A 144,179-nucleotide genomic window follows, 5' to 3' on the forward strand; every position below is an offset into this window, starting at 1 on the left:
GGTTCAGTGGCATGGAGGCATGGGGGACCACAGTGACAGAAATCTCAGCAGAAGGATGATGCCAGGGGCAGAGTGGGAGGAGGGAAACTGGAGACAAACAGGTCATTGGAACCTTTTTTTGTCTAGTAGGAAAGAACCTGAAAGCTTTACTCATTGCGGGAAGAGTCTCCAATCCCAGGGGTGAGTAGATACTTTAATAAGAACAAATGTTTATTAAGTGTAGTTTCATACTCTCCTCGCTGCATTTAATGCTGCACATGAATTATGTTCCTCCAAACACTTCTTCCTCTCCCCAGTGCTCTGGAAAGCTCTGCTGTTGTCTGTAATTTACCGACAAAGGAGTCTGAGCTCAGGAGAACGAGTTTTCATCCCATCCCCACAGGCACAGCCAGAGAGACGGGAGAACAGAGGTCACTCTAGAGGCAAGAGCACCAACAGCAGAGATTCCTCTCTCCCTCTGAAGAGCCAGAGCCTGTAGCCCCTGTGCCAGTTGTATGTGTGTGTGTGCATGTATGCGTGTGCATGTGTTTGAGTGTGTGAGTGTGTGAGTGTGAGAGTGTGAGAGTGTGTGTGTGTGTATGTGTGTGGCTGCTCTGTGTTTACACTTGAACTTTGATGGTCTCCAAAAAGGAGCACAACAGCAGTCAACAACTGGTTAAAGCAATCGTAACCATGGCATGATATACAGATCCCCAGGCCTTGTACAAGCGCCCTGGGTTACTCCTCTGCTGCGGTACCCTGGCATGGTGTGACTGCACACAGGCCTGCTTACTGCCTGCATCACCCCCGGGGCTCCCACACAGGACTGCAGGGGGCAGATGCTGATTCCATAGAAAACACCTGAATGCTCAGATGGCCTCCTCCACTCCTGGCCCTGAGTGGCACCCCTCTGAACCAGGGTCTTTCCAGGGTCTGTGGACACACTGCTGTGACAGTCTATATCCTAAGTAGAAGCATCGGTTTTGAAATAGCATCTGCATTGAGTTCAATAGTGTCCCCCAACTCATGTCCACCTGGAGACTCAGCAACTGACATTTAGATAGGACTGGTTAAGATGAGGTCACGCTAGATGAGGGTGGGCCATACTCCAAGGACTGGTCCTTTTCCTCTCTCTCTCCTTCCCTGCCTCTCTCCCTCCCACCTTCCCTTCCTCTTTATTTCCTTTCTCCGTTTTCTTAAAAAGATTTATTTAATGTATATGAGTACACTGTAGCCATCTTCAGATACACCAGAAGAGGGCATCGGATCCCATTACAGATGGTCATGAGCCACCATGTGGTTGCTGGGAACTGAACTCAGGACTTCTGGAAGAAGAGTGAGTGCTGTCATCTCTCTAGCCCTCCTTTCTCCTTTTAGTTTGAGATGGGGCTTGCTCCCTATGGAGCCTAGGCTGAGCATCCTTTCTCCACTGAGTGCTGGGATCACTGGTATGCACCATGATGCCTGGTTATGAGACAGTGGAGACCCACGAAGAGAAGGCAATGTAATGACGAAGGCAGAATTTGCAGTGACGCAGCAACAAGCTGGGAAACACAAAGAGCTGACTGGCAAGTATTGGAAGCTAGAGAGAGCCAGAAGGATCCTTCTCTAGGCCTCCTAGAGACAGCATGGCCTCACCAACATCTAGATCTCATAAGTCAAACTTTACTTTTGTGAAAGAGGACATTATTAGAAATTGGTTCTAATGCTTGGATTCAACTGGGAATCTGCGTATCCAAACACTAAAGGTCCTTGTCCTCAGTTGGCTTTTAATCGATCAATAAAGATGCCAGCTGCCAATGGTTGGGCAAAGGGAGATGGGGTGGGACCCGTAGAGTTGCTCGGGCTAGGACGCAGTGGGGAGGAGGAAGAAATCACCACCATGAGTCGGGGGAGAGAAACGGATAGACGAAGGAGCTACAAGAGATAAAGCCAAGAGCTATGGGAGAATTCAGGTGGGTGGCCACTGGCCACTTCCCCGATTGGGCCTGGGGTAGCAAGGGAAGGTTTAGGAGTGCCCAGCCTTTGAGGTAGCTAAGACATTTTAAAATCAACTGGTGTGTGTGTGTGTGTATTCTATTCTCGAATCCAGATAGCTCCGAGGTGGGTGTGCACAAGCAATCCATCAAGAGACAAAGCTGTGTAGCCCAAACTCATCACTATAGGACATTCCTGTCATAATAAGCCATTAAGTCTGTGGTGATTTTTGTTGTTTGTTTTTTCAAGACAGAGTTTCTCTGTGTAGCCCTGGTTGTCCTGGAACTCGTTCTGTAGACAAGGCTGACCTTGAACTCAGAGATGGGCCTGCCTTTGTCCCCAGAGTGCTGGGATTAAAGGTGAGCACCCTGATCACTCACCAAGGAGATTAGCAGAGTACCCCTACAACATGCCAGTAACCCAAGAAGGAAGCTGGCGTATTCATGCCCTTAACGCACGAAGAGAGGCCTTGCTGGTAGGCTCTCCAGGGAGGGCTACTGTGATTTGGGGCTAGTTTTAAAGACAGGGAGAGTAAAGTCAAGCAAGAGCTAGGGCCATCTGAGGTCACATGGTAGATAAGGGGTAGAGATAACAGCAGGCTTTGCACTTTGGTTCTCATTCTTCTCGGTGTCCATCAGGTGATCTGTAAATATCTGTTGAGTGAATAACAATCACAATGCAAGTGGCCAGTTTCTTTTTCCTGGAGCTCCTGGCCTGCAGGATGAAGGCCAGTGCTGCTCTGTTGAAGTTAGAACCACTTTCCTTCAGAAGCTGGGGTTAACACCTCCTGGCAGCAGTGACATTATTCTGTCAAAAATGTCAAGGCTTTTTGGAAACATAGCCAGAGGAAATTTCTAATGTTGAAGCTCAGTAGCTTTTCCTTGATCATTGAAAGAGGACTTTATGGGCTGGCACGATGGCTCAGCGGGTAAAGGTGCTTGCTGTTACACCTCACAAACCTAGATCGATCCTAGGATACCATGGGGGAAAGAAAGAACTGGCTCCTTCGAGCTATCCTGTGACCTCCACAAGCACATGTGGCATGCATGTTCCCTGCAGGTAACACTAAACAAATAATTTAAAAGTTAAAAAGAACACAGGGCATGGTGATACGTACCTTTAATCACAGCACTCAGAAGACAGAAGCAGGTGGATTTCTGTGAGTTTGAGGCTAGCCTCGTCTAATCTACAGAGTTCCAGGATGGCCAGGGCTACACAGAGAAATCCTGTCTGGAAAAACCAAATCCAAACCAAAGCAAACAAGCACCAATATAAGAAGAACAAGACTTTGCTAATCAGCTGGACAACTCTATTAAATACATAACATCCTCACACCAGAGCTTGGCAGCTGATCAACCTGTGACTCCACTCCTGATACTGCTTCCTAGAACTCTGGTTATACTAACTGTAATCACTGACTTGTAATCACTATAGTCCCCTGGAACTCTGATTATATCAATTCACTGATTGTAGTTACTGTAGAGCTCATGACTGTACTAAACCACTGTAGTTACTTAGGGAACCTCAGGCTTTACCATGAACTTCTAACTGGTTGTTATTCTAGGATGCAAGCAATAAAACCAATAGACAGCATTTAGCAAAAACAACTATGGGAGGCCACATAGCCCTTGAAAATATGTTGTTATGTTATCTCCAATTTTCACCCTAAAAAGTAATGATGCAGAAGACACCCAGCACCTTGTCCTGGCATTTCAACCCAGGTGACAAAAGACACCCAGTGCCCCACTCCTTCCTTGTTGCAGGTCCACTATGGTGAACAAATATGTGATGGAGAGGTGGGAAAGACAGAAAAACAGAGCAGTGTTGTGTGCTATGGAGAGAGGCGGAACTGGAGACACGATGGCTGTAACAGGTGAGAGAGAGAGAGGGCTGAGGTGCATACGTCATTGCCCAGTAGGGTCAGCGAAATGGTGTACTACAGCCTAGAGCTTATGCAGAGTCAGACATAGCCTCTGAACTTGCCGCCTGGCTGCTGGATCACACTGACTTTAGGCAATGATGGAGGCCCCAGATAAGGAAAGGTTCTCTTTCTGGATTGGACCTCCTCGAAGGGCCACCACGTCGGTAATGGCCCTAAAGGACATGTTGGTGTCTGTGGTCCATGCTGCGGCTCTAGGCCTCAATGAAGCCTGAGATTCCTGTTGACTGCTGCCTGATGCCTTTGCTACCTCAGAAGGCCATGCTGATGGGAGCGGCATGAATAACCACCTGAAGCTGTGTTGAGGCCCATGGTTCTTATAGCTGCTGCAGGCCCTGAGTGGGTCAACCAGGGGCCGTGCTGATGTCTGCAGCCTGTGTTACCACTGAAGCCCATGTGGATGTTCATGGTCTGGGCTCCTGCCTGAAGCCATGTTGACATCTGTGGGCTGTGGAGAGCTGGGCCCACCTGTCTATAGACACCATATTTTCCTCAGTTGATGGTTTCAGGTGTGGATGCAGACAGAGAAAAACTGATTCTCCCTTGTAGGGCTGGCTACTAGGAAGTTGACCATGCCCCAGTGAGTGTATAGACTACACAAAATGAACTTGTTTCTTTCTTTTGCATGGGGGAGGGGTGATGGGCAGTGGGGGCGGGCATGGGAACACTGGGAGGTGAGCACAATATGGGTGTATTATGTGAGATTCCCAAATAATCACTAAAAAATGAATGATGCATCCTGAGGTATTGATTGCCTCTCTACTGTTCAGTAAGGCAGCCACCAGCCACAGGACTCTCTTTGGTGGTCCAGCAGTATCAGTGACGTGCTAGTGTTGTACAAACATACAGTAGAATGTTTATTCAGAGTTTAAAAGTAAGAACTTACTTCACAGATAAAGCCCCTCGAATGGGCCAAGACATACATTCAGAGAAACTGTTTAATAAAAGTGCTTGTTGAAGTGAAAGATAGAAACATCTAACATATACATCTAGGGAAACTGGTTAAAGAATACCAGATAGCTGGGGCTGGAGAGAGGGCTCAGTGGTTAAGAGCACTGACTGCTGTTCCAGAGGACCTGGGTTCAATTCCCAGCAACCACATAGCAACTCGTGCTTGTCTGTAACTTCATTTCCAGGGGACCCGGCACCTTCACAGACATACATGCAGACCAAACACCAATGCACATAAAATAAAAATAAATACATTATTTTAAGGATACCAGATAGCTACTCAAAAACATGCAGAGTATATGACTTGTTATTAACACCACTGGAGTCCACGAAGAGACCACAAAGAAACTATGCAAGCTTATTTCCATACATATGCTCTGACAGCAAGGAAAGCTTGGCTGTTAGCAGAATTGATACGGATATATGCTAATTCAGTTTAAGATGTTCAGAATAGACCAGAGACAGCACTGAATGTGTTCAAAGCTGTTAGAGGGAAGCCATCCCGGGGCTCAAATGTTGGACAGATGGAGGTGTAAGACGCTTCCCAACATGTTATAACGCCTCCTTCTCATCCTCCCTCTCCTCCTCCTCCGCCTCAAGAGACATTTATTTCTGAATTCTTTGTCCTGCTGAAGTGGTGTAATATGCATACCTTTAGTTATTAAGCTAAAGATCACCAACTCCCTCTGATATACTCACTGTTGGTTCTTTATGTACCAGACATGTGAATCCCTATAACCTGGTGAGGTAGCTTTCCCACAAATAGCCAATGTACTATCAGAGAAGTGAGGACATCTGCTCAAGTCCACTGGTGAGTAGGTGCAGGAGCCTCTGTTCTGCCTCCTGCTGCCCAGAGCTATATATTTTAGCACTCTAGAGCAGGTGTCACAGATAGGCCATGACAAGTGACTGATCCTCAGGTAACCATGCTGACTGCTCATTTCCCTGCTTCAACAAACTTCTCCTTAGTCTTGCATATACAGCAGGTGTCTCAAGCAATGATGGCAAGGTCCCCACTAAATACAGGGCCTTTCCTGAGAGTTGCACTCCTCACAAATATGCATTGTTGCAGTAATATTTAAAACAGCGACACTCGAACTGGCTCGTTCTTAATCAGCCGCCATCTTCCCGACTAGACTAGGCCTGAGGTCACCAGCAGCTGCGTGTTCTCACTGCTGCCGCAGCTCAGGCTGCTGGCTCAGGCAGCCAGAGGCACCGGCCCTGCCACCCAGGACACATCAACGTGGGAGATGGCTCTACCAATCTTCCACGCTGTCTCCACATGGTTGGGCTGAGCCCAGACCATCTTGCCATCCACCATCCTGCCATCCACCATCCTGCCATCCACGTGGTACCCGGTAGAAATGAGACTTAATGTTTAAAGATTAACCAAAGATTTCATAGGTTTGATAATGCTCAATTAACAAGGTACTCACACAATTAGAGGTGTTTCCCAAAATCTAACCTAGATATAAGTTGTCACCCAGGACTTCTCCCGATACATGCATGGTTCTACATCACTTCTCCATCTCTGTTTCCTAGATCCTCCTCCTCCTTCTCCTCTTCCTCTCCTTACTCCTCCCACCTTAGCTCTTCCCAACTTTTTTTTTTTTTGGTTTTTCGAGACAGGGTTTCTCTGTGTAGCCCTTGGCTGTCCTGGAACTCACTCTGTAGACCAGGCTGGCCTCGAACTTAGAAATCCGCCTGTCTCTGCCTCCCAAGTGCTGGGATTAAAGGCGTGCACCACCACTGCCCGGCTCTTTCTAACTTTTGGGGGAAAATATGCCACTACAGTGCATGATTTGTTTTTAACCCTTTCTAATCCCCTAGCACCATAACTCCCAGTCTGTGGACAGTGGGCCCAGTGGGCCACATGGCATCACTTGCGGTCATCTACACAGGGGTACTGGTGACTGTGCTTTCCTCCAGCCTGTTTTGAAGAGCCTCACTGATCATGTCACTTCCCTTTCTGTAGCAATCCACTTTTCTGTAAGGGAAGATGCATCCCCAGCGTTGATGGCAGGGGGATGGATTTGCTGTCTAGCACTGGCCTACTGGGCAGTATCATTAGCAGTCTGTTTGGTCAGTTCAAATGGGCTTGGAGTGCACACCTTTAATCCCAGCACCATGGAGGCAGAGGCAGGCAGACCTCTGTGAGTTTGGGGCCAAGCTGGTCTATAGAGTGAGTTCCAAGGCAGCCAATGCAACATAGACCCTGTTTCAAATAAAATAAAATTATTTAAAAAAGAAAAAGAAAAAAAAAAAACCCTTTCTCCATTTTGCCACTTTCAAATGGCTCTCTGTCTATACATTCCAATATTTTCTCCTAATACTTCCTGAAGTCTTTTGCATTTCTACTTATTTTAATTCCTCTGTAATCTAGGAATCAAGTAATCTATTATCTTCTTCCCTCAGGGAAAGGAATAAAGTGAAGCAAAGATGCCAAATGATTTCCTTAAGCCCCTACAATCAGTCTTCACCTATCTGTCACTGTCAATGAAAGGAAGAGTGAATGATTGACAATTGGTGACAGGCTCTTTTCCAACCACTGTGGATAGGAAAAGACAGTGAGATGGGAGAGGGCTCTGCTTTCATGGAGCTGGTGTTCAGGTGACGGGACAGGTAGTCCTTCTACTCTGTGACAGGGTCACCAGATGCCCACTGTGTGCACCAGGTTAGCTGGCCTGTGGGCTCCCAGATATTCATTCCTCCTTCTGTCTCTGCCACTGTGTGCACCAGGATGTCCACTTTTGGTTTTCAGCCTCCAATCTTGTCAGAGGAGCCCCAGAGTTTATAGATCTGTGTTACTATTCTCAGCTTTGTGTGGCTTCTGGGGAGTTGCTTGCCTGATAGGTGTTTTACCCACTGACCCATCTCTCCAGGCTCCAGAACTGGGTGTTTTCCTGCTGAGACAGTGGGCCAGGATAGAAGACTTCTGGGTTTCCTTGTGAAGCTGATAGCCTTCCTTCTCCACCGTGGCTTGGTGGACCATCCGTGTTTAGTACAAATCTCACCCCGATGTGGCAACACTGTTCTTTTCTGTCACATTTGCTTTTTGCCCTTCAGTTCTTCTGTCTGGATTATCCTGTCCTGAGCCAGTTAGCACTCAGCACGAAAGACCTTTCAGGTGGCTTATCACAGGAACATGGTATGTGGGGCTTCCAGTTTCAGAGGATGAGTCCACGACCATCATGACAGGGAGCATGGCGGCAGGCAGGCAGGCAGGCAGGCAGGCAGGCAGGGAGGGAGGGAGATATGGTGCTGGAGCAGAAGCTGAAAGTTATCTCCAGGCACCAGACAGAAAGGACTGGGCATGGCATGGTTTTTGAAATTTCAAAGCCCACCCCTAGTAGCACACCTCCTCCAACACGGCCCCTCCTAATCCTTCCTAACAGTTCCACCAACTAGGGACCAAACATTCACATACATGAGCCTTTGGAGGCCATTCTCATTCAAACCACAAGCCCCAAGTGATTCCTTTTACTTTTTGAGGAACTGTTCTTCTAAGGCCAAATATCTCAGGCCTTTTTGATCTAGGTCTTCTCCATTTCTTTCAAGATGTCCCAGTTTTTAACCCATTGACTCTATGAGACTGGTCTGACTGTCTTCTCACAGCTGGAAGAGCAGAAGTGCCTCTGGTTTTGCTCATGGTCCCATACCCAGTGTGTGTGGAAACACCCATTGACAAGTGTTAGAACCCACAACAGGGTGCTGCTCAGGCCACAACGCCTAGCTGCCCCTTCCCTCTGCCTAGCCATATAGGCTCCCTATTGAGAGCACTGTATGTGAATCTCCAGCTAACAGATCTCCAAGTGCCTGCATTTGGGAAAGTATGCTTTCAGGCTTAGATGCATTAAAGAATGAGGGTGGTTACTCATGTCCCATACATTGTCTTCACCCCTTTCCCTGCCACCTGTGGGGGAATCAGAGACCTTGGCTGCAGGCTTATGCAGAGCTTTTCCTCTTTTCTACGGGAAGGGACCCCAACTCTGCCATGTGGGCCTGAGTCCTCTTCAGGGCCCCTGCCATGTTGTCCACCTATAGCACTGTGGCCTGAATTCTCTGCAGAACCCCTGACATGTGTTGTCTGTCTGTCCATTCATAGCATTAATGACCCTTATCTTAAGCTTATCATCAACATTCTATCTCACGGTCCTTGAGTACTACACTTGGGATGTACAAAAGGCAGCACATATAGCCCTAGGTGTTCCAGGTGTCAGTGTAGAGGAGCCTTGGGAATGGACTGCTTCCATTAATGCAGGGAGTTAGTTCTTCCAGATACTTCCCTTCTCCTAGGGACAAGCTGTTTCCCAGAGGGTGGCATTTTTCTTGGAAGGAGACCCTTAAGGGCTGATTCATTTGTACTCAGGACACTCGAGTGTTCCTTCCTGAACAGCTGAGCTAGAGGCAAAGCAGTGTGCCCAACTGTCAGATATAATTAGCAGCCAGCAGCACCGAGGGTCCCCCAGCATATGGGGTGACATATGTGTATTTACATATATACATTGCCTAATCGATAGTTCCAGTGCAAACATAAAAACTCAGGAACATGACTGTGATTTAAGGGGCTTTGATGGAGTTTCATTCCTTAAAGAAAACCAGCGTTAGGTGTGTGTAAGCCGCAGACTTTAGAAAAAGCAAAGCTAACAATAATGTTGAATATTAAATCCTCCTCTAGAAATACATAAGCCTCCTTTTCCAGATCAGCTGTTTTTAGCATCTCCTCTGGAAACAACCTGGAAGGGCTTGAGAATCTACTTGCATTTGTGGCTTTTCCTTGTCTGTCTCCTCATGAGCCCACAGGCCAATGGTAAGGAAGACCTCTGCAATGCTGTTTCCAGAGAGTATTAATTGGTTGGGGTGGGGGTCAGACTCACCCTGGGTGTGGGCGGCATCACATCATGGGCTGGGGCCTGGGTTAGAATAAAGGAGGAAAAAGGAGAAAGCTGGCTTGGCACCATCAATCATGTCTCTTATTCCGTGATCTGCTCAAATGAACAAGCCCTTGCCTCCATGCCTCTCCCCGACAGACTGTCCCCTCACACCAAGAACCCAAGCAACCCTCCCTTCCTTAGGTTGCTTTTGCCAGATATTGGTCACAGCAACAAGACTGGTAACACACCCTAACCTAGTAATGGCAGCATGTGGGTACAGCTTTGGGAAATCTATTGCTTTCTTGATAAAACAAATAAACAAATGAACAAACAAACAAAAAAACCACAGACTCAAGTTTTGCCCTCTGACTGCCCTTCTCTGTACCCTGAATTCAGATCCCATGCTAGAGGCAGGAGGGTTGTCCTATTAGGCAGTGATGCCTATAAATCCCTGCCATTCACCATCCCTTCAATCACCATAGACTTCCTACTGACAGACTTGAGCATTCACTTGTCACCCAGGGTCAGGTGGGACCAAATACCAGGGTGTTAGAGACCCTGAGAATAGGTTGAAACTAATAATATACTTTGGAGGGCAAATATCCCAGCTTGCTGGCCTTTGACCTAGACAAATCTAGATGTGTCTCCAGGAAAACTGAACGCCAGGTGCCCATAGGAGTATCCCTCTCCAAAGCATTCCTGTATTGGCTTCCTTATGTCTCACTTCCCTGCAGTTCTACAATCATCTCCAAAATAAACTGATTTCACAAAAATTGTCTTAGGAGCTCCTTCTAGAATCCAACTGTGATATCTTGTGACTATGAGAATGAAAGCCACATGCAAGAACGGAGAAGAGTCTAGAAGCCAAGACCTCAGTAGCTGGTCTGAGTCCTTGCATCAGCCTTGAATTGCTTGTGCTGGAATTGAGAAACAGTTTGCTTTTGGTTGGCCACCATCCCTGGGTTGCCTCAGCACACAGCCAGATACAACTTTGAGAAGTGTGAGGAACTTATGGCTGACATGTGTATCGTTTGGACATGGCTAACACTACTGATGCAGCCCTTGCACTTATACCGTGCTAGGCAACTCATGTTTCCTTATGCTGCTCCAGCTAATCCTAGTGTGGATTCTTCCACCAAGTAGGCATCATTAACTCTCATCAAATGGCCAGCAAATGCTGACGTGTGTGGTGGAATTCCATGCTTAATTTAAATTTGCTCCTTTTTAAAGTTAATTAACGACAAATTCCACACAACCATCCTTGACTACAAAGTCAGTGGTGACATTAGGATCATGTACTTTGCCAGTGAAAAGTTGGCTAGCTTTTCATTCCGGAGCCTGTTGCACTTAATGGGCCGTATCTTCCACCCTTGACTTTCTCCTTTTTCTGCTGGGTTCCATCACCAGAACTAACACCACACTTCTTTCAGAGCTAATGCTCCCAGGTGCTGAAGCTCATGAACATGACATACTGGGAATACACACCAGGACTCTGACTCTCGGGTAGCTCATGGTACCACGCAGATTAGGTGAATATTGTATTGAAACAATCACACTGCATTCAAATACGTTCTTGTTTATAACCATCAGGATCAAACTTCAGGGGCTGGAGAGATGGCTAAGCTATTAAGAGTACTTGCTGCTTTTGTAGAGGACCCGGATTTGGTTCCCAGCCATCTACATGGTGACTCACAACCATTCATAGCTCCAGTTCCAAAGTACCAACACTTCTGACCTCTTTTGGCACCAGGCATGTACTTGGAGCACAGACAGACATGTAGGCAAACACTCATACACACAAAATAAATCTGAAAAAAAAATCAAACTGGATTATATATGAGAAGTCCACTCTGTGGATTCAAGTATATATTCCATTTAATATACATCATTCAACTCTGACTTTTTAAATGCAAGTTTTATTAAAATAATTGTTGAGATACAAGTACTATCAAACAACACTCATTCCCTTTTGTGTGACAGGTCCATAAGCACCCAGAGGTTTTTCATGAGGCTGAGTGTTGTCACGTTCCTGCCTAGGGGAGAAGAGTGTGGCTCTGGAACGAGGATACGTCAGAGTTACAATGGCTGGTGTGGGGATGAGGCCAGCACTGTGCTGAGCGAGGCTCTAGACAGCATGCATGCAGCCTCCTGGGTCAGTCAGGAATCCAGCTTAGTCTGCTGTAGGGTGGAAATGACATGTAGTGTATAGAAAGCATTGGCCCAGGGGCTCCTGAGATTGGGGAACTGAAGAGGAAGTGGCATGCAGACGAGGATCTGACCTTAGCATGTGGAAGGGAGGCAAAGGGGCTTTCTCACAATTGTCCCAGAGTCAGCAGTTCTTACCATGTTTGTATCATTGTGTAGTGGACAGGAAACAGACAAGCTCACTGGGCTTGACTCAAGAGTAAGCCTAAAAGGCAGGCATAGTAACACATACTTGTAACCCTAGTGTTTGTGAGGTTTGAGAAGTAAGAGGATTGCTCCAAGTTCAAGGCTGGCCTAGGCTACATACTGAGACAAAGGCAGATGAAGGCTGACATGGCAGTGCATGTGTGATTCTAATATCTAGGAGACTGAGACTGGAAGATAACATGTTAGAAGCCAGGTTGGACAGTATGACAAGGCCTGCTTTTTAAAAAATATTTAAGCCATATTAGATACAGCTTTGAGGACTGGGGTTATCAAACTGTTATAAACACAACAGGGCATCAACTCAAAAGTGCATGTGTGGAAAGAGGGTATGAAGATGCTGAAATGGCAACTTTTGGTAGATTTATTTGATGAAGCCACTATTTAATTCTATAAGAACACTGACGTCCATTAAATGACAATACAGAATTCACAATATGACAGCAAACCTATTTTAGACACATTTTGCTGCTCAAAGGCATTTAAAACAAAACAAAACTAACCTATAAAATTCAGCCAGACAGAAAGATAATGACACCAGCTGGTAACAGACTTTCAGACTGTGGTTTTAAGTTCCTAAGGTAAAAAAAGGGTTACAAACAGATGAGACTGTTAAATCCATTTGGTTTGATTAGATATAGAAAATATTAACAGTTGTCCTCTTCACTTTGAAAAGTAGCTTTTACAAGTCTGCCACTCCTCCTGAGTTTTCCCTACCCTATTTTGACAGAACTTGGAAGGCTCAAAGCAAGGCAGTTGCATCGGCCACTGGTTAGGATACCACTGGATCAAGTCCAGGCTTAGCCCACGCATGAAAACTGACCCCCACCTTCAAATACATGCCTACTGGTTAGCTTTTTGAGATAGCATCTTGTTAGAGAGCTCAGGCTAGCTTAGCACTTGCAATCCTCCTGCCCCTGCCTCCCAGGTGCTGAGATTCTTCCAGCTGTGTTCCATCACACTGAGTGTCTGTTTTATATTTCTGTGATGACTGACCTGTATGGTGGAGTGGCCTGTATTGATTCTGTAAGCTTACCTGTTTTGATATTTTCCATCTTGCAAAGTATCATTTTCTGAAACTCTGGTCATTAAATATGTCTACCTTAAAGTTCAAGACATTAATGTCCCTTCTAGGAACATGTGGGGGTAAAACTAGTATTTAAGGCAACAGATTTCATTTTAAGAAGTGACCCAAACCTTGCTTTATCAGGTGAGGGACTGCAGATCTGAAGGAAATTCAGGAGACTGACCCCACAGAAGAGATTTTTAAAAATTTACTATCTCCAGAGAACAGTAGGAAGGGAAAACATGTTCTGTAACTTAGGGTATGTGTAAGAGCCCTTATTCCACAGACAAATGTATGAAAACAGCTTTCCCTAAAGAAACTCACATCTCTGAGCCAAGGCAAGCTTTTTGGTTGAAAGATTGGTAGCTTTTGTTTGGCTCTGGAGGTTTCCATGGAAACAGCCTGAGAGACAGAAAAGGCAGCATTACCATATTATCCATATGCCACTTGATAAAACAGCACACTGATTCGTTCATTGTCCAGAGCAGAGGTATCTGATGAGCCTGACAAAGGCAGGCACCGAGCTTACTGGTTACACTTAGAATTTCCTGCTGTCCTCTGTTTGTTTGACACTTTAAATTAAAGTCAGATGAACACCTCCTCTGCACATTTCCCTCAGGACCTTCTAGCTCAAGCAAATCTCCCACAACCAGAAGCCAAATGAAGTGAAGCATTTCATTGAGCTCCATGGCCACGATGTTAAAATTCTATGACATGAGCTTCCTGCAGCTGAGGAAATGACTGTGAAGACTATTTACACTCTGTCATGTCACTTTCAGCCAGCGGGAAGGATTGCTTCAGTGCTTACTGTACCCGGATGAGGTGGGCAGCACCACCACTTGTCATTTCCCCCTTAGGTCTGGGTTGCCTGTTTTAATATAATAACGCACTGAGCACAACGATCTCATCTGATTTTAGGTAGGTGCTTTGAGAAAGGCTACAAAAGAGCCCTCACTCAAAAGGATGCATCCGAAGAACCAAAATACCAACGACAATGAGTCTCAACAAGACAAGAAGAGGCGTATCACCTTTAGCACCAGGTTGAGGAACACAGGGGGCAGGAGTGCTGCTGGGCACTGAAGCGGATTCTGCAGTTCTAGACACAGAGCCCACCTGGGAATTTAGTACATCTAAAAAGACAAGGCCTGAGACATTATTAAAAAGTATCAAAATTGATGATTTTCCAGAGAGGTGACTTGACATAGTTCTCGCTCACAAAACACTGAAAACATTTTCCCTTGGGGACATCAAGGCCAGCCTCGATGGACTAAAGGTCTTGGTAAGCTAAAAAGACAGGATGTACTCCCAAGAAGAATACATTTCTCCTGGAGTGTTTTTCTTCTTCTCCTCCTCCCCCTACTTCTTCTTCTTTTTTTTTGAGACAAAGTTTCTCTGTGTACCCTAGCTATCCTGGATTTGCTCCATAGACCAGGAACTCACAGGCCTGGAACTCAAGGATCTGCCTATCCCTGCCTCCCGAGTGCTGGAATTCAAGGCATGTGCTACCTCGCCCAATGAGTGATTTTCTAATAGAAATTTACTTTCTGGATCTGTGTAACACAGTGGTGCCTCACTTAAAAGGTCTGCACCAGCATGTGTTCCTTCCCAAGAACAGAGCATCTCTACGTCTGGCATTGGTACAGACAACTAGAGTGCAGAATAAAGTCTCAAAGGGGGGGACCAAAGGTCTAGTGACTTGCAAGTACAATAGGTAAGAAGTTTTGGTTGAAGTCTCAAGTCAATGAGAACAAATCACTGATTCCACTGGTGGGTGGGGAAACTCAGGCTGCAATGTGTCACATATGAGCCAAAGAAAAACTGTGACCAGAAGTCTTACTTAGGCCCAGGCACCTTTCAATCTTAACACACATCACTCCTGCAACCTTAAGGAAAATAACCAAATATCAGAAAAACGCTGCCCTTTCACAATGACTTTGGCAATTCATGCTGTGGTATGCTTAAGGTTAAAGAAAAGACCCTGGTCATTTTATGATAATGCTAAGTCCTCATAGCAGGCTCTTTTCCTGAGCACTGGCAAGCTGTCACTTGTCAAATGCTCAGTCTCTGTGGTGAATGCTGCCCTCAGCAGATGCAGCGTCACTGGGTGGGCTGAAATGACTACTGTCTTGAGAATCTGTCCCAATGCTTTTGGTCTCTGACTGAAGGTGGACAGACACCTGTACTGCTATCTCCTGTCCTTGTTCACTTAGAGAGCCGTCATCTGAGTCTCCACCCGGCGAGTCACTTCGGTCTAGCTCAGGGTTAATCACGTAGATGCCACTTTGAGCATCCAAAGCAGGTCTCTCTTTAATTCTCTCTCCCATGTCATCAGGGTCATCCACTCGCACAGCCTCAAACATTTCCTCAACAAAGGCCCGGCAGTTCAGAATAAGGGGCGGGAGAGGGACACTTCTGGCCAGTTCCTCAATATAGCGGGCAAACTCCATGGTCTTAAACTGTGTGACCTTGGCAAGCTCGAGGGTTTTGGCGGAGGTGATGATGGGGATACGCTTTGCAATCTCAAAGGCCTTCTGGAGTTTCTCAGCCCCCTCGGTCCTGAAGAACTCATTGATGGCCTTCTCAGTCTTGCGGAGATGGGTGCTCATCAGGCATAGCCGAGTGACATTCAGGACGAGTGTGATTGTGAAGGCGATCAGGCAGACAACCATATAGTAGACGCTCATGTCTCCAGAGGTGAAGATCACACGGAGGGTGACGGAGTAGGAGGCACGAGTCGGAGAACTGACGATACACGTATAGAGCCCACGGTCATCAAAGGCTACGTTGGTGATATTTAGGAAGTTACCAGAAACCAACCATTTTCCACCTAATAAGTCCAACAGAAATGAAAAAAAAAATTACAGAAAAGACCTTATTTGCCTTTTCATAAAATTACTGTAGCTTGTTTGTTAGGTCCTACTGTTTAAATCATGTTAAAAGAGAGAAAGGAAGAAGGAAAGGAAGGAAAGAAGGCAGGCAGGCAAGTAGATTGTCACATCTGACTAGGATTCTATCAGCATAAAACAAGCAATGAAAATTGATCTTTCTGAGCATCCTAAGGCCAGCATTTCTTCCTCACTGCCAGACACCAAGCCTATCAGGGAGACAGGTTTATCCACACAGACCCAAAAGACCAACCTTTAAGACATGGTCATCCATGTGAGTCTACACCATGCCGCTACCTATACATTTTTATACATGAAAAGAACATGTCTCAGAAGTATAAAGACATATTTATTTGTAGGGTGATGGGCTATATACTTTTATTAAAATGTTGCTTACTTTTTAATCATAAACTCATATGACAAAGTACAAAAGTTATTTTTTAAAATGCATCTAGGATGGGGCCAGAGATAGTTGAGTAGGTAAAGGTAGTCCTCACCAAGCCCAGTAATCTGTAGCTAGTGAGCTGAGCAGCAACATGCTTTCATTGCTCTCTGCTTCTTGATTACAGATGTACTATGTCCAATCTGTTTTGGGCTACTGACACTGGCTTCCCTGTAATGACAGACTGTAGTCTGGAACTGTGAGCTAAAACCTTTTCTTCCTAAGCTCCTTTTGTCAGGGTATTTTATTACAGCAACTGGAAGAGTCTAAGATCTTTTTGTGTGTGTAGTGGTGGAGATCTAACCCATATTTGCCAGGAGAGGATTCACCACTGAGACATACTCCACCAGTTAGTGTATGGGTATGAGAAGAGAAGAACACTTGTCTCTTCTGCTTTAACTTAAAATGAAGAACAAATCCCCTCTATGTTTAAGATAGATACTTGTGCATTCTAGAAAAGTGCTCAACCACTGCTGTATCCCTAACCCCCTTTGGAGCTAGTCTCCTTGACATCTTATCTTGGAGAATTCTTGCTCAGTATGTTATAACCCCTAAGAGCAGGGTTGAGTCACCCGCTGATCACACCTTACAGGATTACCTTTACTGTGCAGCTGCCGTCCTTTTGAGTTGTACCACTGGACTTCTTCATACTGATCCATTGTGAGAAGACATTCCAGAGAAACATTTGTTCCTTCTTTGGCTATAATGACATCATCACCTGAGTAGGAACCTGCTGAGAGTTCAAAGCCTGGGAGAAATGATGTATTATAAGAACTCTGATTCGCTCCCAGTGGAGCCACATCTTCCAAAACCAGAGCATCTGGCACAAGAGTGACCACCAGTAAGACGGATAGGCAGTGATGCAGCTTCATGGAAAAATCAAAGGCAGTCCTGTTTAGACTTGGAAAACTCAAACGTAGCTATGCTGAACAGGATCGCAGTGAATGACTTGTTGCTGGTAGAAAAGTTTTCCAAAGAAGTGGTCCAAAGTGTTCTGAGGCTTTTAAAATTAAAAGACGAATGTGGAGGCCAGCCTAAAAGAAAGCCACATAGTGTTTACCCAACTGAGACTCATCATGGGATAAAACTGAAACGGATAGACATAAAACCAATTAAACAATGCTGAGCCAGACATCAGCAGTCTTAGACTGTAGCCAAATCTTGCTACCAGTGGCCCCACTGTGGCAAGCAGCTTTCTCTGGGCTTCCACTTTTTCATCTGCCCACTGAGGAGGATGAGAGACTCTCTAAGGATGCTTCTGGTTCTAAATTCAAGTGATTCCATTTCACTTAGACAATTCTATATAACAGGGAGTCAATGAGAGCTGGAATATAGTTTAATGATCTTTTATTTCAACCTGCACCACTACCATATGCTAGACCAGTATGTAAAGCAACTGATATGTCTTACTCATTACTACAGAGATCAAAATCTATATAATTCAACTACATATGCAGATCAAACAAAAAATTCAGGGACATCTGAGGTAAAATCTGGTCTTGTTAGGAAAAAAAATATACTGTGTGACCTACATAAGAGAGATACTGACTTGGGAGGCTATACAACTTCCCTCTCAGAATGCTATATAAAAACCAAACCAAACCAAACTAAAACAAAACAACCAAAAACCCATAGCATCTTCTTTACAATTAAGAGACAAAAGAGTATATTTAATACTATGTACAGAAATCTATTTCTAGATTGAAGTCTAACAAAATTGACATCTTAAGTGTGTAGTTGGTAGAAGCACAAATAGAAAATTACAAGGAATGACTATTAGATTTGGAAGAATAAAAAGCAAAATAAAAGTCTAGTCTGAGTTTAGGTGTTTAGGATTTTCTTCTTGCTAATTTGATTCCCACTTTAAACCACCAACTCACAAGGAGAATGTCAATTCATACTTCTATAAATATGTGGTGAGACGCTCTGCTTTGTTTCTTCTCAAAGTCCAAGGTAATTAGCTTTCAGGATGACATTTATCTCCTTTTATACTCACAGGAAGGCTGCCTGATCATAGAACATAAAAACCAATGGGTCATTGTATTTGCCATTAAACCTTCAAAGTCTGAATTACAAGTCTTAAAATGTCATTTAATTTTCATTAAGCTCTTAAAGGATTGGATGAATAATGACAATAAAAAAAATCTCAATCTTTAAAATTTAAGGATAGACTAGAACAAAACAAAAGCTTCAGACTTTGGCTCTACAGAATATATTAAACATGTGTTTACTTCCATTTCCTCATGAAAACCTACTAAGACGACAATGAAGGAAACAGCACTAAAGGAAACAGCCTTGGGCATTTAATAAACAATTTAGCTTACTTTATAAACTTCACAGTGATGACTTGTTAGGATTATGCCAGAAGTTAATGGGAACCGACAGGCACCAATAATGAAACACTGATGAGGACCAGAAGCCAGGCTTTGTGCTAGTATAAGCTTCAAGTTCTTGGTCACTGAAGATGAGTAATATCTGACAGCTAGGACTTTGTCTACCTCCTAGACTAGCAGTTCTCATGGTCAGTACTCAAGCTCTCCCTGGGACTTTGACAGAAAGTTCCTCAGGTTCATCTGAATCAAACTGTGAAACGTCACTCACTCCCACTGCCATGCTCTTTACTGTCCGCTAAGGCAAAACCTTTAAATCCACTCATTTTCTTTTTGTGTATTTATTTTAAAAGAGATCTGTACACCACTTCTGTAGATAAAATCACCTGTATGGCCAAGTATAAAAATGACTCACTTCAGTTACTGTCTGTCACTGCTTCAAGCTCAGAACTGTATCTGCATTATCTTTGTAGCCTTGTGGTGTGAGGACTGCTGACTCGCCAGTCCTTGTGAGGCCAGTCACTGCCCAGTGCTGTGTCAGAGGAAAGTCTGTTCCCACGCTGGAATTTTCTCTCGATGCCTTGATCCTGCAGCCCATTTCACAGGTGAGCCATGTCTCTTGAACTACATTCTTCTTCTTCTTCCTCTTCTTCTTTTAGTTTTTCGAGACAGGGTTTCTCTGTGTAAACCTGGCTGTCCTGGAATTCACTCTGTAGACCAGGTTGGCCTCCAACTCAGAAATCCGCCTGCCTCTGCCTCCCAAGTGCTGGGATTAAAGGCATGCGCAACTACTGCCCGGCAAACTACTCTATTCTTTGACCTCTTCAATTCTTGACATTGGACAAGTATCTCTCTTATCTATCCCAGTCATTACAACCCCCCTGAGTCCATCTCTGATTTCATGCCAGAACCAAGAATCCAACCCAGTCTCTTTCCCTCCAGAATCAGAATTCAGCATTCTTTGCCCTCTGAGTTTGGTTGAGATATACCCACCACTACAGCTTGTGGCTCTTTCCTGTACCTCTCGCCCAGTGACCCCTCTGCTTATTGCTCATGTCTTGGCCTCCTACTTGAGCAGTTCCATTCTGATCTGCTCCTCCCTTGGGTCTATTTCCCCGTTTACTTTCTTGGGGAGGCTTTCTACAGTGTGCACTGCTCCACATTTTGAGTCTTCCTGCATTTCTGCCTTGGGTAGCATCAATGTATATCCTTTGACAGGCTGACATCTTGAATGTGCTCACTAGAAACCTGAATAGATGAGACTGTGGCTTTCTATGTTGAAACTCTGCTGGTAAATGTAGAGAGGAAGGAGGTGCCAGGATAGGAGATAAAGCAGAATTGGTACAGACTAGAGCTGTGGAGAGCTACTTGATTTGCCTTTTGTTTTCTCTATAAACATAGTGGGTGTCCATCTCAGAGCCTGAAGCAGTACTTCTGGAGTAACACTGTGCTAGTGTTTTTATTCTCAAGTGTACAAGCATTCTTCAAACAGACTTGCAACCTCTTCATTACCAGGTACTAAATAGAAAAAGTCAAAGCAAAAAAAAAAAAAAAAAAAAAAAAATCACCAAATTCAGGTCAAACTCATTTAAGTATTAATTGGTGTCTAGAGAGCTTTTTAAAAATACATATCTAGGGGCTAGAGAGATGGCTCAGTGGTTAAGAGCACTCACTGACTGCTCTTCCAGAGGTTCTGAGTTCAGTTCCCAGCAACCACATGGTGGCTCACTACCATCTGTAATGGGATCCGATGCCTTCTTCTGGTGTGTCTGAAGACAGCTACAGTGTACTCACATATATACAATAAATAAATCTTAAAAAAAAACAAACAAACCACAACAGATCCGATGTGGGCTTAGATTAGCATCCTGGGTAATTCCAAGGCAAGGGTCCTTGGGCTGACATCTGGCAGCACCAACATAGTTCCTCTTCTCCTTGACATTCCTGCTAATGCTCTAGACTGCTGGAACACTTCTTACCACAGAGCTGACCTGTCACATTCCATTCTGGTCCTGGCTTCTTCTGCACTGTACAACTGAGCTCCTGCAATCTGATAAAGCCAGGGTGGCAGAGGTCCAGAGTGCAGACTTGACTGCGCTTGTTTCCTGGATGGACATTCAAGCCTGGAATTCTAACCAGCCCTGTAGTTTTATGAAGGACTTAAAAGTTTGTGCCTTGTGTCCCTCCCCACCCCCCATCTTTAAAGTAGGAAAAACAATACCTATTCTTATAGGAGAGTGGCACCTAGAGAAAATCCATGTAAAATATAGCCTTGCAACAGCACTCACTAAATGCACTCTAGTTATTTTTGCTGATGGTTCTTTAGATGCTGTATTTACACATAGACCATTTGACAGTTACACCATTAAGCACTTTTACTCAGAACACCACAAACTATGCAATATTCTGGGATAGGGAGGTACCATTGCAATTTCAATTTTTAATTCAAAACATCACTTTCTTAGTTTCATCACAAATCACTCTTTTTCAATAACATCAATCAAAATGTCACATCACCTGTGCCCTGCATTTGTGGCAGACAAGCTTCCTTATAATCCACTTATCCCTTTTCAAGCCCTGCCTCTGTCTGTTTGGGTCAATCTCCCAGTTAAGTAAGCTAACTGAAACTTTTGTTCTTGGGATTTAGAATGGAGATATTTGTAGTTTAGGGCCATTTGAAAAGAGTGAGCATCCAGGGTGTTGAGACAGTGTGGTTCAGCCTTCCTACAATGGAAAGCTGAGAGACAGGACAAGAGGGATGGAGAGAAGAGAGAGCCATGAGAAGACTGAAGAGGAGGTGGAGAAAGAGGCTCATACATGCTGCTTTGGCTCTTACAGAATTCAAGTTTTTGGTACCAATTCAAGTTTTTTTTTTTTTTTTTTTTTTTTTTTCCTTAAAGAAATAAACATCTTTACGTGTTCATTTGTTAGTTTGCTTCTTTCAAGACAGAGTTTCTCTGTGTAGCTCTGGCTGTCCTGGAACTCACTTTGTAGACAAGGCTGGGCTTGAGCTCAGATATCCACCTGCCTCTGCCTCTGTTTCCTGAGTGTTGGGATTAAGTCATAGGCCACCACTGTCTGGCTCTTTATTTGGTTTTATTCACAAAGCCACAAATCATTAAAGCTTATCTTGCAAACAAGGAAGCAAATGGGGAAAACGGTTAAGTAGGAGAAAGAAGATTAATAAGCCTTGTAAGACTAAGATAACCATAGCTCTAGTCACCAGGTGATCCTTGTTATCATGCATCTCCAACTATTCCCTTTATACTTTGGCAGTGGTTCTCATCCTGCAGGTCACGTGTTCCTTTCACAGGAGTCGCATATCAGATATACTGCATATCCAAATATTTATATTACAGTTTATAACAGTAGCAACAAAAAGTTTTATGGTTGGGGGGGTGGGGGTCACCACAACATGAAGAACTGTATTAAAGTGTTCAAACATTAGGAAGGTTCAGAAGCACTGCACTATGAGATGTTCTGAGCAGTACCCTATGATCCACAACTACAGTCTTTGTTCTATACACAGCCACTTGTGTGGGCTAGGGGTTCACAAAAATCTTCCTAACAGGGTCTAGAGAAACACCACAGCCACCCTAAAGCTGATCCTATGTCAAAGGGAGCACAGCAACCTGAACCTGACTTCCTGGCAGGAGAAAATCAGATATGACAACAGCCTTGAGTATCCACTTGGCACCAGCCACTTTAGACACATCACAGGCATATGAACACAGAGGCCTTCTGGCACTAGCCATGAAGCATTAGAACCCACCTGCAGGTAAGAGATGTTGAGCAGTTGGAGACAACAGTGGCAAGTCCAAGGTGAAAGCAGGAGGAGAGTGAGGGTTCAGATCCCAGTGGCTTATTCCTCATATGAAATCTTCAGTTAGCACTAGTGGTCTCTGTTACCTGCAACCTAGACTTAGTGTGATCATTCCCCTTCCCAAAGCAGTAATGATGGACGTCAGCAACTGTCACTACTTAACTCAAAGCCCGACTTTACATCATCAGTTAAACCTGGAACCTATCACAGGAAAGGGGAGGCAGCCAGTGCTGCCGCTGCTGCTCAAGTGAGTCAGGCCATCCCCCACACTCAGGATTTACAAACTAGTTTAGAAGCTGGGGGCAGACACAGCTAAGCACATATACACAAGAAGGCATGAGCAGTGCTGGAGGGAGGTGCAGCTGTGCTGCGAACGCAAGAAAATGGGGATTCATGAATGTTAGGGGTGTGACCCTGGCACTTCCAATATCATGCCTGTTATTGCCAGTGTAGCAGCTGACATGTTAGGATCATGAATAAGCAGAAGACTAGATAATTTCACCCCAGAAAACCATTCTGAATATTGACTATTACTTTCAAAGTCAGGAAGAGAAGAGCCTTCGCTGTCATCCCGAGCAGACTGCTTGGCTGCTGTTCCTGCCAACTTTGAGTGAAGAAATATTTCCATTCAGCTCCAATTCTCAACAGAAGCAAATAAGGAAGCAATGTGGCTGACTTCCGTTCTGGTGGCAGTGTTTAGTTGGCTGCGGAAACTGCCGTTTGCAGAGATCATTCTGGGAAGAGTCAAGGGGGAGAACACTGGCGCCCAGATGGCAATGCTTTTTCACTCCAATTACAGCAGGATACTAATGTCTTATTCCCATAATTAACTGCTCCTTGTTGTATTTACAGTGCATCCCCTCTGCTCTGCCTTTAGTCACACTTGCAAAGTGGAGGTTCCCTACAAACTGCCACACAGTTGACAAGGCGGCATTCTGAGATGGCAAGGAAGAAAGCAAATGGAGAACAGCTTGTGTGTCCCTATCATCCACTGCAAAGAGCAAACACAAGTTGTGCTGCTTTCCGCTAGTGTTGCCATGGGGATCTGTGACATTGCAAAGTTAGTTCTAGGGCCAAAGAGATAGTCAAGGGGGTAAAGACACCTGCTGAGCAAGCCTGAAGACCTGAGTTCCATTGTGGGACCCCCATAGAGGTAAAAGGGGGAGAACTGATTCTACAAAGTCGTCCTCTGACCTCCACACATGTACCATGGCACCTATGCTGCCTGTTCCCATGTACACACACTAATGCTTATGTTTAAAGTTACTATTATCCAAACAGAGGTCATCATTTTGAGGCCCATTTACTTAGAAGTTCCTAGTCTATATTTCCAGTCATTTCCTGAAGCCTACCACTCTATCCCCAGTCATATGGACAATTTCAGCTCAAATGTCAACATATTTTCTGGCACAATAAAAAACATTTTCTGTATCTATCAGTGGTAGTGTGAACAGGTTTGGCTCCCACAGATCCATGTGCTTGAGCACTTGGCCTATAGGGAAAGATCTATTAGGAGGTGTAGCCTTGTTGGAGGAAGTGTGTCACTGTGGGGGTGGGCTTTGAAGTCTCCTATGCTCAAGCTCCACCCAGTGTGGAATTCCATTCTCCTGTTTAGATGTAGAACTCTTAGCTCCTCCAGCACCTTGTCTGCCTGCATTCTTCCCGCCATGATAATGGACTGAACTTCTGAAACTAAGCCAGACCCAATTAAACGTTGTCCTTTATAAGAGTTGCCTTGGTTATGGTATCTCTTCACAGCAGTAAAACCCTAAGACACCATCCTTTTTAGAGCTTTGTCTAAGTGCCAGTATCACTCTGACTGTATCCTTTTTTGGCACAGCAGTGACTTGAAGCGGATGGCACAATATTTGAGAAATGGGCTTAGATTCAGGACCTTCCCACTTCATTTTCTTTCCTCTGGAGTCTGAAACTAGGGAAGACTCCACTGTATCTTTAACTCAGTAGATATAGCCCCTCATGGTAACCCCAGACTTACTTGTCCAACATATACACAGCTTAGAGGGGATCCACAGAAGCCGTCCAATTTTCTAACACCAAAATTATAGGATTATGTAATTTAGTGGTCAGAAGAATGGGCTCTGGAGTTACAAGTATCTGGTCCTTGTGCTGAGTGAAGCCCAGGCTAGAAAAGCCTTTGTTTTTATATCTACTGAATGAATTTAGGAATAGTAACAATCTTGGAATGTCTGGAAGCATGGATGTAGTAGGTACATTATAAATACATGCTATTGTTATTATTACACTTTTTAGATACTTCCAGTTAGGTCCTACTGTATCTGCCCAGATCACAGTCCTTTTACCCAATCTGGGTGCTATACTCTAAATCCAATCTATCTGCTTGTGATATATCAAAATACTGCCTTCAAAGAAAAACAAAACCTATTAGGCAACTTCTCACTATTTAGGAGATAAGCTTAAAACTTCAGGTAGCAGCCGTAACTCTCCAGGAGCTCAATATGTAGGAGCAGTGCATGCATGTGCAAACTGCCTGAAGTAGTTTATAATTTGGTATGGTCTTTAGCTGCATTGATATCATTTCCTCTGATATGCTCTAGGACTCTTAGATACTCTTCCATATCTGGAGGCTGATTCCATCATCATCTCTTTCTTTGCCTAAAATCATACAATGTTTCCAGTCCCCACACAAAGCTTCAGTTATGTGTGTCTTACTCTACCATCTCTCAGTTGTCTTCAACTTAACATTCTGGTTCTAGTTGTTCTTTTTGCTTATCATTTCCTTTCCCCAGCCACATCTTCCCAGGAGAAATTAGAGAAATTGTGTTTTTGAGAAAGGTCTCATTTAGTCCAGGCCGGCCTCAAATTTTCACTCCAAGGTAAACTTGAGCCCCCCTCCATCCCCCCTCCCCGCCTGTATCTCCATCTGCTAAATGCTGAGATTACAGAACTGTGCCAGCACTTCACCTGGAAAATAATCTTTATAGAAATGTCAGTTATCATTTAATGACTTACCATTTTAAAAGAAACTTTTTTTTTTTTTTGAGAGTTCTTAAATGGAAAGTACTGATGGCAGTAACCTACTTAAACAAAACCGTTCTTGGTAAGTTTAAGTGTAATGGACTCTAAGACCAAAAATTTTCACAATTGTTGCTATAATAATAATGGCAATATGTAAAAGACAAGACAGTTACTGGTGGACCAAGATACACTCCTGTACTTTTTTCCTTTACAAAAAAAATCCAGAAGAAATCCATTTTCTGTTTTTTTTTTTTTTGTTTGTTTGTTTTTTTTTTTTACCAAAAAAAACCCAGAACAAATCCATTTGTTGGACCAGACATTTTTGTTTGAGAACAGGATGTGGTTACTTAGCTCTGGCTGGACTAGAGTTCATGATGTAGCCAAGGCTAGCCTTGAACTTGCAATTCTACTTCAGAGGAACAGGCATTTGGTAAGGTCGTATGATATCAGCATACCAAAATTTAAAGAATTACCACTGAAAGTAAAGAAAAATATTTGAAGGGTTTTAGGAAGTGACAGTTACATCTGAACACTGATGCAAGGGATTGAATAGAAGAGGGGAATCTGTTTCTTTCTTTCTTTCTTTCTTTCTTTCTTTCTTTTTTTTTTTTCCTTTTGGTGCTAGGAATAGAACTCAGGGCCTTGCACATGACAGGCAAATGCACTACCACTTAGCTATACACCAGCACAAGAGAGAGACACTTGAATAAAAGTCTTTAGGGTTTCAGGTGTTCCCCCCTCCCCCCACTTTTACAAAATTTTAATGTCTTCTTGGTTAAACTGCTCAGGCGCAAATGAAGCGACGCACTGCACATTTGAGCAACCCTAAAATTACAAATCAAAACCATGTCACTCTCCTGCTTAGAAACCTTTAATTACTTCTACTCCTGCTTCCAATAGGCGGGCTTCCTCCTTCTCACTTCCGCACTCAGTTCCGTTCCATCAGCACATTTAAACTTCGATGAAAGCACTTAACAACCCCCTCAGATACCGTTGTTTGATTTGTTTGTGGTCTCCCTTCCCCACCACCTTTGCAGTAAGCTGAGAGCAGGGCCTGCACTGGATTCCCAGTTGTGTCCCGGGTCGTCTCTAGCCCTCCAGTATTCTATAAATACTTCATGGCGGAACCCCCACAGCCACACCCAGCCTTCACGGAGGGCCGGCATCCTGGCTTCCTCCGTGCCTAGCTCCGAGCATCCTTTATCTCTCAGGAAGCTACCTGAGCAGAGTATTCACTCACCTCACCGGAGTCAGCGCCTTCCGCCCCAGCAGATGCTTGACCCGGAAGCACTTCTGGAAGGCGAACCCGCCTCCGTGCGGAGGTCAGGAGTACTTCCGCGGCGTTCGGATCGGCGAGCGGGCGGCGGTGGCCGCGGTGAGGGGTGGTGTCGGGGTTTCGGGGCTTCCGGGTGAGGGCGGCGAAGGCTGGGGTCGCCGGGGTCACAGATTGAGGGGCTACAGCGCTTCCGGCCATGATTGGTGGTCTTGCAGGGCCTAAGGGGCTGGAGAGCTTGTTTACCTCAGGCCTGGGGGTGGGACCTGTGTGTAGACGTGCGGAGACTGGAGACTGGCCACGTTGGTCCTGGAGTCGCCGCTGCCTGCTGCCGGGGCCCCTCGTCGCACAGACGGGGGCTGCAGCATTGACCCCAGGCCTGGCTCTCAGCTAGTCAGCCATGCCAGCCGCGCTGCCTCAGGGTAAAAGCGGTGGGGACGCGTGTGCTTTGGGCATATTTATGTGTCGACTGTGAGGCACCTTGTTTGACTTCTCCAGTCACCTGGATTGTTCTCCTCCAATCAGGAAAACCCATACCCAGAAAACATTAAATAGTACAATTCCGTATGTCTGGTATGTGTTTAATCTTATTTACAGGGACAGCGGAGAGGGTCATCACCACACACACAAATCATGTCTCCTGGCTCAGCCTAAACGCTTGGCACGCCCTCGATGCTTATTACAAACCTTTGTTGTGCAAGTGAAATAATTGGGACAACCGGAGTTTACTAATTGGAATGTTCTAGTTTCATAAAATTTAAATGAGCTTACGAAATATGTATGTTCTATTTGCTTACATAGAGCACATCGATGGACTATTTATTACATGTTGTAACTCAGAAAGAAGAAAAAGGTAGCTCTAAAACAATTTTTATAGGGCTGCAAGAACACCTGAACTTTGTACAAGCATGTTGGTATCTTTTTGTTAGATCAGCCTTTGGACTGACTGGGGCAGAAATTGCCTTACATATCTTCTCTGTCTCCAGAGCTGAGTACATAGGCAAAAGGTTCTTGCCATGAATAAGTAAATGAGTTATTTTTCTGAGTTGGTTTGCAAGGCAATTGGTACTTGTATATGGATTTTTTCCTCCATGAATTTTTGGGACAGTTTAGTATATGCATATCATGTACCCACATAGTGTAGGCAACACAGCCTTAATCCACCTTTCTAGCCTGTCACCCTTTGCTTCTTCCTAATATAGTCATTACTCTAGGTGACTATGTCATGGGTCGCTGACCTTCTGTGTTGTTTCCATACCCTTTGTTTAGTTACTTTCCTGTTACTGTGATAAGATACCCAGACAAAAACAAGGAAGGTGATCTTATTCTTAGTCACAGTTCACTTGTCCACAGTGGCAGGAAGGTCACATAGGTAACAGGCCACATTGCATTCACAGTCTAGAAGCAGAGAGCAGGGAGTGCTTGCCATCAGCTCTCTTTTGGCTTTTTATACCCTCCAGGATCCCAGCCTCTGTAATTGTACCACCCAGTGTAGATGGGTGTAGAAGACCTTGTGTAGATGGGTCTTCCCGCATCTGTTAAGCTCATCAAGACAATCTCTACAAATGTGCCCAGAGGACTCTCTGGTGGTTCTAGGCTTTTTAGTTTGGCAACTGCAGTTGACCATCACACCCTTGAATTTTTTTTTTTTATCTCATTGGCATTTTCTTTTTTTTAAAAGATTTATTTATTTATTTATTTTATATGAGTACACTATCACTGTCCTCAGACACACCAGAAGGGGACATCGGATCCCATTACAGATGGTCGTGAGCTACCATGTGGTTGCTGGGAATTGAACTCAGGACCTTTGGAAGAGCAGTCAGTGCTCTTAACTGCTGAGCCATCTCTCCAGCCCCCTCATTAGCATTTCCATTCATTAAAATCTTAAGCATCTTTAAGGTAGACATTACAAACACAGATGCATGCATAGTCTAATCGGATTACTATAAAAGAATAATAGAAATTTGGAGATAGTAGAGTATGAGAGAATACTGTTCTCATGCAAAAGGATTCAACAGCCATTTGGCAGCAGATAGGTCTTACCTACTCAGATGCCCCCGATGGATTGCCTTTTACAAGGGGACCTAGAAACGTCTATTTGTTTCTATGGAAGATGAGACTTTAACTAATTAAAAAATGTTTAAACAGAGTGGACTGATTAAAAACACCTGTAGTTAGCTAACAGATTTCCAGTTTGTAATCACTGCTATAGGAACACTTAATGAGTCATTCTCTGATGCTTATACTGTCGTCTCTGTTCTTTCAGTTTTGGTGGTGTGTGTGTGTGTTGAGACAGGGTCTTACTGTGTAGCTCCTTCTGTCCTAAGACCCACTGCGTAGACCAGGCTGGCCTTGAAATCTCAGAGGTCTGCCTTTGCCTCCTAGTGCTGGGATTGAAGGCAAAACACCACCAAGTATTTTTTGTATGTGTTTCAAGCATTGTGCTATATCCCATCTGCCTTTCTTATAAAATTTTTTTTAGTGCATTAGAAGCATGATTGCATGAGTTGGATTTATCCTGTACTTAGTGCATACCTGAATGTTTGTCAGTATACCTGGTGTGTGTGTGTTTGTGTGTAGGTGTGTGTGTTCATTGGTGATAACTGGTTATTCTGGAAACTAGTATTTCTCTTAGTGGGAGTACCAGTGACATGTTGGCTTTAATTGCCAAAGAGCTGTATTCTTGGAAGGGATTGAATTGGATAACCTTGCTATTCCAAAGCTGACCTGAGGGACCAGTGAATGTATTTAGGTGGTAGAGCTCTTGCTTAGTGTGAATGAGGTTCTGGGTTTGATCCAAGCACAGCAGAGTAAAGGAAATAAAAAGTGGCATTCAATTATGCTTTGGTTACATCAGATGGCCTAACTCTCAAAACAGTATTAGGAATGTTTACAATGAATATTAAAAAATAGAAAGCTGATCTGCTGTGGTTTAAACAGTCTCTGGAAAAATCGAAGTAAGAATGGATGATTAATGATACAATTTTTGAAAGACAGTCTAGTGAAAGGAAAGATTGATAAACAGGCTACATCAAAATGAAACCTTTCTTGGTAAAAGACCCCATGAAAATAATAAAAAGATAGGCATGGTGACTCATGTCTGTAATTCCAGTACTTGGAAGCCTGAGGCAGGAGGATTGCCATAAGCTAGTGGTCAGCAAAGAGGGAGATCCTGTCTCAAAAGGCAAAACGAAATAAGACAATGTAAGTAAGTTTTATAGTGGGATGAGACTGAACTTAGAACATTAAGTGCTCTCAAAACTCAGCAGAAAATGACAAAGCAACCTAACTTTAAAAAAAAATGCAAAAGATTTAACTAGATGTTTCTTTGAAGAGAATATTCAGATGGCAAATAAGCACATGAAAAGATATCAAGTGTCTTTAATCTTGAGGAAATGAAACAGAAGCCACAGTGTGCTAGCACCATATACTTATAAAAATGGCTCAACGTAAGGGAGGAACCCTGATCAGAATGCAGAAATTTTTGGTTATTTGTACTATACTGGAAAAGATGACAGTTACATATAAAAATAAGCATGAACTTAATATGATCCATATTAATATAGTCTTCATCTTTTTTTCCAGAGAAATAGCTTATGTTCACATAAATACCTGTATGTGAACTTTGAAAGTTGTTTTGGTTGTACAACAGCCTCATGTTGAAAACTGCAGATTACCTTGAATGGGCAAATACATTGTGATGTATCTATCTATCAACCAAATACATTGTGATGTATAATCCATCCATCCATCCATCCATCCATCCATCTATCCATCTATCCATCCCACAATGATGTTACTGAGAAATCGAAAGGAACTTTTGATGTAACAATAGTGGAGTGGAGGGACTTAGGCTGAATGAAAAAAGTCACTTCAAGGATAATGTTTATACTTCAATGTATATGACTTGAAAATGTTAGTGTCAGAGAACAGATCAGTATTTGGTTGCTATCAGTTGAAAGAAATGTGGGAAGTGTCTGGCTACAGAAAGGATGGCCCAGGTATCCTTAGGATTGAATTGTGCCTTACCTGTACTGATGCTCAGTAGAGGTAAGTAGTTGACCCTCTGTGTCTGGGATGCAGCATTTGTAGATGTAACTAATCTTAAGTGGAAAACAGTTGGAAAAAAGTTTCTGTACTAAACCTGTGCAGACTTGTCATTGTTCCCAAGAGAGTTTAAAGTCGATTGCAAAGCATCACATATGGTGTTAGACTTACAAATGAAGTAGAGGTCATGGAACTGAGGATGTGCTCTGGAGATATGCACATGCTGTCCATTTTATAGAAGGGATGTGACCACTGAGACTTTATTGTCTATAGGGTTCTTGCAGCCAATTCCCAGCAGATACCAAGGGACAGCTGTGATGGTGGTAACATTTTATGTAACTAATGTACACATAAGGGTACATGGAAAAACTGTAAAATTGGAAGGACACTGGTAAATTGTAATAATGTCAGCTTCTGGTGGAGAGACGGGTAGAGGTATATAGGATCTCTTTGTATTGTTGTAGTATATGAATCTGAAAATCTCAAAAACATTAAGCAAATAGTTTATACCAAGAAACTGGTATCAGTAGATTCTTGTTGGGCTTTTGTTTTAGCAGGTGATGTTGTAGTCATGTCAGATAAGGATGCTACAGAGTCTCCAGTGGTAACCGAAACAGCCTCGATCCTTAAAGATGAGAACTGTGAGCCAGTGGAGAAGCCAGAGAATAAATCTCAGCCTGTAGTGTCTACCCGGAAAAGACCAGAGACCAAACCTTCCAGTGACCTTGAGGCTTCTGAACTTCTTCCTGCTCAGGTTTCACAGGCTGTAGCCAAAGTACCATATCTATTAAAATTTGGGGATTTAAAAACACAAGTCTTAAAAGGGATGTGGGATCAGTACTAATTTACAATGGCATTTCCCTTTTTTTACAGCCATAAAGTGTCAGCTTTCTGATGCAGCAATGCCTTTATCAGGAATTGCATTTGCTGCAGGGTATTTACGAGCTGCTGGTGTTCACCTGTCAGACCAGCAGGATTTCCCCAAGTCATAGATTTGCAGACCTATGCTTCTCTAATGATTAGATACCTTGTCTGGGCACTTCTGAGTCTCCTCTAACTTTCTGTTTTCTTTGGTCTTGTTTCTCCTGTCACTGGAAAACAACAGGAGACTGCTTCTAAAGATGCACCTCAGACTGGATGGGGTTATTGGGGCAGCTGGGGCAAGTCTCTACTCTCCTCAGCCTCAGCTACGGTAGCTACAGTAGGTAAGACCCTTGATCATTTTCTTATCTTTTGTGTGCACTGGGGCTCATGCCATGCTCTATTAGGAAGTTGAAGTCTAGGGGTATATTTAAGCCTGCTTTTTAGTAAGTAATAAGTCAGTGGGATTTTTGTTTTGTTTCTTGGTAAGGAGATAATGACAAGGATGCATATATCATTAAAATAATGTGTCTTGTGACCATGATTTTTAGAAATAAGCAGATATTATTATTATTAGTTTCTTCAGTTTTAGTAACACAGCACACAAATGTTAATTGGGTTTTTTTTTTTTTTTTTTTTTTTTTGGTTGTTGTTAGGACAAGGTATTTCAACTGTCATTGAGAAGGCTGAGACATCTCTTGGGATTCCTAGCCCCACTGAAATTTCAGCTGAAGTCAAGCAAGCAGCAGGTCAGTATGTGTGCTTGGGGTTTCTGTTGAAACTGACAGTTAAGTCCGTTTTTAGCACTAGCACTTAGTGATAATACTAATCCAGTACCTGACACTTAGGGCACCTTGAGACTTTATGAGGAAGAGGGTTTGAAATCTTGAGCTCCAGCTGTATCTCCCATAGCCATTCATGTGTCTCTTCATTGCACTTTTGCATGGATGAAGTGGTTCAGAGGCCTGGTGAACACTCAGCAGTAAGGCCGCAAGCACAGCATGTGAGAAGAGCTCGACGTTTTGCTTGTTATAATTAGGTTTCCCATCAGTGGAGTTAGCTCAGTTTGAGTGTGCTTTGGCAACACAGAACAGTTGTTGTACACTAGCTGGTTTGTTCTCACTTGGGTTTTTGTATGAAGATGAGGTTCTATTCTGGTTTGTCTGGATCAGAGGGAAACCTACAGTCACTCATACCCAGAGGACACAGGAATCACTAGTGACCAGGAGAGTTTTAAGGCCAGGCTTACTTCTTTTATCCCTCAGGGGCCTTATTGTTTCTCACTCCTGTTTTCTTTGCTTGTTTCTATCATTTTCTCTTGAAGCCAGCTGGCTCCCTTTTGGTCTCTTTCAGCTCCACCTTGATGGAGCTCTGGCATCTGTGACCATCAGAAACTAGCTGGCTCTAGTTGTTCGAATTAATGAATTCCTTGGAGTAAGAATTAGATATAAAGTTAGGTCACTTGACTGCAGTTTAGATACAGCCAGAAGACAAGCTCATTATACAAACATGGCCCCACAGGCTTCAGTGTGTGTGAGTTTGAGGCACTGTTCATAGTGACACCTTTTCTTCTCCTCCCCTCCTTTCCCATCTGTCTTCTCTTCTTTCTTTCCCCTTCCCTCTTTCTTCTTCCCTATTCTCTCTCTCCCTATCCCCTTTCGTCTTGCCTTCTTACCCTGGTTGCCTTTGAAGTCACACAGTCCTCTTGTTTCAGTCCTTCAGGAGCTGGGATCACAGCCCAGAGCTTACACCTGGCTTTCCTTATGCTTTTCTAAGGGTCATCAGACTCATCAGATGAATCACAACTGAATGTGCTCAAAGTCATGAATAAAGAAGAAAGGAAGTGACTTTTCCCCTACCATCTCTCTTTCTTTGAAAAGAGTCAGTTTCTTCCTGCAGCAGTTCCTAGCATAATTCTCAAAGTGGCATTGGTTAAGAATGGAGCCCCAGTTTACTTGGGGCTGGAGAGATGACTCAGCCGCAGGAGTTCTTCCTATATCTCCTGAGGACTGAAGTTTGGTTTCCAGCACCTGTGTTAGGCAGCTCAGCTATAACTTCAACTCCAGGGGATCTGATCCCTTCTACTGGACTTCAGGGTCACCTGCACACACATAGTATCTACTCACATAGACTCACACATACATATAAATAAAAATGCATCTAAAAATGTAGGGTCTTAATGTTGATGCAGTAGTGGCCAGACGTAAGAGAAGAGTGGGTTTGGGAGTTAGAAGTGAAATTAGATGTAAACTGTGTCATCTTCATAACACTGGAGGCTATCTGCTACTCAGGGCCACGGGCCAAGACATGCATTGACAAACTAAAGTCCTTCATGGTGAGCTCCCTGGTGGGATAGCTGTAGAGTTAACATCTTACAAGTGAAAGTGTTACGGTGGGCATCAAAATGTGTGGACAGAAGGGTGTGTTTGTGGGTGCTGGTTCTTTTCATGTTTCTGAAGATGAGAATGTCTAGTGGGGCTCAGGCTCAAGGGTGACGGTAATTCTACCCAGTGGATGTCCATGGGCTTAGATTATAGTTTAGTAAGAAAGATAGAACTTTGCCAAATTAGAATAGACTACTTTTTGGTAAGAAGTCCTTTCCAACCAGGCTGGCCTGGAACTCAGAGTCTGTCTGCCCCTGTCTCCTGAGCACTGGGATTAAGAGTGTTGCCACCACCACCAGGCTGCTTTGGTCATCTTTCAGGGATCTGTGTTTCTTTAAAAAGGACCATGTTCATCTTTGCTTTTCTTTTGTTTGCAGGTAGTTATGGTGTGTGTGGCTTAAATGAGTCTCCTTTCCCCCCTCCCTCCCCCGAGACAGGGTTTCTCTGTATAGCCCTGGCTGTCCTGGAACTCACTCTGTAGACCAGGCTGGCCTCGAACTCAAAAATCTGCCTGCCTCTGCCTCCCAAGTGCTGGGATTAAAGGCGTGCACCACCACGGCCTGGCCTTTTAATGTTTCTAAGCTGTGTATAGTTATTCCAGTAGTTAGGAAGTGGAGGCAGGAGGATAGAGAATCTGAGATCTATCTGTAAACAAAACCAAAAATGTTAGTGTGCTTGCTTAGGCTGAGTCTGGAGTAGTCTTTACTGGAAGGATTTGTTTAAGGCTTGGCTCTTCTCTGGGCTCCATCCATTTCCCAGGTACTTAATGAGTCTGCTTGGTAGGTTGGAAGTCAAGTGTCTTAGCCTAGTGTGAGCTCTGGAGATTAGTTAGCCTACTTCTCCAAGGCAGTTTCTTTCCCCAGCCTTGTGGAGTCTCCTTGTGCCTATATACTGAATACCCCGAAGTGCAGCATTCATAGACACTCAGGCACATGTGTTTCTGTAGAAGCCTAGAATTCTGGGATGATTCCATCTTCTTTGTGTTACAGAGTCCCCTCAGCTCCTGCTGGCTCTCATCTAGGCCTTTCGCTCCTTGTTGTTGGAAAGTTCTGGATAGCAAGCCAATTCAGTCACAGGAGTCATTTTGTTTCTCTTTTCTGTTGGACCAAAATCTCCTTGTCTGATTTGGAAAATCATTTATTACCTCTCGTGCAGTTTTATAGCTGTCACAGTAGAAGAGCAGGTCCAAGAGCAGTTAGTACATTGCAACCGGAAACAGAAGCCTTCCCGTAAGAGAATATTTCAGACTGGGCGCTCAGATTATGTGGTAGTTCAGTCTGAACTGTGTGTTGTAGCATGAGGCCCTGACTCCCAGAATCCATGTGAAAAGAGCTGTATTACTGCTGTTGGAAAGGCAGAGAGAGGAAGCCATGTGGGACTTGATGGCCACCTAGCTTAGCTTAATCAGTAAGCCCCAGGTCCCACGGAGAGAGATTTTCAGAAAAAGGCTTTTCTAAAGAACATTCAGTGTTGACCTCTGGCTTCTACATACACACAAACATGTCATACATGTATACTACACATACATGAAAGCATAATCACAGTCCTTTGGCTCAGAGTTGACCTACAGATTTTTAAAGTTAATAAAATGGAACAGAGACATGGACACCTTTGCAATGCAGGTTTGTTTGATGACAACTAAGGAGCATCATTTTCTAGGACACAGTGAGTTGCAGTTTACTTTTAGCTGTGCAGTTTTACGTTTGGATGTTTGGAGATGTAGGTACGTTTATGCTGTGTAATGAATAGAACACTGTGATATGTTCTTCCCCGGATCTAATTGGAATATAAGAGTATTTTATTGACCAAAAAGGTTCATGTAACTTTTATCCCTAGTCAGTCACTTGCCTGTTCTTCATAGTCTTCCCTTACCTAGAAGTTTGTCTATGAGACCATACAGTATATAGTCTGATTTCATATCAGTCATTAGTTTGTTCAAGACTTGATATTATTAAAATAAACAGGCTGGGCAGTGGTGGCGCACGCCTTTAATCCTAGCACTTGGGAGGAATAGGCAGGCAGATTTCTGAGTTCGAGGCCAGCCTGGTCTACAGAACGAGTTCCAGAATAGCCACGACTACAAAGAGAAACCCTGCCTGGAAAAACAAAACAAAAAACCCCAAAAAACAAACAAAGAGAAAAAAAGAAATGAAGTGAATGAAAAAAAACTCTGCCTACCTTATCTTTCATTGTAACATAACAAATGTTTTAAAATACATACAGAAAGAAACAGTGTCTAATGTTTTTTTTAACATTTTATTTTATGTGTGTGAGTACACAGTCACTGTCTTCAGACACACCAGAAGAAGGCATTGGATCCCATTATAGATGGGATGGCTGTGAGCCACCATGTGGTTGCTGGGAATTGAACTCAGGACCTCTGGAAGAGCAGTCAGTGCTCTTAACTGCTGAGCCACCTCTCCAGCCCTAGTATCTAATTTTTTAAAAAACACATATTTGATGTTCAAGCAGTGAATGATACTTTCTTTAATGTTCCTACACTTTGTCTGTTTCAGGAGAAACAAATGTTGCTGAGAATGGAAGCTTACTAGTGACTGGGCCATTTGGGGTGCTCTCGACCATCTCAACAGCTGTGCAGAGCACGGTGAGAAAAAGTACAGGGGGGAACCTGTGCTGTCGTGATCATCAGGGCTGTGTGCGTGAGCCAGACAAGTGGAGTTGAGCTGCAGAATGACAGATTATCTTAGGGACTGGCAAGTCTTGGCTTGTGCCCTTAGGAAGTGTTTCTGCTTTACAAAGTTATTTCTTGGGGCTGGAGAGATGGCTCAGCAGTTAAGAGCACTGGCTACTCTTCCAAAGGTCATGAGTTCAATTCCCAGCAACTACATGATGGCTTATAACCTTCTGTAATGGGATCTGATTCCCTCTTCTGTGTGCATGAGAAAAGTTATTTCTCTTATAACTTCATCTTTTAAGCAGAAGGGACATGTGATTGTTTTTGATGAATACTTGCTAAACTCTAGACAATGAGAATGTTTGAAAAATGATAGGACTCTTAATGTCTTTCCTACATGAGGGAAGGTGGCTAGTATTTTTAGTTTTTTTTTTTTTTTTAACTTTAAAAAATTTATTTTTTGAGATACGGTCTTTAACTTTTTGAAATATGGCATGCAGTATAGAATATGACATCTATTATATGTTTAGATGAATTTTTATGGCATTCTAATTTTCAACCATAGTAAGAAACCTGTAAGTCCATTGCTTTCCCATCTTGAGGCGTGTGTTCTTTCCCCAGCTTAGATAGCCACGGCTAGGACTTGTACTATCATGACTTAGTTTTGACCTGCTCTTCTGCTTTGTATAAATGAATCCATAGATGCACATCCAGTCTTCCACATATTGTGTCTGTAATCCATCCATGTTGCAGCTCGGCTGTATTCATAGTGTGACTTCAGTACATTTTATTGATCCACAGTTAGTAAATACCAAGCCAGTTTCCAGTGTAAGCTGTTACAGAGTATTGCATTGCACACTCTTGTACATGTCCATCTCTGTGTGCATTTCCCTTGGGTATGTGTTGTCAGAGGCATATTAGGAGGTGTGGCCTTGTTGGAGTAGGTGTGGCCTTGTTGGAGGAAGTGTGTCACTGTAGGGGTGCTTCCACCTTGACGATAATGGAAGGAACCTCAGAACCTATAAGCCAGCTCCAATTAAATGTTGTCCTTTATAAGAGTTGCCTTGGTCATAGTGTCTTCTTACAGCAATGGAAATGCTAAGACTCTGGGTAAGGCAGCTGCAGCAGGTACTGAGTCTCAGGTTCCCTGAATGGTTCTATCTGTTTGCATTTGGGTGAGCAGTGTGTGCTTGCTTCAGCCATTCTTTGACCTGCCTAGTGTTTGGTATTGTTGGCTGCTGCTGCTTCTTTTCCTCCTGTTACTGGGGTTGAGTTTAAGGCCTCACACATGCCAGACAAGCACAGTGTCACTAACCTAGCAATGCATCCCCAGCTGCTTTTACCTTCATTTTGAGGAGTGTTCTTACCATTTGCTCAAACAGGTTTGGAGTTTACTGGATGTACCTTTGGTGTACCTGTATGTTCTCCTCTCTCAGCCTCCCGAGTAGCTGGGACTGCAGGCCTGCATCAGCAGCCCCACACTATATAGCCATTACAGAATGTCAAGTAGTTGTAATGGAAGTTTGTGGAAATTTGTTTTAATGGAATTTTTCGACTTTCCTAGGGCAAGAGTGTTATCAGTGGTGGTTTGGATGCCTTGGAATTCATTGGGAAGAAGACAATGGATGTCATAGCAGAAGGGGATCCTGGATTTAAAAGAACCAAGGGCCTGATGAACCGGAATTCTACGCTGTCACAGGTTCTCCTTCCTTCACCTGTGTACTTCCTATTTGGGTTTTGATTTGATTTTTGCTGATGTTAACTTGGAGACCTTGTTAGTGTTACTTTCTTTGGGATGCTTTGGAGTTGTGGGATGGGCAGTAAGCTCCAGTGCATGAAGGAGTCCTAGCTGTTTGTCCCTCTGCTTCCCTTTGAGCAGCCTTCTGTCAGCAGAGAAATGCTAAGCCCTGTCAGAGCTGTTAGATTAATGTTTAACCCCCGCAGAACAGCACCTGGTATCTTGGATATTGTTTACACTGTCTAGCATCAGGTTCTGTGTGATAACTTCTTCCTGCTGTTTTCGAGCTTCTTGGATTTGGATTGTGATGCCAGGATTGAAGGGGCCGTGCTCTGAATGGAGCCTGAGCAGCTGTGCTCCCTTCTGCACAGTAAACTTGCTCTTGAGCTCTCATTACTTGGTGCAGTACAATGCTTCAATCTCTTTTTAGGTTTTACGAGAGGCAAAGGATAAAGAAGAGCAGTGGCCTTCCAGTGATGTAACCATGGAAACAGACAAGAAAACTCATTATGGGCTACTCTTTGATGAGTTTCAAGGCCTTTCACATTTAGAAGCTCTGGAGATGCTTTCCCGAGAAAGTGAAATAAAGGTAATTCCCAACCCCAAGCCCCTCCTGAAAAGTCTGCATACAAGGGATGCTGCAGATGCTTTTCTGTTGTGCACTTGGAAGGTGAGGTGGTTGTGGAGGCTTAGGAGTCTGGAAGTACTCTACACAGCAAGCAGAAACCAATGTATGAGCTAAGTGATGGGAAGGATCAAGGGTGATTGTCCTAATTACACAGAAAAGACAGGGTTAAAGAAGAGCTTTTAATACACTTGTCATTTTCCATTACTTGTCTGTCTGTCTGTCTGTCTGTCTGTATTTATTTATTTATTTATTTATTTTCTGAGGTCTCTTTGGCTTTAGCTGGCAAAAACCTTACTGACAAGCTGCCAAATTACATACAGTTAGCTGTTGGCTTTTAGTTGGCTCAGGGCTTTTTGCTGTTGTTGTTTGTGTTAAGATTTGTTTTATGTTGAGACAGGACCTCACTATGTAGCCCTAACTGGCCTGGAACTTGCTGTGTAGACTGGGGTGGCCTCAAATTCACTGAGATCTGCTGTCTGCCTCCTTAGTGGTGGGGTTAAAGGTGGACATCATCATGCCTGGTTAAGGATTTATTTTTTAGTATTTTTGTTTGTATTCCCTATGCTGCAAGTACCTGTAGATGCCAAGAGAGGATACCAGAGGTTATAGGTAGAAGTGAGCAGCCTGGTGTGGGTGCTGAGATCTGAACTCAGGTCGTCTGGAAGAGAAGCAAGTACTCTTAGCTTCTGAGCCATCTCTCCAGCCCAGTTCAAGACCATTTCATTTCTCTTTATTTCTAAGCTGCTGCTAAGTACTAAGAGTTTTCAAATATCTGTTACATTATAAACTACAGATTCTCCCAACCTTTCTGTAGAAATTAGATTCTTAAGTTAAAATTTTTTAAGTGACTTATTATTATTTTACGTGCTTTGGTGTTTTGCTTGCATGTGTATTTGGGTGAGGGTATCAGATCCTCTGGGTCTTGAGTTATAGACAGTTGTGAGCTGCCCTGTAGGTGCTAGGAATTGAACCCAGGTCCTCTGGAAGAGCAGCTGGTGCTCTTAACCTCTGAGCCATCTCTCCAGCTCCAGAGTTAAAATTTTTAAGGAATGGGAGTTAGCCATGGTGACACAAGCCTATAACCCAGTTCTCAGGAGGCTGAGGAAGGAGAGTTGAGAGTTCAGGACTAGTCTGGGCTGCATAGTGTGATGCTGCTCCTTCTCTACCCAGAAACACTAATGCTGATTGGTTAGTTTATAATTCATATTTTACTTAACCTGTGGACTCTTCTCTATTTGAGATTTTTTTTCCTACAAATTTTAATTGTCTCATATCCATTTAGGTGAAATCTATCCTTAATTCTCTGAGTGGAGAAGAACTCCAGACAACAAGACTTGAGCTAGAGCAGCTCAGAGAAGCGTTTTCCCTAGCAGAGTTCTGTGAGGAAGAGGAGGAGGAGAGACAAGGTAATGCAAGGTGTGCAGCCAGTGCACTGTGTCACAGGCTCTCCATGCTTTCCTCACACACTTGCCTGCAGGGCCGGCCACTCTAAGTGTAACCTGCAGCACGTCTCTGATTATTGCTTCTGTTAGAGAGCCACTGTGTTAGCTTCTTTCCTATTTGCCTGGTGGTCACTGTTAGCCTTTGTATGTAGTTAGACACTTCATCTGTGCCTTTCCTGCTTTTGGAATCCCTGATCTCATCTTGAAGCATGCAAAGTAGTTGTTATCCAGAAGGTGGTGATCCCTTGTCTTTTCATGTTTACAACATACATATCTGAATGTTTTAGAAAATGTAAGTTGTTGAAACTACTCGGTTTTGCAAAACTGTCAGGAAATATGGTTTATGGGTGTTGTGTATTGTAATATAGGTACACTGTAATAATAGGTCATTGCAACTATCCTTTAAGAAATAACCATCTCTTGTTTTTTTCTGTAGTACTAAGAATTTTTCAGTAGGGGCTAGTGAGATGGCTCAGTGGGTGGTGCTTGCCATGCAAGTGTAGTGACTGAGTTAGAGTCTCCAGAACTTATGTGAAAACTGAGCATGTGCTGTAAAGACACTGTGTCTAAGGCAACTCTTATAAAAGAAAGTATTTAGTTGGGGCTGGTCTACAGTTTCAGAGGTTTAGTCCGTTATCATCATGGTGAGAAGCATGGCAGTATACAGGCAGGCATGGTGCTGGAGGAGCAGAGAGCTTTATATCTTGATCCACAGGAAGGAGACTGTGTGTCACACTGGGCCATAGCTTGAGCGTATGAGACCTCAAAGCCTGCCTCCAGTGACACACTTCCTTAACAAGGCCACACCCACTCACTCCATCAAGACCATACCTCCTAACAGTGCCACTCTCTATGGGTCATGCATTCAAACACATGTGTCTATGGGGGGGGGTAGGGCATTCATATTTAAACTGCCACAGTGTGCAGTGTGGTAGAGAGCTTCTGTAATCTCTGCACCCTTACAGGGAGATGGGAAGTGAAGACCGGAGAATTCCCGGAAGCTTGCAGGCCAATTAGCCTATTGTCCTACTGTACTACAGTGAGCAATAAGAGAAAGGCAAGGACTCATGCCCAAGGTTGTCCTCTGACTTCTACACATGTGTGTCCCTGTCCCCCTCTTTCTTCCTCTCTTCTACTCCCCTCCCCTCCATGTCTCCCCCTACTTCTTCCTCTTTGGCTGGCGAGAGGAGACACACACACATACACACACACACACATATACACACACACAAGATTATTCAAGGGTAACTGTTACTGTTATCTGAAAAGTCATTAAAATGTATCTTGCCTTTGCAGTAATGCATCCCTGCATGGTTGGAGATTGTCTACCTTAAACATCCTGTCTTAACAGTCTAAGTGTAAAACTGCATAAGAGAATCTTTTTCATTAAACTAGCTATTAGACATGTCACAAAGATATAAAACAATGACATTGTTTTCAATAATTTTTCCTTTTTTTGAAGATACATTTTTCCTTAAAAGTATGGTTTATTGGGGTTAGCAGTGTAGTTCAATGGGTAGAGTGCTTACCTGTGCATGTGAACCTCTGGGTTCAGTCCCCACAATCACATAAAATAGGGCATGGTGGCCCATGCCTGTAATCTCTGTACTTGGGAGGTGGAGGCAAGACATTCTGTTCATTAGCCCTGTTTCAAAAAGTTCATGTTATTAACAGGTAGTGGGGTTGTTACCATTTTGTTCATGTATGTGTGAACATGTGTGTGTGTGTGTGTGTGTGTGTGTGTGCTCACGCGTGTGTGTTGGGGGGGGGGGTTGTGCCCATATGTCCATGTTTTTGTTGAGGCCAGAGGATGATGTTGGGTGCCTTCCTCTATTGTTTTCCATCTCATGTTTTTTAGACATGATCTCTCAGTGAGTCTGGAGCTCCAGACTTTTGTAGGCTGGCTGGCCAGTGAGCCTCCAGTGTCCTTCTGTCCCTGCCTTCCAGCATTGGCATTACAGACACGAGCTGTCATGCCTGGTTCATTAGGTGAGGGCTGCAGATCTGAACACAAGTCATCATCCTCGCACAGCAAGTGCTTTACTCATGAAGCCATCTTTCCAGCCTGGGTTTATTACTATTATTCTTTTTTTTTCTTTTTTATTGAAAATAGATTCTTATACAATATATCCTGATTACAATGCATTTATTATTTTAATGAATAATACTGTAGACATTTAATTTTAATTTTAAATATGTATAACGTGCATTTAAAATAAAAGCTCCTGGGAGGCCACAGAGTTTTATTGGTTTGAGAATTTCTAGATTAATTATGCCAACCGGCAGTGCTTTAAAAGCCTCTGCCATTGCTTTTTAGAGCTGTGAGTTCTTGTTTCCTTCTGCGTGTTTATCTTTTACTTCTGTTAAATGTGGGAAGCTTGCCTCAGACAGTTCTCAGTCTCACTTAATTTTTTTATTTTCTATCTACTATGAGTAGGAAGCCAAATAATTAATGAGAGCAAAGCAAAAATCCCCCGGGACATGATTGAGGGCCTTTTTTGTGAGAGCCGTTGCTTAAGACAGGGATGTTGTCTGTTCTGAGAAGTCAAGCTGGCTTCATCTGTAATGTCTCACTAGTGACAATTTATGTGAAGCTTCAGCTCTTAATTAGAAATGTTTTTTGAATATACATCTTAAAAACTGTCTGGAGATCCTGAGACACTAATTTAGTACCCCAAGTGATACAGTTTGAAGTTAGACTTGGGTTCCATGAAGACCTGTCTCTCACAAGCCGTGTGACCTCTAGAAGAGGGTCATCACAGAGCCTTTGTTTCATCTTGGTTAGAGGATGGTCTGCTTCCTCTGGTGGTGGTATGAGGAGTAAATTAAATATGTTTATAGTCAGACTTATAGTAGGTGCCTAACAAGTGCTCACTGTCATTGTCACTATTTAGAAAATGTAAACAAACAGCTAAAAACCTGCATTTGAAAAGTCTCAACAGGAAACCAATAAAATAGCTTTGGTTCTGTGAGAGGCAGGTTCTTCTATTGTTCCTAAGCAGGCCAAGGTAGAACAGTTCCTATTCATTTGTCAACCTAGTTTAGGTTATTTGTACATGGAGCAGTTAACCATACTTCTTCAATTTAGTCAACATCTGGGCTTTGCACAGTAATTAGAAATGGTTATGTATGTATGTATGTATGTATGTATGTATGTATGTATTTTACTGTTCTGAGGGCTTCAAGTTTTCTGAATAGATGGAACAGTCTGTGATATTCCTTCTTACCTTTGCTAAGAACGAAGAAAACATGGTGATGGGTAATCCTCCTGCCTGCTCTGCCCCAGCTCTCCTTTGATTCTCCTGCCTGCTCTGTCTCTCTGATTTTGGTGGAAAATGCACCAGTATCCAGTAGTTAATTGTATGTCACTGATGCTGTTAAGACATAAACTTAGGAATAGCAGGAGGAGACAGTGCAGAGCTCAGCTCCGGATGTCTTCATTCCCATGGGCCTCTGTGTTTTCTAGACTTCATTTCAGAGTCCTGGACCCACAGGTCCCCCCACCCCCCACCCCCCACCCCCCACACACTTAAACAGTAGTACCATGCTTCCTTTCCACCCATGCATCTAGACAAGTACTCACCATTGAACCACACACCCAGCAATTACTTCTGTTCTAATGCAGCAACTGTTTGTATAGTTAGTTCTGTGTAGCAAAACTTAACAGCAATTTGCCAAATATTTTTTCATCATTACATTTGATAGTGATAGCCTTTTATCACTCAGACAGATTTGAGTGATTATAAATTTAATGTATGTACTACCATAATGTTCTGTTAGTAACAACCTAAAATATGCCTCAGGGTAGAATTGTTAGGTGTGGTAAACATAGATTCTTGTTCTTTCCCTCTGTGCCATTGGTTATTTTGTGAACTTCTTGGAGTGCCTGTGCCCCAGGTGGTTGCAGAGTTCTCCCTTACACCCAGTCACACTTAGTTGGGAAAACCAAATCATTTTGGAGGTCAGGTTTTGTGTCCTTTCATGGTAGGTTATAGCTGGGAGTTGTTTACTGGAATTATGTGAGTGAAGGCTGTATCAGTGAGAACAGCTTTTCCGAAAGCCTGTCACACTGGGGATCAGTAAATGATGTTTATTCTCTGCCGTAACTATCAAGAGAGAGAGCAGAATTACAGTCTAAGGAAAAGAACCAAGATGGCTCCCCTGGAATGCCTCTGGGGATGTTTCTGGGGAGTGGTAGGCACAGAAGGGAACTAATTATTTGCTCTCATGTAGCATGGACTTATGATTAAGAAATACTCTTAAAGATGTTCATGCTCAAAGATTTTTGTGGTTCAAGATTTATCTTCTGTACTGCTCAGCCAGGACCAGTGGGCAGGATTTAGATGAGAAAGAGAGAAGGCATGTTGTTCATTTAGATGTCTAGTTTGCTGTGATCATGGTCCCCATTTGCTTGCATGTTTTATATCTCCTTATTCTACTGAGGGATTGCTATAATAAACACCATGATCAGAAGCAACTTGAAGAGGAAAGGGTTTATTTTGCTTACACTTTCAGGTAACAGTTCAGCGCTGAGGGAACTAGGGCAAGAACTCAAACAGGGAAGAAACCTAGAGATAGCAGCTGATACAGGAGCTACGGAGGAGTGCTTACTGGCTTGCTCCTCGTGGCTTGCTCAGCCTGATTTCTTATAGAACCCAAGACCACCAGCCCAGAGGTTGGTTGGTACTGCCCACAGTCAGCTGGGCCCTTCTCCATCCATCACAAATTGCTTACCGTCTTGCCTACAGTCTGATCTTAGGGAAACATTTTCTCATTTGAGGTTTATTTCCCTCAGTTGACTCAGCTTGGATTAAGTTGACTTAAAACTAGACAGCAGAGCATTCTTGACAGTCTTTCATGAATGTTTTATGTGGCTCTTGGTTCTTAGGAGATGAAGATTTTACCAAGGAGATAGCAGAACTGTTTGCTCAGCTTCATGTCTCTTCCCGACCAGAGAAACTTGCCAAGGTATGTTACTCCCCTTTGGGGATTTTCATTATTTTGTTTATAATATTTTAATGGGTAGTCAGGTGTGGTGGCACTTACCTGTGATCCCACCACTTAGGAGGCTGAGGCAGGGGGATTGCAAGTTCACAGCCAACTTGGGCTATATAGCAAGAGCTTGTCTTAACTTCCCCACAACACATACTTATAATGAGCATAAGATTGTAATTTTCTGGCCAATGGGATTGCCGGCATGGAGGAAGTATTCTTGATAGTTCTAGAAAAGGATTCCACAAATTTCTCTGCCTCCTCTTCTCTACGTTAGTGTGCAGAGCCCATGTCTGTCTTCCTAGCATGTGTCCCATCCGGACCTGTTTTTTGGAATACTTTGTTTGAATGCTTCATTGAGCCCGTAGAGTTGGTCATTTAAAGTTGGCAGTACTGACTAACCTTTATGGGATCAGAGGTTTGATGGGTGAGGTCCCTGATCATAGATGATGAAGATGGGCCCTGCCTGCATGGAGCTGCAGCTCGGCATTGCTGTGGCCAGATGGTGACTGACGATGACTCTGCTAGTGACCATTTAGAATTTGGGAATGAGAGAGTCCCATGGCTGAGCCATGGTGGTGACAGCTGAGATATCATGTGTTTGGAATGAGTCTTGTCAGCTCAGAGGAGGGACGTCACATGTATTTCCCTGTCTGCTTATGAGATACTGTTTGTGGTCATGTGCTGCTTTCTGCTCTGTATCCTTTCCTAACTCTGAACAATTCCAGCAGCTATTAGCAACAGGCACACACTGTTGTCTGACCATGAGAGCTGCTGGCTGTGTGGAGTCAGCACAGCCATCTTTTCTCCTCCCAAAGCAGGTAAGGAGTGAGATACTGGCCTGGGGCAGATAGGGCATTCCCCAGCCAAGCCTTGCAGGCTGTGGTCAGCAGCTACTTCAGGAACTCAACTCCTGACGTTTACATCCCTGTGACTGAAATTCCTGATACCACAGCTCAAGAGAGGAAAGTCTTACTTTAGCTCACATTTTCAGAGGATCTTAGTCTACCATAGTGGGGAAGGCATGGTAGTTCAGCCCTGACCGGATGGTGCCAGGAGTGTGAGGTGGCTGTTCTATAGCAGTAGAGGGTGGCCTGGGCAATCCCTTCAGAGTCTCCTCACCCCAGGGACCTCGTAGGCCCCACCTCTGAATGTTGTGGTAAATCTCCGACCCAAGTAAGTCTGGTCAAGGAAAACACAACTCAATATTTATGGGTATAAATTGCACGCCTAGATTGGGCAGATTTACAATTGCATTACTCTATTCCCCAGCTATGAGATCTCTTATAACTTGCGGTTTTTCCAGGCCATGTTCTTCTCCTCCTCCACTGTCCTTCCACCTTCTCCTCTTCTGTTGCCTCCCTCTCTCTCATCAACTTCCTCTTCCGACTCCTCCCCTAAGCCTTTTGCTCCCCCTCCCCCTCTACTGCCAATTTATATAGACCAATTTATATAGCCAATTTATATAGCCAATTTATATAGCCAATTTATATAGCCAATTTATATAGACCTCTGAACACCTGGACAGCCCCTTATTTCAAAATGTTGGAGCATCTGGTCTTTAGCCTTCTGGCCCAGGATCATCTGACAGACCTAGTAATGTAGAATTATTAAGGGATGATTACTCTGTCTTGGCAGATATAATGTTGACTATTCTGCAAGTGTGTCCTTTTTCTGCATAGTATTTTGTCTGTAGATGAAAAGACACAATTCTTGCCTAGTGGCTGTCTCACCACAACTGGAATAACTCCAAAGATGCTCAATTTCTTCTTAGAATCCAAGACAGGGAAGCTGTCAGGAGCAGACAGGTCTCTGATAAAATGAACATTTTTTTCAGTACAACAGTACTGAAACAGTACAACAGTACATACAGGAATGCTTGTAACATCAATTCTGTGGACTTCTGATGTTTTTGAAAACCAACTATCTATGTAAAGCAATCTGAACTGTTGTCTGTTAACTCCTTTCCGCTATTTCTAATTAAAATCTAGAAAACACCCTAACAGTAAGCTCTGAGCCATGCAATTTTTTCCTCACCCCAGGGACCTCGTAGGCCCCACCTCTGAAAGGCTTCACAGGCTGCCATCATAGTGCCACCAGCTGGGAACTGTGTTTCAAATATAAGCCCTTAGGGGTCATTTTACATTCAGAACACAACATTGCTTATAGCATTTTGGAAACAACATCAAACTGAGAAAAAAGTTGTAAAAACAGTACAAACAACATTGGATGCACTCACTAGTGCTGGCATGCTACTTCTACCGTTTAACCAGATGGATCCTCACCTATGCTTTCTCTGTATTCACATGGACCTCACTGTTTGAGAATAAGTAGGATGATGTGGCTCTCCATTTGCATAACCACAGAACAGTTGTCACTTCAGCATATTTAACATTAATGACAGACTTTGATTTTATCTGTTCTCCACATTTGTCCACTGACTTACTTACTTTCTTCTTCTTTCTTTCTTTTTTGTTTTTTTAAAGATTTATTTATTCAGACACACCAGAAGAGGGCATCAGATCCCATTACAGAATGGTTGTGAGCCACCATGTGGTTGCTGGGAATTGAACTCAGGACCTTTGGAAGAGCAGTCAGGGCTCTTAACTGCTGAGCCATCTCTCCACTGACTCTCTTAGTCAGTGCTCTATTGCTGTGAAGAGACCCTATGTACAGTTTCAGAGGCCTAGTCCATTATTATCATGGCAGGGAGCATGGTGACACACATGGTACTGGAGCACTAGCCAATAGCTCCATCCTGATCTGCTTCCAGCAGGCAAAGAAACAGGGCCTGGCACAGTAGCACAGGCTTTTGAAACCTCAAAACCCATCTCCAGTGACACTCTCTCTTCAAAAAGGCCACACCTCCTAACCTAATTCAAACAGACTACAAACCTAATACTTCCCAGACTACGAATTCAAATGTATGAGCCTGTGGAATCCTTTGTTATTCAGACCACCCCACTCACCTGGAGCCAACCTGTGATTGAACTAGCTTAACTTGTCTAGTTTAGATTCCTTTAATATGTAGTAGTTCCTCAGCTCTTGTCTTTCCTGTTGTATATCTTTTTGAAAAACACAACTCTCCCCTCTCCCATTCTAAAAGTAAAACATTCCCTGTCTGCTACCTGTACTGGGGGTTTTTCTAAGGGTTTCTCTCTGTGATTAGGCTGTACATTCCCTAGGGCCAAAATCCTGTGTTAAGTGATAGCTTGTCACATCTGCAGGAGTGAGATGTTTGTTTCTTATTGGTGATGTATGATTCTCTGTGGAGTTATGGCTTATTTCCCATTGCTGCTGGTAAGCTGCTGTGAAGAGACTGGTAAAGATCCTATGAGGGTCTTCTCACTTCCAGTCCTATTTTTTCCTTTTTTTTTTGTATGTCTGGTACTGGGGGTTCTTAAATTTAGCATCTGTTATGATTCTTTTGAGACATGTTGATGTGTTTATAAAAAGATAAAGAGAGGATGGGATATGTTCTATGGAAGTGTAGTCAGGTATGGGGGGAAAGGGGTGTCTCTTCCCTCTGAGGGACCAGCCACATGATGGTATAGAGTTTATTCAGGGCATAGGGAGGGGAGTCAAGAGGGTAGTAGAGGGAGAGAAAGGGGGGGGGGGGAGAGAGAGAGAGAGAGAGAGAGAGAGAGAGAGAGAGAGAAAGAAAAGAAGTAGAGGCTTACCATGAGCATGTGGAGAGGTGGGGAAGGGAAATGGGGAGAGAGCAAGGGAGAGAAGAGGGGGCAAGCAGCCCCTTTTATAGTGAGTCAGACATACCTGGCTGTTGCCAGGTAACTGTGGGGCAGAACTTAGACAGAATGCTAACATATGTAGCCTAGGTTGGTCTTGAACTCCTGATCCACTTGCCTCCACCTCCCCAGTGCCTGGAAAGGGGCACATGTTACTATCCCTGGTTTCTGCAGTGCTAAGGATGGAACCCCGGGTCTCTTGCATACTAGGCACTCCTACCAACTGAGCTTTATTTCCAGCCCTTCTGGTCTTGATTCATACACACTGTTCCTTACTGTAAAAATGATAAAACATTTGTCTTCTAACTTGTTCATGTTTGGGGACAGAGTGACCCTGCCACCACTGCCCCACACTTGGGGGTTAAGTGATCCAGTCTGAGGGTCAGTCAACAGGATCTAACAAGAGAGAGAGTGGGGATGGAGGGGCAAGAGATGTGAAGAATGGAGACAAGACAAAGTCTGATCAAGTCCTGTTTATTAAAAGGAAATCATGGGTACATATAAGCACACGCAGGGGAACACAGCTGAAGACACTTTACCACGTGTGCCTTGCAGCTGGGGCACTAAACAAGATTTGTGAGAAAACCAAGGTGTATCAGAGTGTGCTCAGCTGTTGTAGATTGCTTGCAAAACAAGTCTCTTGTCAGGGTATATGGTCTGAGATGGTTGCAAAGATGATAGCCGCTTTCTGCTAGGACTTTGGCTCCCAACACTCTATACTCTAGTCTGGATAAATCTCAGTTTGCTTAATAGACTCTAAATACCCTTGTTTCTGCACCTTGGTATAATTCATTGTTTGCATGTGCTATGTGTTTGTGCCTGTGCATCTGGAGGCCATAGGTTGAAGTCAGTTGTCTTCCTCTGTCATTTCTCCAGTTTATTTTTTTAGATAAGATCTTTCGCTGGATCTGAGGCTTAGTGAGCTGGGTAGCCTAGCTGGATACTAAGTACCAGAGGAATCCTCTAGTCTCTGAATCACTAATGCTGGGATTATAGGCATGTATCACTGTGTCTGGCTTTTTGCCAATTTAATATCTCTCTCTCTCTCTCTCTCTCTCTCTCTCTCTCTCTCTCTCTCCCCTTCTGTTTGCTTTTTTATTTATTTATTTATTTATTTTTAATTTAAGAAGTGTGAAGGTTTTCTTTTTCAGTATTAGATTGGATTGTTCCTGCAGGTTCTTTGGGAGTAGAACTATTCTGAAGAGGAAAGAACCCTGAAACGGATGAATATCAGGTTTTCTTCAGCTCATTTATGTTGTAGCCTTGGTTACAGCATTACTCAGGGTACTTAAAGGCTCAAGTCCAGTGCCATAACTGTAGTCTAGTTGGAACGGCCAGGGTCATTTGTGATCTCTGTTTCCTGGCTCAGCATTTTTTTTTTTTTAAAGTTTAATTAATTTAATTTTTGTTTTTTGAGAAGGGTTTCTCTGTGTAGCCCTGGCTGTCTTTGAACTCACTCTGTAGCCTAGAACTGGCCTGGAACTCACAGCCTCCCACTACTGTCTAGCTCAATGCATTCTTTATGTTTGTATAAAATTAATTGAGTGGATGCCTTTATTCAAGGGCAGTTATTTTCTGTCACCATGATAAACACCATGACCAAAAGCAACTCAGGGAAGAAAGTCTTTATTTCTTACAATTCTCATGTTACAGATTATCACTAGTGAAAGACATGGTAGGAACCTGGAGGCAGGAATTCACTTCAGGCATCCTGGAGGAGCATCATTAATTGCCTTATTCCTCCTACCCCCTCAGCCTGCTTTATTATATATAGGACCTGGAATCACTGGCCTAGGGGTGGTGCCACCCGAAGTGAACTGGGCTTTCCCATGTCAATCATTAATCAACACAGTTTCTCCACTACCTACAGGCCAGTCTTTTGGAAGCATTTTCACAGTTAATATTCCCTCTTCCCAGATATGTGTAGGTTTGTTCTTTGGCTGTGACAAAACACCATGACTGATCAAAAGAAAGCATTTAAATTGGGACTTGCTTACTTACAGTTTTAGAGTTAGTTCATGACCATCTTGATGGGGACTATTGCTCACGCATGCGTGCACGCATGCACACACACACCAATCACACAGTGGGCCTAGTATGGGCTTTTGGAAGCCCACCCCCCAGTGACACATCTCCTCAGCAAGGCCATGTTTCCTAGTCCTTCCCAAACAGTTCCACTAACTACTGACTAAGCATCAAATATATGAGTCTATGGGATCCATTCTCATTCAAGCCACCACAGGGGAATGGTCAGCTTTGCATGGTCACCTGATCACTGACAGCATTATGACAGTGAAAATAAATTTGAGATGGGCCACATCAGAAGTAATAGAGCAGTCATGACATTGCTCTGAGTGCACGTGATGATAATAGAAGGGGAAGGTCGGGGCAGATTGGACCTTGTGCAGAATCAGACTGATGGAAGAATCCAAGATGGCTGTCATATGTTTGTTTGAGTTACTAGTATAGAACAGTACCTCCAAAGTCTGGCTAATAAAAGGGTGAACTAGAGATAGAAAGATCAAAGTATTTAATTTCCTTTACATGCTGCATGTGGAGTAGTTGCAGAATATCAGATGTGTGTCTAGCAGGCATTTGGGGTGCTTCGTTTTTCCAGAGAAAGAAGATTGGAAATAGTGATGTAGGCAAAAGCAGCAGTAGGGTGAGCGGGGTCAGAGGATATAGGTAGGCCAACGATATCAGGATTACACCGGTCTTTATAATTACTGAAGAGCAGTAATTATAAAGATGGGCAAAGAATCAGAAGACTGTGTTTAAAACAAAACAAAACAAAACAAAAACTAGAGAAACTAGAGAAAGTTTCACCATCAGGAGAGAGGAAATTTGTGGCATTTGTATGGAGCAACAGTCTTTATGTATGAAGTTAGTGAATTAGTAAATGTGACAGTGTGGGTGGGTCTGACATTGGCTGCACTTTAAACGTGCAGGCACAAATGAAAATGAATATAGAGCCCATTTTTATGAATTTTACTGTAGTAGTGAATAGTTAATCTGCTTTGGCTCCCAGTGGGTTGTGAGGGCTGTATCCACCCTAGAGCTCCAGTTAGAGCTCTGGGTACAAGAATGAAAGACACACACTTGCAACCTTTATATTTAATATGCTCTAACTAGCTCAGTGTCGGGCTCTTCCATACCTCCCCATGACTAGCACACACTCCCCTCTGGTATTCCTGAGTTAACATCTTTTAAAATATATATTTCATCTCTGTTACCCAAGACCCAGTTGGGGTGGGGGGTGGCCCCTAAGGCTACTTTCCTGGATTCTTACATGTTGGCAGGCCTTTAAGTCTGCCCCACCCCCACCCCATGGTGATTCTTCTTCCTCAGTCCCTTGCCTGCACAATCTAAAAGTCCTGCCTCTGTCTCTTTGTCCAACCGTTGGCTGTGCCACACTTTTTTATTACTAATCCAAGCCAGCTGCGGCAGGGACCCTTAGCTTCTGGAAGCACTGGCTTTTGGGAGCCTAATTAAGACAAAGCATAATCACCCTGTGGCTAAAAAGGCTGCTGCACCTGGAGCTGAATACAAGGCCCAGCAGGCAAAGGGTAATGTGAAGAAGGGCTGCCTGGATCCCTATGCTTATGTCCCACTCAACAGAACCAAGCTCAACCTCAGGAAAAAGGTGAAGTTATAGGGACAGTTTAAAAGTCTGGTGAAAGCTGCCCAGCGGGGATCCCAGGTGGGACACAAACTGCAGAAAGGATCATAGGCCCTGAATCCTTCTAGGGAGTAGAGCTATTCTTTGCTGCAGTCTAGGGCCCCTTTCTAGCTCCCATGATGTTAACACCGACTCCAGGTGCGAGCCTTGCTGAACCTGGACTGAGAATGACTCACTGGAACCAGGGGCTGAACCTAGACAGAGAAGACTCATTGGAAGCAAGACTCAGCTCAAGAGAGATGCCTAGGATTTTGGAAACTAATGTCCTTTAGAAAGATTGTCAGCATCTAGGAGCAGAAATGTGACATCACTACCTCTGAGAAGGCCCCAAGTAGTGCTGTGTTTTCTGTCCAATGTGGCCATGAGAGCAGAGAGATGACTGTGGTCTGCATGTGTAAGATATGTTGTAACCAGGTGTAGAATAAATGTGCATGACCATGCATCAACCCTGGAAAAAAAAAAAAAAAAACAGACAAAGCATTAGAACTAATCCCCCAAATTTTACAAACAGTTGAGGTTGTTGATGGTGAGCCAAAGTCTTTGGTGTGAGCCTGATTAAATAAGGGGCATGGAGGACTTTTGCTGCTGGGGTCAGTGCTCTGCAGCTTGACCTACCTGTGAAACCTCTGATCTGCACGCCAGATGCATGAACTTTTCCTAATGCAAACCTCGGTTTCAGAGAAGCCACAGGATGGGGCCGGGATGGAGGGAGGTTCACAAGGTGCCATTGGACAGGACTGGGGATTTACAAGGAGCCATTGGACAGGGTTCAGTGTAGGGTTTGTATCTTATAAGGACTGAAAAGTTACATGGTCTGTTCTCGTGTGAAGAGCTTGTCCTCCAGGGTGTTGATGTGTTCCTGGTAAGAACTGCATTTAATTGTTCCCTAAATCCTTATTTAGGCAAGAAATACAGCCTACGAATGGATCCGGACATCTCTGGCTAAGCCAGTAGCAGAGAAAGAAGAAGGAGAAAAACAGTTGGAGGTAGAAAATACTAAGGAAGCCCAGAAACATTCAATAGAGGTAACCAAAGCAACTAAGCTCTTTTAAAGAAGGATGAAATTGAGGGGCTGGCAGATAGCTCAGTGGTAAAGGGTTTGCTACCCAAGCATTAGGACCTAAATTGGGTTCCCAGCATCTACATAAAAGGCTGAATGTGATATCACATAGTTGTAACCCTAGTGCAGGAAGGTGTGGGGTGTGAAGGCAGAAGGAGTCCCCCGGATATCACTGGCCACCCAGTGTAGCCATAACAGTAGGCTCCAAGTTTAGTGAGAGACCCTGTCACAAAAGATAAAGTGGGGGTTGTTAGAGGAAGACATCAGACATGGGCCTCTGGACTCCATGTTCACACACACAGGTGAGTGCATCCCCCACACAGAGGTGAGTACCCCCCCACAGGTGAGCGCCTCCCTCCATACTCATACACAGGTGAGTGTGCCTCCTCATGCACACACACACAGATGAGTGTACCCCCTCATACACACATGTGAGTGTGCCCCCCCACACTCACAGTGAGTGTATCCCCACCCCACATTCATGCACACAGGTGAGTACACCCCCACACTCATGCACACAGGTGAGTGCACACTCCCACACTCATGCACACAGGTGAGTACACCCCCACACTCATGCACACAGGTGAGTACACCCCCACACTCATGCACACAGGTGAGTGCATACCCCCACACTCATGCACACAGGTGAGTACATCCCCCATACACTCACACATAGATGATTGTATCCCTCCCCCTAGCCCCCCACTGACACACTAAAATAGAGGTGACATTGCAGTTGAGCTAAGGTCCTTTTATTTTGATATGCTGGTATCAATAATTTAAACATTATGATTCAGATTGATATAATTTTAGTTCCAGAATGTAGAAGAGGGATGAATGAAAACAATGAAGTGAAGGGGAGAAGGAAGGAAGGAAGGAAGTTGGCTGTAACTCAGTTACCAGACACTTATCTTAGTCCTTTGGCTAGACTTAAACGATCACAGCCAGCTGTTCAGGGGCCTCGGTTGCTATAATTATTAGCCCAGCTGTGGGAGGTGCCATACTGTGGAAGACGAGCAGGCCTGTTAAACAGTGGCCATTGGTCTCTTCTACTTGGAAAGCATCATATTCTTTCTTTAGTGTAAGAAGCAAGGGGCTGTCATTTTCACTTACAACCGTAAACAACAATAACAGTAATATTCTGTTTGCTTTGTTTGGCTCTTAGGATATCCATGCATTTGCAATCCGGAGCTTAGCAGAGTTGACTGCCTGCTCAATTGAGTTGTTCCACAAAACAGCAGCACTGGTTCTGCATGGCCAGAAACAGGAGGTGACAGCCTTAGAAAGGAGCCAGACTCTCTCCCAGTAAGTACGACGCAGCCTGCATCGCTCAGAGGAGCCTGCTGAGAGGGGCTTCTCGTTCCTTCCAGCTTTTAGAAAGTTGCTTTTCTTTCTACAGGTGCTGGTCCCATTGCACACAGGTACATGTTAGAGGCTTGCTCCTTTAGGGTGTTGTCACTAAGCAGGGACAAGTCTACATGTAAACCTGCCCATTTCATTAACTGATTCATTCTCCGAAAACTGTGTCTTTGCAGATTGTTAGTCTTGGTAGGAGTGGAACTTGGCATAAATAACAACAGAAAGTAGTCCTAAATTCTTCAGGTTTTTTTTTTTTTTTTTTTTTTTGAGACAGGGTTTCTCTGTGTAGCCCTGGCTGTGCTGTCCTGGAACTCACTCTGTAGACCAGGCTGGCCTTGAACTCAGAAATCCGCCTGCCTCTGCCTCCCAAGTGCTGGGATTAAAGGCGTGCGCCACCACTGCCCGGCTCTTCAGCTCTTAAATACAGTTATTAGTCACCAGTGCTCATTGGATGCCAGACACTGTGCTAAGGGATTCATGGATATTATGTCTCTTTTTTTACAGCAGCAAAAAAGGTAAATGATCAGTACAAATGGAGGAGGTGTAAACCCAGGGCAGTTAAAGGAGGCTACCCAAGCCTCACACATCTTTTCATTTTTGCTGATTTTGAACAAACGTATTTCAAAGTAGTAAAATGTGAATAATTGCAGTAGAAAGGGTAAGCCTAAGGCCTAAGCCTAGTAGTTTATAAATCTAAATAGATGTTATCCTGTGTGTGTGTGTGTGTGTGAGAGAGAGAGAGAGAGAGAGAGAGAGAGAGAGAGAGATAGAGAGAGAGAGTGTGTGTGTGTGTGTGTGAGAGAGAGAGAGAGAGAGAGAGAGAATGTGTGTGTATGTGAGAGAGACAGACAGACAGACAGACAGACAGATGTGGGGGTGGGGGAGCATCTTGCTATGTAGCCTAAGCCAGCTTCCAGTTTGAGGCCAATCTGGTCTATATAATGAGTTCCAGGACAGCCAGGGCTACATAGAAAGACCCTGTCTCAATATTAACAAACAAAGCAAGCCAGCCAGCCAGGAGTACCAGTGACTATTGTATGGAAGTATTGGGAGTAAAGAAGTCACACATTATAAGGAGACTATGCCAGTGTTTGAGCCTTAGGGAATTATCACACGAGGTGTGGAAGACTTGATATAGGTGAGAGATGAGCAAGGGCAGAAAGCTGTTTTCACAACTCGGGCTGGAGGGACTTGGGCAAGGAAAGGAACTAGAAAAGGGAGAGGCCCTTCAGGGACTAGAACCTGAGAGAAAGAGGGTGGTTGGTTTAGAAGTCATGATGAGAGAAGAAAGCATGGCTTACATTGCAGAGTCAGGGAGCTCATTCACCCAAGAAGCATCCCTTATAGGAAAAGGCAGGTAAGGGACTGTCTGTAGCAAGGAGGAATGGGTACTTATCACCAAGGACTGCCAAGAGCCCCTGGAGCCCGAGGGGGCATACAGAGCAAGTGGTAGGGTCACTCTGTCTCCTAAGTATGTTATTGTAGAATTGTGAATTCCATACTGAAACAGTGGAGAGAGATGGATTCATGCCATTAAAGGCATCCTTCATTCTGAGGAGGGGTCTGTCTCTGTGTAGCAGTTGTTAAGCATTGTGCATTAAATGACTAGAAGGAGAAAGAAGAGTGGAACTCTCCTGATGTGTTCTTCTCTCCAGGATGACAGTCATGCTGTGTAAGGACCTGGCCTCTCTGTCTAAAGAGTTCACCACCTGCCTGACCACAGCTGGGGTAAGAATTCTGCCTCGTGGGGCCAATGTCTGAAATAGTTTACATACCATAAAGTTCACCTGTCTCTGTACAAGTTGATGCTTGTTAGTATATTTACAGAGATGTACAGTTGTTATTAGGATTGGCATTTAGGAGATTGCATCACTGTCCCTAAGATTCCCACACATTAGCTAGCACTCCCCATTTCCTTCTCCACGCTCTCCTGCTGTGAGAAATGATGGTGCATCCTCTCTCCAGAAAGCTTTCATATTCTAGACATTTTATATCAATGAGATAACACGTGTATATTTTATTAGATTGGAATGATAGTTTTGAAATGGTCATGCGTAAAGGTTACCCTTTCCCCATTGAAGTCTCTGTCCTTTGCCAGAGGTCATAAGATTATAGACACATGGTTTTATTTCTCATGTCTGTATTTGAGTACCATGCACTGTACTGTGGTGGTTTGCATGAGAAATGCTCTCCATAGACTCAGGTGTTTGACTGTTTGGTCCCCAGTTGGTGGCGATATGTGGGGAGGTCATGGAATTTATAGGATGTTGAGCCTTGCTGGAGAAAGTGTGGGCTCTGAGAGTCTGTGGCCTTGTTCTTTACTTTCTGTCACTTTCTGTTTCCTATGTGATGTTGAAGGTGTTGTCAGCCAGTTTCCTGCTCTGACAGTCTGCCACTAGCCTTCCCCACCTTTATGAGTGAGTGATGTGGAAGGTGACTGGAAAGCTAATGATCTTGGGGTGAGATAAACCAAGAGCATGGAAGAAGATGAGGCTAGCCCCTCAGTGTGCACATCAGCGTTGTGGTGGCAGAGTTGCTTCGGATTCTAATTTAGCAAAACCGTGGCCCAGATGAAATGCTGAAGCTGGAGTTGAGACGTTTCCTGTTTGGAGTAATCCTAGACGCGGCTTCTCGTCCGTCCTTCCTAGCATTTTCTTTAAATGCACTCCTGGGTTTCCCGAGTAGTTTAATGGAGTTATTTTGTATGTTCTGTGAAGACACACTAAGATAAGTTAACTACAGAGTACTGACGTGTTTGAAATGAGACTCTCAGAGGCCCGTCTTCAAAACAGTTGAGGTGTTTGTGCGCTTATTTTAGAATTGTCCGTGTTGTAGTCAGGTGTCCAACTGCCCTTCTAAAATGAAGACTACTTTTCTTCCTATAGTTTATCTGCATGTTTACTTCATTGTTTTAACTTCTCTGAGTGCACTGTCTTGGTTTCTTTCCCTGTTGCTGTGATTGAATATTGCAGCAGACGCAGCTTAAGGAGGAAAGTTATAGGGTATAGTCCATCATGGCGGGGAAGTCAAGGCAGCAGGAGCCTGAAGCCGCTGGCATTGTTGTCTGCAGTCAGCAGAGAGCAGTGAATGCATGTGTGCTGGTGTTCAGCCTGCTGCCTCCACCAGGGCAGTGCAGGAGCTCTGTGAGGGAGTGGTCTCATCAGTAGTTACTTAGCCCAGTCAAGAGAAGCCCTCACAAGCATGCAGAGGCCCATGTCCCAGATGATTGTAGAGTCTGTCAAGACAACACTAACCATCACGAGTACAAATTCACCTCCAGTTTTCTGTTGTTCCTCCTAGTGTTGGCTGCTCACCTTCTATCTCTTAAATAGTCCTGCTTACATCTTCCTGCCTTCCCCACCTCTTTCACCACAGCCACAGAGAAGTGTTACTCTAGACTCCACATCTATTAGAGAAAACATGTACCTTTTTCTTTGTGATACCGCCTTGTTCTACTAACTCTGAGAGTACCATCTCCCCTGCTAGTGACATACCTTCATTTCTCTTTTTGCCTGAATAAAACTCCATTTTGTGTTTATATCATGCAGAATGAAGATAGTTTTACAAGTTGATAAATGACTACAGGGTTGGTGACATGACTCAGGGTAAAGGTGCTCGTTGAGCAAGCCTGATGAGCTGAGTTGAGCATGGTGGAAGGAGAGAACTGGCTCCTGAAATGTCCTCTGACCTCCACGATTGTGCTGCTGCCATTACTCATGTGAACCTCAAGAACACACACACACACACACACACACACACACACACACCCCAGTAATACCAGCAGAACCCCCCAAACTACTAAGCAGTGCATTCTCAGTTTGGTAGCATAGAAAGGTATAAAAAGTAATCTTACAACACTTAAGGTTTCCTTCCAGAGATGACACGTGGCTCTCCCTTGGTCGAGATGTTCTGTGTCTTTTATGCATGTGTGTCTCAAGGTGAGAATCTGTTCTGCCTGTTGTTTTTTAAAGCTGTGCTGTGACAAAACTCTGTCCTTTATTCCAGGTCAGAGAGAAGGCGGATGTTCTCAATCCACTAATCACTGCAGTGTTTCTGGAGGTTAGTGGTAATGGTTTTTATGTCTCTGACTCCTAAGGCATTATGCGTTAATGTTTTTACATCCTTAGGTTTTGCTTTTTAAAAACCAGATTGCAGTTTAGCCCTGCTGATACTGAATGCCGTTTATTGGATGTACATTCCCTACTCAGTAGTCAGAGGGTGTAGCAAAGCTGAGGGGTAAAGTGACATGGAAGGAGCCATAGGCTGTCATTACTCACTTCCTACCCTTGAAGCCTAACGCACAGTTCTCAGTAATGAAACACCTTCTGGAGACCAGCTGTTTGTTGAACAGGAAGGACTGAAACTCAGAGAAACACTGCTTTCTAGAAGGCTTGGGCCGCATGCAGAGATGTTAAAAAAAGGCATGTGTCCATTTCCAAGGAAAGGTTCTCAGTTTTGACAGAGTGACACCAGAGCTTACATATCCTTGTCAGTCTGTGAGGTGGCACCATAGGGTTTAAGTCTCTGGAAGGGGTGGGAGGAGAGATGGCTCAGCAGTTAAGAGGCTGCTCTTCCAGAGCCTTCCCCCCCGCCTGCCCCCGGGCTTATTTCCCAGCCCCCACATGGTAGCTCACAAATGTCTACATCAGGCAAAGCACCAGTGTACATAAAGAAAAAGTTTCCAGGGGAGAAGTGAGAGGATGCTGTAGTTGGTCAGATTGCCACTGTGTGGAGTGGTTTCTGGAGTCCATGCTGTCCCAGTTCCAGCAACTCAGACTTGTGATGGCCTGGTGAGAGGAGCTCATGTAAAGCTAGGAGAGAAATATGTTGCTAGTTGGTTAGGTTTTAATTATGAAGTAAGGTTCAGTGAGATGGCTCGGTAGATAAAGGTGCTTGTTCCCAAGTCTGACAGCATGGCTGTGATTCACAGGATCCACACGGACTCCTGATGGTTGTTCTCCGACTTCCACATGTGCATTATAGCATGTGTACACCCACATGTGTGCACACACAATTAAATAAAAACATAAATAAAAAGTTTTTAAAGAACCAATTAGACTGTTTAGTTTAAAATTACTTTAAGTTATTGTTAAAGAAATGCTCTTAACCCTCCAGCTACACAGCTTTGAGTAGCTTAGACCTCTTTGAGTAGCTTTGTTTTTCTTTTTCTTTTTTCTTTTTATTGGAGACAGGGTTTCTCTGTGTAGCCCTGGCTGTCCTGGAACTCACTCTGTAGACCAGGCTGGCCTCGAACTCAGAAATCCATCTGCCTCTGCCTCCCAAGTGGCAGGATTAAAGGTGTGCGCCACCACTGCCCAGCTTGTTTTTGTTTTGTTTTCTGTTATTTCTGTTTTTTTTGTTTTGTTTTGTTTTGTTTTGTTTTGTTTTGTTTTCTTTTCCCTCTTGTGATAAGCTAAACTGCTTTTAAACATCAGCCTGTGGTTTAGTGGCTGGCAGAGTTGAAAGCACTTGGCAGCCAGGAGGCCTCCCTCTGGTCCTGGGTTGGAGATGCCTTTTCTGGCAGTCTTACTTGTTTTAAGTGCAAGGAGCTGTAAGTAGATGATCCCAAGGTCTCCTTTGGCTGGAAATGTGATCAAGTGTCCCACTGACATTCTGATGGGAGTGCCAGCCACCGATAAGTGTACAAAAGGCAGGCTCTCTTGTTGTAGTTCCCTGTTTCCATTTTGAATGGGCTATTCTTACAAGCACATATGAAACACTCTTGTCCTTGGAAATGTATGTCTTTATTTTAGGCTGTTGTTTTGGGAAGGGAGAGCCTGTCAGATAGAAGCCAGATCTACATACTTGGATGTAAAGATTCTCTGAGGCTTCTCATCCACATGTCCGTCACACTGAGCAGACTGTGTCTGTACTGTTCATACCTGTGTGCAGTGCTTCTGTCATGGCATTGACACCACTGCAGTGGTTCGGAGCCTCCTGAGAGCATCTGTCAGTCTTGACTCTAGTTCGGGAACAGAGTGTACCCATTCAGTTATGGAACAGTCAAAGCTGCCATGATGGGTGGGTTGGGGAGCTGGTATTCTTTTGATGTTGCTGTATTATCTGAGTCCTAGGTCTGTCTTGCCCATGTCAAACTTGAGTGCAGTAGTCAAGCCTGTCCTTTCTTTACTTCACAAGCTGTGGCTTCTGTTGGATCGCAGACATAGGTCTGTTGTTTCGTTGTTGTTAAGTATTTCCTCCTTCATGTGATTGTAACATTTTCTCTTTGGTGACTTCTCAATCCCGCCAGGCCTCAAACAGTGCCTCCTACATTCAAGATGCCTTCCAGCTCCTCCTGCCTGTGCTGCAGATCTCTCTCATCGAGAGCAAGACAGAGTCACCCAGCTGTGAGCCACCAGCCCAGAGACCTCTGACAGAGCACTGAGGAGCAGAGAGGAGTCCGCCTGAGATCGTGATAGCCAAGAAATCTGACTTTGCTCAGGGACGCCCTGCAGCCAGAGCGAGACCTAGTACTGAGTGTGTGAAAGCCCAGGCAGGGCGCAGGCTCACAGGGGTGCTTGCTTCTCCATGTAGCTGATGCGCTCGGCTGCTCACACGGCTCTCTCTTCCCAGCCTTATAAGTAAAAAAAAAATGTATTTCAGGAAAGTCAGTGGGACATTCTGGCAAACATGCTGGACTTTCTTAGAAAGCTCAGAGAACATAAAGACTGTCACGGATGTCATTTGCAGCCAGTGGTAAAGTTGTTAAATGAGAGAGATCAAAACCTCAGTTTGGTATCCTGGGGTTTATGACATTCTTCTTACCCTGGAGTTTGGGTTTTCTCCTTTCCAGAATAAAGCCTGTGGCTTTTGAGAATTGAGACTACATTAGCCCTAAGTGAGATGGACAGAGCTGTCTTCCATTTCACCTCTAGATGTTTGGCATGGAGTAGAAACTCAGAGCCATGTGTATGAACCACAGCAAAGTGCCCTTTGGCTTCAGATGACTCTTTTCCCAGTGAGACCCCTGCTCAATGTAATTCAAGAGCATGCAGCTGCACGTCTGCAGGTGCTCCGCGTCTCTTCAGGCTGCATTGTGCACACCCTGCCTGAGGCTGCATTCATGTAGGGCCATCCTTCAGCTGCCAATGCTGGAGCTGGAGGAGGCTCTTTTGGTGATGGGGTTTTGTTGAGTCCTATGAAGATGTTCACTTACATCAGGATTTAGCCCCAGATGTTTGTTTCCCCCTCATTATTCCCTTGTTTTAATGTATTTGTTACTGTGCTTTGAGAAAAGCTCAACTGCCATCCTGTACTCTGAAGCCTTCCCTGCAGTTTTCAACAGTTAAAAGCTATTTTGGTATCCGGGCTTTTTGAAAATGTTCATTAACTTTTTGATTTTTAGTGGCTCTGGTAACTTTTGAGAGCCCTGTTCTTCATCTTTGAAAACCATTACAATAAAATATAATTAATGTGTGGTATTTAAGAAATATCTAGAATTAAAATATTTTACTTTAATGTCCGTTTTCATAAGAGGCTTAAATATGAAGTGTTTGAGAAGCAAGGAAGGGTATTCTGAAAATGGTGAGCCCCTTAAATAACAAGTTATTAAGGCCTCGTCCAGTCTGTGAGGGGAACTTTGAAAACGCGCACTGGTAAGACTCCAGCTACAGTCCACTCTTCAGACACCAGTCTTTTGGTTCTCCGCTCAGAAGCCTTGCTGGTTATTTTGTTGTCTGGAGGAATCCCACATTCCTAAGCGCTTTGGGTCGGTCATTTTCCTGGAGAGTTAACGGGACATCCAGATGCGCTCTCGGCACTTGTCGCTGAGCTCGAGGTGAAGAGAAGTGATAGGTGCTTCACTTACAGGTCAGGGCTGTACTTGCCAGAGAACACATTTCTGAGTGGCCTAACCCGTGGAAGACCTTGAGCAGGAGGGAGGGAGCTGCAGTCGGCCCACACTTGTGTTTTCTCTACATAACTGCCGCTGCAGTGTGCTCCAGCTGCTTCTACCACGCAGGTCAAGTGACTCCACTTCATGTGGGTATGCGTGCCTGTATTGATACTCTTCAAGTATTCTCATTATTGTTTGAGAATATCATACATGTGAACAGTGCATTCTATACACCCCAAGCCTCATTTCTAACTGTCCTGAAGCATCCCCACAACGTCCCCTCCCAACCTCATGTCCTTTAAAAAGTTGTTTTTGTTTTTTGTTTTTGATAACCCACTGAGTCCCATAAGGGCTGCCCGCCTGTACATGTGTCCACTGGAGCAATGGCAGCCTGCCAGGGACCACACCCTGAAGAAAACGGACTCATCTCTTCAATAGCAGCCATTGAAAGCTCCTCAGCTAGCAGTTGGTCCTCATGAGCCCTCCCCATCCATGTCGGGATGCTGACTGGCTTGAACTGGTTCAGGTTGTGTGCAGGCATCCACAGCTGCTGTAAGCTCATGGGTGCAATGTTCCTATCATGTCTAGAAAACACTTTCACAGTAACCCTCCACAACCTGCTCTCCAGTCTGTTTGCTCTTTGAAGCTTCAGTCTTCTGAGCCTTGTGGGGGTAGGGTGTGGTACAGGTGTCACATTTGTAGCTGAGTGTTCCCCTGCCACTTGTTTTCTGAGTATTAACCCAAATATACTTATTTATTAATTTATTTATTTATTCATTCATTCATTTTATCTGTGGCTGGTTTGGAGCTTTCTATGTAAACCAGACTGGCCTCAAACTCAGAGATCCACCTGCTTCTGCCTAGAGTAAAGACATTCACCACCATGCCTAGCTTGCATAACTTTTGAAAGAATATTTAATGAGCTAGAATGGACAGTCTCATTTGAGTAACTCACAGTGAACATTGGAAATTTCAGTTGAGATTTTAAACCCGAAGGGCTTAAGTTTTTCATGCAGCTGAAACCCTGCTTCCCTCTCACGTGGCACTGAATAATTCAGCTGTGCGTTAAAGGAGAAGTTTTGAGGTCGAACAGTATGTGAACACTGCCTTCAGTGAATCTGGAAGTACTTCTGTTTCCAGCAGAACTGTATTAGTAAGAGTTCTCTAGAGTAATAGAGCTTATAGAATGAATCTCTCTGTGTAGGGGTGTTTATTAGGATGACTTACAGGCTGTGGTCCAGCCAATCCAACAATGGCTGGCTATGAACAGAAAGTCAGAATCTAGTCGTTGCTCAGTCTGTAAGGCTGGGTGTCTCAGCTGCTCTTCAGTAGATGCTGGCATCTTGAAGAAGTAGGCTCTAACACCAGTGAAAGAATGGGCTTGCTCACAAGGGCAAGCAGGCAAAGAGCAAAAGCTTCCTTTCATGCTCTTGTGAAGGCTTCCTGCAGAAGGCGTGGCCCAAATTAAAGGTGTGTCTTCTCACCTCAAGATCTGGATTAAAGCTCTAGCATTAAACATGTGCATTAGAGGCCAGTCTGCCACCTCAGAGATCTGGATTAGAAGTGCATCTTCCTACTTCAAATTAAACAAAAATCCCTCACAGGTACGCTGCCCCCACCCCACCCCAGCCCAGCCCCCATTTTTAGATTTTACTTGATTCCAGATGTAGTTAAGTTGTCAACCAAGAACAGCCATCACAGTGACTCTCCAGCTGTTCTGTAGCAGGGTTGGAAGTGTGGGAGGAAATCCTCATTGGCTCAAAGAGAAGAGAAAGGAAACGGGGCAGAAAGAAAAGAGGAGAGACAATATATAGAAAAGGCAAGTCGAGTGCTTTTTTTTATCACTACAGAATAGGATCTGCTGGCATCTGGAGTGTGTGGTTAAACTGTGTGGCTCCCCAGCCAAGGGCACTGAGGCCTCCTAAGGGGCAGACTCAGCTGGGCCCTGTACCCAGGTCTTCTGATCTGTTTGTGCCTGTCTGACATGGGATCCCACCTAACTTCGGCATGTGTAGAGAGACACTGGGCTAAGTGCTGGGGAAACAGAATATGGAGCATATGTGTTCTGTTCATGTTAGTTCATGCTGGTGGCTCTGGCTGAGCCATCTCCATGTAGCAGCTGCGGAAGCCTCAGAGGAAGGGAGGGAGTAGCTACTCGTAACAAACTATGGCTGGGTTGGATGGCCTTGTCCCTGGTCTGCCTATCCAGTCGGGTTAGCATTGCAGATGTTTACAGATGTGCTCATCACACGCTTGTTGCTGCCTTGGCTGGTTTTGGCTCAAGGAGCTGATATCTACTGTCCCTGGAACTGGGGAATTACCAGCCACCAACAGCTAAAAGGAAGCTGGCACAGGGGGCACTTTGGATAGGAAGTACTGTGGGATGTACCTTAAATTCTCATAACTACTTGGGGGTCAAGGTAATGGCACCCCAGTTTTGGGGCCGCAAGACTGCTGCAAACAGGCTGATAAATGAATCTCTGCTCTCTCGTTTCCCAGATCCATGGCAATGAACAAGCAATCAACCCTTCACTTTTACCTGTAAAATCAATCTCGAGACACTGAATCAGTCATTGGTAGGTTGATCTGTGTAAATCATCCACGGAGACCCTGCCATGTGACAGTGTTCCAGACGCTGTCCTGAATACATATCACACACTGCTTACACCATTTAATCCTCATAATCACCTGTTGTTAAAATGCTCATTTATAGATGAAGAAACTGAGGCAGGGGAGAGTTAAGTCAGTCAGAGGTCACAGGTGTCAGTGATGGGGCTCAAACCCAGAGCACCAGAGTTCCCACTTTCCAGGACGTGACATAGTCACCATGAGCCGTCAGCAGGGAAACCGGTTTAATTCTTGGCTGTTAAGATAATGACCATGAAACAGACCAAGAGACCTGGCTTTTAGATGTTCCAGCTCTGTGTGCAGAGTCTGTCCTGTGGCTTTAACCTCCTATGTGTCCTATGTTATTTCCTGAAGGGAACAGCACAGAGATGTCCATCTAGTGATAAAACCTGAGTGGGAGCATCTGCTTGGGGTTTCCCAGAGCCACTAGACTTGGCATAGAAAGGACGATATGGTCACAGAACATATTTGACACAGCAGGAACAAAGGCCTCCGTTATGTAGGGACATCTGTGTTGATTAGTATAATTAGTGATGAGAAGGGAGGACATGCCTTGCCTACCAGCTATGCTTGTAACACCCCTAAAACTGGAAAGACCTAGACACTGATACAACCATATTACGTGATTCTCAGCAATTAAAGTAATGAACCCGCAATAGATCTTTGTAACAGCTGAGGTCAATCCCAAGGGAATCAATTATGCAGATTGGGGGTGGGTGAGTTCTATGGACTACATTCTGCATGATTCTATTAATGTAGCATTAAAAATGACAATATAATCAGGACCCAGCTTCTTGTCTGATGTCTGTACATCAGCTGAGTCTAAAGATAGACCAGTCTCCAGTACCATGAGGGTTCTAGAGGCTGTGGGGTGCCTGCCTCATTCTGGCTGGAGGGCAGAGTAGCAGCAAGAACCCACAGAAGGCCACTGAGAGGATTCAGCTGTGGGCCAGAACCAGGGAGGCAGTCAGGCACACTGAGTCCTGGCCAAGGCAACATGGAGTCAGAGTTGGGTTGGGTTGGCCGTATCTTAGGGAAGAATGAACTGAATAGGAAGCATGGGACCTCTGGTTGGAAGGGGTGCCCTCTGTCAGATCAGGGTCAGACTTGAGTGGAATTGGTGGATTCTACAGTGCTTGCCCTAGTAGCCCAGAATCACCTAAGTATCTTTATCAGGTTGGTCTGTGGGCATGTGTGTTGGGGAGTGTCTTGATTGTTATTTGACATAGGATGGCCTCCTAATCCACTGAGGGTGATACTGTTCCCTGGGCAAATAGGAGCCGGTGAGAGAACTGGTAAGCGCCCTCTTCCTCTGTTCCTGATTGAGTTCCTGGGCTTGACTGTGACCTGGAAGTCTAAGCTGAAATAAGCACTTTCTTTCCATCAGGTGCCTTTGGGCAGACTCCTCCTCCTCTTCCTCCTCCTCCTCCTCCTCTTCCTCCTCCTCCTCCTCCTCCTCCTCCTCCTCCTCCTCCTCCTCCTCCTCCTCCTCCTCCTCCTCCTCCTCCTCTTCCTCCTCCTCTTCCTCCTCCTCAGTAGTATGTATCAACCTAGAACAGTGTCTCTTCCACAGTCAAGCAAGCAGTGTGAGTTCTGACCTTGAGACAGGATGCTCTGCCTCCAGAAGACTCTGCTAGAGAAACATCTGTATCTGGAAAACAAAGGGTCTGGTTGAGCAGGGAGCGAGTAATATGGGCTGCTGGAGATGGAATTGCTCACAGCTGGCAACAGGCCTCCAGGTTCTGTAGAAGGTCAGAGACAAAAGAGGTTAGGGGATGAAACTCCCTGGGAGCTGGTGGATGGGAAGATGCGGGATTCCCATGACCTCTAGGCTTTCTCATGCCCTGGCCATCCAGCCTCTGCCATTTCCCTCTGCTTCATTTTGCTGAGGTTTGACTGCTTATTCCACAGACCAGGAAGTAATGGCCATGAAACAGAAAAAAACAGGCCTGGCCTCGGAATCCAGATGATCACACAGCCTAGGGAGAAGGTGAAGCCAAGAAGGAAGGGAGGGAAAAGGGCCACACAGATGTGAGACTCTAGGGGAATGGCTGTTGGGGGCCGACTTTTAGCAGAAAGCGGCTATCAGCTTTGCAGCCATCTTGAGCCATATACCCTGACATGAGACTTGGATTACAATAGCCTACAACAGCTGAGCACACTCCGATAATCTTGGTTTAGATACCTTGGGTGTGTGAGATTAAAGGTGTGTGAGATTAAAGGTGTGTAACTTAAGAGTGACTTAGAAGTGTAGAGATCAGATTTAGAGATAAGACCTAAGGGCATGATTAAAGGTGTGACCAAAAGGCATGGCTTAGAAGTGAGACATATAAGAGGCAGAGACAGAACAGAACCAGACACAGCAGAGAGAAGACAGGTAGCAGGCACTTGGAAGAGAACTTGGAAGAAGTAACTTGGAACTTGGAGGGACTAGGAGCTAGGGACTAGGCACTAGGAACTCAAGACTTAGGACTTTGAAGAATAAACGGGATTGAATTACACTCTGTCTGGTCTGCATTCTTCGAGTCCGTCCTCACTCTCGCTCTTGCTGAACCCCAACCCGCGGACCTGAGCGGCAGCTTGGGCCGGGATACAGTGGCCGTCCAAACGTGGGTCGGCCCGGGCCTCAACATTTTGCTTGGGCCGCGACATTTTTTGGCCGCCCCATCGTGGGGCTAGTGTGGACCCCAACAGATGGCAGCAGCAAAGGAGAAGGGCTGCACCATGAGACAGTCCACACGTCTTAGTTATGCCTCTGTGAACGACTTTACCATTCATTTTCGACATGTGCCATGTGTCTAGGCAAACCTAGACGCTCTGTCTCTGAACCCAGATTCCTCTGCCTCGTGACTCCCTTCTTTATTTCCCATCATTCTATCACACGAAAGCTAGAATTAGATCAGGGTTTTTTGGAATGTATTCTGCTTGACCAGAGTCCTGATGGCTGAGCAGAGGCAAGTAGGAGAAAAGGATAATGGCTGGTCTTAGCATCTTATATCTGGCCTAGACAGCTTGCAGGTGGGAAACCTCAAACATGCCCCTTATCTTTGTGGAATAAACACTGGAAATAAGAGCCAGTGGGAGGGTGCAGTGGTTAAAGGTGCTCAATGCTAACTCTGAAGACCTGAATTCAATCTATGAGATCTACAATGGTGGAAGAAAAAAAAAAAAAAAACAACTCCCGAAGGTTGTCCTCTGACTACCACACAAACGTCCTGGCACGTGTGTGTCCCTTGCCAACAAACAACCAATGAACAAAGTAAAACAAAACAAAACAAACCACAAAAATTCCCACCAAATCCCAAACTAGAAATTGGCTTAGGATTCCAGGGTGCTTGGCTCCATCTGCTGGCCAATTTTGGTCACTGTACCTTTTTTTTTCTCTCAAGTGCCACTCTTGGTAATATTCTGGAAGGCTAAGGCTTCTAGGAAATTCCAGTGTGCTGTGGGGGCTGGGAGAAAGCTGGACACATCACAGTTGTCCTGAGAGTCCAGTGAGTTGCTGTCACTTCTAGGTCACACTGGTGGTGTTTTCAGCCTTCTGAAAGCTCTCACCTTGATTCATGATAGAGAAGCCCCAAGTGTCAGGACTGGTGGGTGCCGGAGACCTCATAGGGCCTAATATTTCTGATGGTCAACTGTCTTAGTTAAATTTTATTGCTGTGAAGAGACACCATGACCAAGGCAACTCTTATAAAGGAAAACATTTAATTGGGTCTGGCTTACATTTTCAGAGGTTCAGTCCACTATCATTACGGTGAGAAGCATGGCAGCATTCATGTAGACTTGGTGCTGAGGTTCCAAGAGTTCTACATCTTGATCTGAAGGCACCCAGGAGGAGACTCTTTACTGCAGGCAGCCAGGAGGAGACTGTCTTCTGTAGGCAGCTAGGAGGCAGATCTCTTCTGTGCTAGGCAGAACTTCACTACTAGGAGCCCTCAAAGCCTGCCTACACAACGACACACTGCCTCCAACAAGTCCACAGATATTTCAACAAGGCCACGCCTCCTAATAGTGCCATCCCCCTGGGCCACATATATTCAAACCACCACAGTCACAGAGGCTCATGCAAAAGCAGGACTCGCACACGCAGGTCCTAGTTTTCCAATACCAAATCCATAGTGCACTCCTCACAGGCTGCCTCCTTTGTCTCCAGACTTCCTATCCTGACTGACCCTTCCTTTCCTTTGCCCCTGAAGTAGGGAGAGCTGAAGCAATAAGTACTGTGTGCTATCCACTTGTTACCATGACAACCTCCTCCTCCTGTTCCTGGCTCTAGTCTGACTTGGGGTGTTTGTTCTTCTCTCTAAGCCACAGAATTCCTGGAGGGAAGGATCATGGAGGGAGAAGGGAGGAGAGCCTCTGTATTTGCCTACAGCTCTGGCCCTCTTCCCTTTTAGCCTCTCTGAGCCTCAGTTTCCCCCAGCCAATCAGCTCTGTGAGATGGCTGAGGTGGGTGAAGGGGTGGTTGCATGTCAAGTGCTCTGAGAGTTAGTGAGCCTTCTGCTGAAGCATTAAATGTCCACGTCTGTATTATTTTCTCCCAAGTCAGTTAGGACTCTAGGAGCTAACTGCTGTCTGGTTAGCGCAAGCGCGGTGGAGCCTCAGAGCAGGGAGATGCATGGGGAGCTGGAAGGTAATTCACAGAGCAGCAGTGAGAAGAAAGGACTATGACAGGAGACAATGGAAGCACTTCCCATGTTCAGGGACTGGCAGAATTAACATTGTGAAGGTGGGTATATTACCAAAAGTGGTGAACAGATTCAGTGCAGACCCCATCAAAAGTCCAATGACATCATTCACAGAACTAGAAAACACAGTGCTAAAACCCGCAGGGGAAGCACAAACACCCTGCACAGCCAAAACAGTGTTGAGCTAAGAGCAACGCTGGAGAGATGATGTGAATCTGAAGCTACGTGACACTTACAGTGATAAAAACAGCCAGGCACTGGCACAAAGCATGGCCTGTAGACCAGCAGAATAGCACTCAGAAATAACTCCCCACAGATATGAAAACACACACTGGAGAAAAGATAGCCTCTGGACATCCTTCCGTAGAAGACTGAACTGGAACTGTCTCATGCTCAACAAAAGTCAGCTCAAAGTGGATCACCTTAATGTAAGGGCTAAAACTTTGACGTGAGTAGAGGAAGGCTCTTCAGTCTATAGGCATGGGTGAGGTAGAGGCAGGAGGATCAAGAGTTCAAGGTTATCCCCAGCTACATATCCAGTTTAAGTCTAGCCTGGGTTACAGGAGCCTCAAAAGCGATACAAAATGAAAAGATCAAAAGTAAAATAAAGATATGAAAATAATGTTTAATTTTTATCCACTAGAGAAATACAATTCAAAATTATGTTGAGACGTCATCTTAACCCAGTCAGAATGGCTGTTCATGAAGACCTGCTAGGCATGAGAGGTCACACCAGTAACCCCAGAATCCTGGAGGGTCACCATGAGTTTGAGGCCTGTGGTGGTTTGAATATGCTTGGCCCAGGGGGTGGCACTATTAGGAGGTGTGGCCTTGTTGGAGGAAGTGTGTCACTGTGGGGATGGGTTTTGAGACCCTTGTCCTACCTGCCTGAGGATGTCAGTCTTCTCCTGTTTGCCTTTGGAACAAGTTGTAGAAATCTCAGCTCCCCCAGTGCCAGGTCTGCCTGGATGCTACCATGCTTCTTGCCATGATGATAATGGACTGAACCTCAGAACCAGTAAGCCAGCCCCAATGAAATGTTGTCCTTCCTAAGAGCTGCCTTGGTCATGGTGTCTGTTCACAGCAATGGAAACCCTAACTAAGACAAGGCCAGACTAGGCTAAGTGTGAGACCTACCTAAAAATGACAAAAAACAACTAAAAAACAAAAGTAATTAAAAGCAAAGATTAAATACTGTGGAGGGACAGGAAGAGATGGAAGTGCATGGAAGAGAGAGAGAGAGAGAGAGAGAGAGAGAGAGAGAGAGAGAGAGAGAGAGAAGCAGGAAGGCAGTTGGATCCTCTGCCTCAGTACGGAGTATTCAGTTCCATGGTTCACCTGCCCCTCCTGCATTGTTGTCTCTGAGAGCCCCCTAAATCTTTCCAGCAAAACTGTAGGACAGTTTCTCTCTCTCTCTCTCTCTCTCTCTCTCTCTCTCTCTCTCTCTCTCTCTCTCTCTCTCTGTGTCACTCTTCCAAACCTTGGTGTGGCTTTGGGGAAGAAGCTTACAGGTCTTCAGGGAAAGTGCATGTTGCAAGCTGTGGCAAATTCGACTGCCGTGTTCTGCATGACAGACTGGCTGTCACTCTGGTTATCCTCCAGGACCCGTTGATGACTCTATCCTCCACAAACCATGCACAGAGCTGCCAAGCTCCCAGTGGTTGGTTTGGTCTCCTTGAAGCGAAGGACCTGCCCACACGCAGCTCAGACTGTAGGTACTTGGAGGCCTTTGCTGATTGATTTGAGTCCGTTCCCAGGGCTCTCAGCTACCAAAGCTGTTCATGCAGGCCCCAGCTCACCTTTTCAGTGTGTTGTGAAGTCGTCTTGGGTGACCTGTAGTACAAGGAATCCCCCCTTCCCAAACTCCTCAGGACCTTTGTGCCCAGTGTACCAGAATCAAGTGTATCACATCAAGGTGTCAGTCTTTTACTAGGTTATGAACCCGTTAGGCTTCCTGTGTGAGTGGAACAGGAAACTGCTAAGTTAATTTGAGTTAATAGCATCTGTTAAATATAGAGGCTGGAACTGGGGAGATGGCTCAGCTGGTAAAGTGCTGTGCAGGCAAGCTTGGGCCAGTGTTTAATCCCCAGAATCTCACATTTTAAGAAGCCAGTGTTTTCTTATATAAGACTTGCACTTTCTTGGTTAAATTTATTGCAAGATGTTTCATTGTTTCTGAGGCTATTGTGAATGGCCATATGTCCCTGATTTCTTTCTTGGTACACTTGCTGGAGCTAGGAAAGCTACTGATTTTCCTGTGTTAGTTTTGTATCCTGCTGCCTTGCAGAATTGTGTTTATCAGCTGCTTTCTGAAGGAGTTTTTAGGGTCTCTTATGTGTCAGATCATATCATCTGCAAATAAAGATACTTTGCATTTTTTCTTTCCTGTTTGCACCTCCTGGTCTCCTTCAGTTCTTATTGCTTTAGTTGAGGCTTCAGTTACAACGTTGGAGGGGGCGGAGAGAGTGGGCACCCTTGTCTTGCTCCTGGTTTTAGTGACAATGCCCTTGAGGTTTCCTCCGGTGAGCCTGTTGGCTGTGGGCCTGCTCTAAACTGCCTTCGGTGTGCTGAATGCATTCCTCGTATCTCTAGCTTCAGTGTCTCTTTATCACAAAAGGATTTTGTCCAAGGCCTTTTCAGCATCTAAGGAAGTTTTTGTCCTTAAATCTTTTTATGTGATAAGATTATATTTGTTGATTTACCAATATTGAACCATCCCTTGTGTCTCTGTAATGAAGCCAGGTTGATAATAATATTTTAAAATGTGTTCTTGAGTTTGGTTTGGAGGAATTTTATTGATTTTTTTTTGTTTTGTTTTGTTTATTTTGTCTGTCTTCATCAGAGATGGCTGTCCTGGAACTTGCTCTGTAGACCAGGCTGCCCTCGAACTCAGAGATCTCCCTGCCTCTGCCTCCCAAGTTCTGGGATTAAAGGTGTGCACTGCCAGTGCCTGGTTAGTAGCGCTTCTTTTATGAAATCGGGTTTACTGTGGCCCACAGTTTTCATTATGGTGAGGATGGCTTAGTGTCCGGAGCTGCTTGTGACTGTGGTGCTGCTCGGTCGTGGTCACATCTGGGTAGGTCAGGAGGCAGAAATAGACCAATGAGGTGCTCAGTTGGCTTTGTCCTTCCCCACTTTTAATCCCCACTGGTATCACTTTGGCATACCAGTCCATGGAGGGGTGCCACTCACTTCCAGAGCGGGTTTCCTCCTCCCCCCTTCTAGTTAAACCTCTCTGAAAACTCCCTGGCAGACATGTCTAAAGGTGTCTGTCACCAATGCCCAAGGCATTTCTTAATATGGTCATGTTTACAGTAACAGTAGCCCAACCGCAGCTAGGTTGAGATGTGAGGTAACAGTTTCTCAGGGCCTTAACTGCTGGACACTGTGACCATGTGTCAAAGTCTATATTGTGGTGTGGAGCTTTCTTTGATCAGACACCCTCTGAATTCATACAACAGTAACCAATGCAGGAGTGTTGGGGGGGGGGGGGTGTGCTTCCTGAAGAAGTTGAGAGTTGAGCTGAGCATCCCAGAACTGGCGAATGTTCACAAGTGTTCAAGAGAAGGGGTGAGAACTGGTGTGTGTGTGTGTGTGTGTGGTGGGGGACAATGAATATATGAGAACCTGTGGGATCTGTTCTGGTGGTGCTCGGGGATCCAGAGAAGGTAGAGGCACTGCTGTGAGAAGACATCATGCCCAAGGGAACTTACGGAAGATGCCGTTAGGGGCTACAGTTTCAGTGTTCCCTGTGCACTGGTCCCTCTAGAAGTAGCCTGAAAAAACTACTCACTCCACCTCTTTGCCCCTCTCCCCCCGCCCCCCGTCACCCCATCTGACTCCAGTGACTTCACGTCTCCCAAGCCTCTTGTTCTCAAGGAGCCAGTGTGTGTAAGTCGCAGGTACCATCTGGTCAGCCAGCTGCTCATGTCAAATCGGCATTATTTCTCCTAAGCATGATGTCACGAGGCTCTTGGCCCCCTGCATGAACAGGTAAAAAGAGACTTAGAGAGACGCCAAGGACCTCTGCCCGGTGCCCTGGCCCTGCTTGGGACTCTTGAACTGTGATAGGGATGAGGAATCACGTGGGAATGGGGTATTTGTCAGCTAGCAGTGCAGCTAGCAGTGAACGTATTCAGAAGGTCCTAAGCACCTGCGTTTGTGACAAGCACTCAAGAGTGATGATGTAGTCAGTGTGGGGACTCCATACAGAGGTTCACCTTGAAGATCAGCGGGTATGAAGGGAGAGACACTTTCACTGGCATCTCAACTTAGCCATGGATCTAATGTTTATTCTCACTCCAAAAAGAGGCAGTATTACTTGGTTTTGATTTTTTAAAAAAGGTTTTGATTTTAATTGTATAAATGCACTTGTATCTATGGGTGGTAGATGCACATTGAGTACAATACCTACGGAGACCAGAAGAGGGCGCCAGATTCCTTGTCCATGATGTTACAGGGGCTTGTGAGAACCCTGATGTGGGTGCTGGGATCTGAACCAGGATCCTCTGCAAAAGCAGCAAATACTCTTAATTCTTAACATGCAGGTAACATCTCTCCAGCCCCTTGTCTTTTATTTTATATGAACCCACAACCAAGACTTTGGGGATTTAAATAGACTTTTGTAGCAATGGAAATTTTAAAGACTTTGGGGGCTTTTTGGAGTTGAATTGTATTTTATATTATGATTTTTAACATGTTACTTTGGGGACAAGGGATGGAAAGTTATAGCTTAAAGTGACATGCTTGTGGGTCAAATTGACAAAGGACTGATTGTGCTGGTTAGTTTTTAATTGTCAACTTGGCGAATCACCTGGGAAGAGAGTCTTAATGACCCTTATCTCGATGTTGGCCTGTGGGCATGTCTCTGGGGATTGTCTAGATTGTCTGATATAGGAAGACACAGTCTGTTGTGGGTGGCACCATTCCCTAAGCTGGGGGTCCATGGACAGTGTAAGAGAGAAGAAAGCTAACCAAGAGCAACCAAGCAAGGATCTGTGTGTTTATTCTCTCCTGCTCTAAACTGTGGATGTAGTGCTTAAAGTTCCTGTCTTATTTCCTCACAATAATGTAACCTGGAATCTTAAGCCGAATGAAAATTTTTTAGTCCCTAAGGTGCTTTTTTACTGAGTGTTTTGTTACAACAGAAACAAAACTAGAATAGAAGTTTCCTGGACCAGAAAATGGTGGCCTGGGAAGCTAAGCCTGGGAAGCTAAGCTAAGCATAAACTGATATGTTTAAAAGTAGGCATCTGAATAAGGGTTTCATACCTCAAGAATCCCAGTACCTTCCTAGGTTTTCCGTTGATCACACCCCCACCTCTGAGGCTCCATCTGTGTCCAGTCTCCTGGGATTGAAAGGTTTATTTCTTATCCCGGCTAGCTGGGAAGGCGCCGTCTTGCAAAGCTCCTTTCTGGCCAGAAGATGTCAGTGCTGCCCCAAGGATATGGCCTAGGAGGCTCCTAGTAGCTTTTGTCTGCACAGGGGTCCGCTTTCCAGAGCCTTCAATGTGCCTGCTGAGCTTTCCTTCTCTTCTGGCCTTATAACTTCGGAATCTTAGAGCCATTTACGATAGACTCAGATGCAACCTGCAGCTAGAGTTTCTAAGCACAGGTCTTTCTGAGTTAGGTGCGGTCCTCTTGCCCATCTGCTCAGAAGAGGAACCTTGGGGCTTCCAGAGGCTCAAGAGGTCATGGAGCAGGGCAATGCCAAGGAGCAGGGAAAGCGGCAGAACCTGGTAGGACCCTAGAAGCTGTGGAGCTGGTATCCAGAGATGGGAGGGATTCACTCTGAGGAGAGCAGAGCAGAGCTGGAACGGGGTCGGCCTTGTTTAACTTGTCATCACCAATGATGGACCAGGGTCTGTGTGGCAGGTAGTCCCTGCCTCCTTCCTACACTCCCCAGGTACTGGTCCCACACAGAATGACTGACTGGTAAGTGCTGTGTTCAGCTCAGATATGGCTGTGCAAATCCTGCCCAGCCTGGCACTCTTGCAGGGACCAGAGACTAGTTCCTTCATCATGGAACTGTCACTGCGCATGGTGGCACCTCGTGATAAGAGAGAAGTGGGGTGCCTTTGAGTAACACGGAGGCTTCCTTTCTCAGTTCAGGGGGGATACTACATACAGTCACACAAAACCGCCACTGGGTCGGTGGTCTCAGGGTTCCTGTCTCTCAAATTCGAAGAAAGAAATTCATGGAGAAATGCTGAGTTTAGAAAGAGTCTTATTACAGATTCATGGGTGGGAACTTAAGAAAAGAGATGGAGTTACTTGATGGTAGGAGGAGGCCTGCACATGGGACACCATCCAGCTGATCGTCCAGTGTTTTTTAAAAAATTGTTCAATAGGATTTATGGCAGAATCTGGGGTGAACTGTGAAGAGGAGGAGGATGAGCTGGTCACGTCGAGGTAACCTGGTGTCTGTTCTCTGCTTGGGGTGGTCAATTATCCATCATAGAAAGAGAAGAAAGAGATAACAGAACCAAGGGGCTCCCTCTGGCATTCCAGGCCTTCAGACAGAACAGGACCAAGAATGTTCGTGACTTCTATGCAAAGACATAAATTGGGATAGTTTGCTTTTGGGGTTCATGGTCCAAAGACATAATTAGGATAGTTTGCTTTTGGGGTCTATACCTCTGAAAACAACTTCCATCCTCTGACCCTATCCCTAGGAGGGACTGGCATGGATGGGGTTTGACTTGTACTTATGCCATGCATGTCTGGGCCGGTTTGTCTCAGCAGGTTTGGCACTAGGTTTTGCTGCTGCAGGGCACCACCAGTGGGCTCTGCCTCCTTGGGTCCTCTAACCCTGCTGGGCAATGCATTTGCTCTCCACTTGTTCTTCTTTGTCCCAGAGTGGTCTGTTATCCATCATGCCTCATTCCATGTGGGAAGAGCCCAGGGAACAAGCTCTTCTGCATAGTGTCGAGCCCAAGGTTGAGTCTAAAGTAAGTCGTTTATGAAAACAGCCCTCCACTGTGTTATCCAAGCAGCGTGTATTCATTGCTACAAAGTTGAGAATATGTGAAAGGAAGAAAATTAAAACCACCTCCATAACAATAGGATCTTTTTCTACAGTGATATTTTAATGGAATTGAATTTTTCTCATTCTCTTTTTATTGTACAAGAAATACATATTTCTCAACAGGGTTATGAAGTGGTATTTCCAGGGGATTAATTTTTTTTGGTCTTACATGATTTTTTTTATATTTGTACAATAAAAAATTTTAATTTATCCGAGTTACCACTTCATGAACCTGTCAATAACTCTGTGAGAGGTAGTAATAGCCACCTCTGCCTATTGAGGACCTACTATGTGCAAGCTGCTTCTACATTAGTATAACTTTATGGAGGGATGATTTATTTATATCTCATAGAATCAACTTGTTTAAACCCATTAATTATTATAATTTGAAGATCATTAGGAGGCTGGAAAGACAGCTCTGTGGTTGGGAATACGTACTACTTATGGTCTAGTGATATGTGATCCAAAGACCTAAGACGTTGGGCAGTCACAGTCATCAAAGGCCAGCCTGGGACAGTGGTTCTGAGCTCATTGAGAACTTTGTGGTTGTGTGCACAGTGGAAGCAGGCTTTATTAACAGTTATCATAGAAAAGTGAGACGTTAGAGGATGGTAAGAGAGTTGGGAGGGGCTCCCACGGGAGGGAAAGGCTGCTGCTGACTTTCCTTGTCAAGGGTTTTCATAGGACTGTGGTAGAAACTGGACAAAGCCTGAAGCGATCTCTACTGAGATTGGGCAGAGCCAATGAAGGGCCTGTACACTCTACCTGTGTCCCTTAGGCCAACCAGGGAGATGGTCAGATGCTGCCCCGCCAGCTGGGGGAAGTTCCTATTCCTGATTCCAGCTTTGAGATCACCCCAACCCCAACCCTCAGCCTGCAACGAGTAAACCACAGGCCCATGGTGTACCAGTGCCTAGATTGTGCGTGAGAGGACAGGATGTGGTGGGAACAGCTCACCAATAGGAGGGAAAGAGTGGGGCTGACCCTTTCCCTGGTGCCTGGTAACAGGCAGGCACTCACAGGAATCTACAGGCTTTTACTGCCCTGCTAGAGTCCTGACTCTCCTGTTCAGTTAGAGGAGCCACCATTGGTGTCCTTTGCACAGCAAGGGTCCACAAGGCCAGAGACAGAAGTTCAGCTATGACAGGAGGGAGACCCCCAGGGCTGGGGAGAGGTCTGTGAGCTCAGGAGGCAAGCACAGGCAGAGGGGGCAGAGCTTGACCTGAGGTCAGGGGCTTTTGAATCAGTGATCTGAAGTCAGGGCAAGCACTAGAGTCTACACCAGCACAAGGAGCTCCTGTGGAGATCTATTTTCTAATAGTTTTCTCTCAGAAAATCTTTAGTTTTGTTGCTGGCCTTCCAGTTGGGGCTGCACAGTAGCTGACCTGGATTACCAGGTCATCCCCCAGTCTGCTACAGTATCCTTCTTCTCCTGATCATCACAACACACCTGAAGTTAGTGCCAATGGCTGTCTACTTTGGGCCTGTGGAGGCTGGGCTTAAATGATTCTGAGTCATCCGGTCTCTGTGGCATAGAGCAGGTGACTCGAGGCCAAGTCCTAAAGGCCTGTCCTAGGAACAGTGTTCAGCACAGCATGAGCAATGGCCCCGAGGCAGGAAGATTTCCTAGGCCTTAGAACTCTGGGTAAGGAGTTTTCAAGGCAGATACCACCACCGGCAGCAGAGAACTTTTAGGTCCTATTAGAAAGAGTTCCCAGCCAGGATAGGGCAGAGGCTTCTGGGATATTGAGTCAGAAGGATGAGTTGTTAAGGATGCCTGGTGCATGGCATTCTCCCCCAGGCTTCTCTGCCCCGAGACTGATGTGGCTCCTTAGAGACAGGGAAGTCACTACCCACTACCTATACTGGCTGTTTTCTAATGTTGAGTATCCCAGACTCAGAAAGGCAAATATGTTTTCTCTCATGTATACAATCGTGTGTGTGTGTGTGTGTGTGTGTGTGTGTGAATGGCTCACAACCACAGGCTCATGAGTGACTTCCAGCTTGGCATGCGCTTGGAATGTGATGGACGTTTTCGTCAGGAGCTGGTTGGCACCCATAGCCTTGCCTCCCATCTTGCTCAGCGTGGATTTGTCCTCAGCCCATAGCATGTAGCATCAGAGTGCCAGCTGAGAAATTTCCAGTGCTGCAGGTTATGTCTGTCATATTTATTTATTTATTGCAGTGCTAAGGACAAAACCCAGGACATCACCTATGCCAGGCAAGTGCTCTGCCACTGAGCCATACCTACCCCGGCTATATTTTTTTATTAGTGTTTTTAAAAACTACCATTACAAGAAATGGGTTTCATAATGACATTTTTATATATACTTTTAAAGTACTTTGCTTTTACTTATGTGTGTACTTGTATGTCTGTGTGCTGCGTGAGTGCAGGTGCCTGCAGAGGCCAGAACAGGATGTTGAAGCCCCTGGGGATGGAATTGCAGGGTGAGGTGGGTGCTGGGAATCAAATCCGTAACTGCTGAGACATCTCTCCAGGCCTCTGCACTTTGGTTATCAATCCTTCTCACCTATACCCTGCTCCTCTCCTGCTGACCCCCTTCCCCAGGAACCACTTTTATTCTGTCTTACCCTCTTTTGTGTTCTCCTTTATAATGCCCCTTAATACTGCTTCTGTTTCTGGGAGTGGTGGCACACGCCTTTAGTTCCAGCACTCAGGAAGCAGAGGCAGGCAGATCTCTGAGTTCCAGGCCAACCTGGTCTACAGAACAAATTTCAGGACAGTCAGGGCTACACAGAGAAACCCTGTCTCAAAAACTAAACAGAGGGGAAAAAAGATCTCCTCTGTCCCTTGCAAAGCCATGTATATGTATATATATGTGTGCGTGTGCCCGTGTGTGTGCGTGCGCGCATGCTTGCGTGTGTGTGTGTATGTGTGTGTGTGTGTGTGTGTGTGTGTGTATGTGTATTTACAAATCGAAATCTGGATTCTGTTCATGAGAAGAAACGTAATTGTCTTTCTGAGTCTAGGATATTCAATGTTAAAAATATCCAGTCTCGTCCGTTTTCCTATAAATGTCAGGATTTCTTTCTTTTTTTATGGCTGAATAAAATTTCATTGTGTATGTATACATACCACATTTCCCTTGTCTAGCCACTGATGGATGGGCGTTTATGCTGGGTCCATTTCTCAGCTCTTGCAGATAGAGAAGCAGTGTACATGGATGAGTGAGTGTCTCTGCGTACATCCTTTGGGTGTAGACCCGGGAGTGATATACAGCTTGGTTATTTTTGTTTTCTAAATGTAATGTGCTATAAGATTTCATTGTTCTGTGTGGCAGGAAATCATTCTCCATCAGCCCTGAGGCTCTTTCTTGTCCCAGAGCATGAGGCCATGTCCTTGGTTCCTGGGAAGCTCAGACACAAATTGCTGCAGATGACCAGCAAGTCAGTTTGATCTTGAAGACAGTCGCTATGCAACTTCTAAACCAAGCTGGCCTGAAGGGCCCCATAGGTGGTGACAGCCTTACAAGGTGTGTCACAAGCCAATCCTCTCCATATCCTGTCACTTCTCTGCGCACTGAGGTGGGTGGGGGGCAGTAGATGCCTAAACTGTGGTTTTTCTGCTTCTTAACCTGCAAACTCTCCTCTTCTTCCTTCTCCAGAAAATCTAGAGCAATTACCATTATGCACTGAATTGAGCCCCACTCCATCAATGTGTTGAATTCACAACCTCCCAAAGTGGCTGTGTGAAATAGGGTCTTTCAAGAGATTGGTAAGGTTAGATGATGTCACAGGGGCCTCACACAATGGGGTTAGTGTCCTTTTAAGAGGTGGATGTGACATTAGAGTCTTCTTCTTTCTATTGCCCAGCAGAGGAAAGGACACAGGGTTTTTTCCCTGTTTTTTTTTTTTTTTTCCCCCGGAGCCAGGAAGAGAATTCCCTTCTGGAAGCCAGCCCTGTGGAACCTTGGTCTTGAACTTGTAATCTTCAGAATCAAGAAAACCCATCTCTGCTGGGCATTTTATTTTGTTGCACAGCAGAGTAGACTAAGAGAGACAGCTTCTTAGTGAGGTGACACCTTGCCAACACCCAGCAGGAGAGTTCCCTTGGTGGCCTTAGCATTGCTCCTGTGTGTCCAGAGCCAGTGTCTGAAGAAGACACTGTGGGTTCTATACTGTGATACTTAGGGATCAGGCACAGGTGTCACCTGTTGATGGCCATGCTTTGGTTTTGTTTTTGTTGTTGTGATATCAAATCCTGATGGAAAGCAACTTAGGAGAGAAAGGGCTTATTTCAGCTCATGATTTCAGGCTGTAGTCCACCAATGAGGGAATCAGGGCGGGGATTTTAAACAGCTCACCACATTACATTCACAGTTGAAAGCAGAGAGGCGTGAACATAGGCATGCTCACTCACTTCCTTGTGCTTAGATCTATTTCTCCATTCTTATGCAGTACCGGTCCACCAGCCTAGGGGATGGCGCTGCCCACACTAGACTGTCTTCCCACATCAGTTACCTTAAGCCAAGACATAAGCCAGGTAGATAACTATAGTCTTTTAAGTTAAGATAGATGACAATGGTCTTTTTATTGACGATATATTGGACTTGGTATTAGGCCTATCTTGTACCTTTCAATAACAACATGACAATATTTGTGCTCAATTTATATCTGAGATAAAAGAGTCTTTCAATTGGACAGAAAGAGGGAAAGGTTTTTTTTTTTATTCTAACAAGAAGGGTGATATGTAGCAGAATAATTTCCTGCTACTGCTACATTATATTTGCAATAAAGCTCAGTAATTGGGGAGGAGCTAATGTGGGAGGAGTGAAGAGTGGGAAGGAGAAGGAGGAGGAGGCGGAGGAGGAGAGAAGATAGTTGTGGATGTATGCGTGTCTCTTGCAGTCTAAGGTAGTTATAATATTTAGGTTAGATAATTGGGCAACAATTTTAATTGTGAGGGCATCTTGTTAACTGAGCATTTCCAAATATATAAATCCATTGGATAATCTTTAAGCGTTAAGAGTCTTCATTCTACCGGGTACCGCAGGCATAATGGGAATGGTCTGGGCTCAGCTGAGCATTGTGGACAGTGTGGTGGATTGGCAGAGCCAGCATCTCGTGGGTGCCAGGGCTTGCACATCTAGCTAGCTGGAGCCCTGGTCAGAGCCGGGGATCAGCAGGAACATGGCAACTGCCTGGGAACAAGAAGGACCGGGCACTGTTTTCTAAGTATTACCCGCTACACATTTCTCTACAGATATCCTCAGAGGCCAGCACTACCACCACTATCACAACAAACATACTTATAGTTTAGAAACCCTGCCTAGGGAGTGGTGCACCCAGAGTGGACCCCTACCAACTTGCCCACAGGTTAAGCCAATGTAGACAATCATTTAAGTAGGGGCTCTTCTCAGGTGACTCTAGGTTGTCTCATATTGACAATTAAGGCTAACTATCACATCTTTTGTTTTGTTTTGTTTTTTGAGACAGGGTTTCTCTGTGTAGTCCTGGCTGTCCTGGAACTCACTTTGTAGACCAGGCTGGCCTCGAACTCAGAAATCCGCCTGTCTCTGCCTCCCAAGTGCTATCACATCGTGAAAGAACAAAACACCTAGAAACACCTAACTTGGCCTTGAGTGAAATTTCTAGATCCAGACCTGACTTGGGGAGGGATACAAAATGGGGATAAAACTGGAGGCAAGAAGAAAGATGTCAACTGAATGTTGTGTGTGTCCTAAAATGCATTCCATGACATATCAATTACAACTATTCCCACAACCACAATCACCAGAACCATCATCACCAAAACTACTACCACCAGCACCAGCACCAAACAAAATTACCATTACCACCACCACCATCACCACCACCACAACAATGAAAACATAAAAAGTTCTGTGGAATAAATTAAGGCTATATTAAATTATCTTGATTTAAGCTGTTTTAAACCTTTACGTAAAATCAATTCATGAGATCTTTTGTTGGTGGTAGGTTTTTTTTTTTTTTTAATTGATTTTTGGAGACAGGATCTCATGTAGCCCAGGTGGCTCTTCCTGTCTCTGCTTCTCAAGTGCTGGGATTACAGACATGGCCCACCACACCTGGCTCTCATAGGATCTTTAATACACTGAGTTGTCTCGGGGGGCAGGACACACACACACACACACACACACACACACACACACACACACACACAATGTTTCACATACATATGAGACCAAGGAAATGCCTTTTTACCAAGCATCTGGTAGCCCTGGCCTTCGGTAGATGTCACTTTGATATTCACTAGAAAATTAACAAAATGTGAGACCTAGAAGGACCCTTGTTCTGGGTCATGGAGGGCGCTTAGCCTTGGGCTCAGTGGTTAAGACCCTGTCTACATGTGCAACATTCTGGGCTCCACCCACAGTGCTGCAAAAATGTAAACACATGTCTGAGAAAATTGAGGCCCATGGAGCTAAAGAAGACATCGGTCAAAGCTTAACAAAGCTATTGACAGGAGAGCCATGCTAGGGTCCAGGCCTCTTAATTTTAGTCTTCTGGAAGCTACCTTACCATGCAATACTCCTAGGGTGGGGCACTCAAGCAGACACCTGGCTTCCACATGGTCTGTGTGGTGGGAATCTTTGGTGGTGGTTTGTCCTGCTTAGAGTGCAGGAACTACGCCTAGCATCTGACCTGTTGTTTATTTATTATTTTAAGAAAAGACATTTTGCATTTTAAATCAAATTCAATAATCAAATACAAGTGTATTCTCTGCTGCACGTTTCTGGGTAAGACTGAAGGTCTCAGGGAAGTTTAATCTTTGTTTCTGATCCATCTTTATTTGAACCATTCTATACTCAGTCTCTTAAGTCACCTCCCTGTCTAGCACCCTCTGAGTTTGCATTAAATCTCTCTTCCCTAGGAATCAAGGTGTTTGGATGGATGGAAAGTCTTCCCCCCACCCCAACCATTACACCTCTCCCAACTTACTCTAAAATTTTCCCCCAAACCTACCCTGGAAATTCATAAACACCTTTCAGAATGGAGAGTACATGTTGGAGAACTACCGAGAGAAGAGACAGAAACGGTGCAAAGAATCAGGCCCAGAGGAACCCTGGGATGAGTCATCCAGGAAGGTGGCCAAGGGGTGATTTAGCAGTCTTGGAAGAGAAATGGCTGCTTCAGAGCCTGGAGACCAGTTCCTCCAAGAAGAAAAAGGGCTTGAAGCTGAGGCTGCAGGAACTTAGGAGGTAGGCTGGGGATAGTCTTACCACATTAGAGAGGTCTGGAGATGTACAGAAAGGCCCCTAGCTGACAGAAAAGCTTTGTTTCTGTTCTTTGTTTTGTGTGTGTTATGTGTGTATGAGTGTGTGCACAAGCGTGTGTGTGTGTGTGTGTGTGTGCATAAGTGTGTGTGCATGCATATCTCTGTCTGTCTGTCTGTCTGTCTGTCTGTCTGTCTGTCTGTGTGTGTTGCATACATGCATGGAAGCCAGAGGTCAACATTAGATGTCTTTTTATTTTCTGAGACAGGTTCTCTGAAAGGAACCTGGGGCTGGTAGATTAGATCAAGCTACTGGCCTCTGAACTCAGGGAATCATCTGCCTCCCCAGTGCTGGAATTACGGTGCCTAGATACCTAAACAAAACAGAAGAAAATTATCCTGGGTATACACGTGTCCCATTGTGTATGTGGAGGTCAGAGGACAATGTCCAAGAACTCGTTTCTCCTTTCACTATGTGGATCTTTGGGTTTAAATTCAGGTCATCCACGCTTGGCGGCAAGTGGTTTACCCGCTGAACCCTTACACTGGTCCATGGTGTCTGGCTTTTCACATGGGTGCTGGTAATGAATGCAAGTCCTTAGTTTCACAGCAAGCACTTAACTGACAGAGCCATCTCCACACCGGACTCTGATGGCACAGTGTGAGTATATCTGCTGCCACTATTTTTGCGGCATGGAGCCTTGGGAAGATACTGCTCTGGAGACCTCGTGTTGCTGTTTATAAAGGGGAGCCTATTCCTAATCCCAGCATCATCCAGAGGACTGGGTACTCTGGACCATGCTACTGGGTGACTTACGGGCTCAAAACTGGCGGTGCTTCCTGTGATGATGTGGTGATGAACTTAGTGCTGATGGATAGAAATTAGCAGCTAAGAGGTCCCTGTCCCCCATCCTTATAGCCCCACTGGACTGAAGCCTGTGCTTGTCCATAACCCAGTATCCAAGGAAGAGACCAGCCTCTCAGATAAACTAGAAAGGGCAATGTCCTTTGGAATTCTTGTCATCTCTCCATCACAGAACACAAGATATCACTGATGCTGGGGTTATTTAAAGGACCCAGACTGCTTAACATTGGGAAATAACTTCTCAACTAGGAATACTGCATGCATAGGGAAATCCCCCTACCAGTGGTGATATGGGAGCTCTCCTAGAGAGGGGTGGTACTACCACTGAACTGGATGACTCTTGGATTAGAGAAGATCCTAGCCCTTAGGGATGGAGGTCACAGAAGCAAAGGATACTTCCAGGGGATTGAAGAACCTTTGAGAGCTGCTTCCTTGATTTCACACTGCGTGGCCACTTGGCTGTGGCATATGTTTTCTGATTTATTTTAGCGACTATCCAGAAATGCACAGTGGGTGTCAATGTGTGGAGTCCTGTTTTGCCAATACACAGCCCACCTGCAAAATGCTGTGTCCATCACTCAGGGAAGACAGTGTAGAGATGGGTCAAAGCAAGTGATAGGGACTGAATTAGAGAAGGGTGAGGTTAGGGCAGCTAGTCACGATGTAGTGGGTAGGGCTTTCCGAAAGAGTGGGGTCTGCCTTCACCTCATAAGGAATGATAGCTCTTGGAGAGACCGACATAGCCACAAGTGGCCATTGGTGTGGGGGAAGGGACAGCTTGGAGCAAGGCTCAGGGTAAGCACATAGACACCAACCATTGTAGGAACAGTAGGAAATGATCAGGAAGCTTCAAGCCCCTTACTGGGTTTTTGGTCATCATGCTAATACAACATTTGACCTTCATATCCCAGGCAACAGGAAACTGGGGGAGGCTTTAACACGGGAATAATAAAAACAAACGAGCCATTCAGAAAGACTCCATATTACAAATGGGATGTTTAATTGTCATATAACTTCATGGAGTAGAAAAATGTAACACATCCAGGGAAGGAAGTTGGTGGAAAAGCTCAGTTAACAACAGCATTCTGTATTCACGGCTTAACACTTAGACTGTAGAGAAAAGCATATGAAAAAGAGAAATCACTCCTAGCTCTAGTACTTACAGATATTTAAAGAACGTGTTATAGTTTTTCTTTTTTCATTTATTTTCTTTGAGTAAGTTTTTACATACACACAGATAATTTACATATTTTAAAAGTGAGTGCAGCTGTGGTTGCCTGCGCAAGACAGGAACGATACCAAACCCATGAGGAGTGGCTCATCGGTACCCGCCCTAGCCGGGGAGTTAGTGGTGGCTGATGTCTGCTGAGGGGCGCCTGAGAGGGCCTGTTGTCTTCAGGGTTGTGACCCCTGGTAGATTGCCCATGTCCCCCAGTGGACGGCCTCATACTCATGAATAGATGAGCAGAACAAATTGGTTAGGTTATGGAAAGAAGGAAAGAAAGGTAGAGGATATGAAGTCAGGAGGGGAACATGGGGGGTCGGGAAGAAATTGATGGGGACAAATATGATTGAAATACATTGTATACAAATATGAAATGCATTGTATATAAATACCAAGATACATTGAAAATACAAGATACATTGAATACAAATACAAAATTCACAAAGACTAAGTGAAATTAGATGAAAATTGTCATGTTCTTTCTTTCCCTCACTTCCTTTCTTTGACTTAGTTTTTACATACACACACACAGTTTACAGTTGTGTATGTGTTCAGATTTATGTATTTTAAAGAGGGAGTGTTTTTGTATTGTAAGCTTTGCATAAACATTACTTTACATCTAGTGTCTCATGGTATTGTGTCCTGAGATACAGGATACACAGACCTGTCCTCACACATTGATACTTAGTTGTTTCACAGTTTCTGTTTACAATACACATGACTTATGTATCTGTGCTTTTACTGGTAGGTCTGCTTTTTTTTTTTTTTTTTTTTTTTTTTGGTTTTTCAAGACAGGGTTTCTCTGTATAGCTCTCTGGTCTCTGGTTGTCCTGGAACTCACTCTGTAGACTAGGCTAGCTTCAGAAATCTGCCTGCTTCTGCCTCCCAAGTGCTGGGATTAAAGGCATGTGACACCACTGCCCAGCATAGGTCTGCTTTGAAACACTCTGCCAAATAGAAATGTTGCATTGAAATATGGGAATTAACCAAAGAATTAAAGGGTTTCTGAACAAGACTTAAAAGAGAAAACTTTAACTAAATTGAAATGTATATTCCAGTCTTCATTTCTTTAAATGAAATATAAAGATGAATACCTATTTTTTTTTTTTTTTTTTTTTTTTTTTTGGTTTTTCGAGACAGGGTTTCTCTGTGTAGTCCTGGCTGTCCTGGAACTCACTCTGTAGACCAGGCTGGCCTCGAACTCAGAAATCCACCTGCCTCTGCCTCCCAAGTGCTGGGATTAAAGGCGTGCGCCACCACCGCCCGACCGAATACCTATTTTTTAAAGGTTATTTTATGTATCTGAATATACTGTTTCTCTCTTCAAACACACCAGAAGAGGGCATCAGATCCTATTACAGATGGTTGTCAGCCACTATATAGTTGCTGTGAATTGAACTCAGAACCTCTGGAGGAATGGTTGGTGCTCTAAACCACTGAGTCATCTCTCCAGTCCATATCTAAATATTTTAAACACACAACTTAAACTTCTGAGAGTTTTTTACTTATATCTTTAGGCCATTAGAATATTATGATATTTAGTTGCTTTCAAGAGAGTTTTTACATAATGATGTTTTTATTAGCTATTTTTTTTTTGGATTATAAGATTTCTCTCCAGAAAAATCAAAAAGAGATTTTTTGATTAGGAAGATATCTCTGTCAGTAAAGGGCTTGCCTGGTAAGTGTGAGGACCTGGATTTGATCCCCAGAACCCACATAAAGAAGTCAGATGAGAAGCTGTGTCTGTAATCCCAGCTGTGGGAGCAAGAGACAGATGTTTGGGACTCAGTGGCCTGTTGTTACAGGCTGATGAGCTAGGGCAGGTCCGAGAGCGAGAGCGAGAGCGAGAGCGAGAGCGAGAGCGAGAGCGAGAGCGAGAGCGAGAGAGAGAGAGAGACTGTCTCAAAATACCAGGCGGGGTTATCTTCCAGTCTCCATATGTACACATGTGCCAGTGGGCCTATGCACATACAAACACATGCACATGGTCACATGCACACACACACATACACACACACAAATCAGAAAGTGAACACATATTTTGTTTTATGTTATTTCATTTATTTTATGGTCTTACTCACCTAGTCTTACACACACACACACACACACACACACACACACACACACACACACCAAGGTCACATGCACACACACCTACCCACACTTACATGGTCACACACATATACACAAAAATCAGAAAGAGAAGATGTTTTATGTTATTTCACTTATTTTTTTATGTATGTATGCGCATGTGTGTGCATGTGTGTGCATGTATGTGTGTGCATGAATGTATTTAGAAGCTATGGGTCAACACTCTAACACTCTCTAACTTCTGTTTTGAGGCAGGGTCTCTTATTAAACCTGGAGCCCACTGATTTGGTTAGGCTGGCTCTCTAGTGAGCACCAGGAATCATTCTCTTTTCCACCTTCACAGGATCTAATCTCCATGTGACTAGCTTTTCAGAAAAAAAATGGGTGCTGGGACTTTAACTCAGATCTCCACCCTTGCTCAGAAAGTGCTTCATCTAAGGATTCTGACTGAAGCCCCAAGCTGCCCTGGAAAATACATTCTAAAAGAAAAATTCAGGGCTGGGGAGAGAACTCAGTGGGTAAATGCTCTTGCCACCAGGTTTGATAACCTGAGTTTAATCCCCAACCAATACTAAAACCAAACAACCTGATTCCTATGGTGCTTATCTTCAGTTCCAACATCCCTATGGTGAGATGGGAGGCAGAGGCAGGAGATTTATCCACAAGCTTGTTAGCCTGGAGTAAGCATCAGTTGCAGAGACAAGAGAGACCCTGCTTCAAACAAAAACAAAGTAAGAGAGAGCTCACTCTGGGAAGCTGTTCTCTGAACCCTTACCCCCACACAATTTTGAATAAGAAAAAGTAAGTTTCAGTCCTAACCTGCTTATCCAGAGCAAACCTGCTGATACTGTGCTACATATCTTTTTTTTTTAAAGGATCTTTCAAATCCTGCCTATGCTTTCAGTGGAAAAATGGGCCAAACTGAGGAAATGGGGCCACAGTTCCCACACTATTTGGGACTATTTGTTTTCTGTATTAGGCTATCAAAGTCCTTCCTATGCCAATGAAGGAAACAGACCCACTTCATCACCTTCCCGGTGGGAATGTTTCACTGTGTCATACAACTTGCTTAGATGATCAGTCCCCATGTTCATGGCTGTATGGTCATTTCCTCATGTTTTGTTTTTCTATTGTGAGCATGCCCATTGTGAACCCATGGTAGTTTTATAACCACATGCCATTGTATAACCACCTGCCATTGTCCTGTCCCCACTGGGAGAAGTCGGACAGGTGAACCATCGGGTTTGAGCATAAACACATTTAATGCTTTGCTAAGTATCACCAAATGGCTCTCTCGGGTGTTCCGGCTGCTTGTTTTCATCTCTCTCAGTGTGCTCCCTGCACTGTCCCCTGTCCCTTTATATCATGGTGTTCTGATGGGGTGGAGGGTGGGTAAAGGGTGAGTGGTCTGTTGTTACTTTTGGGTCATGATTGTGGGGTTGCTGCAGAGATCTAGAGTGTTTCCTCTTCCAGTTACCCACTCTGCATCTCGTCTGTGTGCCCCAGTCCCCCCAGGGTGTGGACACTGAGATAGCAATTCTTCAGACTCTCTCCATGCTCTGCTGTTTAACAGTCAGCTCTACCAGTCCTTATCTGAACCGATGCTTTATTCTTTCTCATGCTCTGGCTAGAAGACTGCAGCAGACATTCTGAACTACCTTTTTGAAATAGGAGAACACTTATCTGAAAGGAGGATGAAGGCTGATCACTGGGAGAAAAGGAAACAGCACAGGCAAGTGGAAGGTGTGTCTCAACCCTTCCTGACTTCCAGCCTCGTAGCCTAAGTTGTCATTCTCCTCAGAAGGCATGGAAATCATCTTCTCCCATCCCATGTATTTTACTCATCAGTAATTCTTTCCATTTCCTCCTTGAAACATATCTTAGGTTTGAAATTCCTTCTCTATTTCTGAGCCTGATCTGGATCTCTGTGTGTGCTTATGTGTTTGTGTGTGCATGCATATGCATGTGGGCTTCTGTACATGTGTGCACATGTGTGTATACTTATGCATATGTATGTAGAGACACATGTGTACTTGTGTGCATATGTGTGCACATACATGTGTGCTTGTGTGTATGTATATCTTCCCAAGTTTTTTCACAAGTATATGTGTGCACACATGTATGTGCTTGTGGGTCTGTGTGTGTACACACTTCTGCAAGTTTGTTCACTTGTGTATATATGTATACATGTGTTTGATTGTGCGTACGTGTGCACATCTATGCATGCTTGTTCACATGTGCATGTATGAATGAATTTGTGTGTGTGCATCTTTCTGTGGGTATGTGTGTGCTGTGGAATGCTGTCCTCCAGGTGTGACTTGCCCACTGTATTCTTGAACTGTTGGTAACTGTGATTGTGGACAGGACACCTGCACTGGGTTGACTTACTAACTTTTCTTCATGGAACTAGGGGATGGGCTCACAGGGCCCCACCTCCTAGCCAATGATATAGAAACAGTTAACGGTTACTTGGAGAGGGAAATACACTTTCTTCAGCAGTGTAACTGTCCATAGGCTGCCTCTGCCCCTAAGTTCAGTTCTTAGCCCCAGCTTCACTCCTTGGTTCACTCATTGCACTGGCTTCAAATCACTTTGTTTCTGTGGCTGATGCCCAGCTGTGCTAAGAGGCTTTGCTCATGTTTCCTGAGAAGCAGCTCATACACGAGTGTATATTTCTCTCCCTGTGTACACATGTGTAGGTGTTTTTTATCTATGTGTATATGCATGTGCATTTATGTGTTTTGTGTATGTGCTTGTGTCTGTGTGTATGCCTCTCTGTGTGCATGTGTCTGTGTGTACGTGTTTACGCCAGTGTGTATAGGTATATGTGTTTGTGTGTTTATGTCTGTATGTGTGTAAGAGTGTGTGCTCATGTGTGCATATGTGTGCACACACACAAAGCTCTAGGCAGGTGGCACCAGTGTTCACCTTACCAACTGCATTTCAGCATAAGAACAGAACAGACACTCATTTACACACTTCAGATGAATACATGGATTAAGAGGAAAGGATGGGTAGTTTGGCTGCTTTTCCCTAGAGTATGCTCTGAGAAGTCAGTTGGTTCATCCTCTGTTCACCAGCCTCCCATCCTTTATTTGGGGGTAGCTGAGATCCACTGTGTTGCGAGGCAGATTAAAAGAATGAATTATTAGTAATGATAGATGGGCCTATATCTAAGCCTTAGAAATTGCCTTTAATTAGACAAGGGAGAGGGAAGCTTGTTGGAGGGACGTGGTTTGTTTTCATGGAAACAGCAGGCAGAGCTGCAGTTGAGCCCCAGGCGGAGCCTGGAATGAAGACCGTGTGGCCTTGGCACCTCCCTGTTTTTCCTCTTTCTGAATGTCTGTCTTTGTTAAACACACACACACACACACACACACACACACACACACACACACACACCACATGCACACACATGTTTAAAATTCATCCTGACAATGTGTTTTGCATGGACAGAAGGTTTCTGGCATGTAGATATATCAGATCTTGAAATTGAACCCAGTTTATCCGTGAGGCTAGTCTGGCTGGACCAGGGCCTCGGATGAATGGCTTACCCACAGAAACGGACCAGATGACTGGGGATCAGGTTAGGATACTCAAATTAAAGTACACAGAGCAGATGGAGTGAGGACTCAAGAGGACCTTTGTGACATGTCAAACAGGGTCCACAGTTACTACAGTAGCCTGACCAGGGCCTGGAGAAGAGCTGTCTTCACCAACCCAGCTCTCCCATGCCTTTGCCCTTGTGTTATCCCATTTTTTTTAAAGGCTTGAGTTGGCCAAAGACTTCACAAGAATATCCAAAGAGGGAGCATGCTGGAGGCTCGGCTGAGGGTCATCTGAAAGAGTTTAGCAAGCTTCACTCATGTGCTTTGGAGTGAGTGGTGACTTTTCTCAGAGCTCAGATCTCGACTCTGTTTACCATAACTGCTCTCTTTTCAATGGGCTGCTGGTGTTAACGTGTGTCTGGGCTATATACGTCTCCTTTTAAAAGACATACTTATCCAGTTTGTCTTAAATTATAACCCTGTGTTCAGTGCCTTATCTGGCAATCTGATCCTCAACATCGCTTTGTAGCTGAAGAGGAAGGTTTGAGGGCATTGAAATACATTAGTTGTATTTTCTTAAAGCATGGACACTTCAAGGGTAGGCAGGCACTGAGTCAATGGGTGATATTCCCAGTTTACATTTCTGGCCTGTATAAGTTAACTGTGTTCGTCGCTACATCATAAATTATTTGTGGGTATATTGGTGCAGCCTGCAATCTCAGCTACTTGGGATGCTGAGGCAGAATGAGCTGAGTTCAAATCCAAGGCCTAGACAACTAGATTCTGTTCACCAAATAAAAACCTTAAATAAGGGTTGAAGGTATAGACGTTTAAGGGTTTCGGTAGTGGAGTCCTTGTCTGGCATGCACAGGGTCTGGGTTCGGTCCCCCATTCCTCAGAAGTGAGTAAGTAAATGAATAAAATGATATAATCCCTCTCTTGCCTTGGAGCATACCTCTGGGATGTGGGGGCAGGGAATTAGATGGTGATAAAAAGATGATTAAAATGGAGGCTTAGCTTTTCTGTGATATCCTTCTAGCTAAAAGGTAAACAGCTAACCATTGCTGGCCTTTATGTCTATAGTCAGAATCAACCAAAACCAGCCTAGAATCCTGGAGAGTTAGGATTTTGTTGGCTGAAACTTTCCCATCAGCTTAATTAGGATTTCCACACCTGTCAGAATCGTCTAGGATTAGCTTCACGGTTCCAATTTCTTCCTCATATCGCCAACTCAGTCAAATCAAATCTACATTTCCATAGGTTCGTTTATTTATTGAGCACCTTCCATGTCTTAGGCATTTTGCTAGGTGGTAAGCAGAGGTTAACACCCACGATATCATACCCTTCCCCATCCCAGTTCTCAGCAGCACATCACTAGGACTAAGCTCTACCTTCTCTTGGGCTCTGGAGGAGGAGGCCATGTATTGGGTGATAACCTCAGGTCATGAAGAATTGAGTCAGACCATTTTTAAGATGCCCCATAAACTCTCTAACCCCCTCTCAGATGGCCATGGACTTCCAGGCTTCTGGACCATTAGTGCTGGGAAGCACAGTGTGTGTGTGCGGAAGGGAGGATGGAGAGCTACATGGAAGTGAAGGGTCTCCAGGGGAAAAAGTCCCTGTTAGTGCAGGCTTGGAGACTGCTGTATTCTCTAGCTGAGAAAGTGCTTCAGAAAGTGTCTGGGGACTCACTCATAGCTTAGAGTGGCATTTTCCCCTGTATTACCTTTGATGTAACACAGCAAGAGGCAATTCATTTTTTCTGAGGATGTCTGTGACCCCTGATATCCAAGGAGAACCCTGCCCACTTGTGGCTTTGACTCCTTCCTTCCCACTGATCTTTTCTCTGTCACAGCATTGGAAAGGTTACTCTCAGGTTTAAGAAGGCAAAGCCACTTGACTGAGTGTGATGGTTTGTTTATGCTCGGCCCAGGAAGTAGCACTATTAGAGGGTGTGGTCCTGTTGGAGTAGGTGTGTCACTATGGCTTTAAGACTCTCATCCTAGCTGCCTGGAAGTCAGTATTCTGCTAGCAGCCTTCAGATGAAGATGTAGAACTTTCATCAGCTCCTCCTGTACCATGCCTGCCTGGATGCTGCCATGCTCCCACCTTGATGATAATGGACTGAACCTGTAAGACAGCCCCAATTAAATGTTGTGCTTTATAAGACTTGCCTTGGTCATGGTGTCTGTTCACAGCAATAAAACCCTAACTAAGACACTGAGGTCAGGAGGGAAAGCTCTGTCTGGGAAACAAATCTCTGGGAAACAAATCCTCTCAGGCTATAGCAGGCTCTAGCCTTTCCCTCCCCCCCCACCCATTTGAGATTTAAGGAGAAAGTTTAGTTCCTTGGGGTCTGTTGTTTCAATGGTCTGGAGGGACAGGGGTGTCTCTTTAGAATATCTTTGTTTCTCTCCATATCTTATACTACCCTAAAAGGAATCCTAACTCTGACCTGGAAAGTATTTTCTTTTTAAAAAATGAACTGTAATAGATTCTTAGCTGTCATAATTCTGAAACAGAGTGCATCAGGCTCGCTCTATTTTATCCCTGACTCAGAAACCTGATTTTGGAGGGAGAGTTACAGAGAGCTGGGGAGACAGTATATCTTGGGAACCAAGAGAGTGATGGGGTCGAAGGAGGGGAAGGGAATAACCCTCTGAAACAAGAAGACAACCTCTTTTTCTCTCTCCCATCTGATGCTTTCCAGAGGGCTCAGTCTCCTCCTCCCTCCCTACTTGGAATTTTGACATTCAGATTAATGAGGGTTAGAATCACCAAATTTATTTTAATACAAAGAAAACATCCCCCCCCCCAAAGGTAAGGTAAATATGTCACAAAATGACTTCTTTCCCTTTTGAGTGACAAGAAAGATGGTGGAAGGCATAGGATAGCCTTAGTGACAGACACTCCCCTGTCCATGTCAACACAGCATTATGCAACAGACTCTGCATCTCTGGACAGACTCCTTTATCATCTCAGGACCGGAGGAGAAATTTTTACCTCTTCTCGGTCCTTGTGATCTTGGCTGGGACAAAGCAAAAATAAGGGCTCTCTTTCACCTCAGACACTCAATGCTGAAGTCTTTTAAAAAATGAATTACTAATAGGTTCTTATCAGTCTAATAGAGTTGGAGAAGGAGGGAGACATTATTCATGTTCTCTCTGGGCTTCTCTGCTTTTCACATCAGGGAACATACAGGCTCATTTTGTTTTTCAGGCTTCCCCTAGGGTTGGTAGCAGGAGGATTTCATGATTGTAAAAGCTATGCGCATGTTTAAAGGGAGCATCCCTGTAGCTAGACTAACAACACTGGAGCGTGTGTACCAAGGCCTTCAGTCTCCTGTGGACTGCTGCCAGCCCTTCAGGTTCAAGGCATTTGCATTATTATATTTTCTTTTGTTCTTGAGATTTTTCTCAAATGGTACCAGAAACTTTTAGGCAATCACTTTAAAAAAAAAATAAAGAGCAATCATTTTTAAGTGCATGCTAGCCTAGTCTTGAGATCAGAGTGATCATGAGCCACCGGAAGAGACCTCTCCTCTGATCCACAGTGCTCTCGGCTATGGCTGAGTTAAGGACAGTTTTCCCCAAACACAGGATGCATATCTGCATTTCTAATCTCAAGACCAAAGTGAAAGTATTTCTGCCAAAATTCTTTGACTCAAAAGTCAGTTTCCCTTTCAAATTTGTCTCTGTGTTAGCATGCAAAGTAGAAGGTTTTTTGATGGTGAATGTTAGGTTTAAAAGTTTAAAACTACTGTGCTTACGAGAACTATAAAACAAAGATGCTTCTAACCTGGAAGCCCTACTCGCCCAAGGACAGATAACTTCCTGGAATGCTGGCGGTTGTTCTTGTAATTGCCTGGTCTTGTACAAACTGCGTGTTTTTGCTGCTGTAAACAGGCTTGGTTGTTCCTGATCGCATGTAGGCAGGATGTGTGCCTGATGTGTGCCTGATCACACGTGGGCAGGAAGTACATCAGGATGTGTGCTTGTCCCTGATTACATGAAGACAGTATGTAGCCTTGTGAGTTTTGCCTTTATCTCCCCCCCACCCCCAGCTAATGTAATACAGAGCTACGTCTTGAGAGTGCTCTTGGGTACAGTCCTGATGCCATGATGTCTGATACCAGTGTGTGAATAAAGCCTCTTCTTTGTTAAAATTTACTCATGGTCAGATGGGTAAATCTCTGAATGACCCCAGACCCAGAACAGGCTTACTGTGGCATCTTCACACACATGCATCATTAAAGTTCACTCTTCCCCCTTCCCATTGCTCTGTTTCCCCATCTCCTTCCTGTGATTCCCTCTTTCCTCAAGCAGTTTCCTGCTGATTTCAAGTCCCACACACTTCCCGTCCTCCCTTTTATTCTCCTCCCTTTAAGTTCTTTTCTTCTCTCAAGGTCCCCTTTTCCTACACATACACATACACACATACATACATGCATGCACACATGTATACTCACATGTGTGCACACATTTAAAATGTGCACATGTTTAAAATGCTAGGTTCTACATTTGAGAGGAAAATGTGGTATTTATTTTTTTCTAAAATTTTTTCCTTCTAACCCAATGAGCCACATTTTCACCAATATTCCTGCAAGTAAATTGAGTTTGTTTTTCTTCACAGCTGCATAAAATTCCATGTGTCTGTGTACCACACATGTTCCCACATGGGTTGATAGACATATAAGCTGATTTCATTTCACTAAAACTTGTCACACAGTATTTATCTCCCTAATTTTATCAATTTGTGTCTTCCCTCTCTTCCTTTTGGCTACTTTGGCTAGGACTTTGTCACCTTGTGCATCCTTTCAAAGCCGCATCTTTTGATTGATTTCCATGTGTTGTTCATCTAGTCTCCGTCTACTTCTGCTCTGCTCTTGTTTCTTGCTGTCTGCTGCTTTGGAGTATGGCTTCTTGTTTTCTGTAACCTGCGCTAACATCTTTAGTTTCTTGTCTGAAGTCTGATTTTTTTGGTGTAAGCACTCACAGCTGTAATGTATGCTCTCAGAACAGCCTTCACTGCCTTCTGAGGGGCTGGGAGGTTGGGCTTCCAATTTCATTCAGTTTTAGAGGTTTTTGTCACTGCCATGATTTCTACGATGATACATTGGTTATTCAAGAATTCAGTGTTCAAGGCTGCATTTGGTGGTGCTCTACTTTAGTCCCAGTAGAGGCAGGAAGATTTCTGTGTGATGTCAGCCTGGTTTACATAGTGAGTTCTAGGATGGACAGGGCTTGTCTCAAATAAACTAACAAACAAACTCATTGTTCAGTCTTCAAGTGTTTGTGTAGTTTGTGCAATAATTTTTGCAATTTATTTTTGATCTTATTTCACCATAAGCTGATGAGATATATAACATGATTTAGATTCATCTTTATTCATCAAGACACACTTTGTGACCTAGAATGTGTCCTATTTAGGGACATTTCTGTGGGTCATTAAGAAGAGCGTGTATTCTGTTTCTGTTGGACAGAAGATTCTGTAGATGTGTTAGGTCCATTTGAGCTTTGGCATAATTTAGCTCCGAAGTTTTACTTTGGACTGCCTACCTTAAGATGAGGGTGGAGTATTACTGTCACCCACATGATTGTAACATCATCTCTCTATACTCTGTGCCACTGGGAACCTCTGTGCTCACAGAGAAGCACTAAGCAATGCTAAATAGGCAGGGTTGTCTCTTCAAAGGGAGAGATGTATAACCTGTTCTCAGACAGAAGGCTGGGAATGGAGGTGGTTAATAGCATGGTGACATTTGTGCTAAGACCACACTAGAGCCTCCCCTAGATCCTTATCATGAGCTTGTTTTTCTGTGCAATCTGTAGAACCTAACTTTATGAAAGATGTCCTATGTAGTCAATCTATAGAGCCATCTTCATGTAAGACGTCACATGTATTTTACAAAGAGTTTTGATGTAGTCTTGTCTTAAGCGTCGCTGTGTACACAGGAGTTAATTACCATCAGGATTGTTTTCACCAAAGTGTGCTGTGCTTAAATATGCCTAAAATAAACTACTTTGGGGTCAAACCCCTGAAGCTTGAACCAAAACTGGATACAGAGTCATGTTGAACTAAACTGCCTTCTTATTTTTTTCAGATCAATGGCAATGTATCTTTTTACATTTAAAAAGTATTTATTTTTATGTGCATTGATGTTTGGCCTGCATATCTATGTGTAGGTGTCTGATCCTCTGGAATTGGAGTAACAGGCAGTTGTGAGCTGCCATGTGGGTGCTGGGAATTGAACCTGAGTCCTCTGGAAGAGCAGCCAGTGTTCTTAACCTTGCCGAGCCATCTCTCCATCCACATACTCTGCTGGCTGTGAAGCTTACAGAGATTCCCCTTTCCCCCAGTTCCCACTGATAATTGCTTTATCAAACTAGGAGCCCCGAAGTCTGGGTAGATAAACTATAATTATCATGTTTTCTTGATGAGCCATTCTTTTATTGATATGCAGTAACCTTCTTTGCTTCTCTGATTATTTTGTATTGGCAGTCTGCTTTATCAGATATTACAGATACTACAACTTGTTTGCAGCTTCCACTCACTAGATAGATCTTCTCCATCCCCAGTTTTTGACCTTGGGTGAGGTTTCCTGGAGATAACTGACCACTGGATCTAGTTTCTAAATCCAGACATCTAACTTGTGTCTCCTTGCTGGTGGGTTGGAGCCATTTACATTTAAGGCTACTATAGAGAAATGCTTCTTATTGGTTGTCTGGATTGCTGTTTGTTCTTTCCTGGACTCTCATGCTTGAAGTTTTCCCTCCCCGCTTTGTTTATAATTCAGTTCTTTGTATATTTGTACATGCGTGTATTTGTATGTGTAAAGTTGCCTGTGTGCATGTGGAGGCCAAAGTTCAACAGCTTCATTTCTCAGCCATCATCCGCATGGATGTTTGAGACAATTTCTTTCATTGGCCTGGAATGCACTGAAGTAGTTGGTGCTAGCTATCTAGCAAGATGCAGGGGTTCCTGTGTTTCTATTGTGCACAGGATATTGTGCTTGGTGAACCAAGTGCAGGTTCTCATACTTGCAAGGTAAATGCTGTAACTACTCAGCTGTCACCACAGCCTAGAAGTCAAGTTTTGGGTACAACCTTTGGTCATTATTTTACTCTTCATGCCTCTTTCTCTAATGACAGGCCCTCCTTTGCTCTCTTTCTCATCTGTAGACTAGTGTCTGAAAGAAGGAACTCTCTCAAAACAGCAAATTGACATTTGAATTGGTGACAGAATAAAACCATAAGGTGAGTGGCTCAGACACTTAGTGAGAGGCTGGCTAGAACCAATGTACCCACTCAAGTGGGTATGAGGAGCCCCATCTACCTGACTGCTGTAAGCAGGGAGGAAGGCTTCTGCTCTGGGAAGTGATGCAGGGAGTCCGAAGTCTCCAGCCTGCTGGTGTTTGAATGAGGCACTTATCTCTTATATTTTTGGTTGTGAGCCTAGCCTTTAATGGCTGAGCCATCTCTCCAGCCCGAGGCACTTATCTCTACTGGTTTTCAAGGCTTTCGTTTCAACAAGAATGATGCCATCAGCTCCTGAGTCTCCATCTTTTGAGCTGTCAACCCTGGATTCTCATTATCCATAGTAACTGGAAATGCATTCAGAGAGGGATAATCTCACAGGGTGTGTGGTTGTTGTCTTTGCAACGTTAAGAGGGGGACTGTGCACAAGCAACCAATGTCTTGGAATTAAATTTTCTGTGTCGACAGATTCTTAGCCACAGCCACTGTTTCCTCCAGTCTGCACAGGGAACAGGAGAGAGTTTATTCAAATATGAACAACTATGGCCTGGGAGTACAGATTTAGATGGTCCCAAATGACATGTTCCACCATGGAAACGTCTCCATGAACTTTGATACTCACACAATGAAATATAGTCTTAAATAAAACACATTGGTGGGAACACCAGGTAGGCAAGGAAAAGAAAACTCAGGACATCTCCATTGTAGGTTTGATGTTCTATCTGATGATGGTATTAGCTTCTGAGTTGATAGGAGCTAGTGGATTGCCAATAGCATAGTTAATGAATGCATCCCAGTCTTTACCTGGCAGTGGGGTTAGATAAAAAGCCAAGTGAGAAATGCCTAGGAAGGGAACAAGGATTATCCAGGATAATTTTGGGAGTTCTAGTCTGTCTGCAGAATCTTTGACAGAGTATGGCTGTCACAGGTGGTTTACCTTTCACTTTCTGAGACAGCATCTTTCATGGCCTAGAACAATACCAAGTGATCTGCCTGTCTCTTATCTGGCCTTTGCTGGAATTAGAAACACATACCATTTTATCTTCTTTTTTTCCCCCTTTCTTGAGTTCTGGGGATAAACTCAGGGCTTCCTGCTTCTGAAGCAAGTGCTTTACTTATGGAACTATCTCCTCAGCCTGGTCCTTTCCTTTGAATAAAAAGCCTGTAGCTCCTGCCTCAACTATCATCCATAATACTGGCACAGTACTTCATTGCTCTGGTGAAGATGACACATGGGGGCACATGCCACCTCCATGTTGAATCATGTGTTTTAAAGAAAAATATTAGAAGTGGGAAAATCACACATGAAAGAGGAGGTGTGGGTGGTTGTCCTGTTCAAATAGTACAGTGTCAACATCCTCTGGGAGGCTAAATGCTTGCCTTTCCACCAGCCTCTGCCTTCACTGTCTCCAGACATATTCCCTTCCACACATTTGGTTTCATTCTCTCTGGCTCTCCATCTCCAGGATATGTGTAAACAGTGAGCTTGATGAAATACAGGCTTTGGGGCTCACCCAAAGGAATTCCCATCCATGGCTGTGAGATGTGGCCAGATGGGCATGGTCAACAGCCCCGAGTGGTTCCCAAGGGTCTGGCCCAAGGACAGTATCTGAGTCTTTCTATGAACAAGTCCAGTCAGTTTGCAGTGGACTTGGCCCTGGAAAGCAGGAAAGCACATGTGAGAGGCCAGAGTGGAAACTGGCTAAATGATGTAGTCATATTCCTGGGGCTCTGCGGACTCATCCATCTGTTCTGACTACTGTCTCCTGAGAGCTCAGACGGAAACAAAGAATTAGAAGGGCTGTTGCTGGGGAGGGGAAGGGGAAATGTAAACCTGATTTGATCTTGCTCTAGGTGATGTTAAGTGAAATAAATAGACACCAAAAGTCATTGCATTCTAATTCAAGAGACTCTGTTAATGTGATCAGGTAGAAAAACATTTGAAATGGATGAAAGACGAGAGAAAAATTTCCGGGAGGGAGTGTGTTATGAACCCCAAGTAGTGGGGCACTGGGATCCAGGAAGCTCATGTTTTTTCAGTGATGCTGATTTGATTTTGGCACTAAACAAAGACAGCTCCACCGGTCTCTAGCATGAGAATGAATGAGTCAGAAATTCATAAGGCCAGGGTCCTTTGTGGGACTTGCTTTGTCAGAAGTCATATGGCTGCAGCTCATTGGCAAAAACCATTCCCAAGACCTGTAGAAGGCCAAACCAGTCAACTGTCCAACATGGAGGTGGGAGGCAGTAAGCCCTGCCCCCAGCTGAAGACCTATTGACAGCTGCTGGGTGAGGAAGAGGGAGAGTCAGTTTTTTTAGGGTGTGGCTTCTGGTAAGTTACTCTTGCCACAGTGGATGGCTCCACACCCATATTGGCAGCATAAATTGAACTCAGTGGGTTAGAAAAACAATGGAGGACATGAAGTTATGAGAGAGAAACATAGGGAGAAGTTCTGGGAAGAGTTGAAGGTGTGATTTGGAGGGGTATATATGATTGAAATACATTGTATGTGTATATGAAATTCTTAAAGAATAAATACAAAATTGTGTGTGTGTGTGTGTGTGTGTGTGTGTGTATGTGTATGTGATTTCTTGAAGGACCAAAACAATTTGGCTTAAGAGAAGAACAGTGTAGACTTGGCTATATCATTGATTCTTGGTGTTTCTTGGGATAATCAGGCTAAGGCCAGAATGGGTGATGAGTGTCTAGCATTTCGCTTTCAGGCTTGAGCTTGTAAACCCAGCATTCAGTCATGATTGGTCCAACAGAAGTAGTTGGTGTGGATGACAAGCTTGAACTACAGTTTTGAAATTACTCATATTCAAGAACAGAAAGTGAATGGGAGAGATTCGTTGAAACTGATTTTATTTAACCTAATACATAGGAAGTTTAAAAACATGTAGTCAAAGCAAAAACACCAACACAACTGTATTCTTTTTATTTTATTTTTTTGTACTAGGACTCTGAAGTTGGGCTGGGGAGACGCCTTTGTGGGTAAGGTGCCTGTTGGGCGAGCATGAAGACCTGAGTTCAGAGTCACAGTGTAGCTTTACATGTCTGTAACCGTAATGTGAGGGGAGGAAGGCATCCAGAACTTACTGGATGGTTAGTCTAGCCAATCTGTAAGCTTTGGGTTTAGTGGAAGACCCTATCTGAAAAGAGGAGATGAAGAACAGTAGTGAAAGACATCTGGTGTCAACCTCTGGTCTTCACGTACACAAATGCATACACATATGGCACACGTATAGTTACACACAAGAGTCTCTGTTTATGTCCTCATCCTCTCTCCCTCCATCCCTCCCCTCTTCCTGCTCTGTATCTCTGTGGGTGTCTATCTGTGTTTAAAGTAGCTAAAACATCTCAATTTCAGACTTTGTACTTTCATCACTCAGTGGTCCCATATAGCTGGTGGTTAGTGGGGCACATATCTCTGTGTCTGTTTTGACTGAGGCATTTTATCTACAAAGATGGGGCCTTTATGTCTCATAATTCAGTCATCCACTTCCAGTTAGCATGGTAAATGAAGAAGTAGCTTGTAAGACACATTTCTGTTGTTTGTAGGATTACAAAACTCTAGATAGTAGAACATTGTAATCCATAAATACTGCTGTAATATCGAACTGTTCTGGCTATGTATAATATGATACATATTTCTGAATATAACAACACAGGTATCTTTGAATTATGGAATTATTCTTTATTAGTGCCCATCATACACCAGCTGATTCTAGAAGCTACAGGACACAATAATGAAGAAAACAGACATAGCCACTGCTCATGTGTAATCCACCTTCTTGGGGCTGGGTAGTTACTAAACAAGTAAACATCTTATGTGCTTGATGATAACTACTTTGGAAAAAAATGGAGAAGGATGGTGTAATGGTTTGTAAATGTTTGGCCTAGGGAGTGGCACTATTAGGAGGTGTAGCCTTGTTGGAATAGGTGTGGCTTTGCTGGAATAGGTGTGGCTTTGCTGAACTAGGTGTGCCACTGTGGACGTGGGCTTTGATACCCTAGTCCTAGCTGTCTAGAAGTCAATATTCTGCTATCATCCTTCAGATGAAGACGTAGAACTCTCAGCTCCTTCTGCACCATGCCTGCCTGGATGCTGCCATGCTCCCACCTTGATGATACTGAACTCAACCTCTGAACCTGTAAGCCAGCCCCAATTAAATGTTGTCCTTATAAGAGTTGCCTTGGTCATGGTGTCTGTTCACAGCAGTAAAACCCTAACTAAGACAGAAGTAGAACTGGGATGGAATGTACTTGTCCACTCAGACATTTCCAGTATTAATCTAAAGTCCTTTCTCTTCCTGGTGACACCTCTATTCCTACCTTTTGTGTCTACTTTAGTATTCACCTCTTTACTGCCCAACTCCTAATCTGAAGCTACAGGATCAGAGATTCTGTGTTTTATTCTTCCTGCTGCAGGTCTTAGCATGCCCAGAGATCATCATCCAACTGACTTTTTGAAGTTGAAGGAAAATGCTTTTGAGTTTTTTCTTTTTAAAATTCTGCTCTCTGCTTCTTGTTGTGTGAATGTGTATGTGTATATGTGTGTGTGTGTATGTGTGTGTATGTATGTGTGCATGTGTGTATGTGTGCATATGTGTGTGTATGTACAAACAAATGGCAAGGCTCTTGGTTTTCATGAAACCTTATGAAGTACTTTTTTGTTTTTGTAAGACAGGATCTCATGTAGCCCAGGCTGGCCTCAGACTACATATACAGCTGAGGATGACCTCCTGCCTCTGCCTCCCAAGTGCTAGGTACATGCCAAACATGCCTGGTCCCACATGAAATTCTTGACCTAAAATGATAATAATTACTGTAGTTGTTTCCCTTTCTTTTCTGAGTTTCTTTTGATCCTATCACTATTTGTATAATATCATTTGTTTCTAATTTTTTCTTAGCTGATGGAGGCCCAAACTAATTTTTTTCAAAGGAGCTATCAATTTTTGTGTTATCAAGTATGAAAAACAACACCAGGCATAGCTGAGTCCAGGTGTTCTGATGCTAGTTCTGCCGTGTTTCCATCTCTCAGCACAGACCCTCCCTGTATGCATTCATTCCCAGCAGGGATTAGCCACACTGGAGCATTGGGTTTCCCAGTTGAGCAACTTGTAAAGATTAATCCCAATGAAATTTTGAACCATTTGGTAGATGGGCCTCTAGGTGTGGCTGTTATGGGGGTGGGTGGGGGCTCTTTTGAGTAGGTTAACTGTGGATGGCACCATTCCCTGGGTTAGTATCCAGGACTGTATAAAAGGAGAAAGCTGAGCCCCAGTGTCCTGCTAGTTTTATGCCAACATGACACAAGCTAGAGTCATCTGAGAGGAGGGAACCTCAACTGAGAAAATGCTTTCATAAGATGGGGATGCAGGCAGCCTGTAGGGAATTTTCTTAGTCAGTGGTTGATGTGGGAGGGCCTGGCTCATTGTGGGTGGTGCCAGCCCTGCTGGTCCCGGATTCTATAAGAAAGCAGGCTGAGCAAGCCATAGGGAGCAAGCCAGTAAGCAGCACCCCTCCATGGCCTCTACATCAGCTCCTGCCTCAGGTTCCTGCCCTGCTTGAGTTCTAGCAAACTTTCTTCTACAGTGAACAGTGATGTGGAAGTGTAAGCTTAACCCTGTCCCCGCTGAGTTGTTTTGTAATGGTGTTTTTTCATGGCAATGGTAACCCTAACTAAGCCAGCCAGCATTTGTCTTCCTTTGCTTCTTAACTGTGGATGTGATATGATCAACTGCCTCAAGCTCCTCTTCCCACCATATCTTCCAGACCAAGATGGATTGTGCCCTTGAACTTTAAGGCAAAATATAGGCTTCTTCACTAAGCTGCTTTTTTCCAGGGTATTTTATCACACCAACAGGATAAGTACCTAAGACATAGCCTCAGGGAAAATATCCTTTCCCCAAGAGGTTTCTTAGTGATCTTAGGTAGTGTTCAGTGGCCCTGCTTGGGTTGTGTGCTTTTCTCAGGGAGATTTTGTGCTATTACCTGTCTAGCTTAGATCACCATGCAGATGTCATAGAATTAGTGCCATTGCTGTAACACAGTCTGAAAATGATGCTGCATCCAAAGAGGACAGGGTAGATTCTGGAAAGATAGAAAATATGGGTATTCCTTTCATAGCCCCGGCTATGGCAGGCGCCACAGTGCAGCTGAAGAGCCTTGCCCTCCATGTCCAGAGACCTGGGTGTGGACAGCCTGTGCTTTGTAAGTTTCTAAGAAGCTGCGTCAGCTCTTCCATGCCTGTTCCCTCATCCATAAGGCACACACCACTTAAACAGGTGTGGTAGAAGAAGTTCTTAGTAAGGATTTGTGAGAACGGAGGGTGTAGCTCAATCAATAGAGTGATCGCCTACTGCCTGGGTTCAATTCCCAGTATCACATAAAGTGGGCATGCTTATGATCTCAGTCTTGGGAGGTGGAGGCAGAAAAAGCAGAAGTCAAAGGTCATCTTCACTTACACAAAAAGTTCCAGGATAGCCTGGGATATATGAGGTCCTGTCATATGTGTGTGCGTGTGCGTGTGTGTGTGTATGTGTGTATGTGTGTGTGTACGTGTGTGCAGTGTGTGTATGCACATACACATTTGGGTGCACACACAGCAGAAACATTTTACAATCTACATCACTATTTCCTCTTCCATAAAGTCCTAGCTCAAAGGACGAGAAATTGCTGCATGACCAAAGACTAAATTATGGAAATGATAGCTATGAAAAACCCAACTTCTAGATGAATCAAAATAGATTTACCAGGGGCTTTCAACTAGGGATATGAGACGATCCTGAACTGTAAGAAATAGGAAGAACTAGAAAAGGCTTCCCCAGGATCTTCTTTCCATTTAGTTTTCATATATCCTGTGCTTTAGCAGCAGCGATGGGTGCTGCTGGCTTCCGTGTTGCTTAATGCTTGCATTGGGAAGAAACATATAACACCACAGTGGCAAGAGGCATTGCTAGCTCAGCTGGAAGTATTCTGGGTCTTCTCTATTAGTATGGGTGCTCCAAGAAACAAAAGCAACTCTTTTTATTAGAAGGAGTAAGAAAAATTGGAGTAGGAGAGTTATCAGACTGTAAATCAGACTCCCAGTGAATAGGAGAGGTGAGGAATGCTTGTTTCGAGCATTGTAGACCCCTGTAGAAAGCTCAGCAGGCCTGCAGCAGCTCTTGTCTCCAGGAGCTGGGCTGCTGCAGTATGCCTGTCTCACTTGGGCATTGGAAAGAAACACTCCACAGAAACCATGAGTTTTTTCTCAGCAACTCCTGCTGAGTTCCACTCTGTGCTTGGAGGTAAAGAGTGCACCTGAGGTCTCCACACATCTTCTTCATCCTTTTGCTCATTTATCCAGTAAATTTATACTGAGTTTCTATTTCTGGTCTGACACAGGTTTTAGGTAGGTTAGTCTTATGGCTTAAGACTAGCAACCACAAAGTTGACTCCTCCCAAGGACTGAAGTTCAAGGTTAGACCAGTAGAAGCTGAGAATACTTATCTACTTGCAGCTTCTGCCTGGGAAGTTCTTATTAGTAACATTGACATTCCCTCTATTAGGAAACTAATATCTGGTCTTTGCGTCTCCTCACTCTAGACCCCTCATGAAACACACCATATTGATATTGCCCTGGTTCTGTCCCTTAAGTGGACCGAGCTCATCTACTCATGGTGCTTGTGGTGTTTTGAGTATGCTTGGCCCATGGAGTGCAACTATTGGAGGGTGACTTTGTTGGAGGAGGTGTGTCACTGCAGGGGTGGGCTTTGAAGCTCTGCCCAGTGTGGAAGAGTCTGTCTTCTCCTGGAGGCCTTCAGATGAATCTGTAGAACTCTCAGCTCCTCCAGCACCATGCCTGCCTGGAGGCTGCCATGCTTCCTGCCTTGATGATAATGGACTGAACCTCTGAACCTATAAGCTGGCCCCAATTAAATGTTGTCCTTACAAGAGTTGCCTTGGTCATGGTGTCTGTTCACAGCAGTGAAACCCTAACTAAGACAGTGATTTATCTACCTGGAACATTCTTGGATTGGTTGGTGAATTCTTGTTTCCAGACCTCACTTTCTACACAATTTTCTCAAAAGGGGTCTTGCTTTACTACTCAGTTCAAAATAGCTACGTTTTATCTGTCATACCATCTTATTATAAATCTCTGCATGGCCTTTGCTGGAATATGTTATATTTTCCTCCCTCCCTCCCTTGTTCATTTCTTCCTTAATCTCTCTTTTTTATTCTTTCTTCCTTACTTCCTTTCTCACTCTTTTCCCTTTTACTTCCTCAATTTCTCTCATTTTTTCTCTCTTTCTTCTTTCCTTATCTTCTTCTTTCTCCATCCATATTAAGTGTTTTACTACATAGTCTTATCTGGCTTTGAGGCCCCAATAGTCACTCTGCTTCAGTCTTTCAACTTCTGGGATTACAGGCATGTGCATATTTTTTTCTTTGCTTCATGTCTTTGCTCACAAATAGAGTGTAATTTATAAACAAGCTGTGGACTATAATCTGTCTTGTTAAGTAAGCACCATTTCCAGTTTGGAGCCGGGAGCTTCCCTATCACATAAGCAGGTCAGCAGTTCCTTATTCAACGAAGGAACAGAAATTAATGGAGTTGTGGTTAGCAATTTCAGGACCACGGAAAGCTCCAAGGTGGCTCCTTTCCAAACTTGTATGGAAGGATCTAACATCTGGAAGTCCCGGCAAATTCTCATTCTCATTCTCAGTCTATCTCTGTCTGTCTCTTTCTCTGTCTCTGTTTCTCTCTCTGTCTGTCTCTCTCTGTATGAATGGAGGCAAAAGGTTGGCATATTAATTTCTCTACATTTTACTTTTGGAGGTAATGTCTCTTACTGCACCAGAAGCTCACTGATTTGACTAGAGTGGCTGGCCAGCAAGCCCTGGGGATCCATCTGTTACCACCTCCCTATTGTGGGATACAGGTGCATGCCACCACACCTAGCTCTTCAATGGGTGCAGGGGATCTTACAATTGCGTGGCAAGCACTATATCCACTGAGCCATCTTGGAAGCCCTTTTCTGTTTTGTTTGTGTAAAGCCTCCTTTCTTTTCCTTAAGGTGGATAGTAGCTGTTGGGCACTGCCACTGTGACAGAGTTCATCCTGAAGTTAATTCACAACTGAAAGGCTTTGCTGTCCCCTGAGGAAGCAGGTTACAAAATAAAAATGAAAGAAGATCTTCGAGGACTGAGGGAATTTGATACAGGAAGATTGATACTTTCTCAACACAGAGACATTTGACCTGGGAACTGAAGAGCCAATAACAGCTTATACAGCAGAAAGAGGGATGGAGGGAGTGGTGGGCTGTGGTGCAGGGCTACAGGAATATGAGAGGAAGATGAAGAGAGAGGGACACAGATCTGAGTGTTGCAGGCAGCCAGGAGGGTCCAGATGCCACAGAGATGATTGCAGGCACTTTGCTACAGTGTGGGCAGAACAGACTTAGAAGGTTCTGGGAGAAGAGGTGGTTTTAGTTGTTTTGCTTTGGGGAAGTTGCTGTGCTGCACAGATGGACCAAAAGTTTATTTTATTTTATTTCAACAATCCATCATCTCTGGCTGATGTGGTGGCTTTCGCTGTAGGTTTGTTTGTTCAGTAAAAACCTGTCTTTGCATTAGTTCACTTAAAAACTGTCCTATGCTGGGAGTGGTGGCACATGCTGGTAATCCCAGCTACTTAGGAGGCTGAGGCAAGGTGGCTGTGAGTTCAAGGCTAGTCTGAGTAACTTAGTGAGATTTTTGTCTCATGCCAAACAAAACAAAACAAAACAAAACAAACAAACAAACAACAACAAACTTGTGCCTCTGTGCTAAAGTACTTGCTTATTGTGAGTCAGCCTTCAATCCCCAGTCCTTCAAAAGCTACACAAACAAACAAACAAACAAACAAACCCCAAACACAACCCCTTCTTATAGATACAAGTTTGTAATAGAATAAAATGTGGATGAACAATAAAGATAAAAATGATGCTATTGCCATCTCTCAAGGATAAGCAGAAGGTGTGCATGTGTGCGTGTGTGTGCATGTGCACATGCATGCATGTATGTATATATGTACATGTGCATGCTGTAGGAAGCTGTTTCACAGACTTTGTACATATCCTCTGCCTATACTTTTGTCCTTTATACTATAGAGAGCATAACTATTCTAAATCACATTGATGAACTCAGCCATATCCTTTTGGCCATGGTGGCCTTTGCCACCACTGGTTTGATGTACTCTGGGCCTTTGAGGTAGGAATAAGATGCATTCTTTATTTGGTAAGGGAAACATGGTAGAAAATGAAGAAAGGCCTACAGATTGTAATCACTGGCAACATTTTAAAGATTTTGAAGGAGATGGTTAACTTGGTTGGTTTAAACTTGGCACACAGCTCCAGACTCTGTGAAGCTTTCAATGAACTGGTAGCCTGCTTGGCTGGAGATACAGCTGCAGCGTGACCCTCTGGGTTTTCCCTGCATTTGGGGAAACCACCCAGCTAAGTGGTTCTTATCTGCCTGCTGCCATGACTAGAACTTGGCATCTGAGCTGTCCCAAGTCTGGCAGGCTGAGAGTGGTTTCCAGTTCCCCAGCTGTGAGCCTTCAGACCACAGGCCACTAAGCTTCCTTGACCAGACTGCTCAGACAGTGCAACTGAGAATGCTTCTCAAATATGTGCACACACTTTAAAATTATGTTTACTCTCTGCTGGGCTGGAAATCTGGTACATTATAAAATACAAGGTGGCTAGAAAATATAAAAGCAAAGAGCCAAAATAAAATATTTTAAGACAATAGCATTTAAAATATCATCACCAATATGTTACTAATATCTAGGGGATCCAGTGGGGTTGAACTGCACTTCGTTGCTTTTTAATTTTCAAAGGATTTTAGCTTTGAGTTATGTGCATCTGTGCATGTCCCTGTGTGGGTTTGGTCGTATGACTGCAGTTCCTGCAGATGCCAGAAGGGGGTGTTGGATCCTTAGGCTCTGGAATTATAGGTGCTTGTGGGCCGCCTGATATCAGGTGGTCTGCATGTCAGCTATTAACCACTGAGCAGTCTCTCCATTGTTTTGAAATCTTTAAGACCTTGAGATTTATGAATTCTTGTCCAGGCTCAGTTTATTTTGATACTTCCTTTTAATTGACTGCCCACATCAAAATCGTATGTAAACCAGGATGCGAAGATCCAAGTGAAGGACATATAATCCGGCGGGCTTTGCACATCACGGTGCTCACTGTAAATGCCCCTGACACTTTCTGTAAAGATTTTGGTTAAAATTTAGCAAGTGGATTTCTTTCTCACTGGTTTCCAGCTCTTTTTTTTTTTTTTTTTTTTTTTTTTTTTTTTTTTTTTTTTTTTTTTTTTAATTTAAAACTAGGTTAAACCCACTGGAACGCTTCAGCTGGAAGATTTTCTTACGCATGACTGGGATGGAGTTTTTTTATTCTGGACCTGGCTTAGGCAATATGCAGTGGGGAAATACTTCTCTAATGGTTGTTTTCAAAATTATCTCTCTGCAGAATTTTTTTATCTTTAGGAAATCAACTAATTAACATAATATTTTTTTTAAAAAAATCATTTTTACCTTGAAGACACGGTGAATTTAAAAGTAGCCATTGAAGTATCTGTTTGGAGGACTGGGAAGATGGCTCAGTCAGTAGAGATGCCTTGTGAGAGGAGGGTCCAAGTTCTAGCCCCAGAACCCATGTAAAATAAGCTAGGCATGGAGGCATGCCTGCTCTTCCTCTCTTCCTCCCTCCTTTCCACCCTTCCTCCCTTCCCAGCTCCCACCCTTGCTTCCTCCCTCCTTTCCTTCCTTTTTTTTTTTTTTGGTTTTTCGAGACAGGGTTTCTCTGTATAGCCTTGGCTGTCCTGGAACTCACTCAGTAGACCAGGCTGGCCTCGAACTCAGAAATCTGCCTGCCTCTGCCTCCCAAGTGCTGGGATTAAAGGCGTGCACCACCACCGCCCGGCTCTTTCCTTCCTTTCTAAGACAGAGTCTCACTTTGTAATCCTGGTGGGACTTACTATGTAGTCTAGGCTAGCCTAGAACTTAGAGATCCTCCTGCCTCCGCCTTCCTGCTGAGTGCTAGGATTAAAGGTGAAAGCTGCCATACCCAACCTGGTGGTTTCCTAATCCCAGTTCTGGGGAGGCAGAGGCAGATGGATCCCTGGGACTTGGTGACCAATCAGTCTAGTTTAATTGGTGAGCTTCAGGCCAATTAAAGACCTATGAGCCTCCTCTCCCTCCTCCTTCACCTTTTCCTCCTCTTCCTCCTTTATTTCAAATAGCACGATGCAGAAACACCATTCTATGAGAACTGAAAATTCACTTTTCCACAGTCAGGTACATGAGTGCAAAATCAGTAAGTGTGCTTAGAGGTAGGGTCTGTGTTGGAGATAGCCTCAGAATAATTCAAAGCACTGCCTCTTCACTCTCCGGAATGTTGTTATTGCTCAACTGACCAGCCTAGTGCTTTAAAATCAGCTTCGATTTAAAACATGGGGGAAGGAATTAAATACGAATAATGTTAAACCACCCGAAGCTCGCAGGACAAGTTTGGTTGCCATTTGGAAGAGGAAAGTGTTTTGGGAGAAGTTGATATGAATGAAGGATGTCAGTTAGGGCCTTGAACCTGGGATGTAATCTTGTGGAACCTCAGTTTCCCCACTCCTACCTCATATGGTCATTGTGGGGACCAAATGAAATCAGGTTCAGTTCCTTATCAAATATCTAGGACCAAGTGTCATGGTGAGTGGTGCCAGTCAAAGGCTCTTGGAAACATGTGGTTTCAAGCATGCACGGGCAGTTCCATCTTTGTTGTGGGGAGTCCAGAAGGATGTCAGTCCCATGTCAGTCCCAACAGTTCTTCATGTTAGCATTGGGGTTGGCTTTCTAATCCTTTTCAACACTAACCCTTCCTGACAGTCACTATCCGACAAACAGAAAAGGCTCACGAGGTAAAACTGATTGTGTTCTATCCAGCCAGTCATGGATGCAGAATGGAAGTTCAGCCAGGAACTGTGACCAACCAGAAGTCCAATGGCTGGGTTGGCCAGAAACAAGCATTTTGTGGGACACCATTTCATGAGAACCAGAATGATGTCAGTGCCAACCCATGGGAACTGAAGGACCATGGAAGCCTTCATTTATTTATTGTTATTTCTTTATTGCTTCTTTTTAAAAATCACGATCTCAGGTGGCCCAGGCTATCTTCAAACTTACTATGTAGCTAAGGTTAACTTTGAATTCCTGATTCTCCTGTCTCCATATTTCAAGAGCTGCAGTTATAGGCACATGCTATCATTCCCAGACTGGGAAGGTTTTGAAAAGCTGTGTAATCGGAGGGAGGGAGGGAGGGAGGGAGGAGAGAGAGAGAGAGAGAGAGAGAGAGAGAGAGAGAGAGAGAGAGAACAGGAAAACTTACCTTTGAAGTACGATCGTGGCTGTGTGAGAGCTGTCTCACACATAGCTGTCTGGCTGTAGACCCACCTTCCTGCTGTTCAGCCTCTGGAATGCTGGGATTGCCTCTGCAGCTTGAAGTTAACTTCTTCCATAAGCATCTGGAGCTGAGTGTCTGCACAGTTGTAACCCCGCACGACTGCCACAGCAGCAACTGTCCTTGTACCTGTCTCTATTGCTGCCCTGCACAGAAACAGTGAGGTCATGAGAGAGAGAGAGCCACCCTCTGTCTAATGGCTGACAGACTAGGGCACTGGCATCCCAAGGAGACAGTCTTTCCTCACCAGTGTCAGCACACAGCCCCCTTCCCCTCTTGTTAGGACCAAGTTGAAAGGTGTCATCTGCTTGCTGACTTTTGTAAACAAAGCCAGTGAGCTGGGAACTTTTAAAGACAGTTTCTGTTATTGGCTGGACACAAGCAACATCTCTGAGGGAGGATGTTTGGAACAAAGCTGTGTTGGTCATGTGACGTTGAAAAAGCTATCTAACTGCTCCGTGCTTCAGTTTTTTCTCACTGTGGATAATTGGAACTGTGGTTTACAGTTTTCTTTTCTTCCTTCCTTCCCTCCCTTCCTCCTTCCCTCTCTCCCTCCCTCTCTCTGTTTTTCTTTCCTTCCTTTCTTTTTTAAGGTTCATAGACCAACATATGAACACCTAGTTAAATTTCTGATACTTTGGACTCCCAATAAAAGAGCTATTAGACTTTATTTGTTCATTTATTTTAGAAAGGACAGGGTCTCCTGTCCTTGCTGGGCTTGCTTGCCCTCATATAGCTGAGGTTGACTTTGAACCCCTGATTTTCCTGACTCCCTTCCAAGTGCAATTACTGCAGGCATGAGCCATTATACCTAGCTTATAACAAATTTCTTTCTTCCTCCCCCCTTCCCTCTGTACTTGGGATTGAATTCAGAGTCTTGCACATTTTGGGTAACCTTCTTCTACTAAGCTATAGTTCCAGCTTATTTTGTTTTCTTGAGATGGGGCTAGCCTTGGATTTGCTGTGTAGATATCAACTGTTGAGACATTGGTCTTCAAGGAATCAGGATGCCCTCTGGAGTCTCACGTTGGGAGACAAAAAAAGTCTTAAACTTGGTGTCAGCCATAGAGGGAGCCTTTCTTCCAGGAAGAATTTTCCCATAGTTCTGACAATTTGTCAGACCATCTTGCAGGGGAGACTGGAACTGAGGTGATGAGGATAGGTGGGGACCATACCTTGACCAGGACTACTAGGCTATGAGCCCTTCTTGTCTTCATATCAAGACCTCAAAGATAGACTCGGAGGGGTCACTTAACTTCTTTGTTCCTCTTCCCTACATGGCCACATTTAATAAATCTCTTCTTGCTTTTTTTTTATTACTACTTATTTAGTTGGTCTGTTGGGGAAAGGTGGCTGAACTTGACTTATTAGGGCTCCAGTGACAAAACCATTCAGGAAATCGGATCTGGAGGTCAAGGGAACCCGGGGGTCCAGTAGTGACTGCTCGTCATAACCGCCTTGTTCCCCTTTGACACGGTTTATGGCAGATGGCTTGGGTATAAACGCTGATGCTCAGCTCCCAAAGGCCATGCTGCTTCCAACCCGGATGGGAGGATAGAGGGGCTGGGACCTGGGCTGGCCTGGGTTGGTCATGTTTATGACCCTGTTGCTGTAGACAGGCAGGCAGCAGAGATGGCACCTGATCTGTGGCATATAAGGTATAGTGGGGGCAGCTAAAGTGTACTGAGGAACAAGAGTTCCAATCCCTGAGACAGCTGTCTTCTGTGCCAGCCGGACAGCACACTCATAGAGTTGATTTGCAAATTTAGACTGGGGTGCCTGTGCCTTGCTGGCCCCTGGGCTATACACTGGGATCTTGTGGACATCTTGGTTCTCTCCAGTGTTCCAAAGAACAGTCTCTCATGCCACTACAATGGAGTCTGTGAGGACCAAAGACACAATACTCACCAAAACCCAAAGGATTAGCAGTTTAAATTATAATTACAAACTTAATTATAATTTCAAATTCTGTCCTACACAACAGAACAACACGAGAACAAAGCTTATCCTGGCAGAGGAGAAACAAGCTAACCCTTCTTAGACACATGAGCATGAACATGAATATAGCCCAAGGGCTGAGCATGCGCAGCTCCTGGAAGAGCTTTGACTACCGGTACTAGGATGGCGCCCCCTGGGGGAGAGGAGCGGCAAAGAAGAGGCTACAGGTGCTTTTAAAAGTGAGGAGAGGGTCGAGATGAATTCTTCTTTCTTCACCTGCTTGTTTTGAGCCATGTCAGCCCCTGTGAAGTACATATTATTTTCCAGTTTCACAGACCATCATTCTTATCCCCCTCCCCTTTTTCCCTTCCTCAGCTTCTCACTCTTCTGTCTTTAGTCAGACCCTCTGGTGCTTGCTCTCAGGGGAACACCGGCTGTTAGTCAAATCCTCCCTCCCTCAGGGAAGCACAAGCAAATCAATATATGTTATTAAAGAACCCGGAAGACTGCAGTGATTTAATACTTCCCATAAACCACAGCTGCCCTGCAGCTGTGGACGGTCTCCATCCACACATCTGTCACTTCTCCTCGCTTCTCGTGAAGGTCCCTTGATGCCTCCCTTGCAGCGGCTCAGCGAGGCAAGGACAAAATAAGCCTGGGAGAAATACCAATGGGAGGCAGCACTGTCGCCATTGCTGAAGGTGTTCGGTGACTTTTCGCACAGGCTCAGTGGCTCATTCAGGACTCAGAAAACTCCAAATAATGAAGACACAGACATACTTGAGGGATGGGAAGAGGTTAGAGCTGGCAAGCTGCTGTGGGAACTGCTTGGTTTTGTTCCTCTCTTGGCTCCCCTGCCTGTTTATGGGTTTGCTCTTCAAGATGAGAGCAGACACTCAGGGCCCGTCATCTTCTGTGTGCATGTTCCTGTGCATATTGGTCTTAAAAATGGATGTGTGTGGAGGTCAGAGGTCAACCTTGGTGGTTGTTCATTGGGACCATTCTAGTTTCAGTTCCGTTGCTGTGATAACACTTAGAGATGAAGAACGTTTTTTTTCTGAGTTTTAGATTACAGCCCATCACTTCTAGAGGAAGTAAAGGCAGGAATTTAAAACTGCTAGTCACATGACATCCAAATGCAAAGAAGATGAATGTGTACATGCTCACTTGCTTGCTTGTGTGGTCAGCTTAACCACTCTACTCTTAACACAGCCCAGCCCCCCCCCCCCCAAGGAACAGTGCACTGGGCTGGATCTTCCCACATTGGTTAATTAAGACACCCCCCCCATACCCCCACAGACCAACCCGATATAAATATTCTTTTATGGAGACTCCCTTCCTAGGTGACTCTTAGCCATTTCAAATTAACTACTGAAGCTAACTATCACAGATGACATCTCCTTTTCTGTTTTCTTGAGATGCTCACTGGTCTGGTACTTTCCAAGTGGCGTAGCCCACATGGGTAGTGAAGGTCTGATAACTCAAGCCAGCAGCTGTAAATTCTGAATCCTAAGCAGGAGGCTGGAAGGGGGTGGTGAGACTATCAGTGTGGTCACTGATACTCTGTCTTTGATATTAACTTACTTTCCAGCTGAGAGATTCTGTCCCTGAGAAGTCTGTTAAGCTAATGACTTAGAGAGCCTCAGTAGGGTGTCTGTGAGGGGAGGCTGCTGCAGGTACTGTGGTCTGCACAAAGACTGAGTTCTAACATTGTGTTCTACCACTGGATAGCGGACATCATCTGTCTTAACTGTTCCCTGCTCCACTGGGAATGATCACTCTTGTGAACAGAACCTAGGGCTCAGGGCTGCAAAGCACAACTAGGGATGACACCCTAGAACCCCTAACACTTAGTAGGTGTGTTAGTCACTGGTCTCACTGTTGTGACAAAATGCTTGAGAAAGGCAGTGTAGGGAAGCAAGGTTTTATTTGGCTTATTGTCCATCATGGTGGGGAAGGCATGGCTGCAGGAGCAGGCAGCTGGTCACATTGCATCCACAGTCAGAGGCAGAAAGAGATGAATGCGGGTGCTGAACTCATTTTGAGTCTGCCTTCCCCAGCTAAATCTTTCTGGTAACGCCCATGCTTGTAGATACATCCAGTGGGGTTGTCTCTTAGGTGATTTCAACTCTTGTCCAGTTGACAAGCCCAACTGTCACAGCAGCTATCTGACAAGGACTTGTAGCCTGGATAGATGTGACTCAGAAGATGCAGCAAGATCACAAGAGAGTCCTTGCACTGTGAGAGCGTTGCTTCTTTAGGTCTTGAGAATCATTTCTACCATAACCCTCTTCTCAAACTCTAATGATCCAGGCTCTTTGCATTTTCAGCTCTGATTTTTCTGGGGAAGACTGATAGGTTTGAGGAGAGGGAGTCTGTAGAGATGGAGTTGGGAGTGGGGACAGGCTACAGAGGACTACTAAGGCTGAAAGCCTGGGAATGGCATGGAAGTTGGGTTTTTGAGAAGTTAGAAATGGATGAAAACTTCCATGCATCAAAAATAAGTTGAACCAGGCATGGTGACTTAAGTCTGTAATCTCAGCATTTGGGAAGTTGAGGCAGGAGGGCCACTGTAAGTATAAGGGTAACCTGGCTTACATAGTGAGTTCCTGGCCAGCCTGGGCTATAGAACAAGGTCTTATCTCAAAAAAAGCTAAAAACCAAACAAACACAAAACAAAAACAAAAACCCCCAAACACCCCCCAAACAGAAAGACCCCCTAAACCCACAAACAAACAACAACAAAGAATTGATATAATGAAATGCTCATGGATTTACCATGAGTTTGGGAAATAAAGTAGTGTAGATAAAATAGAACCCTTAGGGCTGGAGAGATGGCTCAGCAGGTAAAGGTGCTTACAACCAGGCTTGATGGACTAAATTGGATTCCCTGGACCCAGGTGCATCATGCATCATGAGAAAAATACACATATAAGTTGTCCTCTGACCTTTCCATGTGCAAGGTAGCATGTGCACAGCCATACACAGACACACATCTGAAATACACAAATAATATATTTTTTAGAAGAAGCCTCTTCTGTCACCTTTCTTCATTTCTCTCCACTCTCTGAGTGTGGTTCTTCCTGCCCTCATGGATCATAGGCCTATATGGTCCACATGGGCAAAGGGAACAGAGATGACAAAAGGGGGTTCGGAAGCTCTATGAGTAAGTACAGTGAATGACCACTCTGAACGGGCCATGAGGAGGCAGATCAACTTTACTTGGAGTGATTCAAGACTTATAAAGTTTTAGGTAGGAACATCCAGGATGGGCAAAGGTCATTGATTGAGGGCTTAGGGTACCTGAATGTCTTATTAGCATGGGGGAACATTTCAGGAAGCTCAGGTGTTAGCTGAGCAGGTTCTTATCAGGAGAAAGGAAGTCTAACCAAGGCACATGACATTCCTCAGCTAATAGCAGAGTTTTCCCACCTCTGAGCTAATGGTGATCACTATTTAAGTTTACTATTCCCATAATCTTTGTATCTCTTAGTACATGTGTAAGTATAAACTGCACACAGAACACACACACACACACACACACACACACACACACACACACACACAGACACACACAGTGTAATTTACAAAAATGTAACCATTATTTCTAATTGGGCTTCTTCATTTATTGAAAGATTTATTTTTTTTATTTGTATGCTTGTACATACATATGTGTATTCGTGACTTCACTGTCGGCAGAAGAGAATCCCTCTTCATAATCTAGAAATGGTTTAAAGTCGGCTCTGTAAGGGCTGCTGGTATCTCTTGGAGTTACAGGCAGTTGTGTGCTACCAGATGTGGTTGCTGGAAACCAAACTTGGATTCTCTGCAAGAGCAACAAGTTCTTAGCCACCGAGTCATCTCTCCAGCTCCCGCCTTCTTTCTCCCTTTTGTTTCTGTCATTTGTCTGTGTTGAAACATCTAATTCTAGCTGAAGCACCTTCAAGTGATACATGCCAGGGTAGGACACAGTTCAGTGGCAGACAGTTGCCTAGAACGGGAACAAATCCTAGCTCAGCCTCCAGCTCCCACAAACAAGCCCTCGATGCTAATTCCTTTAATGTGTATGATACATGGTCACTTCCTCCTACTTTTCTTCTCCTAGTTTGCCTTTCTTTTACTCTACTTCAGTTTTTATCATGAACAATATGCTGTGATTAAGCCCCGGTGTCCTTGTTACAGGTGACACTCAGTGTTCACCCAGGACACAGACATTATTATGGTCTAATTGATGAAGCTCACAAAGTCACACTGGGCAACAGATCTCACATGGGAGGTTTATTAGGGAGGGGTATACAGAGGCTGCCTCTGGGCAAGGGTGGAGGGAAGAAGAGATTGGGGAGAGGAAGGACTGGCCTTTTATAAGGGGATCTAGCACAGGGGGAGGATATTGGACAATAACAGTGGGAATGTGTCGCATCTTGGCAAAGGGTTATGATGAATCCTCCTGTTACTGGGTCCCTGGGGCAGGCTGTGGAGATGCCTTGTTGCTAACACAGAGGCCCAGGAACAAAATTACTATAGTCATATCTTCATCTTTACCAAACACTGAGTTCTATCTTCTTGGGTTGGCATGCATTTGTGCCCATGAAGGGCTCATTCTTGTGTGACTCCGGCCAATCCTGTGCATCACCTGGCCCCACTTCTTTATGCCACACCAGTCCTGTGCTTCTGATTAGACACCCCCAGTCTCCCTAGAACACACCATCTGAGAGAAGGAGAGGTGAGCAGAACATTATCTTGGGACATTTGGCTTTCATACAGTTACAGATTTTGGTTCCAGTGCCACGCGTAGAGACTTTGCGATCCGAGGGATTCGAGTCTTGTTTCTGCTGTTCACTATTTGTCTGGTTTCTAGCAAGGTGGTGGTGGGGTCCTACCACTCTGTCCCTCAGCTTTTCCCTTGCCGAGCAGGGAATACTTGGGCTGTTTACTCCCTGGATCATTTGAAACATCAGAGAAGCAAACACTCAGAACACTGTGTGGTGACTGCTGCTCCGCAGAAACTGCTCAGCACGGGCCATCTTGTGACACCACCACAGGGCCATCTTGTGACATCACCACAGGCCATGTTTCCACGTTTATTCTGAGGACCCTTTTGTTAGCCGAGCTCATATTTTAAAATATTTTTTTCTATGCTCAACAAGCCTCATGAATTAAGCAACATTTAATTCTTTGTTTTGTTTTTTTGAGCTGTCAAGGCCGTATGTGCCTGTCAATCAAACTGCTTGACTGGCAGAAGAGAACAGGTTGATATTTTAAGATGATGGAATTCCAGTCCCAAGCAAGAACACTTTGCTTTTAGCAACATAGGAGGGTAGCTTCATCACCCATAACCATGAAGCTTCCATCAGCATTTTATTAATCCGGTGTCCGAGGTGGACATGGTATATGACTCTAGTCCCAGTGGAAGCAGAGGAATCAGAAGTTCAAACCCTCAGCTACACAGTGCATTTAAGGCCATCCTGGGCTTCTTGCGATCCTATCTCAAAATAAAATACATATAAACAAAACTACTGTCTCTGAATAGCGACTGCACATGCCGGCCTGGTCTCTAGGTTGAGGCTTTTATCTAGCCTGACTGTTGTGACTCACAGATGGGGTCTGGACAGCCCAAAGGGCAGGACACTCTGGATGGCTCCCTCATAGCTGCTCAGGTTTATCTGATAGCCAGGCGTGGCCTCAGTTCTCATAGATGACCAATCAGAAGAGGGCTATCTGGTTACATGTTGGTGTTTAATAAACTTCTCCAAAACTCAGTGGCTCAATGACACTATCTTATCACTTTCCATGGTTCTCTGGGTGATATAACTCTGGGACCCCTCCTGGGGTTGCAGTCAGTCAGTGACTAGTCTGCAGACATCTGTGAAGCCTTGATGGCTGAGCATCCAAGATGGCAGCTGCCTTCGCCTGGCAGTGGAGGGTGGCTGACCAGCCTGCTTGATAACGGTTGCCTAATGTGTGCTGTTTGAACATTTGCTTTACAGCACATTGGCTAGGTTCTCGGACAGAACATCTTAAGAGACTGACCCAACAAGAAGGAAGCAGAAGCTGCTGGGCCATGGAGGGTTGAGCACAGAGCAGATACAGCTGCTCTTCTGTTAACAGTCTACAGGCCTTGACCCTCAGGACAGCTAGTAGACTCTACTTGATGCTGCAGGAGGAGGGACAGGGATCACATGGCTGAGGAGTGGGTAGGAGGACTGTGTTTTAGCTGTTTATGGAAAGGACACTTCCCATGTAGCATCTTCTATTTCCTTCCTCCCAGGGGTTTGAGATCATCTGTGGTGATTTGCAGGAAGCAAATGGAACTGAGGCCGTTACTCCCCAGCCCTGCCAAGTCAGAGGGGAGGGCTACATCAGCAGGAAGACTTGCAGGATGGCTGAGAACCCCGCCACTATCCAGCAAGGAGGAATATTAAATGTTTTTATTTTATTTTAAAAACCTTCCTGGAGCAGTATGTACATATCAGCAAGAATGGGATATTCTTTTTTTTTTTTAAAACTTGTTTTTGGAAATGTTCATAATAAAACATTCTGTACTTGAATTATTAAAAACAATGTTGAGTAAAGAATCGCCTAATTTAGTAAATAATTTTAAAGCAAGCCGTTATTTTCTCCAAACTTGGATTTGCTGAAAGCACTCCAAGAATTTTATTACCAGCATGGCCACATGATGTAATTGTGCAATTAGCAATCCATCTGACGCTGTTGGAGAGATTTAACTCTACTTAGGGCAAGAACAAAATGCGGTGCTGGTTATTTTTTAAGAGAGCACCGGGGACAATGCCCTGCTTAGTTTTTTTTCTTCTCCTTGTTCTGCTTCTTCTCTTTCTCTTTCGCTCCCTCTCTACTGTGGGCCCCACTCTTTGTACATACTTCTGTGTGTTCCATAACTCGTGCTGTGCACGGAGGTAAGAGGACAACTTGCAGGAGATGGTTCTCTCCTTCCACTTTGTAGGTTCTGAGAACTGATCAGATCATCAGGAGTGGGAGCCAGCGCCTTTACCTACTGAGCTAACTCATCGGCCCAGTCTTCTATTTTATTCTGAGATACGTCGTGTGGCTGAAGCTACAGAGAAAATAACCCACAGTGATTGACATTAGGTTTAAGGATAGAACATGTGGTTTGGAATCAGATTGACCTGCGTTTGACTTCTGGAGCTGCCCAGTGCTACTAGCCATCAAAACAAACCAAACGACAAATCAAAATACAAACAAACAAAGAAAAAATGAAAAAGGGGTAAATTACATAATTCAAATACCTTTTCTATAAAGTAAGAACGATACCTATTATTTTTTTTACAGTTTTAAAAATTATTATTCTTGGGGGTGGGGGGAATGGGGATAGGGGATGCCATCTGAAGTGTAAATAAAATACCTAATAAAAAAAGAAAAAAATTATTATTCTTTAATCTTTTTTTTTACAGTCCAGTCATTATCCGCACCCCCCCCAGACTGTTCCTTATCCCATCCCTCCTCCCCTGTCTTCAAGAGGATGTCCCCACCCCCACCCCACCAGATATCCCCACTCTCTGGGGCCTCAAGTCTCTTGAGGGTTAGGTGCATCTTCTTTCACTGAGGCCAGACCAGGCAGTTCTCTGCTGTATTTGTGTTGGGGGCCTCATATCAACTAGTGTATGCTGCCTGGTTGGTGGCTCAGTGTCTGAGAGATCTCAGGGGTCTGGGTTACTTGAGACTGTCGATCTTCCTATGGGGTTGCCCTTTTCCTCAGCTTCTTCTAGCTTTTCCCTAATTCAACCACAGGGGTCCCCTGCTTCTGTCCATTGGTTGGGTGTAAGTATTTGCATCTGACTCTTTCACCTGCTTGTTGGGTCTCTTGGAGGGCAGCCATGCTAGGCTCTTGTCTGTAAGTACACCATAGATACCTATTATTGTATATGGTGGTTTTGATTTGTAAGTAAAATAGTGCACATAGATAGTCTAGGGTGTAGCTTGTTGTTTCTGAGTGAGGCTTTTCTTCCTACCAAACCCCAAAGGAGTGTTTGGCTTTGTGAATTGCTGTATCAGATGGTAAGATCTATTGGATGTTTGTGTAGTGTTTATTCTTCATTGTAGACTGGATTTAGAAGCACCTAGGAGATACATATTTTTGGATGTGTCTATGAGGGCATTTCCACAGACACACACACACACACAGATACACACACACACACACACACACACACACACACACACACACAGAGAGAGAGAGAGAGAGAGAGAGAGAGAGAGAGAGAGAAGGGAAGACTGCCACCCCAGTGTGACAGTGTGACAGACACCACCTTATGGCACCACCTCATTGAATGGGTGTTGTGGACTGGATAAAAGGAAAATAGAGAAAAAGAAAGGTAGACACCATCGTGTGTCTCTATGCTTCCAGACTGTGTGTCAAAAGTAACCAGCTGCCATACACTCCCACTGCTGTACCATCCCCATGATAACAAACTGCATCCCTTCAATCTGTGAGCCAAAATAAATGTTTCCTTAAGTTGCTTTTGTTGGGTATTTTTTTTTTTCATAGTAAGAAGAAAATTTGCTGGTCATAAGTTTGCTGGTCTGAAAACAGAGTATTTGCTGGTCATAAACCAGGGCTGTCTGTGAGCTAGGTAGTCAGTTTTTCACACAAGATGTCTGCTCAAGAAATTTACAGGTAACATGTTTAGACTCAATCATTCTAAGCTACATCTCACACAAAGGATTTTTAAATTTTATTTGTTTTGGGGTTTTCTATTAGGACATAGAAAATGTGACTGGAGGGATCTGGTCCTTAGCAATCTTTCGTTTTCTCTTTCAAGAAGAGCCTTGAGGGGATGCCCCATCTAGGGCAGAGCATGCCAAGCCTCATTTTCTGACCTTGACAAGATGCAGGTCTCTGTATTAATCTACTGTAGGAAAAATCTTCTCTGATGAAGGCTGAGAGATGGATTTAATCTTTGGGTCTAGCAATAAACCATTAGGGGTTGTTTCAATGCTATGTCTATTAGACTATTAGTACTAGGGTCTCTCTTAGGGCCTATGACCTATTTGTCCCCTTTAACAGTGTCAGGTATGGATTCCATCTCATGGAGCAGGCCTTAAGTCCAGTTAGAAAGTAGTTAGTTATTTCCATAATATTCTTGCTACTATTGTACCAATGGGCATATCTTGTCTGGCCAGTCAATACTATAGCTTGTAGGGGTCAGAGCTGGTCTAGATTAAAGATTACTTTTCTCCTCTGGTAGCATGCATAGCACCATCTAGTACTACAAAAGCTAGCCAGTAGCAATGAAGCCAGTATTCTCGCTTGGTTTCTTCATAATTTATGAGCCAAGTAATGTGGTGTCTTTAATAATAGAATCTTTCTGTCAAGTTATGAAGGGTAACTTATAATGTCTGGAGGGTTTGTGAGACCTTACCAGCCAACAACTCAAAAAGAGGTACCAATTCCTGGAAATGGAGTTTTCAATTTGGTGTCCAGTTGGAGTATGTCCCTCAGACATAGAATAACTTCATTTGAAGTGTTTTCATATATGTATGTATTTAAGAAAGCTTCTGTAGCGGTTGTTTTCCATGTGGATATTTTTTCAAAGTGTCTGTAGTGTTATCTGTCCCTTTGATGTTTGATCTCCATTGTAAAGTTGGCTAGATTTAGAACCACCTAAGAGACACACGTCTGGCTGTGTTTGTGAGAGTGTTTCCAGAATGGTTTACCTGAGTAGGGAAGACCCATCTTAAACGTGATGGCAGCATCCCATGGAGTCCTGGACTGAATGAAAAGATGAAGAGAAGCTGGGCACCAGCCTTCATCTCTGCTTCTTAACTTCGGACACAGTGTAACCAGCTGCCTCATGCTCTTGCTACTGAGTATTCATGCCCCATCATGAGAGGTGTTACCTCATACTTGTAAGCTGAGTAACCCCCCCCCCCCCCAACTTGCTTTTGTCTGGTATTCTGTCACAACAATAAGAAAACTAGAAGAAAAAGAACTTCCTTCTACACGTAGAAGGAATCAGATTCTGTTAGGGCACTCGAGCTTGGGTTTCCACCCCATGAGACCCTGGTCAGAGATTGCTCATGTGAACCCAGACTTCTGCCCTTCAGAATTAGGTCAGAATTAATATCTGTGTTGTTGTGAGCCAGCTCACTAGCTGGTGGCAATTTGTTACACAACAATAGAAACTAACATGTCAGGTAATTCTTCTTGTGTTCTTGTGCAATTTTAAATTGAATCCTTTCCTTTCTTCAACTATCGGTTTTTCAGATCAGAGGGTTGTCTAGTTTTCATTGGTATCCTTATTAATCACACACCAAAGTCACTTACAATCAGCTGGGAATGCAGATGCAGATCTGTCTCCTGATGGCCTGCTTCAGAAGGTGGGAGAGTTAGGTGAGGGACTACTTCATTAACAGGCTTCCCTAGTGAATCCGATGCTTCCAGCTGAACTATTCTGTGGAGAAATGACCTTTTGTTTTCCCTAGGACAGATGGGGAAGGTGACAAGGACATCCCTGTGGCTTTTGTGATAGTCTGTGTCACACAGGCCCTTATGTCATGTAGTTACAAGACTCTCTATGTGTAGGCATTGATGGCTCTTCCAGCACCGCTGCATCAAGCCTTGTCATCATGGGACTGTCAGTGGCCCATAAGGGGAACACATTCATGAGCCAAGCCTCCTTGCAATTTGAAGACACCACAGCTCTTCTGAGGTGGCATTGGAGGCTGGACCTCATCTTATATCACAGCCAGAAAAATTATTCAAGTCTTTTACATGCATTTGTCTATTTATGTGTCCATGTGTAGTGAGAAAGTGCCATGGAGGGAAGGCCGAATCCCAGGATCCCATACAGCTGGGTTTTTTTTTTTTTTTTTTTTTTTTTTTTACCAGATTCAGGAGCTAGGCCCTCTGTGGTGGGCTCACACACTCACTAACTCTTGAGCTTCAGCAAATCAGTCCTCTGTCACTTAGCTCACAGAGTGAGCCTGCGTGGACCTCGTGCCCTTTCTTAAGTCTCAGTGGAAGGGTTAGAGCAGGTGATATTTAAAGGTTCTGCCTCTAATCTGGACTTTAGGAAGATGAAAACTAAGGCAGGAGGATAACCAGGTTGTGGCCACTCTGAGCTACCTAGTATTTTACAAAGAAAGGCAGAAGAAAGGAAAGAAAAGGGGTCATCGTGGTAGCTCAGTGGTTTAGGTGTTTGTCGCTAAGCCGGACAGCCCAAGTTCAGTACCTAATGCCCAGTGGTATGTAGAAGGGGAGAACAGCCTCTGCAAAGTGCCTTCTGCCTTCTACACATATGCCATGGCATGTGGTGTCTCTCTCTGTCTCTCTGTCTCTGTCTCTCTCTGTGTCTCTGTCTTTATGTCTCTCTGTCTCTGTCTCTGTCTGTCTCTGTCTGTCTGTCTGTCTGTCTGTCTGTCTCTGTCTGTCTGTCTCTCTCTCTCACACACACACACACACACACACACATACACACACAATCAGTAAATATACAAAAGAACGCAGAATGGGAGGTATGATTGAGGCAGCATGATGAACTCCCACAGGCCTCTGCACCAACAGAAAAGCAACTCCTTTTTGTACTTGCCGATCGCCCTTGCTCTAAACCCACTGTCAGGAGCAGAGAGGTTGGAGCCCATAGCCAGCCTTCCCCGAGAATGTCCCTGACCCTGCACTGATCACCGCAAGTCCAGAAGACTTCTCAGGCCCGGCAGCCTTGCCTGAGAACATTGCTTCTTGTTTTGGTGGGATCCTCTGAGGAGGGATGGCAGTGTGGGACAGATCTTTGGTGGTTGTCCCCGTCCTGGTCGGTAGCTTTAATGTCTACCCCTTCTCCCTGTTTTCTGTTCATCCTGTGATGACCTGAGCTTATTAAGGCAGCGGGTGGGTTTTGCACAGGCTGGTCTCAGAGGTCCTGAGGAGGGATTTTAATTGCCTGACTCCACATTGAGGGTGTTAACATTTATTAACGTCAGCTCCTCTGACTGCCTTTTAACAAGGCAGCCACTGTGTGCAGGAGATAACGCTGGGTTCAGTCCTGTGGGGCCTCAGAGGCTGCTTAGAATAATCCGGTCTAGGGAAACAGAAAGGCTGCCCATGGCTGCAGGGGGATGGAGATTCGGGCTGGGCTCTGGACTGGTTGTGTGTGGGCAGCTGTACCGGTGGAGATCTGGCATGATGATTAATGGATTAGAACTTCAGTGATGTGTAAAGATTGGAATGTGGCAAGTCCACAGTCAAATTATCTTGCGGCATCTCTACCCAAGAGCCACTTTTTGCTCACCTCCGTATGTGAGCTAACATCTTTGTGGCCACTAGGTAACACCAACCAAAAGGCTAAGAATGCCATTAGGTAGATAGCATCTGCTATAGCTAAGACTTTCCTGCTTTGCTGTAACCCGCCCACCGGATGATCCCTCCAAAGCATTTGAAAAGTGTCTTGATTTATGACTTTCTTTGTTCTGTTCTGTAAGAACTTCATCAAACACTTACCATGTTAGAACATGGTCTTTTGGGGGCAAACCTGAGTCTGTGCTCCCTGAGCATGGTCACTCCTATTTGATTCCAGAACAAACTATCTTTTAATCCTTTCTGGGTAAGAACTGCATTTTTTTGTGTTCACAAAACCAGATGGGAGTTGGGCTTCTGCCTCAGCCTTTCCAAACTGTGCCCTTGTTATTACAGAGTGGTGAGAAATAAAATCTTTCTAAAACAAACAACCCTGCCTCAAGTATCATGGTATAGCAACAATAATAACAAAAAGGCCATTAGAGACTTGAGTCTTTGCTGCTTCTTGCCTTGACTTTGTGTGTGGGCACTGAGTTGGTCATTCAACTTCAAGCTCCTTGGCTCAGGGGCCTGGACCCTCCCTGCCCTCAAGAGCTGAGCCGACCTTTTCTATTTTCAAGTTGTCGCTGACCTTCTCAGTTCAGCTAGGACAACCGCTTCTGATTTCCAAATTCTTTTCAAGAGTCAGCCGTAGCTACACCATTCCTCTGGCACCTTCCCCGACTTCCTGAGTAGCTCGTTATTGCTGCCTCCTGTCCATCTAGTCAAACTGGCTCAGGATTTTCGTGTTTCCAGATACCTGTTCTAAGGACGAAAATACCCATTTAGTAGGAAATATTGGGAGAAAGAGGCAGACAATCATGGGAAAGTAACAGATGCTGTAAGGCTGTGGCATGCCAATAGGCTACTGGCAGTGATGGACTTGCTGAGACAGCTGCTGTTGGTGTGATAAAATACCATGGCCAAAGCAACTTGTGGATATGAAATTTATTTTGGCTTATGTTTAGAGTCCAGCATGGTAGGTAAAGCATAGCACAGTGACCGAAGCAGGAAGCTGGCTGATGATATTTTCATCCATACACAGGAAGCAGAAAAGGGGGAACAGGAAGTGGGTCCAAGCTACAAATCCGTAAAGCCCGCCTCCAGTGACATACTTCCTTTGTCAAGGCTCCATCTCCTAAAGTTTCCATAACCTCCCCAAACAGTGCTACCAGCTGGGGACCAAGTGTTCAAATACATCAGCCTATGGGGCACTTCTCAATCACATTGTCACATGCATAAATGCATAGACAATCGGGGCGTTTGATGGCTGCTCTTAGAAAACATTCAGGTTTCTTTCTTAAGCTTCTTCCTCCCCCCCCCTCGAAAACATCTTTAATCTCCTCATCTCTCTCTGAGTGTCCAGAGCCCTGAACCCCTGACATTGCCTGTGTGGGATCTCTTCATCTCCTGATTGCATGTTATTGTCTTTTCTACCCACAGGTGTGTGTTTTTCCCCACTGGATTGTAATCTCCTTGACAACAGAAACTGTTATTTCTCTCCTTTCCCAAATGGCAACTAATATTGTGCTGGGCATCAAGAAGAGATGGATAAATAACCAGCTCTGTTCCGAGACCCCCTGCCCTCTCTTCCCATGATGCACTGTTTCAGAAGCATGGAGTCCTGTGAGGACTAAGCTCCAGGGCTTTTTCTTTCTGATGCTCTTCCCCATGATGTGTGGGATGTGCCATCTGTCTCCTGGGAACTGACATACAAGGGTATTTATATCCAGGCCTGCCACTGCGGTGGCCCAGGGGCTGTCATCTGAGCCTGCAGAGGAAGGCAACTGGGCAGAAGTGGAGGCCAGAATGGATTTATTCTAATGCTGGGTGTGGAATGAAAAGACACTAGACTCAAGATGAAATTTAGTATCTGACTCTCTGACTCGTTGGGAGACTTGAAGCAAATCACACTGTAAGCCTCTGCAATAGGTAATAGCCTGAGCCTGAGATTGTGTGTGTGTGTGTGTGTGTATGTATGTATGTATGTATGTATGTATGTATGTATATGTGTGTGTATTCACCCATGTGGGTGAGTGTGGAGGCCGGAGGCTGATGTCAGGATGCCTTTCTCAATCACCTTGTATCACTGAACCTGGAGCTCACTGGCCAGGTGAGATCTGGGGAATCTGTCTGCACCCCCTCCCATGTTTGGGGGTTATAAGTGTGTGACACTACACCTTCCTTTTAATGTGAGTGCTGGTGATCCAAACTCAGTTCCTCAAACTTACGCAGCAAGCACTTAACCACTGGGACATCTCCTCAGTTTCTTGATCTAATCTAAATTGAGATTAATTGAGAAATCATGAAGGAAGGCACAGGACTGGATTGAAGAACCTCGGAGCAGAACAGCATCTCGCCACCCAGCCGGCCCCTGCTGCACACCTGCCCATGAGTCTATTGTCTAAAGTGAAGAGAGAGCTGTGGTGGTACTCAATTACGTCAGATGTTGTGACTGTGCTAAACTCTCAATGGCTTCCTTCACACTTGAATCCCACACTTACTGATAATGGCGGACAGGGCTTCTGTTACCTCTGTGGCCCTCCGATCTAATCTCCCATCTTCTCCATTCCATTTGTGCCCCACTCAGAATTGTTCCCACCACAGGGCATATGCAGGTGTGCTTACCTGAGGGCTCATTTCCTAGGCATCTCTTTGCCTTGTATCAGCACCTGCTTCGGGATGTCACTCATGGTCACCTTCTCAACAAGCTCTTCCCTGGCCACCCTCCAAGCCACTGTTACCTTTTCCGTGCTTGCTTTTCCCCCTAGTACGGACTGCTGGCTGCCATAACATTTGCATTATTCTGTTTCATTGTTTTGTGTGCACTGCTTGAAACTTTCACCGGGGTGAGGAGTCTTACTACAGTCCAAAGGCCACCATGGTGACTGACACAAAGCTGGTGGCCAGTGAATATTCAAGTGGACATAGGAGATGTAGGTCCATGGGCTGGATAAGGCTGCCTCCTGGGCACAGTTTCATCCCAGGTAGATATAAATTCTCTTTTAAGTTTTTATATGTAGTAGTTAGCTTTATGACTCAATAGAATCATGTAGAAACAGAATGGCAATGAGGGATTGTCTGTGTTGTTGGAGAGTAGGCATGTCCGTGGGGATTTTCTTAAGTTAACTGATGTGGGAAGACACAGCCCATTATGGGTGACGCCGTTCTTAAGTCAGGGGCTCCTGAGCTAAGAATGGAGACGTTGAACTGAGCATAGTCAGCATGCATGCGTGCATTCATCTCTCTCTGGTCTTGACTGTGGATGTGATATGACTAGCTTGTCTTGAGCTCCTGCTACCATGACTTTCCCATAGCTATGGGCTGTAACCTACTTTGTGAGCTAAAGTGATCTCCTTCCCCCAAATGCTTTGTTTAGCCCTTTAGTTGCCTTTTTGTTAGGGTATTATTATTATTTTATTTATCAGCAGAAATAATGCTAAGACACTAGGGTTTGACCCAATGGATGATCACGCCTCCCCATTGGGTCTCTATGGAGTTGGCATACTGCAGTGTGAGGGAGTTAGATGTGACAAGCAGACCCAGACTTGTTAGCTGTGTGAGCTTCTGCACCATCCTAACTCTCTGGGCATGGGCTGCTCAGCTGTGAAGTGGTAGCTTCCACCCTATAGAGTGGCTACAAGGATTAAATGTTAATGTATATTTCTATAAAGTGTGTGGACAAGTCTCCAGCCCACAGTAAATTGCTGGCTAATGACATTTTCAGGGCAACAGGGTAATGACATCGTAAGCATTTTCTAGGTGTAGACAGGAGTGAATGTAGTTTCAACAACAGCTCCTTCTAGGGGCTTGTTAAGTGTTGTCGCAAACACAATCTTATTAAAGATACTTTTATTTAAATAGTTATTTATTAAATGTTAAATATTTAATAAATGAATATTTAATTAACTATATTAATTTATTACTATTTTAATATGTTGTAATGATAATATGATATTATAATTTAATTATATATAACTATACAAATATATTATATAATTGTATAAAAAGATGAATAAGTATAATATAATAAAATATAATATTAAATTTAATATTTAATAAATAAAATAAATGCATATGTAAATACATTTATTATTTAAAACTTTCATACATGATTCAATGTATCTTGATCATATGGATACATCCTCACTCCTCCCACCATCATCCCTGTCAACATTCTCCCCTTCTAACTTCATGTCCTTAATTTCTGTGTCCAGTTGGTGCTCCTCATATGTGCATGAGCATAAAGTTATTCATGGGCAGCCTCCTAGTGGCCACACCTCCAAAGAGAAGAGAATCTCTCTTCCCTAGAAGCCACCAACTGCTGGAAGGGCCTTAGCAACCCGTTTCCCACCCGTGTTAGAATTTCGACTGGCCAGATCTGATGTGGGTCTTGTATAGATTGTCACAGCTGCCGTGGGTTTGTATGTGCAGCAGTGTGTCCTGTCCAGAAGACAGCATCTCCCGGCACTCCTCCTGTCCTCTGCATCTTACGGTCTTTCTCGTTCCTCTTCTGCCGTGTTCCCTGAGCCTAGGGAGAGGGAGGGGGAGGGTTGATGCGAACGTCCTGTCTGTGGCTGAGCACACACATTCCCTTACACTCAGCCCGAAGCAGCTGGGAGCTTTTGCATTAGCCCGTATCCTCTGTGATAAGAAGCTTTGAAGACCAAGACTGAGAGCTGCGCCCTTCAGTGCCACCCTGCATTTCTGTTGCTATGGCAGGCATGCTGTTATCCTTTCCCCATTTATGTCTGCTCTCCCGCTCATGAGTACTCATTCCATCTGGGCACAGTTTCTCCATTCTAGTTACCATTGTCCCCTAGGCCTTGATTTTCTAATCCATACAATGGGGCTGATGATCTTGTTTACCTTGCAGAGATACTGAGAGGGCCATCTGAGAAGATATGTGCAGTGGCAACCCCTCAGACCTGCTCACCTTCAGCATTTCTTCTTAGCAGTAGATGGTCCCCTCTCTCCACTACCCTGGAGAATTAAGCTGAGCATATAATTACATTTCTGTTTCTTATTCTGTGGACTCATGGTAGAGGCCTTCCAGGAATCAATCAGGTTCATCTTTAGAGAGCCACCTTGTAAAAATGTCACACTGGAGGTGACTTTCAGCCCAACACAGTAGTTCACTATTAACTCTCAGCGAGACTTGAACCTTGGCGTTGGATCCGCTGACACTGATCCCCCTTGAATTCCTCTTGAAAGCAGGAAGACTTTTCAATCTCATGAGGCTGCCCACAGCGCCCACCCAAGGGCTCCTCATCCACACAGTGTGATCCCATAGTTAGCACTGCCTGAGGAAGCTTCTTGTACCCTTGACTTGAACTGGAAAACCTATCAGGTTGGGTGTGAGTGCATGCTGAGAGGGCAGCTGGCGTCAGAGAGGGGACACTTGTCTGTCGCCCTCCTGGTTTCCTTTGTTTGCAGAGGAGAAGATTTCAGATCCTAGTCTTGCTATGGCTAGATTACCACAGTGAAATAACAGAACAAGTGAGCTTGGAAGTCAGCTAAACCAGGGTGCTCAGGTGGCTTCTGCCCAGGCAGCCCTGGAAAGATTTTTTTTTTTTTTTTCATGGAGCATGTTGAAGAAATTAACTTGAGCTCCTTTCTTTGGCCATTAATTTAAATTTATCTTTTACTCGATCCAGGTCCCTCCACCCTCATTTAATCCTAGCACAACTCGATGAAGCGGGCACCTTGAATAATCCCTTTTTTATGGTCAAGAAATTGGAACTAACCTGCCCCACACAACACAGCTTGTAAGAGATGGAGCTGGGATTCAAACCAGGTCTTCTAGCAGGACTGTGAAGCACTTGGTCTGGAGTCTGAAAGGTGGTGAAACCTGATGGTTCTGGTTTGGGTAGGGGCTCCATTCCCACGTTGCTTCTCCCAGCACTAGTGTTACAGCTACTCTCTGCGTAGCTGTCTTCCATAAAACCTTCGGTTACATATCAAGAGGGGCTATGATTCACCCCAGGCACTGTCTGGTCTTGACTGCTTTTCCTATTTCTCACCCTCCTGTGTGTATGATGCCAATATCCTTGTCTAATCCTTGTCTCTTCAGTCTGTTAGAACAAGAACCTGGTTGGTTATTTGAATAAGATACAGTAGTGTGAGTCAGAGCCCATTATCAAGTCTTGAAATTAACATTTGAGCTGTGTGCACTTATACATAAATGGTGTGTACACCATCTATGTAAAAAGCCGTCACTAGCTTTATTGCAGTTCATGATTTTGAAAGCCCTGATCCAAAGTTGATTCCCACAGGGGCTGTGGCTGGGACCGGGTGACCTCTGCTCTGTCTCTTCTGGTTCTGGGGTATCTGTATCTGCAGGTTAGTCTTTGCAGTGCAGGGCTAATTTCTCACCATCACGGGAATTATGTTACTTGGTGCAGTTTGATTATGTCTAGCTGCTGGGGAGGCGATCACTCTCTCTTGTTCAATTAAGCGCGTGCTTGCTTTCCAGCCTGCTAAATGAAGCTTTCTATCGCAGCTGAGAATTTGCTTCTGTCTGTATCAGGGCTCCACATTTGCCCGGCTCCAACAGCTGTGGATGCAAATTGCAATGAAACACTGTGGAGGTTTTTCTTTGGGGCTTAATTAATTGTGTTTTTTTCTCTCTTATGGATTGCAAACTGCTGCTGGTCCCTTTCTAAGAAGAGAAGTGTCAGGGCTGGAGAGAAAGGCCACAGAGCCTCTCAGGGCTAAGACGGTTACTGCCTTTAAGATATCAGGTCTCCAAGGCAGAGTTCCCTCCTTTCTCTAAGGACTATGTGCCTTAGTGGTAAGTCTCATCATATTGCCTTTCACCCTTGCAGGCTCCAAGACTCTCTCAGTTACCATCTCAGAGCATCTTAGAACTGGAAGATGGCAGGCCTCACCCAGGTCTGTGTACTTAAATCTGTGTTGTCAGAGGATATGAGAGATCTGTGGGCATAGGTCAGTGAGAGCCCCCCATTCATAGGGACTAGTCTTCCTTCTCTTACTAGCTTCATGACCTTGGAGAAACCACTTAACTACAGGGTCTCACTTTCCTAATCTGTAAAATGGGACTTTAACAGTGGTTATTTGTGGAATGATTTGAGTGTGAAGGGATATACTGCAGAGAAGTCTGCACAAAGTGGCTATTGTTTTTTGTTTGTTTGGTTTTGGCTTTTTGTGTTTTTTAGACAGGTCTATGGAGGTAGCTCTGGCCAGCTTGGGACTTGCCGTACAGACTAGCTTCATGAGTGCCCCTCCTCTGGGGTGGAGGTTGAAGACTCCCACCCTCAGCTCACAAACCAGTGGATGCCTCTTTCAGAAGCAAGACTGCATCAAAATCAAGCCTCAGTAGCATGGCCCATTTGTTGCAGTCATTTTTTTTTTCCTTTCTAACAAATTGCTGTAAGATGGAGAGGACTCCTTTCTTCTTATCAACGCCTTCTCCAAAGCCTGGAAAGTCCAACCTTTCTGAAACAGCACCCGGAAGGACACATCTCCCATCATCCTCCTTGATAGATGGTCTCCTGCTATTCTGCTGTGGCTCCCTTGCCCCATTTAGACATAAACTACATTTCAGTAGGCTTGTTTAGTCTTGTCTTCTCAAGCAGGCACAAAGAAGTGTTTTCAATTAGCAAGAGCTCATTGCTGAGGTTTTCTGGGAGCAGAGACACTAATTGAATGCATATCATGTCATGTCCTGCCGTGTGTTTCCCTGGGAAGCTCCCCTTTTCTTGCTCTAGTGTCCCTTGCTTTTTAGTTTGGGATCATCCCAGGCCAAGGCCATAAAGAGACTATGAAGGTTTGAATAAGAACGGCCCCCATAGACTCATGTATTTGGATGCTTAGTCATCAGGGAGTGGCACTTTGTGATGCCTAAGGCCTCTCTTCGATGACCACCCTCCCTGGGGATGCCACAAAGCTAGGTCACTAGCAAGGCAGCCCATCTCCTGGTCCGATGATCTCTCCTTGGTATTTGCTAAAGTCTTGAAATGGCCTCTGAGTTCTCCATCCCACCCATTCCCCCACTTGCTGCCCCACTTACCCCCATGCATGAGCATGGAAAGGGGAATCTGTTCATTGTCCCACTTCCTGCACATTCAGCAAACAGATGTTTAGTGTCTGCCGTTTACCAGACAGTCTTCAAAGCACCGGGAAAAGAGAGACCGGCCTGGTTCCTGTTCTCATGTCACTTCTAGAGTAGAGCAGACAGTTGAGAAGCAAGGTAGCAAAACATTGCTGGGCCACAAGTCCTTTGATAGAGAGGAATGAGGTGAGAATTCAGCGACAGTGAATATGCATGTTATCCAGTGTGTGTGTGTGTGTGTGTGTGATCCATGTGTGCACATGTGCATGCATGTATGGAATACAGGAAAAGGCAGATTGGGATTAATTTCTTCATATGGGGCGCAGTCAGGAAAGCTCCTTGGTGATGTGATATTTGCTGCTAGAGATGACAGAGGGGGCTGTGTGCTAAACAGCTTTCTGATACTGTGACAAAGTACTTGAGATGATTGACAGGAAGATCAGTCCGTAGTCTCTTGCTCTGTTCCCGAGTCAGTGGTGGAATAGGGCAGTCATGGTAGAGAAATGCTACTCATGTCATGTGACTGAGGAAGAGGAAGGCCTCAGGTTTTATAGTGGTTGGTTTTCTAACCAAGAAGGTAGAGAAGCCACTCTGTATCTGCTGCCCAGAAGCAGAGAGAGATGACCAATGGTGCTCGACCCTGTCCCCTTTGCATGAAGTCCAGGACTCTATGGGATGGTGCTATCCACATTTGGGATACGTCTTCCTACCTCAATTAACTAATCCAGAAACTTTCTCATAGACATGCTCAGGGGTTTGTTGTGTCAAGTTGACAAGCCATATGAAGCACCTCCAAGTCCCAGTAGTTGTTCAGTGACATGCTCATAATGACTCCTTCACAAGGCCCAACCTCCTAAGACTTCAGAACCACCTAACAGTTTGCAGCTGGCTGGGAAATCCCAGGTCTCCTATTTCACTGGGATTACAGGCATGTGCCAACACACCCAGTTCATGGGTGACATCCTTTTTCTTTTTTCTTTTTCTGGGGAAGGTGTGTTGAGATGTGTGTGTGTGTGGGGTCTCACTTTGTATCCCTGCCTGACCTTGAACTCATGTTCCTTCTCCTGTCTCAGCCTCTTGAGTGACAGAATACCAGCCTTCATGCCTGGCTTATGCCCCTTATTTTGTTTGTATTAAACCCCTCCAATGGTTTCCCAAATCTATTCACATCTCTGCAGGCCTGGCATGGTGTCTGTCTTGCAGCAGTCACTCGGTTTGTGCTTGCTCAACATGATCTGTTGCTTTGGAGTGCAGTGGCCAATTCACAGACGCTTGCCAAGAGGCTGAGCCAGCGCATGTCTGGTTTTGGGCTGTAATCATGTCAGTGGACTCGCTAGACCAGGGGTTAGTTATCTCTGCATTCTACAGGGCTGGTAATACTTGGAGACCAATATTCCTTAGGTCACATGTTGGACTGAAGAATGCTGGGAATTGGATGGCCAGGCAGGTTGGAGCCATGCCAAATGTTGTCAATGGAGCAGGCAATTCTGGGTTTGTGGTTGAAGCAGGGCAGAAGCACAGAGACCAAATGCAATGTCTTGTCTATTGTAGGGTGCACTGGGAAGGTGTTTCCCCAGGTTCTGTTTTGTCTGAGGTTCATTTCTAGAAGGTATGGGTTTGTCTATTCATCACTGAGGGGCATTCTGTCAGACTTCTGATGAGGACACCAGTGTCTGCACATTTGAGTTTTTAATCAAGTAGGGTCGAAGAGATTATCCATTTCTTCTTTTGAAAGCATGTGTGTGTGTGTGTGTGTGTGTGTGTGTTTGTGTGTATAGGTACATGTAGGTGTGCATCCATGTTTGTGTGTACATGTGGAGGCCAAAGGACAATGCTGTATGTTTTTCCCCAGGATCCATTAACCTCATTTTTAAAGTCAGGATCTCTCACTGGGACATAAGACTTGCCAACCAGGCAAGAGTGGCTCAGGGGCCCAACTATCTCTGTCCCCTAACCATGCTAAGAATATAAACCGCCCTCCTGGATTCTTTACAGGGGTCCCAAGGATTTAGCTCAAGCCCTTGTGTTTGCAAATCAAACACTTTACCCATTGAAAAATCTTTACCTAGCCCCTCTAGAGATTTCCTGGTCACCAGACCCCCTAACTGGTGCAAAATGTCATCAGATGTTAAGCTTCTAAAAGCCAAATGGAGTGCGAAATAGAAAGTCAGAACCCCAGCTAGGACGATGCTGGCAGGAGGTGCATGAAGTTATAACTTTTGTTTACCCAAGTGAGCTCAATTGTGTAAAAGCCAGCTGGCACCCAGTCCTTATTGACTTCTTCATTTCCCAGTGCAGTTCTTCTCCGCACAGCTCCTTCTCGGCACAGCCCAGCTGACAGCAGGCTCTGACTACAAGTAGCTTTTGGTGGCAATTATAACAGATGTGGTTCCAAATACCCACCTGTCTGAAGCAGGGACCTGGTAGTGTTGGGACTTATCTGATCCTGTCTGAAGGCTTCTCTGGCCGAGCTTGCTTCTCTGGTGCTCTTCCTCAGGTTGGCATCCATTTGAAAGAAACATCCCAATCTCATTAGAAATAAAGAAGAAATGGGGCTGGATGCACTGCTTCCTTCCTGGCTTGGGGTGGTGTCTTAGTGACCTTTTCTATTGCTATGATAAAACACCATGGCCAAAAGCAGCATGGGGAGGAAAAGGTTTGCTTCAGCCTACAGCTTCTAAGTCAATCTTCCAGGGGAGTGAGCACAGGAATTTGAGGTAAGAATCTGGAGTCAGGAGTTGATGCAGAGGCAATAGAGGAGTGCTTCTTACTGGCTTGCTCCCCTCTGACTTGCTCAGTCAGCTTTCTTATAGCACCCAGGACTACTGGCTCATGAATAGCACCACCCCACAGTGAGCAGGGCAGTCCCACATCAATCATCAATCAAGAAAATTCATCACAGGCCAATCTGGTGGATGCATTTTCCCTCTTCTGAAGTGACTCTAGCTCGTGTTAAGTTCACATAAAACTAGTCAGCCCATTCGGTCACCACAACGCTTCACTGTGGTGAAGGTTTGGGCTCCTTCCTAACACATTCGAAAATCTTTCCCCTTGGGAAAGGGGCAACTGGTAGGAGCAACTGAGAGAATATGTTCATTTCTTATTTTATTTTTAGCAGTGTCTTGCCATGCAGTGATCCTCCTGCCTCAGTTTCTTGAGTGCTGGATTCCAGGAGAACCCTTCTATGCCCAGCTTGAAGACTAAGTCTATGGTATGTGTACCTTATCGATCTCTGTGTCTTGTGCAGCCATTCTCCTGGTTAGCTCCTGCTGTTTTTCCCCAGCGCCTTTTGGTCTGGTTCAATATCATCCTTAAGTCATACCCGTCAATAATCAGGACTGGATGTGTAGGCTGGGCTTCTTAAACTCCCGACTGGCCAATTTTCATCATGTCCACTAAGTGATGGGCAATCCCTCATAGTGCTCACTGACACCGAGCCATGAGAAACTATTTATCAAACTGATTATCCATCCGGAGCATTGAGCCCCAGGTCTCCTTATTCTCCTTGTCCTCTGAGAGGCTCTGAATTGCCTTCCATCAGGGAGGCTTGTTCAATAATTGCATTTATCTCCGATCAAGAGTGCTCAGACTTCGTGGACAACAAAGAAAGAGAAGTCTCTGAAATCTTTTTATTTTGACAGCAACACAGGAGCTTGGGCAGTGTGCAAGATGACATTTTATAATGTCTACAGACACTATCTGCTGCTGTGGTGTCTAGAGGAAGGTAGGCAGGCAGGCTCTGCAGCAAGAAGCATTTAACTTAAAGTTTCACCATTTTCTGCTTACATAAATCTGAATCAGGTATTAGTCTTCAATTCTTGCCACCTAATCCATGTAATCGGGACAGCTATGGAACCTGCATTGCAGGAATTAACCAATGTATACATAAATTCCTGCATAAATTTAGGATTTGAGGGGTTGGGGAGATAGTTCAGTTGGTGAAATGTTTGCTTTGCAAAAACAAGGGCCTGAGTTCAATCCCCAGAACTCAGGCATTAAAAAGAAAAGAGAAGAGAAGAAAAGAAGAGAAAAAGCTGATGTGATGGTGCTAGTGCATGCTTATAACCTGACTACAGTCCCAGAGCTTAGAAAAGGAGACATGGGATTTGCTGGACAGCTAGCTTAGAATAATGAGTGAGTCTCAGGTTTCAGTGAGAGACTTGTCTCCTCAAAAGCAAGCAAGCAAGCAAGCAAGCAAGCAAGCAAGCAAGCAAGCAAGCAGGCAAGCAAGCAAGCAAAAAAATGTGCAGATTCATGAGGAATGAGCTCCAGCTTCAGCTCTGGTCTTCACATGTCTACACACATACATGTACATGCATTTGCACACATATGTGCACCTGTACGTAATCAGTAATCAATGTAAATGTACACATAAATAAGTAAAAAACAAGTTAAAATATATTCAGGATCTGGAGAGATGGTCCGTGGTTAAGTGAGTTCGCTTGCTCTTTCAGAGGACCTGAGGTCAGTTCTTAGCACCCATGTCAGGCTGTTTATAATGGTCCAGCTCTAAGGGATCTGATTTCCTCTTCTGGCCTCTGTGGGCACTGCGCACATGTGCACGCTTCTGCAAATAAATTACACAGGCACACACACCCATCAAAATAAACCAAATCTTGAAATAGACATAGTGTATGTGTAAATACACATTCAGTGCTTGATGCACAGCAAGCCTGTAGCATGGGTTGGGTGTCAGCAAGCTTCATATTCCAGGAATGGATGTGGCACCATTGAGTCCTGGGATAAATGAGTTGGGACAAGGGTCACAGGAAATAAAAGTTAGAACCCAAGCCAGTGCTCCCAGGGGTAAGTCTCAGTTCTTTAAATGTTTGCTTGTTTATCTTTTTTTTTTTTCATCTCTGTCCTGCCTTAGGTCTTTTCATAGCTGTTGAGCCCCATCTGCTCTCATTTATATTCAGCTGCTATTTAGAATGTAAGTGTTAATTGTCTGCTTAACACCTCATTGCTACTGATTCTGAGCGCTCTGTGTTCCTGCTTCCTTGGTTTGCCATCTGCCCAGGGTCCCATACCACTGTGCCGTTATTCTGCGGTTTCACTGGCTCTCAGTTCTCTTTTAAAATGAGAGGTTTAAAAATAACTCCCTCGATTATTCTTTTAAATATCTATTTTCTGATGACAAAGGTTGGGTTATAACAAATAGGAAAAATACTGGAGGGAAGTGAGCCGTTATAAACCTTCCATCAAGATGAAACAAGGCTTTACTTGTTAAATATATTTTCTTCCCATGTTTTCCTGTGAGCTAAATATGTCTTTTATAGTCCGGATCATATTGTATCGGATGAGAGAGTTAGCAGTTAGTAATAAAATGATCAGCTCAGACTCAGAGATGAAATGAAGAGAGGTTAACGTACATCACCAAATACAGAATTTTAGGGTCACCTCTCTCCATGCTATATCTCTCGACTTCATCATCTCCTAGTTCGGTTGATAAGGAAACATGGCTCAAGGTATCATATTGGTGTGCAAGCAACACACACACACACACACACACACACACACACACACACACACACACCAGAACATGTTGTGGTTAACATTAGCTCCTACTTGACAGAATCTAGAAGTATTACCTTGATTACATTGATTCCTGTGGGAAGATCCATCTTTGCTGTGTGTGAGACCATCACCTGCACAGGGCACTCTGGAGAAAATGAGCCAAGCACAAGCATGCACACATTCATCGCTCTGTTTCTGATATGATATACGTGACCAGCTGTCTCAGGCTGTAACTTTGGCTTCCCTCCCTTGATGCACTACAACCTATAACTGTGAGCCAAAACAGAGCCTCTCTTTCCCCTTTCTTCAAATTCCTTTTGTGAGGGGATGTTAACATAGACAGGAGAAAAAGCAGAGGAACAAACTCTGTCTTCAGCAATTTGGTTGAGGAGATGGAGAAGGCGCCCAGGACTTTGTGTCCATGAGCTTTTAGGTGGCGCTCACACAGATGCTCCAGAGACCATGCTGATAATGGCAGCCCCACTTACTCATGACATAGTCCTCTGTGGAGATGAATTCAAGTTCCGAAAAGCCAGCTTCCCATAAGTGTGACTCCTGACTGAGATAACAATTTGATGAGTGGAGATTTGTCTGTCTTCAGAGGTATTACTCCATGGCCATCTGGCCCCAGGTGGAACAGAGCTGTTCACAGCATGGCAGCAAGGTAAGGAGAGACGGTCAGATGAAGGGCCCCAATGTTTCTTCGAGGGTGTGCTTCGAGTGACCTAAATTTCTCTTTGCTGTGAAGAGACACCATGACCAAGGTAACTCTTATAAAGGAAAGCATTTAATTGGGGCTGACTTACAGTTTCAGAGGTTTAGTCCATTATCATCATGGCGGGAAGCATGACAGCCTGCAGGCAGACATGGTGCTGGAGAAGTAGCTGAGAGTTCTACATCCTGATCCACAGGCAGCAGAAGGAGACTGTGTACCACACTGGGCATAAGTTGATTCTATATAAAACCTCAAAGCCTGCTTTCTCAGAGACACACTTCCTCCAACAAGGCCACAACTACTCTAATAAGTCCCCACCTCCTAATAGTGTCATTCCCTATGGCCAAATATTCAAACACATGAGTCTATGGGGGCCATACCCATTGAAACAACCACACGGTTCCATCTCTTAAAGTTCCCACCACCTCCTGATAGTACATGAGCTGGAGACCAAGTCTTCAACACTTAGCTTTCTGGGAGACATTAAAGATACATGTTTTAGCAACACATAAAACAGGAAGGTGAGCAGTGTGGTGGCGAGAAAAATCAGTGTGTCCGCTCCTGTCCTAGTTGGCTTTCTATTGCTGTGATCAACACTATGACCAAAAGCATCATGGGAATGAAAGGGTTCATTTCATCTCAGAGCTAATGGTCCATAAGGAAGGAAAGTAGACACAGCCGCTGAAGCAGAGTCCATGGAGGAACACTGCTCCCTGGCTTGCTCCCTATGGCAAGGTTCTCAGCCTGCTCCATCATACATGAAGGACCACCTGCTCAGGGTGGCACTGCACACAGTGGCCTGAACCCTCCCATGTCAGCCATTGGTCAAGAAAATGCCCCACAGACTTGGCCACAGGCCAACCCGATGAAGCAATTCCTCAGCTGAGGCTCACTTTTCTCACAGAACCCCAGCTTGGGTCAAGCTGACAAAAAACCCCAATGAACACAACATTTTTGAATATTCCTGTATAGAAGTCGTGTGTGTGTATAGGCCAGAGTTCATATCCGGACATTTTTAAATTATTATTTTTTTTTATATTTTGAGAAGGAGACCGAGAAGACTCAGACAGTGGAGAGAGCAGCAGGTCACAATGCACCTTTGGTGGGTCTAGAGATCTGGAGTCATGTGTAATAATAGGATTGTGGGTAATTCAAGTCTGAAGGTACCCTTTTGGGTTGTGTTTTCTGAACGCAGTCTCTAATGGTAACATTATTATAATTTTTTGTCAAATTTGCATTCCATTTCCATTAGTGTATAATCACTTTACTCAATTCCATTAAATTAGTTAATTCACTTTTCAAGACAATGCTCTATCAGTAGGGTTAATTGAAAACACCCTAAGTTACTGTAAATGGGAAAGAACTATATTAATAATAACAGCTCTATTAAATTCCAGCCCAGTCTTATTGACTGTTATTGTCTTTGACTGTAGAGCCTGCTGTGTTGGTTATGGGGTACATGAGCAAACGCGTTAAGAGAGGATTTGTGTGAAGTCAGACAGAGGTCAGATAGAAACAGCCCAATGTCAAATATCAGTAGAGAGGTTAAAAGAGGGATTGCCAAGAAAATCATTTTCTCCCACTGTGAGGAATGTCATTTAATTCAACTCCCCTGTGTCTCAGGCTTCGGGTTAGGCACCGAAGCCTTGGAATGGCCTAGAGAACTTTGTCTTAATTTTTTTTTTTTAGAACGTTATACCAGTATACAATGAAGTGAGGTCATATTCAACCCCCACTTCCCATGAAGCTGGGAGAAGGGTATGCTATGGGGGATGTAGGGTGAGTTGGAGGAGGGAATTAGATATTGTGGGTTATTATAGCTGCCTGAATGTGCAGGGGGTGGGGTGGGGATGGGGGGCTGTCCATTGGAATGTGGGAAACTCACCAGCGGCCACACCCTCAAGGAAGAGTGATTCTCCCCCTCTCAGTAGCTATCAGCTGCCAAAGGCTGCTTGGTAAGGGGTGGGGCTCGAAGAGCACCTAACCCATCTATGCATGCATGTTGACTGGCATGTAACCAGAGCTGCTGTGAGTTCATGACTGCGATAGGCACATCATGTCCCGAAGACAGCACGTCATAGTCCTCCTCACCATTCTCTAGCTGTCACGTCCTTCTTGCCCTCTCTGCTGTGATGGTCCTTGAGGATTGAGAGGGGTTGGGTGGAGTTGATACACATGTCCTGTTTAGGGCTGAGCATGCAGAATCTCTTAGTCTCTCAGCTTTTGATTCAGTTGTT

At 44.5% G+C, this 144,179-nt stretch overlaps 2 protein-coding genes across 8 annotated transcripts; one reads left to right on the top strand and one right to left on the bottom strand.

The window, feature by feature from the left end:
* The first annotated feature begins 1,786 nt into the window (after positions 1-1,786).
* On the top strand, positions 1,787-62,977 carry Fam114a2 (family with sequence similarity 114 member A2). Of its 6 annotated transcripts, none has more exons than XM_076936808.1 (16): positions 1,787-1,934; positions 3,720-3,829; positions 19,326-19,457; positions 31,550-31,770; positions 32,101-32,200; positions 32,513-32,605; positions 36,757-36,845; positions 38,440-38,574; positions 39,044-39,202; positions 40,524-40,647; positions 45,572-45,651; positions 54,003-54,125; positions 55,326-55,465; positions 57,175-57,247; positions 59,525-59,578; positions 61,770-62,977. In XM_076936808.1, exons 4-16 carry the CDS (start codon positions 31,567-31,569, stop codon positions 61,902-61,904), a joined length of 1,509 nt encoding a protein of 502 aa, XP_076792923.1. In that variant the 5' UTR covers positions 1,787-1,934; positions 3,720-3,829; positions 19,326-19,457; positions 31,550-31,566; the 3' UTR covers positions 61,905-62,977. The 6 variants fall into 6 exon arrangements, with proteins under 6 accessions (XP_076792923.1, XP_076792924.1, XP_034363357.2 ...); XM_076936809.1 differs by having other exon boundaries at positions 31,553-31,770; XM_034507466.2 differs by lacking the exons at positions 1,787-1,934; positions 3,720-3,829; positions 19,326-19,457 and adding an exon at positions 26,923-27,047.
* On the bottom strand, positions 11,617-27,043 carry Mfap3 (microfibril associated protein 3). 2 transcript variants are annotated; one of them, XM_034506357.2, is made up of 3 exons: positions 26,913-27,043; positions 17,121-17,556; positions 11,617-16,022 (listed from the first exon to the last, which is right to left on the bottom strand). In XM_034506357.2, exons 2-3 carry the CDS (start codon positions 17,392-17,394, stop codon positions 15,253-15,255), a joined length of 1,044 nt encoding a protein of 347 aa, XP_034362248.1. In that variant the 5' UTR covers positions 17,395-17,556; positions 26,913-27,043; the 3' UTR covers positions 11,617-15,252. The 2 variants fall into 2 exon arrangements, with proteins under 2 accessions (XP_034362248.1, XP_034362247.1); XM_034506356.2 differs by lacking the exon at positions 26,913-27,043 and adding an exon at positions 22,625-25,518.
* Positions 62,978-144,179: the final 81,202 nt, after the last annotated feature.

This window comes from Arvicanthis niloticus, chromosome 6, assembly GCF_011762505.2.
Source record: "Arvicanthis niloticus isolate mArvNil1 chromosome 6, mArvNil1.pat.X, whole genome shotgun sequence".
Classification (NCBI taxonomy): Eukaryota; Metazoa; Chordata; class Mammalia; order Rodentia; family Muridae; genus Arvicanthis; species Arvicanthis niloticus.

Coding starts and splice junctions, on each gene's coding strand:
- Mfap3 (XM_034506357.2), bottom strand. CDS start 17,394: ATGAAGCTGCATCACTGCCTATCCGTCTTACTGGTGGTCACTCTTGTG. Junction 16,023..17,120: donor ACGGCAGCTGCACAGTAAAG/GTAATCCTGTAA, acceptor TGGACTTATTAG/GTGGAAAATGGTTGGTTTCT.
- Fam114a2 (XM_034507466.2), top strand. CDS start 26,945: ATGCTTGACCCGGAAGCACTTCTGGAAGGCGAACCCGCCTCCGTGCGG. Junction 27,048..31,549: donor AGCGGGCGGCGGTGGCCGCG/GTGAGGGGTGGT, acceptor CTTTTGTTTTAG/CAGGTGATGTTGTAGTCATG. Junction 39,203..40,523: donor CCCGAGAAAGTGAAATAAAG/GTAATTCCCAAC, acceptor ATATCCATTTAG/GTGAAATCTATCCTTAATTC.